This window comes from Pyrgilauda ruficollis, unplaced genomic scaffold, assembly GCF_017590135.1.
Source record: "Pyrgilauda ruficollis isolate IOZ18807 unplaced genomic scaffold, ASM1759013v1 scaffold24, whole genome shotgun sequence".
Classification (NCBI taxonomy): Eukaryota; Metazoa; Chordata; class Aves; order Passeriformes; family Passeridae; genus Pyrgilauda; species Pyrgilauda ruficollis.
In genome coordinates, this window is record NW_024523648.1 from 10,094,346 (window position 1) to 10,225,733 (window position 131,388).

At 40.4% G+C, this 131,388-nt stretch overlaps 1 protein-coding gene across 1 annotated transcript; it reads right to left on the minus strand.

Moving 5' to 3' along the window:
* Positions 1-45,548: 45,548 nt before the first annotated feature.
* CNKSR3 (CNKSR family member 3) lies at positions 45,549-103,116 on the minus strand. The gene is made up of 13 exons (XM_041469843.1): positions 102,954-103,116; positions 74,597-74,760; positions 67,271-67,473; positions 65,993-66,080; positions 63,486-63,527; positions 61,514-61,633; positions 59,654-59,713; positions 56,918-56,986; positions 56,062-56,208; positions 54,395-54,519; positions 51,775-51,983; positions 51,243-51,332; positions 45,549-49,784 (listed from the first exon to the last, which is right to left on the minus strand). The coding sequence occupies exons 1-13, from the start codon at positions 103,003-103,005 to the stop codon at positions 49,486-49,488; spliced, it is 1,668 nt and encodes a 555-aa protein (XP_041325777.1). The 5' UTR covers positions 103,006-103,116; the 3' UTR covers positions 45,549-49,485.
* Positions 103,117-131,388: the final 28,272 nt, after the last annotated feature.

Below are 131,388 nucleotides of genomic sequence, written 5' to 3' on the forward strand. Positions count from 1 at the left end.
ATGGGGAGATTAAATTACTGATAGTCATTTAGCTAATTCTAAGAAATCCTGAAAAATAAAAAAAAAAAATTATCTTCACTTTTGCCTTTTTTATTTAATGCAGAACATGTATTTTTTCCCTATTAAATAGTTTCATAATATTTCTTATAAAAAAAAAAAATCATACAAAATATATGGGCATTTTAGTCACTGCAAAAATAACACAATTGAATTTATTTATGCATTTGCAGTCTATATATTTAATCCTGCACAAACACATAGAAAACAAAACTAAAAGAGAGGACCACAGAACAAAAAAGGAGGTAATTGAAAATGGCAGGTACGGCTTTTGGAGTAAATTCTCCCCAGACACACTGGTTGGTTGTGTGATTGTGGACAAAGTACTTGACTTCTCTTTGCCTCAACCTTTCCTTCTCTAGCGTGGGAACTAAAGCATTCACTTTTTTCTATTTTTAGGAAGGGTTTGAAGCCCCCAGATGACAAATGCAGCATAAAGTGGCGTATGATTTAATATGCTGGCCACAATGTTGCTATGCAAAGCCGCCAGCTACCTGATCCGCTGCAGAGCTACGCTATGAACATCCCTAATGTAGCCCCTCTGCCTCGCCAGACAGCTTCTCAGGAAAACAAAACCCCATTTCATATCCCTCTTGAAAAATGTGATGACTCTTCTCACAGGCAAATTAAAGGTAAGTAAAGCTAGACCATCTGCAAGTTGATAGAAGAGCCCACTGTCACCAGTATTTACAAGAGCGACAACTCTCTGAAGCAGGGATCTCTGCAGAGCGTGGCACAGAGCCGCGTCTCGCAGTCCTGTGCCTATCCAGTGCCTGTCTGACATGACCTGAACAACACTCCTGTGAGAGGCTTTACCAGGCATGAATAATCCCAGACTCCTGCCTAATCACTGAGTATTCTTTTTTCCCTTATTGTTTTTTGTTTTTTTTTTTTTAAATTCTACCACTGCCTCTCTCTCTCAGACTATTCTCCATGACAACACACAAAGAAAAGCAATAAGAAAACACATCAGCTCTATTAGAGATTCTGCTATTTCCCCATCCTTTTCATGTCTTCATTCCAAAGAAACTTACACCCTATTTAGGACACATGGAAATAATCTATGGCCTCAGGAAATCAATGGGTCACACAAACTAATTGCTTTCCTTCAGAGCTATCCAAAATGATATTAAGGAAAACAAATATGAATCAGGTCTCCTGGTCCAAAAAGTATGTAGTAAAGAAACATCACAACTTTGCCATGGCACTAAATTGGGGTCATTTCATCTCCAACCAATATAAAGTCATAAAAAAGAAGAGCAATACTGAGACAGGATGTGGCTCTCTCTGCACAACTGAGGAGGAAGCAATCTTTCCACTAACCTTGTTGATGATGTAAAAAAAAAAAAAAAAATAGCGTGGTCTGTTGCTCATTTGTCAGGAAAGAGTTAATACCCATGTTATGTAAGACATCCGTTTGGGGCCCACTTTATATCAGACTGAGGCAAAAACTGATCACCTAGTAAGAGCTTGAGATAGCTAAAATAATTTACAAATTTATGTGTATTATTCTACAGCAATGATGGTATCCTGCTGCAAGCTGATAGGGGTGATGAACCAATGCTCTTTTCTTCATATATTGTGGGAGGAGCTGGGAAATTATTGGTGGAAGGAAGAGCAGTTTCTCTACAGCCAGACCTGTATTTAGTCTGCCTGGATAAAATCAGCGGTAAATCTCTAACAAAATAACTGACTAATGATTTATTTCTTTTTTTAAATTAAGATATATTTCTCATTATCTTACCAAGTGTTCCTGAAAATTGAGGTAAATTTTCAACAAACTAGCACTAAGCCTGGAATTCTGCAACTTATGGTTGTGTTTTAGTGCTGTTCAGAAAGCCAGCTTCATCCTATAAAAAAAAATGTGTTCTGCTCCACACAAGAGAAAGCTCTTATCCCCAAATGCAACAATAAAATGCAGCATGATTCACAAAATTGCCTTCTCAAATTTTGTTGATCTATAAACAAATAAAAACAACCTCTTTCTCCAAAGCACAGTGTTTGGAGTCAGATACTTTATGAAATAAACAGTTTTCAGTAAAACTGTTTTCATCTCAAACCAATAGAAAACTTATATTTAAATGAATCTACCACAAAATTCATAAAATGCCTCACCAGCACAGATTGGATTCAATTTTCCATGAGAATACAACACATCAGCAAGTCTCCAGTGGCAAACCTTTTTTCAAGAAGTGAATTAAAGCTTCTGTCACTGAAAACTCTTTTATAAAAAAGTCAGTAATCTTTTATATCCATGGAACTGGGTGAACATTGATTAAAAGATACTTTTAAGTTTCACTCTTCTAGAGCTTCTTACCAGCACAGAGCAAAGAGAAAACTGTGGAAGGCAGAGTTGTTACCAATAAAACAAGGGGTATAACAGGAGTTCCAGATGTGAATATACTGTAACTGCAGCCATAGCCATTGAACAATCTGAAACTAAACCAAATGTCATGATTTTGCTTTTAGCAATGCTGGATTTTTTCTATAATTTTCAATTTCCTAATGGGAAGCGATATTTCATTATCACAGGTCCAACTGAAAAACAAGCCAAGAACAACAGATGCATTTCTATTTCTTACCAAGGCAAATCTGAGAGCAGTAGTTCTCAGAAAGCTCTGGGATAACTGCGAAACATACACTTTTGTGCAAGACTGGTAATAGAGAGTAGGTTTTAATTGTTTTGGTGGTCATTGGTTTGCTAAGGACTGAACAGCATGGGCTAGTGATCCTGCTGAACAACACAGACTTCAAACTTGCCATGTGTTACTCCTGCACCTGGCAAACACATGAGTTGCAAAGGAACCTGTACAACTGTGCATTGTTCATTGCCACTTCCACGCCAGGCAGGCTCCAACAATGAGCAAAAATGTATGAGAGAAGTGACAACTCCAGCAGAGGTTTCTGTCAGTCCAGGTGTCCTTTTTTTCCACAGAATCCCAGTATGATTAAGAATGAAGGAACTTCAGGAGGTCATCCAAGTCTACTCTCCACCTACAACTGGGGATAGAAATCAGAGGGCTGGGCAGGCTTTGGCAGTCTCTGCACAACATCCTGGATCCTGGCCCCTCCAAGGAAGAAAACATCTCTGGATGGTTGGTCAGGCCTACAGATGGATCCTTTGTCCTTGCAGCAGGGAGTAACACACTGCAGGGTCTCACCTTTTCTTCCTGGTAGACCTGCATGGTTTACAGTCAAGTGAACCACATCATTTTCTAGGGGACGCATCTGGCTCTTCCTCAATTCTGAGGGCAGCCAACCTGTTCTTAGATGAGGTGGGAGCTTCCTCTTCATACAAGAAGTCATCAATTTCCACTCTTCCAATTCTCCAGAGGTTTTTCTTACTTTGATAGAGGGCACAGACACTGCCTGCTTCTCCATTGCAGGTGGGCCCTGATGGTCTTCATGCTGTTTTGTCTTAGAGGAGACCCTATCTCTCTCCCTTCCACTTTCTCTGATGCTGCAGTTTGCACACTTCCTCTCGAACCTCCTCCACCTCCCAGAACAGTTCCTCCAAGATGGCCTGCAGCCACATTTCCCTCAGCCTCCGGGAGAGGTTCTTGACACCCCCTGAAGTCTGGGATTTGGAAAGCTGCAGCCACTCTCTGTGGAAACCTCTGCCCAAGCAGGAACAGCTGTTCCTACACCTTCTGGGGAAACTGCCCTGTTATCACCATGTCTAAGACTGCTACACCCCCACAGTTTCAACGGAGGCTCCCTTATTTCCTTATTTCACTCCTTCTTCACACCCAGCTACACAAACTCTTGGCTGCTCTCAGGGCAGGTCCCTCCCAAACACCAGTTAAAGGACTCTTGACCCTTCCTAGTCAGAGGAAGCTGCACCAAAGGCTCCAGGTGTCCTGGGTCAGGGGCGGCCTGCAAAGTCCCCAGGAATAAAAATGGGGTGAAATAGGTACATGAGGATGTTTCAGGGGAAAGAAAAAAAAAAAGTCTACATGGAAAAGCAGGGGCATTGGACTAATACTAAAAAACAGGCTTCATGTCTCATGAAGTTTGACTCCCAACACGTAAGTCTGAGAAGGCACCAAAGGCAGCTATGATCAACAGTTATATTCCACAGACCTGCATTTTCTTTAAGCTTCCCAAGGGTTAGACTGTGTGGCTAAGAAAATCCTTTGCTAAGCTCATGTATCTTAGGTTGCAGTTACCATAGAGGGGTAGGATTTGGAAATGAGGGCACTCCTAGCATCAGGCATGTGCAGTAGATTTCATTTTATCCTTATAGCAGAACTGGGGCAACCTCTCCATTTGGGCTGCCCCATAAGAAAGATCCTGTTTGGATACTGATCCTGTTGTGCACCTTTTATGCTGTTCATGGCCTTTGTGATTACAAGGATATAATCCCAACCTATGACTTCTTCAGATGATCAATAACTCAATCGTAGCTTCAAGTATACTTACAAGAATATTGCCATCAGTTTCCATGAATGGTTTCAAAGCTCAGTGGAAAAGCTGTTAAAAGAGAAAATTTTGTGTACTTAAGCTCTGTACTATATTTTCATATAACATAATGCTTGGCAGTAGAGTAAAAAAATGCTTTCAAACATTTTGTCTTTCTAGCCCTACCCTCTGACTTCTCCCAACCCCTAAAAAGAATTTTTCCAAAGAAAATCCTATGTTATGTGAACTGGTTTTACTGATTTAGAAGTCAACAAGCAGTAAGTAGCATTAACTCAGAAGTATCCAAGCTTATTTTTATGAAATAAACACAACAAAGCTCATAGATTTGGCCAGAGGGTTGCTTTTTGCTTGGTTGTGATAGGTTTTGGAGTTGGGTGGGAATGGAGGTTTTTGAGGTTTTAGGAAGAAATACAGGAGAGAGAATAAATAAATAAAATTGGGAGTGAATTTTTTGGTTCATTTTGGTCTTTAGTCTGAAAGAAATATATAGGACTTGGATTCCTGCTTTGGTTAAGTAATTCCCAGCATTTTCTGGGAATAAAAATTAAGTAACCTTCAGGTTCTCCTGAATGGGATGAGACCTCATACTGGACTACTCATTTTATAATGGGTTGAAACTTTCCTTTCTGCAGACCAAAACCTGTGCAGTCCAACAGCAGACACTGGATTCTATTTTCCAAAAATACCAGGTTAGTAGGTATCCGTTTAGGTGGCAGATGAGGTGATTTCATTTGGTTAACACAAGCACTTGTCAGCTCCCTGCGTGATTTTCCTTTAGATGGTAGAATGGGCAGATGATAAATCGGTGCAGTACCAGATGAATGAAAACATACCAATGTTTTGGTGCCAGCAAAGTTCCTATAAAACTCTGCATGTGAAAGAATCATGGAGGAAAATGGGAGAGGATACAAAACTCCACTCAAGAAAGCAAGAAAAGATTTCCAGAAATAGAGCCACATTTCAGAAGAATTTCTAACGAGAACATTTTCCTGTTACTAGAACCAGTTATTTAAGATATGTGCCACTCCTCATACATAATATTTGTCTTAGTTTGAAAATAAAATCTTAAAAAAGAAAATAAAAACCCACCTACTGGCTTCCAGCAATTTCAAACCAAAAATAGAAAGGCAAACAAATACATATTTTTCTGGCTGCCAGCCATTTCTGTTCAAAAGTAGAAAGAAGCACTTTCTATAAGTAGCTCAAGTTGAAGTAATATCATGATGAGGAGAGATGTTATGGCCAGTAATTTCAAGGATGTTTAGAAATCATAGCTAGTACAAACAAGCAGAGGAAACACCTTGAGTTATACAAGTAAATTAACATTGAGCCTCAAATACAGAGCAAGAAAGAAAGGGCATAACAGACCATATCACAGTAATTATTGTGACGTGGCCTTTTTCCTGCCATTTCTTAATTTCATGTGTGCCTTGGGTTTGGGGAGGAACTGCACAGCTTTGAATCACACAGTACCAGGAGCAAAGGGAGAAGCATTAGTTAACTGGCAAGACAATGTTTCCTCCTGTGTGCTTTGTGCCAAAGGAGTTGAAATGGATTTTAGCTAACCGTTCTCTGTAACTTTAACTCAAGCATTTGTTTCATTTCCAGAAACTGGACAAGCAGTTTTGAGCCAGCACCCGCACCCAGTGTTCAAAAGCAGCATTGACTTCTGTCCCATTCTTGTTAAAGAATACAATTTGTTCCCTGTGTAATGAAAGACACTTAAAAAATCACACAGAAATAACTCTTAGACACTTAACCTGAGTTTATTTCTCCTAAGAAAGCCCAGCCTGAGTGAGAGTAGTTACTCTGTGAAAAGGGATTAGGATTTTTTATATCCACTCAAGTGTACTCAACTGTTTCAAAACTAACATTTCAGAAGGGCATAACCTGCTTATGTCTACAGTAGAGCAAAAGAAGTGATTCTTTTCAATTTTGTGCAGGTTTACTGTGGGAAAGCTATCCTTTCTAAACAGTCAGGTGAACTAGGAGGAGGAGCTGGATAAATGTGGCCACTCAAGTAGAGCCAATCAATGTCCCACCATGACTCTGCATGTCTCTGGGAAGCACAGCCCCCTGCCCCTCGAAAAGCCCCTCACACAGGCTGCAGCTGGGATCTCATGATGGGCAGTGCCCTCAATTTCCCTCTGTGTGCTGGCAGTGGTCACACCACGGCAGCCCAGGGCTGGCAGCTCGGCCAACAGAAAGGCTTCCCAGGCCAGGAAAGCTACACCTGAGCTCAGGAGCTTTGCAAGCCAGCAAGAGGTTAGTAAGAGACAAACCTTCAGTTCACATTGTCAGGAAGGTGTCCTGACTCCTAGCTGGAGTAGCTGCAGCAGGAGAAGACTCGGCCCATTACACAGCACTTGCAGTGCTGTGTTAACAGCCTCAGGACCTGTGTGCATCCTTGTCCTGACTTAGGTGGACATGGACTTTGAAGAGGGATGTCACCCTGAAAGGTGAGTGTGGGATTCTAGCCCTCTTCCTAAAACTCTCCACTTGCAACAAGTTAAATTCTAGGAACAGAAGGAGAGGAAAACCCTCCAGCCTACAGACTAAGGTACCCACATGGAAGCCTTGCAACAGGATTACAGTCTGCTATAATGCTATAATTTGCTAAAATTAAAACGTGGAATAAATTAAAGAGAGAAAATTAAACACGGTAAACCCTTTCCCACTTCAGGTGGCTTCAGCAACAGTAAAACAAACTTGAATCTCTCATTTACTAGAGGCTAAACTGCAATGGAAGTACTCAATAAAAGCAAAGGGGATGGATTTATATTACCAGTTTGTAAACCATATCTATATTTCTTTGGCTTTTCTAGGAGCTATCTGAACCACCTGATTTTATTTCAGTCTGAATTGAATACAGTGTCAGATGTGGTTTCAGTTAAAAGATTTCCAAATCAAGTTCTTGAGGCCTTTTAAATTTTGATTTAACAACTGAACATTAAGTATCAGTGTGCATAGTTTTATTAGTCTCACTTCATCCTTGCTTTTTCAAGAAGAGTAATAAACAAGTAGGTATGTGAGCAATAAGCTGATGCAACAAACATGGAAACATGACAGGTGTCTTAACAGAAATATCTTGCAATAATAGATAGAGGTAGTCTGTTTGACTCATCATCTCTCTTAAAATATATAGAAATACCTCTATAAAGATCAAATTTAATTTCAAAGGGTGGAAAAATTAAAAAAAAAAAAATAGAAGAGAACACTGAGGTTCCAAAGATTCTAATTGCAAAAATCAATCTTAATTCATTAGTAATATTCCTCTAGGGAAAATCAAAATCCACAAGGCCTTATGCTGTCTCTTGCCAATTAGAAGCTACAGTGAGTATGTCAATCTGCAATGATCAGGGCATAAGCCTGCCAGACATGCCTTCCAGGCATCTGTCAGATGACATTCAGAGTGGACATATGCCTTCCTGCTTCTGAGCAAAATATTTGATATATGCAACATGACTCAGACTATTTGTGTCACAGAAGCACCCAAAATGTGCATAGCTAAGCTCCTGTTCAGGTGGCATCGACACAGACTACTCCAAAAGAAAATTTCTGTTTTACCAAGCACCAAGCCAGGGCTGTGGACAACCTGGAAAATGAGCTCTGAGCCTTCTGTTTACATTTCTCACACTGGTCACCAGCTTTATCCCCGTGCTTGTTTTCTGTTTGTCTGGCTGCCTGCAACAATCTGTGCTTCAATGGGCAATGAATTGACAGGGAATATGAAACTAGTCAGAGGGCTACAAAAGCTTCCCCCACCAAAAATCAATGATTACTAAATCACATATTTCACCAGACGTTAGGAATAACATTGCCCCAATTTACAGCAGCGCTTGAAGCACTGTCCTGTGGCAAGGAGACAGCCTTACATAATAGTCCTAAATTATCACCTTACCTCTAACTGGGGTTCTTGCAACAATGCAGGGGAAAAATTATCATAGTGATTGCAAGCTCTTAATTGTCCTTAGGCTTACTAGAGATCAATTTAGTTAGACAGAACCTTACCATTAACCACTAATTAGTCAGCTCTAGTCAGGTACTTAACTGGTTAATCAGCTATCTAAATTGAATGTCTAACTTGTACTAGGAGTTTCTTGGCCTGCAGATTTTCTCTCACATACAGGCTCACCAGGGAAGATGGATATTAAGGTGGTACTTTGCCTTGGGGCAAAGACAAATATACACTAAGGTAATTTTCACAAAAGTTCATGGACCAATTCCCATCCTGGATAAGGTTGCCCCACCTACTTTGGTCCCCATGACCTCATGTTACTAATTGCAGATGAAACTACAGATTCACCACTGGCATCAGAAAGAGCAAGTCTATGAAGATACAGTCATAAGACATAATTGTCAGAGTATACATTCAGCTTTGGCCACAATGGATGACTTTAACCTTTTGAATTAGCATTACACTTTGAAAAGACCAAAGGGTTCTTTTCACAGGCTTAGCAGCAAGAAATTGCATTTTTCATATCTAATATGTTTATGTTTTATAATACCACTGGTTATAACATTGTTTTCAAGTGCATTTGGAATTACTCCAGCCCCTCATGTGAAAGCAATTCAACAAGATGACTTCTGACTCTGTTTGGGAGAAGGCCAGGAAAAACTGGAACAAAGTTCACTGCTCCTGTGTTGGAGACAGAAAGGGTCTGGAGACATCGCCCTGCTTGGACCATGGCCAGGTCCTGTCAGCCCAGCTGGGAAGCCCAAGGGCAGCAGGTTATATGTGCTGACAGCTCCGAGCAAGCAGTTGCAGGAGTCAGCGCTCTCTGCCTTCAGGAGACGAGGGGCTGGAAAGAAAGAGGAAGTTCAGCAAAACAAAGACATGCTCCAGCTGCCTCTATGGCCTCACAGACTGAAATGAGAAAACAAAATGGCATGCTTAATGAAATGTGTCTGCCCCACATTCCTTGTAGTGTTGAACTGACTCCTAGTGCTGCTATGCTTGAAGGCCAAGGACGAGTTTGCAGAAATGTTGAGTGCAGTTCTCCAATTCCTAATGCTTTCTAGCTGGCTTTTTGTTTTTGCTGTGGCAGGCAATGAAAGCGGGAAAACTTAAGCTCTCTGCAAAACTGGATGAAGAGTTAGTGCACTGAAAGGGTAAGGAAACACTCCTAAAAAGAAGCACTTCCCTGATATTCTGCTCTCCTCCAAAGCTGCACAGGTTTTTGCTAGAAGATGAAACACAGAAGGGAGGAAGGGGAAGAAAATAAAAAGTCTATAGACCCTCCTGAGACAACAGTCTAAGGGGTTTCTCTTAAAGCAAGTCCCTTGTGAAAAGATAGAGATGAGGAGAGAGGAACCATCACTCCCTCCTCTATATTTTCTGATCAGTTTTTCAGCAAAGACATTTTGAGGGAACACTGCAAGGTCCAGTACATAAAGAGAGAACAAGGGCATGAATCACCCTAGGACAGGGGCACAGAACAGTTGCACTACTTGCAAATTTGGATTATTGCAGTGACAAGTACCTGAGACGTTCCCACTGGAAGGCAGTTCTGAATAACCTTTTCTGTCATGACATTGCAGGAGGTTTATACATCCAGTGGAAGGTAAAAATTGCAGGAGCATGCTTTCAACTCCTGCATTTGAGAACAAGAGGCCAGCAAAAATTTTTACTCTTTGCACTCTGTGAAACTTAGAGGTAAGTCTTGTTTCTTCCACCAAGAAAGCATTCATTGTATCAACAGCACTACACAAAAGGCCAGCATTCACACTTCCAGGGAAATCTCAAGAGAACAGATTTTAAAATCAAAGCAAAATCATTATGTTGATGATTATGAGGATGAAATAGGTAAGAAATATCTGGGGGACTTGTTGCTTCTTCCATCAAAGAACTCCACTCCACATTCATAAAGTTCTCAGGAAACTGAAGTCTCAAGAGTCCTGTCTGATTCTTCATTAAAAGAGCAGGAGCAATGAAGAGTTTATCTTCCTCCCACACATCAGAGCACAGCAAATACATGTGCTGCACTCAAACATCACCTCTGCAATAAGGCAATCCCAGTGGGAGAGGCAGAGCAAGGATAAACTGCCCTGGCAGGTTTCACCAAAGGAGGGTGGAACTGCTTCTGCTCACAGTGTCATCTGCTGAGCCATACAGATTTGCAAGTGGCCTCCTTTTTCCTGTGTCTGAAAGGCATTTCCCTAGCAATAAGAGGATGGATAAACTGGACTGCTGACATCACAGCTTCTCCAGAGAAATTTAGCCAGAACCCATTCCTTCATTCCACATCCATGTGCTAATGTATAGCATAGGATTTCTCCAAGGTCTAGGACAGGCAGGCCAACGAGCTGGGCAGGCAACTGGGAGTCAAAGGCTGTTCTCAGCATGTCTGAGTTAGACCAGATATGGACTACTGAGAGCCAGAAAAAATCATCTCTAGGATGAAAGCTCAAAGATATGATGAGAAGGTACTCTTAGAAATATTTTTCCCTGAAATCCAGTTTATTTATCAAGTAGCTTGCCAGCTTCTAGACTGTTTCAGCAGTAGATCTGTGTTTCTTTTAAACAGATTAATTCTCATCTTCAGTAGTGACCAGCCATATTTACTATGACTTACATTTGCAATAAGGAAGAGATAAAAGCCTCCTCACTACACAAAAAGAGCACAGTAAGTAACATCTGCTAGAATACAGACCCTCACCAGTGTGAAAAGTGAGTCTTGTCTAAGGTGGGTAGCATAACAAGCTGGTTGGCCCTGAGAGCAGCAATAAAACTTTTAAAAGCCCCTATGACTGGTTGCAAACGATGGCTGCATGCAAATGATGGCTGCAGTACTTTTCTTCAGCCTCCAGCACCTGTAGGCATTCAGGATTTACTGATTCTTGTTTTTTAAACACCACAGGCTTTGCCAGAACATCTGCACAAAGAAATAAATCATTAGAGATAACTATTTGCTGCTCATGCAAATGCAGATCTGGCTACATCAAACACTTGCTTCTTGAATCTTACAGAAATGAACAATTTTCTGTACTCCTTTCCTGTTGTGTTGCCCTTTCCTGTAGTAAAATCTGAAATGAAAACAGTGAGCCTTTTCCCAAAGGAGAAACCCATGTGTTAAAATTACTTACATAGAACTAAGAACTAAACTTCTTTCACAAAAACAATTTCAAAGTTTTCCTAGAAGGTTTTGGATTTTCTTTTATGTCATAATCTGTATTTCACCAAACTTTTGTACTTATGTTCCACCATCCTATGGTTGTGCTCACAAAAGTCTACATAAAGTTAATCTGTGTGTCTTATTTTTCTTTTAAGGAGATACTTCCTGTCTTCTCTGTTTTTTTTCTAAAATGTTCTCAGCTCTTTATGTCCTTTTATATTTAAAAGAGTGTATTTCAATATAGAGAATCTCCATTTTTTCGTCATTCTTATTATATTTGAATCTATTTAAAGGAAAAGCAAATAGTCAAAATAAATTCTTGACTTCTCAGTCATAAAAAATTATAATCAAGACAATATAAGATTAATATTATCACCTACTTGTACATCTCACAGTAACTGCAGCCTCAATAGTTACTCTTATTTCTATGATCCTCTTTAAATAATTATTTTAAGTTTTTACTTCACTTTTTCCTCTCATTGGCAACAGTACTCCCATGGTAGTAAAATAAATGAGAGGTAAATGCTTGAAGAAAAGTAACCCCACATTTGGTATTTCCCATTGCAGCAGAGCTCTAATTTATACCAATAACAATATGACTTCTGAAGTTAAGCATGTTCTGATTGAAACTACTTATTTTTCAAATTATATTACTGTCTTTAAATTTCAATTTTATAACTTATGTACAATTAAGTAATAATATAAAATTCATCCAAATTCATAAGAAGGTTGGCACAAGAAACCTACTTCTCATAAATTGGACAAACTTTTAACCAGCAGTCTGTGATTTATTGAGATCAGTGAGAATGAAAAAAATGCAAGCTATTCCAAATCACTTCGGAGGACTCACTTTCTATATGCTTGTGTTGTTTTTTTTTATTAAATGTCTGCCACTCCAGAATTTAAGCCTCAGTTCATAGCAGGAAAAGAAGACCTGGCCACAGGGATAGGATGAAAGAATGCTGAAAATTTTGACTTCAAGGTAGCCAAGGCTAAAACTCCACAGAGTCAGGTCAGAAGGTTGAACAGCTGTTCAAACTGGATGTCAGTCAAGTTTTCAGCACATTTCATAATGTGTTGTATTGCAACAAATATGTTCCTACTTTGTCACACCCTTAAAAGCAAAAGAGGAAGCAGCAGCAGAGGAAAGCTGTGGACTCCAACTGAGCACCCACTGTCCTTGCACATCCACAGGCAGCAGTACAGAACCCGAATATAATATCATCTGACACAGTATAGTTATATTATCACCCAAAATTAGGAGCAACCTATCTCCACATGCTGAGCAGCTGTCTCTGAAGCTGTACCAAGGTTTCCATCAGGAGAAAAACAGGCCAGAAGACAACCACCACCTGGAAGTCTATCTGATCAGAAATCACTGGAGGAACTGGAAAAAGCCCTGTGGACTCAGCAATTAATCAGTACAAGACCAAATCTTTTCTGTGGGTTAGAAACCCAAGACCACAGTTAAATTGCTCTGAATCACTGTGTTTCTAGGCTTTTATCTTCACAATGCATCTTTGCTTTTCATTTGTTCTTCATTTGTAAGTGAAGTGCATGCCAGGTACAGACAGCCCATCCAGAACACAGAGAACTGCAGGAGGGTCTTGCTTAACCCTGCAACAGTGTGTACTACATGGCAATTTAGAATACAGATTCAATCTTCATCTCAGCATTGCTTGAAATGTGCTGGTAGCACTTGGGCAAAACCTGCAAGACCCCAAGCAGAGACACAATACAAAAACCACAACTGGGGGAAAAAAATCCAATTAACTAAATTCCTAGTAAAAAATAAATAAATAAATAGTGATAATTTCTGGTTCTACATTTCAGCTCTCTTCCCTTCCCTCCTAAAATTCCCTATTTTGCCCGTATCTGTAGAGATGTTAAACAACCAATTTGGGAAATGCTGCATCTTACTAAATACAAACATCTTCACACTTTTGCTTTCTGAGAAAATTTGACAATTTGACGTCATCTCCTTTCTCTTTGCACTTTGTAAGATCCACACAAATCATTTAAAGACTCTATTAGAGGGAGCTGCAGAAAGCTCAGACAATAAACAAATTACCGTGTATTAGCTGAGACACATTAACTACGAAGGAGCTTTAAGGCAAACTGAATTGCCAGCAGTTGTCTTTGCTTTAGATTAAGAGAAAATAAGCACAATTAATATGACTCAGCTGGTATGGTATTTTGATGGTGCTTGTACCCAGAAGCTGCTCCCAGAAGAACCTGGTAGACCTGGATGCACCACAGAATAAAGCAAGAGCTCTCTTGAGACCTTGCAAGAAGGAAAAAGGATAACAAAACAGCTACACAATGCAAAAAAGCAGAGAATTATGACAAGCGATTCACAGCATCACCACACAAAATATTTTTGAAGAAACTTCTCTGAAGAGTTAGCAACAGGGATTGCAGTATGCTTGCTTCCATTACAATGGACTGTGTGTACTGTAGGAACAGGGAAGAAAAGGCAACTGCTCTTGGCAGGTTCAAGACAAGATACAGCAGGAGGATGTAGGCAGGAGTCAGACAGACTCCAAGATAACAGCAGGACAACAACGACCAGGATCATATTTTGGGTCTCAGTAAGCCTGAGGACAGGCAATATCGAAAGTTTGTGTTAGCACCAGGGCAAGGGCTTTGAAAAATAATGAGATGGTATACATTCAAATGCTTGTGAAACTAAGAGAGGGATCCCAGGGAGTTCAAAATGAGAGTTCAGGCTCAGTATGTTTAATGCTGCTCAGAAATATAAATAAATAAGAGATTCATCATTTTCCTACAGAGTAGGAAAACTATTCTTGCAGTGAGTTTCTGAACTGATATGAGGTGATGAAATTACTTTTGGCAAGGCCAGATAATAGGAGATTTCACTAAAAGTGACATTAGATAGTGACACTTGGATAAGAGTATATTCTGTGTGTGGAGAGTGAAGGCATTTGAAAGTTTATGTGAAATTTAAACAATAGCTTGGAAACAAGAACAAAGAACTAAAGGAAGTCCTTAGACTATGATAGCATTATCAGTGTGATATCATTGCCAGCAATGAGCAAGTATGACTTAGGAAAGGTAGAAGCTGATCATGCTGGCTGGATTCAACTGAGCCATGACATACCAGAGAGACAGGCCAAGCACTACATTTGGTCAAAAAAAAAAAAAAAAAAGAAAGAAAAAAAAAACCAAACAAACAGAAAAACAACTCTGTGTTTAGGATTAGATCTGATCTTCATAGGAGGATGTTTGTGAATAAAATCACTTGGGCAAAATGTGCAGAGAATGGATCAGAATACAGTAGAGATTAGATCATAAACAGCATGTTGAGGGATATCAGGACCTTCTGAAAGACATTTTGCACATATTTTCAGAACACATTGGCAGATAGAATCACAGGTGGAAGGTATCAAGAAGATATTTTCAGATAAAATTGAAGGCAAATGCCAGGATAAAATGAAGCCAGAGTGGACAGGATTTTGTTCATTGATTGTAGTCAATAGAAGAAATAAGAACATGCTAGCTGAGAAAGAGAGAAAGACTAGAGGAGGTTTTGGAGAAAAGCAAGGTAGAGGAGTCAAAGGAAGATGAGCTCTGCCCTGATGAGGAAGCTGTATCTGCAGAAGAAGCAGTTAAAGAAGTAGAAGGTGAGTCAAGGCCATGTCATTATGTTGATTTTTTTTTTTCTTCCCCCCTAGAAGCAACCCACAAGAGCTGTTGGGAGAGAAAGGACAGAAGAATATGGGGACAACTGAAAGCACAAGCATGGGGAAAACATGACTCAGCTAAGCCAGAGGCAGGGGATAGAGCTGGAGGAGGACAGACATAGCCTATTCACAAGATTTATGCCAGAGATGCCCCACAGCAAAAGCAAAAGAAACAGACACTGGAGGACAGCCAGACTGTAACTTGATGATAGGAAAGAGAAGTGAGCAATTAAAGAGTAGAGGAGGCTGCAAAAGGGAAATATTTTTAGAAAGGCATGTCGCTAAGGCATAAACGCAGTGCACACACTTTGATGAGCTGTCTGTAACTGCATATACTGCTTTCCAGAGAAATTCTTAAGAGAGAAAAAATGTGGCTCTCCTTCAGGCAAGAAGGAACTGAGATGCAGAAGAGGGTAATAGGTATAGTTTCACATGCAACATTACCTCTGTGCCCATCTCCCTGTCTACTGATGGTGCAACACTCCATATGATTTTATCAGCATTAAGTGACGCATCAGGAAGGACACCTTCTCCAGACATGAAACCAGTACTAGCTACACTGGTCTGTAAACAGCCCCCATGAGTTTTTCAACTCCTTGAAGAGAGTTCTGTGCACAAAACAGTGAAACTATTCAGATTGTCATGCAGTGACAGCCCTTTCCTTGGTTACTGCTCCTACCACAGGATCCAACAGTGACTGAGAATCTCCTAGCATCCCCCCACAACAAGCTGGTGAGCAGCAGGCTGCAAATCCATGCCATTTAATCAAGTAAGTGCACAATACTCTTGTCTCTACAGTGCCCTGCAGCTGTGTCTTTAGCCAGAGCAAACCTTGTCCCACTAACCCACAACCACGTCAGCATTATTTTAGGGAGATTATGGGGGGGTGTGTAAGGGATGGATTTGTGGGGCAAGGGGAAACATATGAAATCAACAAGGACAAAAGAGAGAAAAAATGAGGAAGCCCTTCAGCCTGTATTGGCTTGATGCTTTCCCCCATCACCTTGCATAGGGCTGCTGGAGAGCCTGCCATGCTGAGCAGGCAGCACCCAGCTGCTGCACCTACAAGGAAATACACTCACAGAGGTGAGAAGGAAGTGTTGTGTTCTGGCAACTAGAGAGCGCTGCAAGAAATCAGATCTCCCAGTGTGCGTGGGACAAGAAGCAAACAGCTAGAACCCAAAGTTCACATGAACATTAGCATGCTGGCATTAATAGCTCTTGCCATTTATAACGTGAAACAGAGCTTTCCACCACCCTGTGATGGAAAAGGAACAGCAGGGAGGCAGCATGCTGGGCAAAGTGAAGGTGATACGGTATTTGAAAGCAGACAGCTTCAGCATGCCTGGCCTGAGGCACACAGCCTCCACATGCCGCAGGACTCAGACCTGGTCACATTGCGTGCAGCTCTGCCACCAGAGTCAACACCAAGAGAGGGGCACTGTGGGAATCTCTTCTCCTCTTGCATCACAAAACAATTTCTCTCTCCTTTTTGAATTGTCACAAACCATTGAATATTGGCATAAGTGGCAGATGGAAATATCCTGTCAAACTGAACTACAGCTCCTGCATGGGGATAATAAACCATCCAAGAAACCCAATTAATACTACTGAGCCCTACACTTCAAAAGAACTTGTTGAAAGAAAGTAGGTAAGTGAATAATTAAACTGGATGCTAATCTCCACTTTCTCCAGAGGCACATTTTTTTGAGGAAAACTCAAATCCAGAGATAAAGACAGGGGTTTGGGTTTTCTGGTTCAGCACAAAGGACAGGAGATTCTAATTCCAGCTGTCCTTTTATATGGGTAAGCCCATTCACACAGTATTTAAGCCATGTCTTTACTCATTCAATTTAATGTGTATGAGAGAAACATGAAAACTAATGGACTCTAAAATTTTTTTCACATTGAAAGCAGAAATAATTCTGCTCAGTGCTGTCATCACAGCACAATAAAATCTACTCATATATTGCACCCTAAATTCTCCTCACACAACACTGTATTTGCACATTTTTCTCTAGGAACCCAAAATCAATAAGGGAATTGCTTCAATTTCCATATTACACATTTGTCTTCCCAAATATCAGATACACATGAACACCCATGAATAGATTGTCACAGTGTCCCTTGATGGATCTTAAAACTTAACTGAATTAAAGTTGTCCAGAAGAGAGTAATTCATATACATGTTGTCCCTTGTTCTCACTCAACAAATATTTTTTCTAATTATCTCATTATTTTTTAGTGATCCATTTGCATTTTTAACCAAAGTAGAGAGGAGGATAGGAGAACATGAGGTCTTTTACACAGGCCTTTAAAAACAGGCAGCTACTTGCTCCTGTGAACTTCCTTTATTGTACCAAGTGAGCATTGTTTCTTACCAGCTAAAACTATATTGCCTTTAAAAAATAAAAAGAAAATAGAGGTGACTAGACAGAAATAACTAACATTTGTCACTTAAGCAAAAAAAAAAAAAAATTAACCACAACCTTACCAGCAAGGAATTCTGACGAATAGCCAAGCTTGTCCTGTCAGCTCCATACACCTTGCAAAGCAGAGAGGAAACTCTTACAGAATTCAGTTGCAATGCTGAAATTGCCCAAGAGGAAACTCATGTCTCTTTTACAAGCCATGACTACACAAACCACAAGTCAGACATCAAAGCAAGTGCTAAAAGCCTTGCCTGCCAGAAGTGTTAATGCTAGAACCCAGACGTTGAAATGGGATAGGAGATGCAAATAAAATATTAGAAATATTTCCAGATAGCTATTTTTGTTTGTTTGTTTGTTTCCCAAATAGAAATTGGTTTAAAAAATGTACTCTCATACATTCCTGAGCAGAGTCTTGTGGGAGACAGAAGAAATTACGCAACAGTCCCAATGACAAATGGCACTCTCAAAGCCTCAGCAGAGTCTCTCTTGCTAACACATTCCTCAGAGCACCTCTCCAGTCCCAGTCTCCTGGGGGCCCCAGCCTTCACTCCTGAACCCCAAGGCGTGGTAGAGCCTGAACCCAGCCACACCAAGGCCAGGGAGCCCTTGGGACAAAAGGGAAGATGGGACATGAAGTGCTGTTGGTTTGGTTTTTCTGGGTCATCTGCAAGGTGTGTCCCAGGAAACTCCATCCAAGCAGGGATGACAGCAAGATCTGCAGACAAGCACATGGATCTAATAGTTTCAGATCAACCTTCTTTAGCCACCACATTTTCTTTTCAACTAACTGACAGAGTGGTAAGACAAAATTAATACCCCTGTTAAAAATATGAGACAGATGACTCTGTGAGTTACATATTGACTAGGCTTGTGGAAAAAAGGAAATGAAAATTCAGGACCTTGTATTTTTGGGTACTTTTCTGGCTGATGTATTCAACAGTTTTAGTTAAAGTTATGTGGACTTCAAGAATGAATAAACACCAAGCTTAAATATCCAAGTAACTTTTTATCGCTGTATCTACACAGCCCTTATTTCACATATCACATTAGTCTATAAAGCCAGACTATGCACTCTGCTAAATTACACCCTTCTTCAAAGAGATAGATATTGCTAAAATAAGGCAGGCCATCACATACTTTGAAATTATTTTTTTCCTTTTTAACTCACTCGAATATTACAGACCAGTTTCCTCAAAGCAGGATGGAGGGATACTGCTGCTTAGGGATTCTCCTTTATTTTCTCAGATCTCTTTCCCTGTCACAGCAAAATTCCAGGGTCCAGAGTCAGGTAAAGGAGATACACAGAGATCTCCATGCTTTACTATTCATGTCACTGAAATTACAGTGCCACCTGTAGGACATCGAAAAAAAAATTAATTTGGGTCTTGCTGGTGCCACGAACGCCAGTTATAATTATAGGGCTTTCTAGTAGTTTTGGCAGAAGTGTAGGAACATAAAAAACAGATGACTCACATCAGTCTACAGGGAGTTACTTGAAAGCTTTTTCACATTGAGCAACATGCATCAGCACATCCAGAAGAAGATATTTTGCTACAAGGATGAATCTTTTGTGGGAGGACATCACCCTTGAATCTAAGAAAGTTTCCATTGTGGCTGCACACTTTTTGTTTGTTTGTTTTTAACTTTTCCATTCTCTATTTAGTTTTAAACTGGTGACCATGTTATCCCAGTGCATCACATTTCATTGACTGGTATTTGCATTGCATTCATATGTTACTCTGCACCAGCATTGAAAAGCACTCATATATCCTCCAAAATATACTAATAAACTTATTTTATGTTGCTTTCCCTTTTCTTTTATCCCTCTTTACCAAGAGAGCAATTTTCCACTTTTCTAACCCATAGCTAAGGCAATGTCTGTAAAGTCTTCTCTCCAATGCATCCTTTCAAGGCATAAGGTAAGACAAGAGTAAGCAGATGCATCTTTGTAGCTAAATTTCCATTAATAACATTTGAAGTGGAAAGTACTCAACTGATTTACTTAATAGCTCTGTTGCTGCAAATGAACTTAAAAAGAGGAGGTGTACAACATGTTCAAGGGCAGCTTATGCTTAATGTTCAGCTGTGGTCAGAAGCAGAACAAAATAGTTTGACACATGAGGAAGGGAACGGTGAATAATAGAATGGATTTAAGAATGCTTTTTGGATCAATGGCAGTTTTTTGTGGAATATTACATAACATAGCCATCACCAACACACAATAGAAAGAATCCGTAAGACTAAAGAGAAAAGAGTGAAAAGAATGGTCAAGAATTGCCAGGGGAAAAAAAGCTCTTGTAGGAAGATGGATTTTAATACAAACATGTATTTTGATACAAACAATGTGTTGTAGTGTGGCTTGACTGATAAGGAATTCAACATAAATAGTTTAGATTGTGATTTATATAGCGAAAACATCTCTTTCTCAGTCATGTAGAACAAAAAGGGAAGGAATAAACAATGAAAGGTGATAAAATGAAGAGAAGGAAGAGGATTCAAGCACAGTGTTTGGATCTTTGGTACAGAATTGAAAACATTACTCTGTGAAACAGGGCAAATAGTGATTCAATATGTGTAGAGAGCAGTAAGCTAAGTAGTTCCTAGGAATATTAGGTCACAATATTCATGGCAAATTTCACAGCATAAAAACATTATTCTTTTTGTTTTACTAGCTTCTTATGGCCATAGCAGTGGTAAAGAGTCAGAGACTGTCACTAACTTTTGAGGTAGAGGCACAACACAGGAATAAGGATTGGAGTAGGGTAAGTGATGCACAGTTAAAAGACATCATCTATATAGTCGTGCAAATACAGGCTGTAGAAATCACTAAGTTTCCACACAGGTAGTTACGGAAAGCTGGAGCAGAAAAACAAATTCTGAAGGGACTTCCTGCCAACATGGCTACAAAGACACAGGAAAACTTGCAGAGGGGAACAAAAAATATGTAGGAATTTCCAATTCCTTTTTCTCTGGCAAGTTGTCTGTGAGGAAATAAAGGACTGTTGTAAGCAGAAAAACCAGAATCACATGTACCAGGGCACATATGAACGTGAGGGCAGCTCACAGAGATGAGTGACACTTGGTGAAAGTAGGCAGGTCAAACTACTTTTCCATTGTGCTCCTAACAGATTTCATTGGAGTTGGGAATTGCACAGTAGAAACATATTTGTGTGGTTAAAAATTCAAGACATCTGTATTTTTTCCTTGAGCTGAACAACCATTGTCACAGAAAAAGTGGGGAAAAGTCCCCATATTTGCAGTTTATTTGCAATAAAATCCCATTAGACACTGCATTTTTTATTCAAAATGCTCCGTGAGTGTTTCCCACCAGACAGGAAAGCAAGGTATCATCTGAACTTTCCTTTGCCTACTCAGACAACCAAGTAACCGAAGAATGTACCAGAAGGTATGGGAAATCCGCTGAAACTTATCACTTACCAACAAACCTACTGCTTGCATGAGTCCTGTCATGGGCTTCAGAGACCACAAGTGGGATGAGATGAGACTCTGTCAACCAATATGATTCATATTTGCCAAAAGCACCTGTTACGGGCAAACCAGGTGTTATCTGCACTTTACACTTACGATTGCAAGCTACTGACTTGCACAGCCATAAAGTGTTCCTTCTAAGCAGTAAAGATGTACCAGTTTCCTCTGTGAGCTTTCTTTTCTATTTTAACTTGTTTCAGTTAATGAAGTGAATTTGAAACAGAGACCATTAGCCAGTCTTTGAATGCTGCAGTGCTGAGAGAATGGTGGGGGTTCATACACATCACCTCCGCTTTACCCCACATCAAGTCACCCCTGTGGGAGCATTATTGGCAAAATCAAAGGAGGGGAAATCAACTGTATATTTGCCTTTACCACTTGGCTAAATCCCAGCGTGAGATTTTGAAAATAAAGTGCTGAAGGACAACATGAATCTGAAAGCCTTTGAGCAGGGAATCAGTACTCAGAGGCTCCAGGCCTGATTCTGGCACTGACTTACCACTTCACTTTGAACCCACTTCTTCCGCAGCTTTACCTTGACACTTTTAAAGGAGGTACACAGCAATTACCTGCACTGGAGGAATTTTAGGAAAATTTAGTAATTAATTCCTCTAAAGTGTTTGGAGATCCCCAGATAAACTGCTTCATAGGTTGGAAGCATTTTAGCTGCCTTTGTAAGGACAGCATTATCAGGAAAGAGAAACACATTTAAGTGGCCTTAACTGCTTAAACATCTTAAAAACAAACAATTGCCAAAGTTAAGCATTAGACACTGGTTTTATTGCAGCACTATATTAAACAAGGACTTTAGCATCTGTACAGAAACCTAAATCCTACTCTTTGCTTCAAAGTCGTTTCTTGCACCACCTTATGCTTTCATCTTTGATAAAAAGCCTTCAGCAGTTCTAGTCACGTTGGCACTACTGCTGCTTGTTATGGCTGTGCATGTTTAAAATGCCTGCCTGAGAGCCTGCAACAGCTTCCCATTGTAAATGTTGACAGGGACACTTTTGTCACTAACCCAGTGACAGAAACTGGGTATTCCAGATGTGGTGGACTTGCAAGATGGCCAGCAGGCAGTAAAGATGGAAGCACAGCTGGGAGATGGTTATATCCCTCTGCTTGGTTTGAACCACATCTAAATGCTGTATCCAGTTTGGGGCACACAGCCCACTATAGGAGAGATGGTGACAAACAAACAAGCTCAGCAGGGGATACCGAGATGGCTGGAGCTGGATTATTAGTTCTCTGTGAAATTGAGGGACTGTGACACTTCCAGCTTGGAGCAGGGACAGCTTCAGGGACCCTCTGACAGCAGCCCTCCAACACTTTTGGGGCGATCAGCAAGACTATGGAGATGGGCTCTTACTGGTGCTACACAGCAAAAGGCTGAACTTTCAAGCAGTTTCAAGCAGAAGTTGAAACAGGAGATGTACAGACAGCATTTTAAAAAACCCTCCTTCACTATGAAGACAGTGGGACCGGTCACCCAGAGAAGTTGTGCAGGCTCTGTCCTTGGAAGTTTTCAAGCCCTGGTGGGATCAAGCTGGTTTGAGCTCCTAGCTGAGCCTGCTGGGAGCTGGAGGTTGGACTGAGGCCACCTGCCTGGGTGGTGCAATGAGCCTGTCATTCTTTGTTAGTTCCAAACCTCCTTCTGACCAGCAAATCACCCAAAAACCTGTGGAGAAAATATTAAAATGTCTCCCCAGAGGAAGATAGACATATAATTTCAAAAAGCAGGATATGTATGAACACAAACACATGTTTAGGACAATCTGCGACTTGTACACATGTGTAAAATTCTCTGTTAAAATCCAGCCACAAAATATTACTGTTAGGGTTATGATAATGAACTAAGACTATGCAATTTCAAAAAATATGCTCCGTTACAAGTTCTCTTTTCTCACCATGTCAAACATCCTTCTCCTTCATTCATGTATTTCAGCTGTTCTGCCAAGTCATCCAAAAATTTAAAATACATTTTTTCAAGCACAAAAAAAGAGATAAGGCTTTATCAAACTATTTGGTATTTTAAAAATTATTCAGGAAAAGAGCAGAGTTGTTGGATGTAACACTTCACCTGAGAAAAAAAAATTTAAAAGGAAAACTAATGAACAACATGCATGTTTTTCTATTCTCGGTCAACTGTTTCTATTCCAATTGCAAGGTCATTTAGCAAAAGCAAAAATTAAAAAGAAAAAAATATTTCATTTCTTGAAAATTAAAATATTTTAAAGTGCTTGAAAGTCTTCTAAAACCACCCCATATTATTTTCACATATCTTATATCTATTTTTTCAAATATTTCTAGGGTTGTGCTTTAAGATTTCTAAGGCTAGCCCATCTACTTTTTTGTAAAGAACCCAAAAAAAGGATGTCCCATTCCAGGTGCAAGATAAATAAATAAAAAGCCAATGCAGCCATTGACCCATGCTATTAAAGTCAACAATCTAGCAGCAATTAATCAATAAACTTTTTTACTTTATACATAAGTCATCGAGAGTGCATTGAATACAATGATACTATAGGGTCACAGGACTTGCACCTAAATTCAAATACTGCCATGATATATCCATCTGAAATCCAGAGTCTTCAAAAATTCATAACATGCAGAAGATCAATTTTTGAGACATTGTTAAGAAAAGCCTATCATACTGTGTTTTGGTTGTTCAGGTTTTTTTGCTGTTTGCATGTCTTTTTATCAAATAATGCCTTTTCAAATTATACTACCATTAAGTATATGCACATCATCTAAATTCATTTGGGTTAACTGAATTTTCCCAAACAAATTCTCTCCCTCATTTTCCCTGCAGGCATTCCTTCTGGGCTGAGCTGCCTGCTGAGCTCACACCTCTGAGGGACAAAGGAGGTCACACAGCAACGCCAACACATTCTGCAGGAAGCGCAACAACCTCAGCTGCATGTTGGCCATTTCTCACCAGTATTTTCTGCTGAGGTTGCAAAGCATTCACAATTGCTGCTTCCTCTTTCTCTCTCTTCCTCCCCCACAGCATTCAACCCAGGCCCAGCAAAAAACGTCGCAGGGGAGGACAGTGAAGGCTGCTCTCCAGTCATCCTTTCTGCCCAGCTATCATTTTTGCCCTTACTCCACTCCCCCAGCTTATTTGCATTTTTCATGCTCAGTAGTCATAATAATAAGGCAAGAGAAGGGAATAAAAGCATTTTGCAATACATCTTAGTAAACGTTTGAGTCACTGTGGTCTAGTGGTTAAAAATCTCCATCTATTTTGAATAGGCTCCTATTTTAACACCTAAGCGCAAGGCTTAAAGAAATACATTTGGAACTCATTGTTCCTTTTTTCACAAGCCTTTTTTTTTTTTTTTTTTTTTTTCTTCCCTTCTGTTCACAAGCTCCCTAACAGGGAATTTCACCTTGGTAAAATCTCAGGCTTGGAAAGCTCCAAAAAGCTCCAAATAGCATAAGGAAAACAGCTCAGTGTTAAGTCCACAGTATACATGAGGAATGTGACAATGTTAGGACTAGATTGCACCCTGGCTAAACAAAACCATAAAAGCCTGAGAACTTGTGACACGTCTACCAACACTTCTATATTGCTAATGACAGCCATTCTGTGCAAAGGTGCTGAAGCCTCCCATGCAGGCACAGCTGAGGATATCCCACCTGGTTCTCCTTGGTAGCAAGAGTGATTGCTTAAACAGCTCTCAGAAAGCAGTCCTTAATTAAGAAGACAAGATTAAGAAGATAATATTATCTATGGTATCTGTCGCATTGTCGACTCTAATTTTCAAACTCATCACCACAAGCAATCCTTTATTTTCCTTTTATACCAGAACTGACCAGCATTAGGCACCCTTGAAAGCACCTTGGCTAAATAGGGAGTTCTTGGAGGAACTCAGTGAAAAAAAGAGAGTTATTGACCTTTGGAAGAAGGGGTAGGCAACTCAGGAGGAATAAAAGGATGTTGTTAGGTCATGTAGAGAGAAAGGAGGAAGCTCAGCTAGAATTCAGCCTGGCCACTGCTGTGAAAGATAATAAAAAGGCATTTTAGAAAAAATATGAACAATGAAAGGAGGGTCAAGGAAAATATCCCTCCTTTATTTTACGCAGGGGGAACATTGTCACTGAGGATAACGAAAAGCCTGAGGTACTTAATGCCTCTTTGCCTCTGCTTTTCTTTAGCAGAAAGACCAGTTATCCTCCAGGCAACCAGGCCCCCGAGCTGGTAGACAGACACAGAGAGCAGAGGAAAAAGCCTGCAATCCAGGAGGAAGTAGATAATGATCAGTTGAGCCACTTAGACACAAGTCTGCAGGCTGGAGAGGATTCACCCAAGGATACTGGCTGGTGGAAGGACTTGCCCAGCCACTCTCCAACATTCATCCTTAGTCTTGGTTAACCAGGGAGGTCCCAGATGACAGGATATCAGCAAACGTGATGCTCATCTACAAGGGTTTGAAGGAGGATCCGGGGAACTACAGGCTTGTCAGCCTGACCTTGGTGCAAAGGCAGGTCATGGGGCAGGTAAACCTGAGTGAAAAAACACAGCAAGTACAAGACAACCAGGGGTTCAGGCACAGCCAGAAGGGGTTTAGGAAAGGCATGTCCTGCTTGAACAACCTGATCTCCTTTTATGCCCAAGTGTCCCAACTGATGGAGGAGGGAAAGGCTCTGCATATAGCCCACCTGGACTAAAGCCTTTGATACGGCCTCCCACAGGATTCTCCTGGAGGAACTGCCAGCCCATGGCTGGGACAAGTGCACTCTTCACTGGGTTAAAAACTGGCTGGATGGCTGGGCCCAGAGAGTGGTGGTGAATTAGAGTTACATCCAGCTGTAGCCAGTCACGGGTGGTGCTACTCTGGGCTCAGTCCTGTTTAATATCTTTATTGATGTTCTGGATGAGGGGATCAAGTGCACCCTCAGTCAGTTCATGGGTGACATTCAGATAGGAGTGTTGATCTGCTGAAGAGTAGGAAGGCTGTCCAGAGGGATCTGGACAGGCTGGATCACTGGGCTGAGACCAGTGTTATGAGGTTCAACAAGGCCGAGTTCTGAGTTCTGCCCTTGGGTCATGACAACCCCAGGCAGTGCTATAGGCATGGGAAAGAGTAGGTGGAAAGTGACCCAGGAGAAAAAAAATGTGGACGTGCTGGTAAACATTGGCCAAACATGACCCAGCTGTGCCCAGGTGGCCAAGAAGGCCAATGGTATCCTGTTCTGTGTCTGTCAGGAAAAGTGTAGCCAGCAGGAGCAAGGCAATGATTGTCCCCTGTACTCAGCACTGGTGAGACCACACCTCGAGTGCTGTGCCCAGTTCTGGGCCCCTCATTTCAAGAAGGACATTGAGGGGCTGGAGCATGTCCAGGAAAGGGCAATGAAGCTGGTAAAGGGTCTGGAGCACAAATCTTGTGAAGAGCAGCTGAGAGAGCTGGAGGTATATAGCCTGGAGAAAGGCAGGCTCTACAACTCCCTGAAGGGAGGTTGTAGCCAGATGAGGATTGGTCTCTTAGGGAACCAGCAACAGAACAAGAGGAAAACCCTCAAGCTGCACTGGAGATGTTCAGGTTGGACATTAGAAAGAATTCCTTCACTGAATGGTTGGTTAAGCATTGGAATGGGCTGCCCAGGGAGGTGGTGGAGTTACTACCCCAGGAAATAGCCAAAAAATGACCAGATGTGGCACTTAGTGCTGTGGTCTACTTGAGAAGCTGTTGTTTGGTCAAAGGTTACATTCAACAATCTTAGAGGTCTTTTCCAACCTTAGTGGTTTTATTTGGTGAAAGCACCAAGGTTCAAGCCCTTGTCAATGAAGCAGATAAAGAGCCTTTCCACTGTCCTCCACCCCTGTGGCCAACATGACTCAGTGACATTACCGCACGTGTCCTTTGACACTTCAAGAAGGGCTCAGAACTCCCCAACCCCACTGCTACTCCTACCCATTTGTTCCACCACTATAAACAACATCTGAAACCCAAAAAACTTGTTATGTGAGGCTCAACAGCATTGCAACAACCTCTTCACACTCATGTACTGCAAGTTCCCTGTCTGCTCAAAAAAAAAAAAAAAAAAAAACAATGGAGGGGAACAAAGGTGAATGGTTACAGATAGAGTAAAAAATAACAAGTGAGAAGGCAAGAGAGATGTGATTAAACAAGCCAGTGGTATGGATTCCCACTTTGCTACACATTTCTTCCAAGAGCCTGCACCAGTTCTGGGCTGCAAAGGTCAAAGGACCTTTGAAACTTAGGAGAGCACCATATCTCTTGAGGAGCTCTCCATAGATTCCCAGGCAGTGTCTGCTTACCAGCACACCCATCCCCCTGGTCTTACAATTTCAGCTCTCTAAGAAGCTGTACACATTTTCTCCAGTGTCACCACTTAAAAGAAGTTTCCTTGCTGTACTACAGTCTGCTACAACATCTGTAACCACATCCGTAACTTCCCTGGTTCTTCTCAGAGTCAGAAACTACTGATGTCCTTTGGGTGTTCTTACTTGTGTTCTCCTTGGCACAGCACCCCTCTGCCCACCCCGTGCCACCTCCCTGCTACCACTGAGCTTTGTCCCAAATACCCACATCAACATTGTTCCCAAGACGGACATAGAAACAGTACATGCAAGCCACTTCCCAAAGCTGGAAACTACAGCAGGACTCTGCAAGTGAGGTCACAGGTGGTGCACAAGGCCCCACGCAAGCCTTCACAGCACTAGCAGCATCTCCATAATTAAACCAAGCTCCTTTTGGCATTGCAAGACGACGCAATATTGTTAGAGAATAAGGTACATGTGCCAATTTCATCCTCAGCTCTTTCTAGAGAGCTTGACCTAAGCCTGCTGCATAAAAAGAAGTATGGATAATCTAGGTGTCCCAAGGGGATGCAGAGAGAACATATTTGTATCTTCAAGAACAAGCTGAAGAAATCTGATCTCATGGACTATTACTTTTTCTTATTTACATAATTATATGCCAGACTTTGAGAGGAAATAAAAGTGGCATTTTTATGTCAGAATAAAGGTAAAGCAGAAATCAACAGAGCACAGGAAAAGAGTCAAGAACAGAGACAATGTCAAGTGAGGTCTTCACGAGGAATTCTGCCATTCCAGAGTCTAGGGACATCCTGAAGGAAGATCTGCAGAAATTCTTTGTATTAAGAGTTTCATTTCTCAAGAGCCTGTCCTTCTATAAACTTTTCTCTTTGCTTTTTGAACCCAATTATACATTCAGCAAAATGAAATCTACAGTAACTCCCACAATTTAATTTTGCAGTGTGTGAAAAAAGAATTCTTTTTTTCTTTAAATTTACTGCCTGTTTTGTTGTTTTGTTTTTTTTTTTTTTTTTTTTTTTTTGAGGTATTAGTTGTGGCTTTTTCTTTGTGTTGTTTTAATAAATGGTGCATAGTAGTTTTCCTGTAGGAAAAATGGGTATTCACTGCCACTTTGTAACCACCTCTGTGGTGACCGTAACTGACAGACCTGTCACATTACCTCTCAATCCTTTTTTTTCAAGCTGAGGAGTCCTAATGCACTGAAACCCTAGTTCCCCTTTTTCATACCTTGTTTCCAGCCTTTGCTTCCCATCGTTTAATCTTAGCCCACGAAAGTGCTGTAGCTGCCTTAGCCATCATGAGCCTTTGGCTACAGCCCTGCCAAAAGGTGTCTGGAAATCCAAGTCTGCTGCAGTGATGCACACACAGGCAAGCAGTGCACTGGGCTACCACCAATGAATCTATAGAGCAAAGTGTGCAGTGCCAAGGATCTGTCGTGCGCACAAATAAATGAATACCAGTAATCCAGTCTCGTGGACTGATTAGCAGTGCACTCCTGGAGCACATCTGGTTAATTTTATTCTAAGAATGCTCACTTTGTACAATGCAAGACCTGTCTGCCATGTGAACTACAGCAGGATAAGTGGGGATAATCTGGAGGCTGGCTTCAGAAGTGCATTCCTTATCTGAATTAACACACCTGTGTCAAAACATCCCCTACCAACTGGATGCACCTTCAATTCAGGTTGGCTCATAAAGCCAAAGAATGCTGGATTTATGAAGAGCATCATCTTTACCCCAAAAAAAACCCAAAATCAGTATGTCTCCCTTGATACATATGAATCCACCTGTTGTAATTTGCCTCTTCTTTTTCCTCTAGTACTCAGCTAATAAATTACATCCCACAGGGTCTATTTTAGTATTTCCTTTTCCCAGTTGCTCTAGAATTCTCCATGAACACTGATGGGTGTTCATGATCTACAAACTTCTTTTACTAATTTGTTTTAAAATTCATTATTATAGCAGTTCACCTTGGGACAGCTTTTTAGATTTCCGCCATCAAAAAAATAAAAAAGCTTTTCTCTAGAAACATCTAGTACCAGCGCACATGATACTATTTCTTCATCTTATCATATTTTCCTACTTCTTTTACAATTCAAACAGTATCAGAATCTTTCTCTGACTTCTTTTCTAATTATCTGAAAGGATTTTGCTGTGAATTCCTCCCCAGTCCATTTTTTTATAACTTTAGCGAGCAAACCAAAAAGACAAAATATTTACCAGAACTTATGGTCTTTTCCATTCTTGTTCTGTTGGATATGACTCCCAATTTTTGAAAAAAAAATACACCTTCTTATTTCTAGAAGACTGCTGTAATTTTTTGTTTCCCATACCATCTTTGTCATATTATTGGTATTTTTTTAAGTCTTCCTTGACATGGATACATATTTATTCTTAGTTTCTACTAATAGCACAATTAAAGATGCCATTTCAAATAGCTTGCCCTTTTAGCTTGTTCTCTTATTTTTCTCTCAACACACACTGTCACATCATTTAGGTCCACTTTTTAAAGTAGCTTGATTTCTTAACTACCAAATTGTTGCTGAATTTGAAGTCAGTGTGATTCCTACATTTGTTTAACTTAATAAAGATGAGATATATAATGTTTTCTTTGTCATTCCCCTTAACCTCTGTCATATGGAATATAAATTTTATCCAGGATGTTTTCTTGGTTTTTTTGATAAGCACTTCCTGCTATCAATCTTGAACAGAAAAGTTTTTGTTCATCATCAAAAAAAAAAAGACCCCTACATATTAAGTACTGATAAGTCTCAGAAATCCTGAGGCGGAAGATTAACAGTAATAATCAAAGCAACAATAACAGTTTCACCCCAAAGCCAAGGCAGGGGTCAGGGAGGCTGCAGGAGGCAGTAGGGCATTGCTGCCCCACATTGTCCCTGCTGGTGACACCTGGCAGGAGAGCACAGGGGTCAGGCTCTGCTGGGAAGCAGCAGCCTGCCCCAGCCATATGCAGAACATCTGCTCATCTCTCCTGCTAGGAAAACCTACTCTTTAATAAATACTAGGTTGCATGCATACATTAAACATACATTTGTACAGCAGTGAATTTACAAAAGTGTTCCTTTCCCACCCCTTAGGCCGTCTGCCAGAAACACTCAGCTATAGGTTTCTCTACAGACTAACCCCACATTAAAAATCTGAACCAGAATGACCCAGCCTTCTGGGGCCATGGAGTGTTTAACCATTAACTACTTGTTGGACCACAGCAGATTTCTATCAGCAGCACTTTTCCTGCTCCAGCCACTGCACTACAGTTGGATGAAGCACTGGTTAAAGAGCAGATGGCGACAGCTGGTGCAGTGCCCTGCTCCAGCACAGCTAAGCAGGGATCTAGGCTTGCCTGCAGGACTCAGGATTCAGTGGGATGCTCCTTGGGGCTTCTTATCCTCTGAGACAAGATAAGGAGTCTAAAAAGATATCTAGTTCCTGTGCATGACTGCAGGAACTCCACCTAACCAAAGCATGGTAGAAGCTGGTAATGTAGAACTGCATTTTACACAAATGAATTTTACACAAATTCATTTGTGTAAAATGTTAGAGACTACAGATATACAAGGTATTAAATAAATCACTAGTTATGACCAATTTTTAATCCCAAAAATGGTAGTCAAATTGAATATTTAAGTGTCCTTTTCCAATCCTGCCTTATCACATATTTCTCTTTTATTAGAGAAATTCAAAGGGAACATCACACATAGCTAAAAAGGTTTTAGGAACTAGGTATGAAGATAATTTAGAAAAAATGCCACATATAAATCTGACTGCACCAAAATCTGTAAGAGATGACAGGTTCATTTCAATGATTATACCCATCAGAGGCTCCCCCACCCGCAGTTGTCTGCTCAGCCTTCTGCTGCAGAATGTGACAGCAGTATGGGCACCTTGTCCCCAAAGACATGGTGCTCCATGGTACTTACACAATGGAGCAGGCAGTGGAAACACCACAAAGCACAAACCCTAAGCCTCTCTTTACACAAATTTTCCATACCACAGCTCAAACCATTTCCTTCCCCCTCCTCCAGTAAGGAAAACTGTGCATTCTAATCCACAAGAGAGAAATACCCAACTGTATTTTTTTTCTCAGGGCTTATTCGCAGACTTAATTTTTTCAAGTTCTTCACTAAATACAGTTCAGCTGAATCCTCTGCAGGCACAGAAACCCCATGAGGCACAGGTAATTTCAAAGACTGAGTAATGGCTGGTGACCACTGCCATGCACCACTGAATTATCACAGGAAAGGAAGAGTTAGGAGATGGACAACCTTTCCATTTCCCTCCTCATTTGCTTTGCAGCGCTGAGCAAGCTTGGCTTACCTCTGTCTCAGTTCCTCAGATCATCCAAGGAAAGCAATGGCTGTTCTCTCCTGCAGATGGAAGTGTTGTGAAGGGCAGATATAAATCCACAAAACACTAGGGAACTTGGCTCCCCAGATGCGGGGATTGCAGTCCCCAGTCAGCACCCAGAACAAGTACTTGTTATTCAATGCCAGCTGAGATCTATCCACCTCATTAACAGCAGCAATGAGCCTTTCAACACAGGAAATAAAAAAATTCCTGACCAAACCCTCATGATTTTAAGTTAAGGTAGCTGATGGCAATGCCACAGTTACAATGACACAGAAGTCAGCTTTCAGAACAAGAACAGAAGGTTCTCTCCCGCAGAAACAGCTCTGGTCCAGGGGTTTCCAGTGCTCCAGTCCTCACCTAACAGCATTAGTGTTGATGCATTCTTGACCGCCATTTTCCTTAGGGTTATGTGCAACCTCTGCTTACAATGTCTGACAGCAGAGCCTAAATAAAAACTAAACTCTTTTAACCCATCCTTCTCATATAGAAAGCCCCCAGCTTCCAGGCACTTACAGAGGAACCTCCTCTTTTTTTTTTTTTTTTTTTTTTTTTTTTGCAGAGAAGCCAGATGATGGAGTGGAGCCTGTGTGTTCAATTCTAGTTTCATAATATTCAATCTCAAGAAAACTATTCCTTTTACCCCACCACTTAAAACATTCAGACATTGCTAGACAGTGAGGAAGTTTCCTCAACTTACATAATGCTTTCCCTTCTCTTCCTCTTCCCTTACATCCTCCAAGTTGGTGAAGCAGAGGACCTGGGCAGAGCTCCAAGAAGAGTGCAGCAGGAAGAGCAGTGATTCTTGCTACCTTCTCACCAGTTGTGCTACAGACCTCCCAGACACGAGCAGGAGATGAAGTGAGCACCAGACTTTCTCTACCATGTGGGCATGCTCCACATCAGAGTCAATTACACTTCTGCTCAGTGAGTCTCTTCAGAGATACAGAAAGAAAAGACAACTCCAAACAAACAGAAATGCTGACTTTGCTTGCTTTCTTCAGATCTACTGACATCCCCTTTTCTTACTCTTCAGTTCCAAGAATTGTGTTTTACCTGCCGAGCTTACTTCAGTTCCAGGAACATCTGGGGCTGAGAAGAGACTGATCATTCAGAGCAGCTACTTTTCCCATGCTATTTTTCCATCAGCTCAGCTGCAGCAGAATCGAAGTTGCAACTGTGACAGATGAGCGGGGAGAGAAGCTCTGGGAGTTTGCTCTGGCACAGGCTGGGAGGACTGGAAGAGCACTGACGTAAGGAGACCTATATAAGGCTTTGTGACAACTAGCAGTTGTCTCAGTGGTTTTACAAGTATCAGTTGTATTTACTCTAGCTGAGGTGTTGCTGTCTGCAATAGAAATTCAGCTTTCCTATGGCTGCTTCTTAATTCAGCATTCATGAAACAGCCAACACCCTCAGTCAGGATCAAGGGCTCATCATGGTAGATACTAGGCAGATAAAGAAGATGACATCATGCCATCCCAAAGACTTGGCAGAGATAAAGAGGGAGTAAGATGATGACAAAGTACCTGGAAAGTGAAAAAACAAATCCAACCATGCCCCCTCTTGGCCTCTATCAAAGTAATGATTATGTGTAAAGCCCTGCCTGTATGCATATACATAAATAAAAATCAAGACTCATACTCAGCACCAGGAAGTTGTTTAGCTAAAGTCTGCAAGCTCCTGCTTGTAATAATCTTCCAGCCTTCTGATTGCAGCCAAGAAAAGGGTTTAACATTTTTCCTTTTCTCTAACCTAATACTATTTGTAAATGTGTTTTTCCTCTCTTCTATCTTTCCAGTTGGATTTATTTATGTAGACATGCCAGTGTAGTAAATTTCAGACCTATAATTTGTGGCTTCCTGACTTGGGGATGGTTCTGAAGTAGTTCTTATGTGGCTGTTCCTCCAGCTGAATGTTTACACACATATACACTGTGCATAGCTTCTACTTACGTGCATGAGCAAGGATTCTGCATGCTTCACATAACTTTTCAGAGTCTACATGTGTTTCTGATCATGACAACACATTGAAAATATGTGCCTACAAAACACATTTGAAATGTATTTATACAACACAGTATGTGCTTGCCCTTGAGGCGTTTTCTACATATAGAAAAGCTGAAGATTAGGCTTCCTGTTCTCATTCTTTCCCTTTAAGTTCTTCTCTTGTTATTCATTGTATCCAGGTTTCCATTACCACTCAGCTATACACTACTTTTCAGCAGCACGAAATCAATCAAATTTGGATTCTGATAACACACATGCACATGACAGATCATGAGACTATCCCCTTAAGGAGATACTGGACATTCACATTTCAGTCAATTCAACAACAGTGATGGTGTGGGAATGAGCATCAGCTCAATGTCTGCTGAGAGACCACGCCTCATAAGTCTTCAAGGTATCAAAAAGTACAGTTACAAATATCAGTGATCATTGTCACCATATATTGAACATATACATTCTTTAAATCTCTTTTCAAAAAAAAAAAAAAAAAAAACCCAAAACAAAAAAAAAAGTAAAGATAACAAATTCTGTCTTGTTTTTAATGGTTTTAAACAGTGATTTAGCTGCAAAGGCCTTTTTTAAATTTGGTTGTTTTAGCTTGCAGAGGAGGTCTAACAAGCCATTCTAAGTTTCCTTCCAGATGTCAAACTTGAAGGCATTAATAAGAATTTTCACACCTGTATCTTGCAATAAGCTACATGCAGCATAAAAATCAGTCACCCTATTGGCCCCAAATAGGAAACACAAAGAGCCATGGCTAGTTCTTCATTGGCTAACACTTCTGAAAATATTCACTCTTCTAGGACTTTACAGTATTTATTTTCTCCACCATGACCTTCCTTTTCCTAAGGCCGAGACGCAGGAAGGGAAGGCAGGCAGGCTGCACCAGCTCTGGGACCTGCACTCACAACTTGCCAGCTCCCAGTTGACAGCTACAGCCACCTCTGGGGTGGCCTTCCCCCAGTGAGGAAATACAAAACAGGTATGATCACAGCCTGAAGATGGTAACACATTAAACTGGAGGAGTTTAACAAAATGACTATGTGTGTTCCACAGCCTTTGGACTTATCTTATAAACTCGAGCAGTCCTAAAAGTCAACAGTGCTACATAAATGTATTCACATGCTGATAACTGCCTGCAGGACCAAGACCTAAGTTAAGTAGATTCTACAAACCTCATTATTGTCTGTATTTACAGAATATGATCTATCTGACATATGTATGGACCCTTTCTGTCATCATTATCTTCAATGGATTTTTATTTATGAGCATGACTAGACAGGCTGTGTTTTTATGAATGCCAGCATTCATCCACAGAGAACAACAAAATGTCTTTCTCTCACTGCAAAAGTTTGTCTGGCAGCAGAGACCCACACAGCTCAGCCAAGCAGTAAAATGCCACAAAAAATCCACGCAGGAAATCATGTAAGCAAACAATTTCCAAAGGACTTGTACAGCAGGCTGTGATACATAATCTGCTTGCTGCACTGTTACAGACAAGTCCATTTTTACCATTCAGAATATTTTCACAATATATTTGAGATAAGAAGAAACAGAAGGCTGAGAGGACTAGAAAATCCAGCCAGGGTTAGTCCCCACTGACACCACCAGCTGAGTAATTCTTGCGGTGCTCTCCTACAGCAGAGTCACACAGATAAAAGCCCAATGGCACCACCAGTCAGACAGCAAGTGCCAACTGCTCACACAATATTTGAAAAAAAGGTTAAATAATACAGCAGCAAAACATTGTCCAGAAATCCAGATGAGGGCTAGCCTTCTGCATGGATCCATGGCACAAGAGGAGGCATCATTCCTCCTCCTCCTCTCCCCTGTTAGCAGGACCTGGAGCTGCTGCCACCCTTTCCTGCAGTGGGAGGAGTCCAGTGGGGAAGACAGACAATGGCAAGATAAATACCTCACTCTGGATCTCTCTTATAGCCAGTTGGTCCCCATACACACTCTGGACTACATTACCTCCCACCCATCAACTTTCTCTTCCTAAAGAGAATGCTGGATAAGCTGACAGGATCATTGGGAAGAGTAAAGTACTGACAAGGAGCAGTTTTGGAAAGCGAGGAAGCCGAAGGGCATATGACGGCCAGAGAGAGAAAGGCTCAAGCATGTCCTGAAAGCACAGGTGTTCCCCACAAGTGCCCCTGTGCTGGTTTTGTGCATTCTAGAGCCAGTCAGGTATCCAAGAGGCAGAGACTGATAGTAAAAATAAATAATTAACCCACAACCTGAAGCCAAAAAGCCATTGGGAATAATGGTTTTGTTCCCCAAAACATTTACCGTGCTTGAGCCTTGTTTAAAGCCTGCAATGGAATTTCAGACCACTGTTTTACCCAAATTTTATCTAAATCCGTAATTTTCAGGGAAAAAAATACATCAGGAATTTTAAGTCAAATTATCTTGTAATCAAATTGACCTAGTTTCTTCCATTCTGTTAAACCCAGTCTCTTATATTACAAATTAAATTCAGAATAATCCACTTTTTCATTCATTCTGATGATGGTTTTTCAGGAGAATAAATATATATTTATCAGAAAAGGAATAAAAATAAAACATTTTTTTAGAAGGTTAAGTGGCGCCTAATAGTCTACAATCCGACAAGTTAAGCAAACAAGGAGAAGGGGAAACCCTACCTTGTAAATAAGGCAATTACAAATCTAGTTTCTACACCCTGGAATGAAGCCAAGATCTAAGTGTGAAGGACTCAGAGGAAAATCTGTTGTAAATTCCTTCAAGTGAAAGTCCCTATTTAAAACGCAGAGAACACACTTTAGAAAGGTCATGAAGTCACAGCAGTTGTTTGGGTTTTTTTCAAAGCACAACTCTAAATGAAATTTGACTTCTTTTTATAAAGGCAGAGATACACACAGCTGCACTTGTAAGTGCAACCCTGACATTAGGAGAACAGCAATGATTAAAAATAGGTTTTGCACTGAACCTTAGTAAGTACTTCAAATACCTACTGAGTAGGAATTGCAACCTCAGTGATTGTGAAAATTTATTCTTATATAGCCTCAGTTTAAAGAAAAGGGAAAAAAAAGAGAAATATACCTTATATAGACATAAAGTGAGAAGTTACACAAAAGCTGTTTCAGTAAACTTTTACTTGAGCCTGGTTTTAACATCTCTCTAGGTAAGGGGGCTGCATGAACAGGGAAATATGGCAACAGCAGACCCATTTTCATTGACTATATTTTGTAAGTCTAAGCTGTTTGCAAGATTTTTAGCAAAGGTAAGTGACTAAATCCAAAAGACAGAGCTGACAAGTCATGCCATTCCATCTCAAATATTATGGTTGAGTCGTTTAAACAGAATTCAGTGCATGGGTATATACATTCACCCACAGGCATACACACATGTAAATACTTTTATACTTATATAAAGCTCAGGCAAATTCCACTGAAACTAGGAAGCCAGACCGGAAAATCCACTTACATTACACCTTTGCATTTTAGTCATAAATTAAAAAGACTGTGGGTGTTGTGACTAACTGACAGAGAAGAAATTGAGTCACTACGTGGTGTTTACCATGGGGTAAACTGTTGCCTCTCCTGATTTTTAATTGGAGGTTAACTTTGGCACGCTCCACTATAAACAAGTCCTGGCACTAAAAACAAAGGGGCAAGGAATCATTTCATGGATGTATTCCTGTAGTTCATCAAATATTCATCACTTACATTGCCCAGATATATTGTCAAAGGTGATAAACACACACATACCAATAACAATAGCCTGATATTCTGCTCCATTCCTCATCACAGAGGTACCCAATCCTGATTTCAAGGAAAGCAACAGCGCAGTGTGCAACCATATCCAAGAAAATGAAAGGTCTGGCTCTAATTCTCAGAAGTCTTCCTGAGCAAGTATAGCAAAACAGTACCTTGATCCTGGTCCCCATTTCTATTCACCTTACATATAATTGCACACACATAGAAAAGTGACTCTGAAGTAGATGTAGAATGACCCAGCAACACTTCACCACACCTTCTACATAACACCAGGAGAACTTGTGGGAAACACCCCGGTCACTTGCTGCCTCTCTCCCAGTCAGGATGCTGATAGATCACACACACATAGACAAAAGCTACTGCAAAAAAGGGCCCTGGCAGGAAAATTATGGCAAATCCCAGAACAAAGCTACTATAACGTACCACAGGATATATGTGGTCTCAGACTGACCAGCTGGCAAGATTGCCACATTTCAGGCAGTACATACTTGAGCATGCCCAGCTTACTTGGAGTTGTACTGTGGCTCAAGCAGACATGAAGAGACACAAATATCTCATTTATAATTTTATAAACACTTGGAAAACCAGAGGCTATCTGTTATTGGTTTCTACCTTATCAGGCTGCTACTCTCTTGCATTGTTACTTTACAAAGTATATTATTCCCCCCCAAAAATTAAAACACAACACCCTTAATCACAGGTTGCTCCCACTAATAAATTACCTATTTAATATGTTTACATGGGCTCTTTCCACAGTACAAGTCATGTTGAAATTACCCTAATTAAAATCTCTCTATTCATTTGCATGACTAATCAGTACTTATCTGTAACATGGCACTTTATACCTTCAAAGCACTTCAACTGCATATAAATGGATTATCTGAAAACTTGCCCAAAAATGCATCTTGAAATCTGATGCAGAGACTCAGCTATTGCTTCCTAAAATACCTACTGGCTTTACATGCACTCTGAATCATAGTGAGGGCAATACTGGCAGGCCTGCAGAAGCACGTGTGTTAGTTATGGAAAGAGTAAATATTCCACAGAAGAGATGAAGGCAGCAGACCAGAGAGTGTTCCTTGATGACACGGAAAAGCAGATGGCTCAGTCCTTTGAGTGGTAGTAAAGACAAAGTCTATCCCACTTCCCACCATGCTTTTTTGCTTAAAAGAGCTGTCATACTTATGTGCAAATGAAGTCCCACATCCCTAAAATTGCTTGCAAGAGACGTGCCACCATTCTTTCACTTCCTCCTCTTTGGAGCTTTCTGCAGACTTGAATGTCAAAATATTCAGGACATCTGGTACTGCTTTCTGGAGACTCTGGCCACTGATGATTTGCACTGCATGAGAAATTAATTTCTTAGTACCATGCCACCCGTGTGTCTCCCCATAAAGTTCATACCCCTAGGCCACCCATCGGTTGAAAGAAAATGAAGGTGGGTGCTTTTTTTGCTTCACAGCTTGTTCTAACAAGGAACTTATGTACAGAAAAAAAGCTACTTCCATAAGCACAGAGCTGCCCTACCTGTCTGCAAGTTATTTTCCTTTTTAAAAATTAAAAATCACATTAGAAATAGCAGGGATGTGAGGATGTGTCTTTCAACTCTATCAGGAAGCAGTATAAAACAGCAGGTTTTGTAGGTCTGTTGTCTTGATTTTAAAAGGCCAAACTAAATTTTAGAGCTGCCAATATGCTTTCCCTTGTCAGAAGTGTAGCACCATTACTAATACCTTCCTCCTATTAAGAGGAAAACCCCCGCAGTTCTTCAAAACAAAAAGTGGTGTTTTTGTAATGTTCTGCAAGTGCCTCAACTGAAGAAACAACAATAGTAATTTTTGATGACACTTTTACTCTAGATAAGTATAAAAGTGCAAAATTACTGAATCTAAATGCTACTGCTCCCTGTCCCTCTTTCCTGTGTGGTGGCCCTGAACTGCATCTTCTCATGCATTCATTTGATTGCTTCAGGGTCCTTTAAACCTCCAAATTTCACCAGGGTTATGGTGAAGCGTGGATGGTGGCTTTTACCCAGAAGGGCCTGAAAGCACTTGATGAACTCCAGCAGGATGCAATCACACACAGCCTACTCACATCTCTGCAAATTCATAAGGTTGTGGAGACATGAAGAGATCATTAAGTCTGTCCCTCCCCAGCAGGACCAAGTATACTCGGGCTATTTCTGACAGAGGCCGCCTAACCCGTTCTTTAAGACTTCAAATAATGGAGGTTCCACAGCAACCTTCAGCATCTTAAACCAGTGTTTAACTCTCCTTGACATCAGGTTTTTCAACCAAATTCAAGCTCTCTGCTGTAATTTAACCTTATTGTCTCTTGTCCTATAAATTTCTTACATAAATCTTGGATGTTTGTTCTTATGACACCAATGCAATCATCTTAAGACTATGCAACGTAGTTTGATTTGATATTTTCTCAAAGGCCAATGTTTTCTAAGAGGGGCTGTTACCCCCTCGCTGAAACTATCCACTGTGATAAGTACTTCAGGTTATTGCAGGCACTGCCAGCCCTAAAATGACCATCACCAAAAGGAATGGAAGTGCCCCCCTTGCACAGTTAATGAGAGGCTCTCTTGAAGAATCTGCTGAGAACCAGCAGTCCTTTTTTCCTGTTCTGTGTTGGTTAGAAATACAAGTAATTTGCCATCAATTCCCAGGCAGTTCATTACTCACACTGACAGAGTCACACAGTTTGGTTTAGACTCAAAAGAAGATTTGAATGCCTGCTGGTTGTGTCCCTCTTCAGCTTTGGGAAAAAAGAAAGACCCAAAGAAAAGTCAGACAAACAAGATCTGAGCAAAGCCTTTCTGCACTGCTTTTTTCTGTTCTGCTGCTCTTTAGACCCTTTCAACTGTACTAATAAGTACAATACAGAACAATTAAATGCCCAACCCATTACACTCAGGAAGTTAAAACTAGAAGACAAAGCTTGATAAAAAAAAAATCTTACCATCTAACTAGGTAAGACAGACTGTAATAAAGGGACGGATCATTAAAAAAGAAGAAAAAAGCTTCTTCACCAATGTCAATATAAACAAAATATCCACAGAAAAATAGATAGATCCTAAATTAGAAAACTAAGGATGCAGCTGCAGGGAGTACATGTGGGGTTTTGTGTAAAACTACTGTTCCCCCAACCCAGTCACATGCCTGTCCCACTCCTGACCTGGGAGATTTTTTAGCACTGAACAACCCTACACTATCACTGAGCTTCAGCAGGCAAACACGTAAATTGGGTGTTAAGTTTACAACATGAGCAAAGAGAAATTGAGTTACCATTTTTTGGCTGGTGACTGAGGTAACAAATCTCACAGTTCACCTCTTTATTTCAAGAGGGGGGCAGGAGACACAGAAGCTACCAAGTCTGAAGGACCCCCAGCCCTAGCACATATGCCATGTCTTCCCCCATGAAGAACTGCTTGAAATATAAGTTATAATAAACAAAACATGTGTAAAATGTTCATAAAGCATTATTACTTTAAAATAAAAATACTTTATAACCTAATTGCAATATATATTGCCTCTTCAATCCTCTTAATATAGTTTTAACTTACCACAAATTTAGAGATCTCAGGAAAACCATAAAGTTTGCACACATGAAGCAATAGCTTCTCCCCCCACCCTGGAGACTCCTTTCTGTCTTCCTTTTTTCCTCCCCCACCCAAGCCCTGAATACAGGAAGAGAGATCACCAGCTGCCTGGTGAAGAAAACAACTACCAAATAGTGTGCATCATTCAGATGGCTTGGATGATTCAGCTTTTCCATGTGAACTTTAAGTGGCACAAATGGTGCTTTGTGCATTTCTGAATCAAGAGTGTATTTAATAGTCCAAGAACATAACACAATTTCTACTTGAAGAAAAACTTTTCATCTTAAATACAGCAGCATATCTGTTACCTTACAATGGCTCCAGTTCTCCAAACAATCATCTACCTGTGCTTATGGTATTGCAGCATCTTCAGCCTTTAAAAATACATTTCCTATTGGTCTCAAAAGTTGAACTGAGTAGGACAGTGAAAAGAGGATCTAGTGACGAGCTTATAATTTTGAAAGCCACCTGATGCGATGTGTATTGGTTTTAGAGTGGGAGGGCTGGGAAGGAACAGAAAACCCAGGTGTAGCAGGCAGTCTGCTCTCCCAAAATACAACAGCACAGTAATACAGCAGCAGCTTGATCATAAGCATCCCACAGTTACCCTTCATTGTCAAGAAACTTGTAGAATAATATTAAAATTTTCCAGACAGTAGGCTGATATGAAACCCCACACAAATGCAAAACACATACACATTTACTTCGTGTATTTCATGTTTAGCACTGCTCAGAATAAAAATTAGTGCCTGGTTTTACTTCTGTAGTTTCTTTGGACATTATTAATTTGTTCAAATATTCATTTGAACCTTCTTCATCAACAAGATCTTATTTTCATTTCACCCTTTTGATCATAATAAAAAATAGCTCTAATCAACCAATCAGATTTGACACAAAAGCTAGAAGGAACAATCAGACCTAGTGCTGAGGACAGAACCTCTTGCCTGACAAACCCTGTTTACTTAGTAGGAGAATTTCTTATTTATGCTCAAGTACAAAAGCAGCACAAGCATGTTGAACACAACATTGCCTTCTGCAGGTGTCACAATGCCAAAACTGCCTGAGGTGCTCAGCAAGGGCACCTTGAGCAAAAGGAGAAGGTAGCAACAGACTGAATAGACTAGTCATCACTGGAAATCACTGAAGACCTAGAGAAAAACAACAGAAATGTTGCTTGGCCTGTGCTTTGAACAATGGAAATGAGCCTTTGGGGTCACGTAGTGTGCCACCTTCCACTAGGACAGCACCTGGAATTTTGTCTTAGGGGTGCAAACTAGGCAAGAGTACTGGAAAGCAACCAGAGAACAATGCATTGGCAGCATCTCTACTCCCACTAATGGCTTTTGTGTGTTTTTGTGATTCTATAACTGACTTTCACTTCATTCTAAAATGTAGGCATGTTACACACATCCAACCCAAAAAGGTTGTATCAAACTAGTCAGGATGATGCAATTCTCACCTTACAGCTCCTGCCCTGAGACAACACTGCCAGAGCCAGCCTCACTAGCCAAGATGTCCCTCTTCACAGCCAGCTACATGAACATCAAATACTGTGTGAGACCAGAGGGTGTCCAAAATCTTCTGTATTTTGAAAACACACCAAATGCTTCATTGCAAACTAGACACTTGCAAGAGTGACCTGTGGGAGAAGTCATGTGTTTTGGTAACTGTGTGTGATTCAGGTTTTTCGAACTTCAGACTTCTGGTGATGTTTGTTTCCACTCTATGACATTTCTTGATAGGGAGAAAGATAGCAGGAGTACTGCTCATCAGGGCTTCCCATCACACCTCCCCTGCTTTGGTCAACCACTGGGAAAATGAGTCATGATGCCGAAACCTGAGCCTCTTCCACATCCTTCTAAAAGCCTTATTTCCCACACAGACCACATCCATTCCAAGCACAGCAGCCAGCCACGGGCAGTACAGGTCAAATGCATTTCTTGTGACCAGATTCACCCATGTGTGAACACCCTGGGGTATATCTGCCTCGCTGCCTCTCCCAGACAGCCCCAGTTCACTTGTGCCCTTTGTTTTAGCACTGGGTGAAACATGCCTGTGCCATACAGGAGCTCATATGCTGCCAAACCTTTTTGGTTTTTAGGCAATGGCTCCCTCATTTACCTCTGCACTAACACTGTGCGACACATCATGTCACTCCACAATGTTCCCACACTTCTGCAGGAAAACAAACTTTGCAAACCAAGTACTTTGTCCCATTAGACTTTTATCCAGAGGCCTGTCACTCCTATCCCGAGCATGAGGGAGGGAAGAGAGGGGCTGCTGCTTTAGCTGATGGGTTTCCTCTCGTCTTCTTGTCCCTCCGCCCCACACAGCCACTGCGAAGACAGGGAAGGGCAGGAGCTCCACACCCATCTCTCCAATGCAACCTATGAATCCAGTGTTACAAAACTCAGAAACCAGACAGAAAAACAGACCTTTCTTCCTACCCAGTGATAAGAAGCTGATGTGTCTGGACCTAAAGGACCAAGGACTGCTTGGGGTGGTCTAAGTAACTTCAAAGCAGAGTCTTTGAAGCTCTCTCTCCAAGCCAACAGCTTACTAAGCAGAGAGGAATTCTTACACGAATCAAGAACTTGGAAATGTTGTCTTGTGGGCAGCACTATTTTTGCTGGAAGGCTCTGATCAAAACTATCTCGGACATGAAAACAAACTGATTATGCTACAAATATTAAAGACTTTATAGCTGTTTCTTTGTGAAATAAATTCTTGGAAAGTCCCTTAGCCTTAATGTAGGGAGGAAAAGGTCAGAGAGGAAAAACATAAGAAAAGGGAAATAATTAATTTAGGACAATGTATTTTGCTCTCATCCTATTCACCTATAGGAACTTATACCAACTTCCTCCCAGAAACCAGTGGTCAAGAAATATGCCAGACAATATTAAGACTTCTGCATGTTCAATGGGACATTCAGTGAAGTGGGAGAGTTTCAGCTAAAACTGTTTCACCTAAGAAAGCCTTTGGTCACGTTCTGTGGAGACACATTTAAACACCACAGCTGCACTACAGGAATCTACAATACCTGAACTACAGCCCTCATTTTCTACTATCAGATAATAAAATCAAACAAATCACCCAAGATGCAGCCACTAAAGTTTGGCTGATCTTTTACCTGGATGAAAATCCTTAGTTTCATTATTATTCATGAAGTCATTACTCACAAGGCAGAAAAACTGTTTTTTCTTGTGTTTTTCTAATGGATTTTTGTTTGGTTGGGGCTCTTACAGTTTACAGATTAAAATTTTATGGCTCATTTGTAGTCACTTGGCATTATGAACACTTTCACTGGAAATATGGGAGGATTTCAATAGAAACATTGGTACTGGAAACAGCTAATGGGGGATGAAAGAGGAAAACACATTAATAAGTAGCACTGAGAAGCATGCAGTTACTTGGGGAAAAAACCCAAAACATTAAATACACGGTCAAAACATTGAATATCAGTTTAGACTGTGGCATATTGTATGCCTCAGTAAATACTGCCCAAACAAAAAAGCCTCTAAGCAAAGGTCACAAGAGTCTGAGGCTCCTTGCCTGCAAAGGCATTCCCAGAGCACATCTAAACATGTGGTGGCTGAGCACCATCAGTCAGGACAGCTCAGGGATCCACCAGAATCTTGCCAGGTTTGCTCCACAGGGATATTTCAACAATTCCTACTCTGGCTCACTCGCACTGAAAAAGGGCTACACTTACCAAGGAGGGCAAGGTGTCAGAAACAACCAACCAAAAAAGCCCAAGCAACTACCCCTCTCAACTGAAGACGGCACAGTAAGCTGGACTTCTTGTCCTCTGACTCCTTGGCTGCTGTCTGGCATAGAGAACATTCACCCTCACCCCAGAGAACAAACAGAAACCACAATCCTAAATTGACCCCGAGGATTTTCCCTATAACTCAGCACTCTCTGGCACTTATTTTATGCCAAATTACTCTGTCTCCGTACTCTGTTAATCAATCATGTAATTGTCTAAGATATCTTTACCCTCTCCCAAAAAAATATATTGGATAACTCCATAACCACTTAAGGGAGAAAGTCAGTGGCTTACATCATCCTGAATAACTGAGGTGACCACACAGAGAGGTTTAAAAAGAAATGTTTACATCTATTCTTTGTCATGCTAAAACAAACACATTTCTCCCACTGGCAGGAACTGGAGGACACCCAAAGGTCTGGGGATTTTTCCTCTATTGAGTATGTAATCCTAATTTTTATTTCCACTGGCAAAGTATGTCCAACAGACAACTCCTGCCTGTTTCATATCTAGTATGTATTAAAAAAAAAAAAAAAAAAAACAAAAAAAAAAACCAACTCTAAGTGATGCTGAAGCAGTAACATTGTTTTTAAATTTGACTTTCTACTTTTGGACTAAGTCCAGGATAACCCAAACTAACTAAGCTTTTGGACCACTGCATGAGGCCCTGTGGGAATGACACAATCTTACCAGCAGTTGCTATCACAAAGGAAGGCAAAACTGATAGTTAGGGGCTCACATTGTACAGGCAACTGGATAAAGAGAGGTTTCTATTTTAAACTGATGCAGCAGAAACACAGGCAGCAGAATCTGGTGAAATTACACACTGACAGCAGCTCTTGACTGCTTTTGTCAATATATCTTACAGCTCAAGTGTGGTGTGTGGAACTATATATAACTGCTTTGAAATACTGCCCTTGTTTCATATTCTAGCATCATAGAAATGTAGCAGTAGAAACAAATGTGCATGCTGCAGTTGTGTGGGGTGCTTTCTTTGCAGAATTACTGCCACTCAGCAGAAGCTGCATTTGACACAACACAGACCCATACATTTAGCTTAGCCTGACCCCTTCTTTTTTATTCTCTAAACTGCGTTTTTTTGGAGTGCTCTTTCTACATTTTAAGTGAATCACAGAATACACTGAGTTAAGTCAGTGGCTTCCTCAAGAGCTCTTGTCCATTATAAAAACCTTACAGCCTGCAAGGAGACAAAAGCATTCCTATGTGACGGCCACAGAGAGCACGTGCTCCATAACCACAGCATGCGCAAAGCTCAGGCTACAGCGAAGAAAGAAGCCACAGCTGCACAGCAGGACAAAGGACACAACACTTCTTTCCAATTGCCCATGAGCATTTCTATCTCATGCTTTGAGATGGTGCACTAGGATGTATGGTGGAAATTGGGGAATGAATATTTTAGTGCAGAAAACTCAAGCAGAAGCCAACATTCACACTCACTCCTCAATCCTGCTGGCAAAGGCATTTCTGGGAATGCACGAGCACGAAAGCCTTTCTGCTCGGATCATGTGTAACTTATTCCAAAAATTGAATGATGAATGCAGGAAAGCTCCTAGGGAAGTAAAACCTGCAAAAAAAGGGTTTGAGCTGAATTCATCAAGATCTAAGTTAAAGCCTGATGAGGGGTTTAACTTGGTCTGTTCAGGATGTGATTGCAGATACAGAGCAGTTTGTAAAGACTGCCTGGTGGCAGTGTAATAAAACAGGATACAAGATTTGGACTAAAGAAACATTTACGCAAAAAGAAAATTCTTTATCCTTCCAACTCTGAAACTAGTCTTTACCATCTGTTTCCTGGTTTGGTTAAGTTTTGAATTTTTACTCACTCTCCTTTCTGTTCAACAAGCACCAAGACTATGGTGCATGTTGCTTGTAAAACAAGCCCTGCTTATGAGGAAGGAAAAGTTATTGGCTCATTGATTAGCACAAAATTAGTATAATACTCTCAGTACTGTGTTCACCTCTGTTGGTCATCCAGAATTCAAACACTGATTAATATAATTGTCCATTATACTACAGGAAACACATGGCTTGGAGAATTGCCCTGCACTCTGTCTCTACAAGCTGTTAGTGTTCATTTTTGTCTCTTATTTCCTCTCACACATTACCATCCAAAATAGGACTTTTTTTTTTGCAATGGTTATGTAAGAGAAACCAAAGATATTGGCTTTCACGTATTCTACAGACTTCAACAGAAGCCCGCTCAATATTTCAAAAGTGCATGATCCCTACTATACACATATGCAACAGTACTAAATATTATTTTCCATTTTTGTGGGGTTTATGATCTTTTCCAATTAACTGCATTGTTTTCCCACCATGACAGTGTATTCAGAGTGTTGTGGAGTACTGTACCATGGCAGGATATCTGGAAACGTACATGGTACTCATTAGGGAAGTCAGCCTAGATACAGTTTTTGAACAGATAGATACACGTACCTTCAACATCAAGAGATGAGCCAAGTTTTTGCATAATAGTGGAATTTTTTGCAGGTTAAGCCAGAAGGATACCAGCTGTGATTTATGCCTAGATCTGTGGGACTCTTTTTTACCCCTAAACTGCAGAGCACCCTCTATATTCACTATACATAATAAGAGGTTAAGCATGATGGTGCCCTTTCATTTTTGAAGTAAAGAAAACACAACACTGAAAAAAAGCAGAATTTCCATTTTAAAAGTCTTGTTTGGACAACAGCTTTAGAACAGTTCAGCCTTCTTGAGGCTGGACTATACTACAGCACAGAGCCTACAACATGGCAGTCTCAGCCCTTTTCTTGGAGGCAGGACCAAACTGTGGCAGGGTTCAGCTGCACAGGAGCAGCTCACATCTAGTACAGACTGCCATCTCGGGGAGTGGAGGAGAGTGGTAGAAGACAGACATATCTGCTTTGATCAGAAAGGTCCAAAACCAGCCTCCCCAGTCATCAATGAGTCACAATCAAACATAATTAACTGAGAAGTGAATGAAACACCCTGTCTCTCTGCGGGACTGTAGCACAACTTCATCAGCTCGTTGCAGCAGCATGGTGACATCTTCACAGACAGAATTACAGTGTGTTTTTAACATCCTGTTATCACATGTGATTCCTGCCCCAGTCCTAAGTGCAAACTAGCATTTAACTTCCCTCTTTCACCACCACTCATTAAATACAAATCCTTCTTTTCAGCAAGACCAAAGGAGAAGGGGCTGTTGGCAATGTCTCATCTACAAAAATAGTTAGTCTTATAATTAGAAGGTAATACAAAATCTTATTTTCTTTTCATTTGACTAAGCTGTGCCCAATACTTCAATACAGGAAGGTACAAACTCTATCTGTTTAAATGTAAAAATATATACAACTATATTTAACATTTAAATAACTTTAAACACAACTGTTTGCATACTAACAATCTTATGTACATTCCTTCTTAAACAATACCTCTTTAATATCCTCCTCTTTTGTTAAACAAGTTTTATTTTCCTCCCAAAATACCCAACGCTACTTTAAACTTCTGGAGGGGTAAAAATTAGAGCTATATAGAAAATAGCAAGATGTCTTACAATTGTAGTGTGTGATAGCACATATTTTTCATAAAAATAACACATCATTCAAAAACTGAACCACTGTAAAAGTTCTCATAAGTCCAACAGGACTGTCTTTAAAGGTTACTTTGGTTAACAGCAAGTCATTCTTGAACAATTAAGGAAAAAATATATATTCTTTCACCACCTCTACAGATGCATTTCCTTGCCTTGTTGTAGCAATCCATATACCCTTACAGATGAGCACTGCAGTTGTTCAGTGCTCCTTATTTGTACTGTGATTTCAAATAAAATAGATTATATATATAAGCTTGGATTGATTTATAATTAAATTAGTCCAACTTCCTAAAATCTCTGAATAAGAGAACTCTCTTCCTAAGACTTCATAGGAACTCTGGATATCAGAGAAAGAATGGTAACACCACTACTTCTTCCTCCCAAGGTTGATCTCATGCAGTACTCGAAACAGCATCACCAAGTTGCATGAAACTGCTGTTTCCCTGCTTATTTTCCCAGTCAGGAGAGTGACAACTTCTGTGAGCTCTTCATACTCTTGACACCCTGCCAGTTGCACCAGCCTCTGAGTATTCAGACAACTAAAGTGCCACTGGACTTCACAGTAATGCAATGTTTTCCTCTGAGTCACTAGGCATTTTCCAGGTCACGTGTGGCCTCTACCTCACTGAAATTTTACTCATTTCCATGGGAATAATCGCCTTCAGTTTTTGGCCAGGAAGAGGAACTTGATCTTTCTTCCCTCCTTGCACTATGAAACACTCTGATCCATCAAAAATGACAAACAAAAAGGCTAAAGTTTGAGATTCTCCAGGAAAAGAATACTGCATTAGTCTCTGTGTGTCAGTTAAGCTGCAAAGTAGAGAAGTCTGACCGAAGAGCAAAGGCACTTGGTAACAGCGCTGGGGACAAGTCAGTGAGTCAACAATTTCAGTCTCGTGAACCAATTGACCAGCAGCGAGGGCTCTGCTGAGGAGGATTTTGTGGATGATGTAACCGACGTTTTTTTAGCACCTTCCTCTTGAAAAGGAATTGTTGCACTGTTGTGGAGGTCTGTATTCATAAAACACCTGCTTCCTCGAATATAATCCGTTCCCCTCACTAACTGCTTGTCAGACACTGGCCTGCAGAGCGGGTGCTGCGTGGAGGGGCTTTCCTCAATGATTGGGGGTATCCTTTCATTGCTGAAGTACCTGCAGAGGACATCTTCACCTGTACAAACAGGAGGGGGAAAACCAATTATTTCTGACTTCAAAACCCTCCACTGACATTTTCTATTTTTATAAAAGTATTCTGGTTACACATCAAATATCTAAATCTGAGGTTTTGTTCATAAAACACCTGGATATCAGCAACTATCAATAAATTCACAGCTTTTTGCATCTTTAATGTTTTTAAGTAACACAATAATGAAATAAACCCATACTCAGAGGAGATAACATTTGACTGTTATATTCCAGATTCAGACACACCAAAAATGATGATACAGACTACCTTCATGCAAATCATTATCATAGGTGATATGTAACAAATTTCTTCTAATGTGTTATTCAAAATGCTGAAGAGACCAGAGTTGAATCCATAAACTTCTCAGTATAACTCATGTGTAATTTAAAAGCTACTAATATTAATTTGGACAAGATAAATTAATTTTGCAGGTGAAGATGTAAGCACTTCCCTCCCTTGTTTTGACCAGTGATTCATGATGCTTTCTCTGTTTTAACTCTTTCCCAGACACCTGACCAAGGCAGCTGTTGCTAAAGAAATCTGACGGACTAGGCAGGTCTTTGGTTCTGATCCAATACAGCTTAAATAAAAGCCTAAAGTACTTAGGTACATTTCAAGCATTAAAAAAAAAGCAACACAAAACCAAAGGTAAAATCATACACAAAAAAACCAGCCCTGCCACCTGGTGATCGCTCTGTTAGTATTCCTCCAGGTTGATGCTTCTCCTTATCAGCTTCTGCTTTTACATGAAAATAACAGAATCTAGCTTTGATTTTACCTAGAATTAGACATTAGTTTTCATAACTGATTCCAAGAATAAACTAGTCATCCCTATTTCCCACTCTAACAGGACTAAAAGTCTTTCAGATGCAAAAGAGGGTGGGAAGAGGACTGTGTAGGAAGTAAAAAAGCCATCCAACTGAACACAAAATGTTATGAGCTTCTGTCTCTCCCATTCAGTGATGCCTGCAGAATATATTCCTTTCTAACAGCAGTAAAAGCTGTTAAAAGGCCCTACATTTCACATTTTGTGAACAAGCTTGCTTCTTCAACAGCCTCCACAGTGAGCTAAACAAAAAGACTTAGCACAAAAGTAGTTTCATGACCAATATTAAATGCAATGGAAAGGGAAAGGGATGTGTGCAAGAGCAAAATGGTAACCTGTGCTAAAAAATCATAAGTACAGATCCGCCCTAGTCATTGTCGCTAACTTTTAATGCTCACTACACGTCTAAGGCAGAAGATTTGAGTCCCATCACTGAATAGCTTCAGAAATTTCAGTTACCATCTGGCATTTCTGCTAAACCCAACAATGGTCACCTTGCATCAGTTCAGCAATATGCAAACTATGATCCTCCATTCCTAGTTTAAACACTTTTACGTAGTTCACCCCAAGAAAATTTTGGAGAGGAAGAGAGTGAGGGATAAAACCTAAAACCTTGCCTTTTCTCCCTGATCCTCGTGGCCTAGAGAAGGGTTCTGCAGCTCCTATCCAGCTTCCATCAGCAGGCATTGACAAAGGACGAGGTTTTCCTAGAGACAACATAGGAGTTACATAAAGTTGAGGAAACCAATTTTTAAATTTTTGCTTTTCCCAGTTAAACAAAGGGAGAGATAAGCAATAAGGAGTTCAAATTGCAGAAAAAATAATATCTGAAGGTAATTCCACTGGTGACATATAAGAAATCAGTGTGCTGAGATTAAACAGTCGCCCTCTTGCTCATTTAGAGCAGGAGTGGACATAATGGTATAACCAAAATACATGTGGAAAACCATTTCTATAGCAGCAGACCCCAGCTGAATGACATTCATTACGGAAACAACAACATTTAAGAGAAATTATTTCAGACGTAGAATTTCAGATTCACAATTTGTACAAACGGCCTTAACATCAATCAAGTCTAACAAGCAGTTTTCAAAGACAAATCATTTCAGACTGATCACAACAGTGATAACAAGAGGGGAATGAACTCACCGTAGGACTGTGTTTTTTCTCTCATCTTGGGTGGTAGGACGTTTACTTCCATGGGATACCCAGGCAGCTGATCTGAATCAGCAATAGTGAACCTCCGCCTTCGGCTCTCCTGATCCAAAAAAGAGTTGGGAGACTCGGCGCCCTTGGACCCCAGTAGTGGCTGACTGCGTTTGCTGCCTCCTCCATACACAAAGCTCCCCTTTTCATCTCTGAAAGGACATGTCACTGCAGTTAGTGGCTTGAAAGAGTTTAAAGTTACAGACATGAATAGGTTTGAAAGATGCTTCTAGCAGCAAGTCATGCTCGTGACAATTGGCATTGTGCTGCAAACAAGCTGGAAGAAACCCCCAAGAAAGTCAGGTGATAGAAGACTTCATTATATTTAACAAGGAGAAAAGAAAGCTACCCTCCTCATGCTAATTCACTCTTAACAAGCCCGTAATTTAACACACTGAGAAATTTAGAGGCTCCACTCCTGCAAAAGATTTTGATAAATGAGCTCTTTCTGTCCTGAGGGCATCAAAGCCCCTGATGCACCGCCTGCTCAAGTACATATTTGTGACTCAGGTGTGCTACATGCATTTATCCATCGCTGTATGGGTAATGGTAACACCTACTACCTCCATCTGAGGGTCTCTGCCTTTCAGTCATTATGGGAGCCCAGTACCTGTCACTAAATATTTACCACCTTCTCTCTCCCTCCTTGAGAGTTCTAGTAACAGATTCATAGTGTATATATACACGCATACACGATTTTGATTAAATTCTGCAAGTACTTTTGGAAGAGAAGCTGTCCTTCAAGTTAAGATTTGCCTGGAGGTTTTTTCCCTTCCTACATATTACAATCTTACTGCTTGAAGCAACCATTAGCCAAGTCAGGCACAAAAACGCATAGCTGACCACCTAAGCACACATATACCCCCGTGTTCATAGCAGTCCCTGAACAGCACATCCCACTCGTCCAGCTCTCCAGCAAGAACAATGCTAAAGCTCACTGAATAGGAAGGAGCTATTTATGGAGATGGAGAGACCAAAAATTGCACTCAAGTGTTACACCAGAAATGTATGTACATGGAAAGCTCTCCTACACCACCACCATGTGGAGACTGTGCCATGGGAAGGGAAACCAAACACTGCCCTCTGACTCACAGTGTGGAGCAGAGGAGATTCATGCCAGGAAGGGAAGAGAAAAGGATGATGAGGGAGGGAGAAAAAAAGCCATCATCACACAAATGCACCACAATCTCAAGAGAAAAGCAAAACATGTAGAGGTCAAAATAAATTACCAAACTGAAGGCAAAAGAATTATCCTTTCTCCTCTTCCTGCCTGCCATAGCTTCTCACTTTGCTTTCTTTAAAAGTCAAAGTCAAGATGCCTTTCTCTTTCCACCCATCATCCAGGACAAGTTTTACATCTCGTATTGGGATTTCCATCCTTTTCACCAGGGATTCAGGTCTAAAGGCATTTGAAGCTCGATATAATTTTGCATCTCTTTAGGAGAGATAAACAAATTGAGCACATGGATATAATTCACCAATGTGCTTGAGATACTTAATGATTTGAAGAAACAACTAAGGCATTCATCTGCTAAATCTATATGCTTGTCATTGTGCCAAAAGATTTAAAGATTTGAGAGTTTTTTAATAAGAACTGAGCATGAGTAACCATAAAAGCAAGGCAAGAGCAGGTCAAGGTGGGTCCAACTTTAGTGAAGAGACCCTATCTAAGCAAAGCCTCCGCCCACAAAGCCCCCCACCCTGGTCCTGCCCCAAAAACGGCAGTAATAGCACCTCTGTCTCTGTATCAGCCCTTACACGGCAGGAGGCAAGCGCCCTGCCACAAGGTCTGCAGCAAAAGATCACAGTTTCTGTGCTGGCTGCCTACACGTAACCTAAAATGTCAGGGAAGGCCAGGAAGCATGCCTGCCTTTCACTTCTTGCCTGGAAACACTTTTTTCCATCACATTCCCAGATCAGCTGGCAGGGTTCTGGCATGAGTCAACATGGACTTGAGAAGAAACAACAGCCAGCCTTACCACATACACGACTCCCCTCCCACTGTGTATACAGGTATGCACTTTTACACCACAGGATAAAAAAAGAAGAGTTGATGTATTGTCTCTCCCTTCCCTTCAGTGGGAACATATTTGTTTTAAACAACTTGCAAGTTTAAAAATTTAACGTGATAGGCATCATTTAACGTGACATTCTTTTCTATCCCAACTCCCACAACAGTTACTCAACTTGCTAAAAAAGAAAAAAATCCAACAGTGAAAAAATGTTAGGGATAAAAATTACTTCTTGCTGTGTGCAGTTGGATTTAAACAGTGTCAGAAACATAACTCCACAACAAAACCAGAGATGACATTAGTGTGATGTTCTGGGAACAACTCTGCTCTCTGGGGCACACAATCTTCCAGTAATAAAATCTGCTACAATCCTGGTAGCACACACATTTAAGCATAAGTTCAAGCAATCCAACTCATTTAGGCAGCTAGAAGGAAGTTTGAGATTTGCAGCTTCCTCAAGCTAATCTGCACAGAGCTCTAACAGCAAGCCAGCTCAGGAACAAGTGCAGTGAAGGAGGATTCTGTTGAGTGGTGCAGGTTTGTTTGCATACCGAGGAGAATATGGAACAGCTGGTGGAGGGGGGATGTACAGGTCCAAAATGGCTGGCTTCTCCTTCTTCAGTGAGGTATCCACGGTGCTTTCTGGTGACTGAGTTGAAGCTGGTGAGGGATTGGTCTGAAATGTTAAACAGCTGTCAAACATCTGAACATTCATTTATCATTTACAGAAAGATAATTTAATAATCAAGAGCACCATTTTCATCCCCTAGTGAACTACTATCTCTGTGATATATGGACACTTCAAAAACTCTTAGAGTCCACATTCTCCTCCACCCCCAGTCTTGGCTGGCTTTACAGGGCCTCCCACAGAAGTCCTATCATGGGTAATGCATTGCTCAAGAATATTTTGCTCTTTCCAGTTCTATTTTTCATGTAAATTCCACAGACAAAAAAAGCAACTGAGACAAAACCCCCTCTTTTATATTTAGGTGCATCAAAATAATGCAATATGTTTCATACAGATATGATTAACAAGCTTTGGGAAGCTGGCATATGCTACCTTTATTCCACACACTCCAATGCCTTGGGGCAAGACAGGAATATAGTAAAGTTCACCATAGATTGGATCAATGGATATAAGGGCCAGGAAAACAAAAATAGATTTGGCATTGCTCATCTCTGTGCCTCACTTCTATATATTCTCAGCATCTTGCCATGTTCCTGTCTGCCTACAGGAGAGAAAAGGTTTCAAAGACCTTTCTTCTCCAATCACTCCCTCCCGCTAAGGAAACACTGCTGGGCACAGCCTGTAAGCCAGCCCACCTCAGCTCTTCACACTGGTAGCACATGTCAGGCACGATGCCACAAGAACAGGACACATGCATTGTTGAAAGGAAGGATGAACAAGTAGTTAAGTATACATCTTCTACCCATTTTGAGAGAAATCTGCCTTCATGGAGACTTGTGACAGCTACCAGCATTTCACAGGTTTAAATCATCCCCACAGCTGTAGGGAGACCTGTATCACAACAGGAGGAGAAGGAGGCGAACTCTCCCTGTTTTATTAATTTCAGATAAGTAGTTTAAATTCAGTTAGGTTGCTCTCTCCTGCAAGCATTAAGCCCTAAGTTTCCTAATGCAACATGCCATTCCTCAACATGGTTATTTAAGAATTACTAACATTACTTTCTCTGTCTGCTCAGTACCCAGCCTGTGAATTGCCCAACAGCCAAATCTTATTTAAACAAGTAGTTTAAGTAATTTTTTGAAAAAAACACTCTCTCCCCCTTCACTAGACTAAAAAGAGGACAAATATATGGAATAGTCTTAAGCTATTTCAGCAAAAACATATTAATGTGATAAACAGAGAATGCATTTATTTATTGCTCCATGCTGATGAATTCCATACATATCAGCAGTTTTGCCTCAGATAAATTCTCCCAGTGGCACACAGACTGATTAAAATATTCAGCACACCTAGTCCCTTTGTGTACCAAGAGGGCATTATCTGGTAGCAAGGAAAAAAGAAAACAAAAGAAAAAGAAAATAACATTTTCCCTTTTATCTAGGAACCATAGGAGGACAGCCATTTCACCTAACCTGCCTTGTCATACACTCAAACATGAGTACTTTGGGGCATTTCTGGGATTTTTCTTTTTTCCAGCTGCAACCAAGGCATTCCCATCCTGAGATGAGAGTGGAAATGGCAGGCTCTCACCTGCACCAAGGGTGGTTTCCAGCGCAGGTTCTTCAGTGGAGCAGGAGTGAAATGGAAAGAGCCAGTAGGACGCTTCTTAAGCAGCAGCCTAACTCCAGCAGGATTCTCTCGCAACTTTGCCACCAGATTTTTTAGTTGCCATCCAACCTGGAAGAGAAGAAAGGCATCCTTTATTCAGCACTTCTTTTCTGAAAGCAAACAAACAAGGAAAGCCCAAATCTTCAATGTTAGACAGCTTGTTTTGACATAAAGGATGATATAGAAGAGATAAAGGATCCAAAAAAGCCATCTTAAGAATTAAAAAATAAAGGAAAGCTCTTTTTTTGCAAGGTTCTTCATTTTCTTTCCAAGTTCTCTACTTAAGCTCTAAACTAGATACTAAGATACCAAGCAGTGCTCTTTATACCTCAGTTCCAGTCCTAGAAGGACACATGGATGTGCTCAAATTGACTAACACAGGGATTCACAGTGAACTACTTTTGTCATGTTTCTTTCTCACATTGAAAGGCATTGCTAACATGCTAAACAAAAATGCAATCATTACCTCCAGGTTCCCAGATAAAAATGACTGGACAATCATTTGCAAATTACTGGGGGGCATTTTAAAGCTCATTATCTCCATTTCAATGGATTGTAACGAGATATTTTAAACAGGTCTTAAATGCAACATGAACTATTTTAATATGATGCATAAAGCATTTAAACAAGAAATACTGTATATTTATCAAAATATTGCAAAGAATAAAATTTGTCTTGAAAATAAAATGCTAAAAAGCCTCAAACATCAGAACTGCCTCCTGACCCCATCCATTCTGCACCCCTGTGGTGCAGAGCAAGCATAAGGGAAGTTACTCACCACAGTTTGCCGATTAACCTGGATCACTTCATCACCAGCGTGAATCTTCTGGGAGCGATCAGCAGGGGACTACAAAGAAGAAAACAAAAGTCATGTATTGCATCAGTTCTCCCTCTGTCCCATAACAAACCCCACCAATCTAAGTCAAAGGTTGCATCAGCAATGCTCTTCACTATACATAATTTTCACCTCTGCCGATGACTTGAGAAATGTAAATGAATTAATTCAATTATTTATTTTTATACTGGGGGAACTAAATGGGAAGAGACAAGGCATAGCTTCCATCTGTTAAAGACCAAATTGTATTTAAGTCATGGGACAGTCTCCACTCTCCCTTTCTCTCCAGTTTGTACTATAGTTTTAGACAGTAATGGAAGAGGCAAGGAAATCCTGAGGAGGATTTCTGCCCTAACACAACAACTATCTTAAGCAGCTTTTAAACAAATGTGTATTTATGTTAAAAAATACTTTAAGACTTTGAATGTACAGAACAGAGGATCAAAACCCCTCCAATCCACAAGACAGATCCTTTGCACTTACCCTTTTTGTTTTCCAATGTAAATAAAAGCTCCTGACTTTAATGTGAAACTGCCTGCCTGAATCGCCAAAGTCAGCAGATAAAAATACTTGCACAGACAGGTATTTTTCAAATACCTATCTAATAATAATACACTTTAAAATACAATTTTCTTGGAACAAAACCTAAGCTCTGGGGAGCCGTTAGCAAGAAACAGATAAGTATGTCAATATTTAGATTTATCAACAGCTGGTGCAATGCACCAGCCTTTGCTGCAGTTATTAAAAACACTCTCACTGCTGTAACACACCAACTCCTACCAGCCTTGACAACACCCAAAGCACACAGACATGCTACCTTGGTACATGCTGCACCCTGGTCACAGGACAGCAACTCCTCCCATTCCCTCCACCCCATGAGTAACCACCAGGCAGCTGGCCAGCTCTTCCTAGCGACTCCAGAACTAAGCACTTGGATTAAGGACTCCCTTCTCCACCTCATCACACCTTTAGACCTCATGTAACTTTGTTATGAGAAAGAACTGTGAGAATAAACAGCACAACAAAGGAAGAAAACATGGGGAATTTGTGGGAGGCTTCAGCTATCATGAGTAACCCCATTTCTTCATTGTCTTCTTGCTTCCTCTGAGAGGAAATGCCTCTGTGGAAAGCTGCATCTATATAGGAGTCAACTAAGATCATGAAAAAATGCTGGGCCAGAGTCAAGTTTGTGAAAAACAAAGCTCATTTCAAACTGTCCCTTGGGTGACCAACAGCTCATCTGAGAGAGGGTGGGGAACCCTTGCACAGAGAACTCCTGCAGCAAGTGACAGGTCACAGCACTGGGATCCTATCGTGAGAGCAGAGGGCAGAGTGTAGCTGGAGGCGGACACGACGTGCAAAGTTTCACAGAGGATGGCATAACTCAGGGATCCTCTTGGCTGACTCATACCAAATGGACTTCCCCAGTTCTTCCATTGTTCAGTACTGTCAATTCAGGGATGCAATTCCATTGCCAGCTCCTGGGGATAACTACTAAAATATCATTCCAAATCTAGCAAGAAAATTGAGCTAAGATCCAGCCTGGGTCTAAATGATATCACACAACCATAAAGCCATCAGTTGCATTTATCAGTTGTTAAAATTGCTGCAGATATGGACATGGTCTCTGTGGCAGATCCTATACAGAGTTATGCCAGGACAACAGTATCAAAGCTATAGAAGCTTACACTCTGCAAACACAGATTTCCATCATGGTCTCTGTGGCAGATCCTATACAGAGTTATGCCAGGACAACAGCTATAGAAACTTACACTCTGCAAACACAGATTTCCACACTCTCCTGCTTGGTCCCTGGACCTGGCAGGGGAACAATTAGAACCACTGGTTCTTTCCTAGTCACAAAAAAAAAAAAAAAAAAAAGCTTTGCTGCAAAAGCCAAGTTTCTCTGGGGGACTCATAATTCATGGAAGGGTTCAAAAAATGACTGGAAAAAAAAAAAAAAAAGCATTGCTGCAAAAGCCAAGTTTCTCCACTCTTTTTTTCTTTCAGTTACTGCTCCTGGACAGTAGTGGCCTGTTTGAAAACACCACCGCATCACCTGCCAGCCTTGGCTGCTGGCTAGAGGTCTACTCCTTCAAGGGCTGCCCAGAAGTCTTCAATAAACTCTCAGCTGCAAAGGACTCAGTGTACAAATAAAACAAGCAACCACCTGCAGTAAAAAACTAGTTGCCTCTCTTGCCAACTAATTCCTTCCAGCTGACCACTCTTAAAGTCTTACTTGTTCATAATTGTTTTACTCTGCAAGGCAATTGTGTCATGGGACAGCTCATTGATTTCATTACTCATTACTGAATTTAACACACTACCACCTAAATGCTCCCATTAAGGGAGGTTGCCTTTGCCAGTGGAGAACAAATACATCCAAGACTTTAAGCAAGATACCATAAGAGCTCAGAACAGCAGATACAGTAACTTATTAAAGCAATTAATGCCAAGCATTTGAACTAATTTGTGTACTTGCAGAAACTGGTTTAATCAGGCTAACAGTGAAACATGCAGGCAAAAAATATTTACAAACTGTGGATAAACAAATGATGGATCATGCAGTACTTAAAGCAGTAATGCCATGCAAGTCATGTCTAAAACAACAAAAAGTAGTAAGTCAAACTAACTCAATCAAAGCTGCTGTGTGAGATAATCTACATTTGCTTCACTTACATTTTCTGTAGTTCCAGTAATTACATGCAATCCATCATAAGTTGATTTGATGTACATTCCCTAAATATAAGGAAAAAATGAAAAACAAGTTTAAAGGCAAAACAAACAACATAACTTATTTGATTAAAACACTGTTGGCAACAGACTCAAAACATTTTTAATACAATTTGTATATTTTCCCTAAAAAAGTGTGTAGTCTAATATTACAACACTAAACTTCTTCACAGATCACTTTTAGTGTAATTTATTACAATATTTATAATGACTTAAAACACCTAGTGTATGGAATAAGACTTAGAAACACTCTCTGGCTGGTAATACCAAACACTGCTGATTTTTCTGCCATGTCAGACTTTGTCCTTGAACAGAACTTTATTTCTTTACTATCCAGCGTTCTTTAGAGAATTACAGTTCTTACAGTGGCCACCAGCTCTCTCCAAACAGAGCAGACTCACACAGGTGGGCTACAAGAATCGCTGACATGTTCTTCTACAGCTTCTCTTGGTAAGTCAATACACAGCCAGCCTCATAACCACAATGCTCACATAAACACTAAAAGTTCCAGCAGAGTATTTGTGGCTCTGTATGCTAATGCTGAGTGTGAACACAAGGACAAACCTGATGATGTGGGTGTTGACTATAAGAGCAACAAATTAAAAACCATGAACAGGCTATTAACTAATAATTACATAGATTTCCCACAAGAGGTGACCAGCACATTGATTTCATAATTTATGAACAAATACATGACTACTTTTCCTTTCTACATCTGGTGTTAGAAACAGAAGAAGTGCACTTCTTCTGAGAAGTGCAGAACTGGATGTTACTCAGGAGCTGAAAGCAGCTTAACTGCCTGAAGTTACCACACTTACTTTAAAAATAGGTGGAAAATTAGATGATCTTTTTGACCCTTCCTCTCCAGCCAATTCCCTGCCTGTTTTCCTGTCAGTATCCAGTTGGTTGCACCTACCTCCTTACTTCTTACTTACTTGGCCTCTTAGGCCAAGGTAGACTTACTCTGCTTCAATGTAGCTTGTGTATTAACAAAGAGGTTCCCATAATTTCAAAAATGCATGACTCACTCAGTCAAAACCACTGATCTAGGTAAAACTAGTAAGACTGTGCAGCTTTCTCTAAAAATGTTCATTACTCCTGCCTTCAGGCTAGGAGTGAATACAAATGCTCATAGCAATTTAAATTCTCTCCAACTCATTCTAACACATCTGTTCCCTAGACAGAAAACCCACCAAGATTTCAAATTAAGTTTCTCATAACCAGCACTCAGCTAAGAAGAATCCATTGAATGAATAGGAGTCAGTAATAAGACATGGCCACCAAATAGTTAAAAAATTCTCATTTTCCTGCCAACACCAAACCTCCAAAATTCTCCCATTCATCTCTATCTTGCTGTAAACACACATAAAAAATCATCTTTCAAAACACAAACATCATTTCTCATTGCCTTCTCCCTCTCCCAGCCCTGCTAGAAAAAAAATGTTTATGGTAACCTGAAAAAATAAAACTACTAGTTTCACAAGCACTTGTCAGTTCTCCAATATTCTGGTTAACACACCTTTAACAATTAGAATAATAATAACCTAATATTAGAATAATAACCTTCAACAATTTAGAATCAGAAATTATATTTGTGATCAAGCCTATTAATGTGCACATCTGCCCCTGGCAGCCACTCCAGCACACCACCTGAGAACTGACCTTTAGGGTTCTTGTGCTTCTTTCTTTTCCCCACAGGTTACTGCAGGTTTTGAAAGACCTTATTATAAATACACACTTTCATTGGCTCACAAGGCTACCTATTAAATACTGGGAACATCAGGACACTCCAGCATTGCTTCTTACCAGGCCTTCCCCAGGTTTAATGTTGGTTAAATGGACCTCCTCCAGACAGGCACACTGGCTCATCAGTGGGTCTGTAGTTGATCGGATGGCTTTATCACAAATGCCATTTAAAGTCTTGGCCTGCAATGAGAACATACAAAAAATGGTTAGGAAAATGCTCTGCTGGCTTCTTCCTCTTTCAGTTTTCAAAATATACAAAGGAAATTAATTCTAAAATCACTGAAATTGAAGATTCATTTGTACAGATCTATTCTACAGCATGTTTACATCCTTATTGTAACAAGGAACAACCTGTTTCCATTAGTGCCACCTTACCATCACTAACAGGTTCTAACACAGCCTCTGTCTGAAAAAAAACCCACACAAAATATAAAAAAAAATTGGGTTGGGGTTTGTTTGCTCTAACCAAAATATAGGTCATTAAAATATTGAAACATTTTGATGATTCCTTGTGGGAACAACTGGCAGTTTTTCATGTTGTTCTGTACTTCTGCTATAAGAATACAACTGGCCATGTGTCACAAAAAGTGATGTGCTGTCCATTGACACACCTGCACAAAACCTTACAGTATAAGGTAGGACCATCCAGCACTTAAGTGCTTCTGCAGTACTTCTCTCCATTGTGCCTCTGAACTGACCTCTTCTGGAATGCTTACACAGGTATGGTTCATATTTCCTTTTGACCAAAACATAACTATCCTAAGCCAAGATTATAAATAAAGGCTAATTCTGACCTTGGCGTGTGTGTCAGTAAAGTTGGAGGCAGAATGGCTTTGCCTTGCAGAACATGTAACTATCAGAATGTCTAATTAAACATGAAAAAAACAAGGAAAAAAAAGTCAAAAAATCTGTGCCCTCTCTACACACAAATTTCAATATGTCTCACTGTATTTTCTGCTTTTGCATCAACTGAAGCAAGGCTGACACTCAAAGTAGGTTACAAAATCTTAAAGGAGAGGGGAAAGAAGATTAGCACACATTACAGTAGTTAGCTATAAACAGTTTGGGAACCTGCAAGGAAAGTCACCTTTCACAAGGGGCTTGAATCCTTCAGTCAAAGTAGACACATATATAGAATAGGGGGGAGCTATGTCATAGGAAGACATTGGTCTGGATTACAGCGGTCCCTGGAAACAATAGCTCCAACGTTTTCTGTTTCATTTTACGTCAGACTTCTAGAGCAGCAATAAAATAAATCAAAACAATGTTTAAGTGTGAATGCGAGGAACTGCTCAAACAAGGGAATTCCAAACAACAATACCTACTTCCAGTGTGGGTGTGCACAAATGGAAAAAGAAAGATGCAGAGAACTCCCTTTTACATGGTCTCGTTATTTATGAACAAAATTATTTTTAGTTATTGTGCTACTAAATTCCTAAGGATCTATGAGCTACCGGAAGCCTTATCAAAGAGCACAGCCTGGTTCATGTCAAAAGCAGGAAGCGATGATTAACTGTTACAAAATATAAAAAGCATTCCATTACACTCTGCATTTGGTCACAAGGCTGCTTCAAACAGCCCTAGAAACTCAAGCTCAAGCACAGAGCCAGAGCTTCATTTCTGTGGCAGGGCAGATTTTCTACATGAAGAAGCATAATAAGGCAGAGCTTCTGCTTATTAAGGTGCTAAATGCACTTCACAGGCATAATTGGTTTATTTAGCCTGTGATCATTTTCCAGGACTAGTTCTCCCTTGAAAATTTGAGGTTAAATTCTCTTGGAAATATAGCTGTGTAATGAAACTTTAAGGAATACTTGACTACATGCTACCACCGCACACTATCCATCTGCTGAAATTTCAATGATTTTCTCTACAGGAAAGAACATTCACAAAATAAGTCATAGTAATATTTAGTTGCACAATATGCTTGTGCATTTGGGACTGAAAAACTGTTGTCAATACAGTCAGCACAGAAGCAACCAAAATGAACGTGAACACAGACAGCTGAGTTTCAACAGAAACATAAACTTACCACAGTCTGGACTTTATCTTCCATGTCAGCCACAGTGCAATCCTAAAAATAAAACAAGAACAAAACCCCTACATTAACCAATAAACATGGAAACAAATCATCTCTGAAAACTCTGCAAAACTTCCTTTTTAACCTCAAATAGAAATAGAGTTATTCATGCTGCAGGGATTAGTCAGATTAGTTTCACCCAGTAGGGCTCAAAAGGACTATTAAGCAACTATTTTCTGGCCCTGGCAGAAAGCAACAATAAACCTTGAAAACTAAGAGAATGTGGGATTCAATTACAACAGCTGACTTTTCTAGAAAAGCAGAACCTTGCACAATTAAATCAGACTCTTAGAAGGCCAGGCAGATATGTTTGCTTACAGTGATAAACCCCAACTCAGGTACTCCTCTGCCCCAGGCATCAAAATGTATCTAAAGCATACTGTTAAAAATGGAAGGGAAAGTGATTTTCTGAAAAATATCAATGACATTCCTGAAGGGCAGAGGACTGTACACAAGGCATTATTTACTTAGTCCAGGTATAAAAGTCTTTGAACTGAAATATGTTCATGTAAAAATCTACGGAAGTCATCACTGCTTTCTGCCAGAAGTGCTGAACTGGAGTAGGATATTATTCTCAGATTAAAAACAGCACACAAATAATAGACCAAGGTTTACAATATCCACAAGGAGAAAACCCCCAAATATTTTAATAGGCTTAAGGAGGAGTCGTGTTGGAGAAGCTTGTGGAGGACTTTCCCCTGCTTTTCTCTGCTAAATACATCTGCACAAATCAACAGCAAATGCCACCTATCATCACGCAGCCAAAATGCTCAATATTGCAAAGTCTTTCTGCTCCTACTCATTTCTGTTTATACTGTTTATTATTTCAGCCCTGAACTTAAAGTAGAGTAAAATCCTGTCCTTGAATCAATGTAGCTATCAAGGGTAACTAGAATCTTCTTGCATTCCTGTCTTGCTTTATTATTATATGCTTTTATCCACCATTTATAATCAAGCAGAGCAGCATTGGTTCCAGGAGAGCCACTCTGGCCTCTTCACCATTAGAACTGACCACCTCTTTCTGCAGTCTGTCTTAATAAGAAATACTTTTGAAGTCTAAAAACCTTCCAAAATATTTTTCCACTGTATCTCTTTTCCACATCAGGAGACTCCTTCAGACTATTCTAGCATATGTGCCCTGTCCCAGAACAAAACCATGTTCTTTGGTTCTTCCCCCATTAATGCTTTTCTCATATGCACCAACCCCGTCTTTTATTATAGCTCATAGCAAATTGGCAGAGAGGTAGTCTGACATTTTTTAAAAGGCTAGGGTTGCTGTTCACAACTTCCATTCCCCTGCCACCAAAGGCTGACCTAACAGAAAGATTAGACACCCTTTTTAGCAGCTTTATTCACACGTTCAGCAATCTCCTATCTCAGTTCCAGTAGCACTCTTGGGTGAACACCATCTGCTGCTAGAAACACGAACTGTTTCACTGCACAATCTGCACATCTGTAGCTGTAAATCACTGAGTTTGTATGATTGCACACGGAGTGTCCCCGCAAGAAGGGCACTGAGCAGCAGGCATGCACACCTTGGGGCACCCAGACACCATCCTTTCACAATGACAACTGACATCATTGGGTGGCATCACAGCTTGACAACTCAGGATGTTTCTGTCCTTTGACATCATCCCTTCAGCACAGGGAAGGAATCACCCATGTCACAGGGCACGGTCAAACATTATATGGGCACAGAATATTGGTTATGAACAAGTTTGGCAGTCACTGAAGTGTGCGCACAGTGCTTCACAGCCACAACAGTGCCATGCTCTCAGAACAGGCTCAAAAACAAGCAGCATTATTCAGAGAGCAAAATTATATCAATTGCCAAGATTGCCACGGCTGCTATTTTAGCTATTATTTATACAAGCACTCATCATACAACTGGTAAATTAAAGTTTTGGAAAATATTCTGGTCTTGCAGTAGTGGCAGAAGCAGTTTGGCTGGTGAGATTTGTATCATAAAGGTGGCAGCTCCTTCCATTACATGCAGCATTTCCCATCTGATGGCTAAAATATCCTCCATGGGACAAGATCTATGGAGTCTGCAAACATAGGTACAAAACCAATGGAGCCATATTTTTGTTTAGAGTTAGCACTGATAACTGTTTTTCAACATGCTGCTTGGAATGTGAAAATCTTCAAACGCAGATCAACTATTTCAAAGACGAACCTTCTTTCTAGTAAAGATCAAGAAAATAAGAGTAGCCTTTAAGCTGCAGTCCCTTAAGATACAGCCAGCAATACCAAAAATGGTAACTAAATTGAAGGGCAGGGGGAACAACAAAAAAACCCACAAGTCAGAAACTGACCTTCATGGATGTTCAAAGTTAAAAGTAAGCTCTCATTCCCAGAACTGCCTTTCATTAGCACTCAGCACAAAGCAAGCACATTACTTCCCCAACGCCTCCTTTCCTTCCCTTTTGGAAAGCAGAGAGGAAAAGAAATCAGCTGACCTTTTGAACAGTAGTAGTGAGGTCCAAGCAGAGCTGAATGATTCTGTTCTTCATTGATGAAAAGTCAGCAATACCTGTAAATGGGGTCCTACAACAAGAGAAAATTCCTCTTAGATTGGAGGGACCAGCGTTCTCCCATCCTACCTTACCAATGAAGAACAGCATATGAGAGTAAGTGCTGCAATTCTGACACTGAAACAGGTGTGAGGATAGTTTCACAATGTAAATATTCCTGACTGTACAGTCCTGGCTTCACTCTTGCACCACAACTGGGAATTTTCTAGCTCTGTCCTTGGGGTTCACCAGTAAGAGAACCTCCAACTTTCTGACCGGACAAGGAAAAAACAGTTCTCTAAAAGAAGAAAAATAGATTTTCACAGAGGTGTACACAGAGGTGCAGTGAGACTTAGAGAAGAATCATTACAGGTAGGGCAGCTTTAGGACCTGAAGAGTTCTACTTCTGACCTTTCAGACAGTTGCAAAACCTAGAAGAGGGGTTGAGAAATAACCACAGCGGGTCTGTAAATGGACAAATCAACAATTTTGATGACTAAGTTACAGAAAAAAATTTAGGGTGAGCTGCCAGCAACAGAGTGAGAGGACCAGGTGAGAGACAAAAAGTGCTAACATTGCTGCCTGGACACAGATCAAGTCCTTACTTGAGAGCAGGATAAAGGATAAAAGTGCACCTTGCTGCCAGTCTCTGTGCAGTTATTCTCCTAATTCTTCTTCTCAGGCAAGCTAGCAAGGGCTTTGAGAATTTATGTTCATCTCTTATCATGGACTGCATCCCTGCCAGCACTTAACCTGCTGCAGCTGTAACAAAATAACTGTGGCTCTTTCCAGACAAAAAAGACAGAAAAAGAGAAAATGAAACAGCAGAAGGATAATCTCTCCCACTGCTCAGTTTTCAAATCACATAGCTAAGGCCATGATTTCAGCAGAACATGAAAAAAATCTTTCAGGAAGGGATCTGCCAATGACAAGTAATTTAGAAACTGGGAAAACCACGTGTATGAGAAACTGACTTAAAAGGGAACACTCATACTTTTATAAATACCAGTTTGAGTGCAATGTTAACAGTTTTATTGCTTTTAACAAGAGTGAAACTGCAAGAATAGATACCCTAGGTTAAACTTATCCACTAGAGGTCTTCTAGCAACATCAAAAAACGGGGTTAGTGACCTTAAGATCTTTACACCCAAGCATCTAGGGAAGGCCCTTTTCAAAGAGAAGCAATTAGAGCACCAAATAAAAATATAATAATTTCATTCTTACCGGTCCAACCACGCAAGCAAGGCTTTAGCAGCACCAATAAGCTCCACGACAGAAGTAAGGAATTCATTGGGGGGTTTGCGAGAGGTATTTCCATCATAATTTGAACTTTTTCTACGGCTGCTGATGTAGTTTTGCAGATTGTTGGATGACCCTCGCAGCTTGAGAACCAGGTTCTTCATATTGTCTGTTTCAAGGCCATAGTTCTGCAAGGAACATTATTTATTAAGCTTGATAAATATCCTTTGTTGAGTTCTCCCATTTATTATAAAACAAGTTAAAAGCTCACATGGGATGAAAAGTCTTGATGATTTGCACAACTTTCTCATGTTTTTTTGGCAAAAATGCATTCAAAGATTTGTTCTACAAACAGCCAGTAAAGAATACTTTTGTGAGTGCCAAACCTCAGTTTCTGTCATTAATGAGATTTAAGGACACTTTTTAATCAGAATCAAGTCCCAATGTCCTAAAAGATATCATTTACTTGTTAAATGTGTTGTTTTTCTTTGTGTTAAAGAAGAGCAAGCACAGTTTTTCTTAAAACATTTCTTATCCTGCAATAAATAAACACTGAAGTAACATTTCATTCACAACAAAAGATAAGTTAAATCTGGTAAGCGATTAAAGCATCAACAGGAAGCAAATGCAATTTTGCAATCAAAAGCTTAAATAAATATTTGGATCACCAGCTTTCAGTAACTGTGCTCCTTGAGTACAATAGTGCAATTATTTGCAAGTTTGAGGACAGTGTTAACATCATACATGGTAATTAAACCTATTTTTAGACACCAAATTTTTCATTCATTTACAAAACCTAAAAAAAAAATCTGAGTCTTGCCTATAGCTTCAACTTTATAAATGCAAAATCCTACTTTTCTTGAGGGAAAAAAAAACCCAAAAAAACCCCAAAACAACAATAAAAAACCCACTCCCACCAGAACAAAACAAACACACAAAAATATAAGAGAGTCCTGCCCTTCGCTATTCTTTTGCTGCTGCAGATTCTTGCAATTAACCTCCAAGTTCCATAGTTCAGTCAGATATCCTCTCTACTCTTTCTACTTTCCTACTCAAAACCCTAAACAACTACAGCAAATTTTAATTCCATCTAGTTCCTAGTTTCCAGGAGTTCTAATGCCTCCACTCAGGATCACCATCTAGGCTGAAAGGAAGCTTCAGAGGTCTCAGACCAACCTCCCGCTCAGAATAGGCTCAGCTGTAAGCTCAGACCAGCTTATTCAGGATTTTATCTTGTCAGGTCTTGAAAACCTCCAAGGACAGTGGCACAACCTCTCTGGGCAGCCTGATCCACCTGGTGTGACTGTCCTCAGGGTAAGAAAGCGTTTCCTTATATCCAGCCTGAACCTCTTGTTTCAGCTTCTGCCATGCACAGCCCAACTCTGTCATCCCGACAACTGCTCCCCACCACGGTGGGCACTGGGGATCCAGCTCCAGATCCAGCTGAGGCTGTTGGGCCTCCCTGGAGCCGTCTCCTTCCCAGGATGAAGGAGTCCCAGTCCCTCAGCCTCTCCTCAAGGGCAAGTACTCCAGCCCTGACCAAGCTGAGAGCCCTTCACTGAGCTTGCTCTGGTTTCCCTGTACCTTTGCTGCACTTAGGGGCAGGGGGCAAATTTAGACTGAGGAGTGACAACTAAAGGGTGATAAACACTTCCCTCTCTCTCCCATTAATGCAGACCAGGATGTTGCTAGGGCACAGTGCTGGTTGTAGCTCCATCCCCTCCAGACTGAAGCATCTGTAAAGCAGGCTGGAATATTTCGGATTAAGCCATTTACAAAATGTAAGAATCTTTGACCCATAGAAACACACGTCTCCAGCGTATGGAGAGGTGTCAGCTACACAGCTACCTTTAAATTACCACTACGTCCTATGGATAAGATCCCAGTGGGTTTAAGTTACACAAGTGCCTTCCTCCTCCACCTCGGGGCTCTTGGCAAGGAAATACCCTTAATGTGCAGCCAGGAGTAAGGGTTGAAAGGATATGTCCAATTTTAAAAAATGCCACTGTTGCAACAGCAAAGGATATCCTTAAATTTTCCAGGATTACAGAAAGGTAAATATCTGGATTACTAAACTACTTTAAAGTACTTGCACACTGTGATGTGTGAACTTATAACCTTTTAATTTTAACAAAAGCAACAAAAAAAACAAAACAAAAAAACAAAAAGCACCAAAAAAAAAAAAAAAACAGCAACCCAAGAGCATTATTTGGATGCATTTTTTGCAGTTAGTTTTAGCCTCCTCTTAGAAGAGTGAATATTAGTTTATTGTTGAGGGAATACTTTTTCACAAACAGGTCTGGATGTGAGGCAAGTTCCTATGACTACAAGAAAGCCACATATCAGAAACCCTCCCCTTAAAGAGGGGAACTAGAGGATGCTGATCCCCTGCTTTCATTAAAGGGACAGAAAACAGAAAATACTTCTTCTGTACAGAGGTACAACCTAATCACTCTGATCAGAACTTGAGAGTTTTCATGTAATTAAGTATCTCCAGATCTTTCTTTCTGTCATTCAGATGCAGAAACTCAGCCAACCACCCGTGGGTACTTGAGATTAGAGGTGGCAGCAGCATTTAAAAGGACATGTGTTATACCAGGTATGATTTTGGGCTTGGCCTTAAAACATTCACATATCCCTTATCACACCTGTTTCACCTTATTTATACCACAGGCGAGTCTGGTGTGACTCTTCCAGTTCAGGTAGTTTTTAAATAATTCTGTCAAGTAGTTCTCAGTTTTGAGGGTGACTTCAGCAACACAGGTGCAGCCTCTAGGGATGCAGGGGCTCCAGCTCATAACTGCAACTGGTGTCCCCAAAAGACTCTCAAGAGCATATCACAGCCAAGCTCCAAGTCACTGCTCTAAGCTCCCTCTTACAGCTTCCTCCAAAGGCTCTAGAGAGTGCACCTCCACTGCTAAACCAGCAGTTTGTACAGGAAGAGTCCTGACCAAGCACCACACCCACCCAGCACAACACAGGGTACGTAGCTCTTGAGTACCAGGACACCAAATTGTACAACTGTGGATCAGCCCTAGTGGATGAACTACTCCAGAAATAGGAGCCATCCCAACCCAAGCCACTACTGCTTCACCAGTCCCCTCACTGTCTGCTCTAATACACAGAAAGCATTTTGCCCCTTCACTGGATATAACAATGCTTTTATCCCAGCTGAAACTCTCTTGACTAGCTCTCACATCACCAAATAGTCTTTCTCCTTCACTTGCTATGTCCAGTCTGTTGGCAAGGTTGGCTCAGGGATCTAAACAATACAAAGAAATCTAATCCTCTGGTTTAGCTCCCTGAAGTAGCTCACTTCAGGGTCAGGTGAGTGCAAGCACAAAGAATCACTAATCAGAGGACAGGAGGAGGTGGAGACAGCAGCTGACTTGGATTAATTTAACTTGTCATAGAACTGTAGCCCCAATCCACGACAGATAGGAATGTTGATATTGTGGCAGCACACCAAACAACCTTCACAGTGACACACAGCTGAAGTGCAAAGCTTAGCAGGCTTTTCTTGAAATATTTCCACAGGACTAAGGCTGCAAGAGTTAACAAATTATTATTTAAGCAACCAAAAGGTTTTAGATGTTGCTCATGAACCAAAAAAAAAAAGGTTGCACTTTACTATTGCTCTCAATTTTAAACATCAAAGCTGTTTTAACCTAAACACAGGCTGAAGCCAGCGGTCAAGAGCACCTGATGTCAAACATTCCGAGGCTATTACTCATTAACCTGGGAGCCACATGCAGGGCTGGAGGAGCGGCAGCACGCACACGTGCAGGAGAGAGCACATGAGCTCACTCCTTCTAAACTCCATCACATTTAATGAGAAAAAATAATCTGACCAAATAACAGCTCAAGGTTAGGCAGCCAGCAAACAAAAAAATTTAAAAAATTTTAAAAAATTAAAAAAAAAAGAAACCCAAAAGTGGCCAACTGGAGTCAAAAGAGCAGAGCAGTTATCTCAGAGCTGAATTGGGCTGATGAAGAGCTCTGCTACTGCCCAGGGAGAGCATCCTCTTCCCTTTCACAGCCATGTTCACATGCTGCAATGTGATGAGTTGGACATGCTGATTGAACTGAAAACCTGCTCTGGGAAATAAAATGAATAAAACCAGCTTAAATGCTTGCTCAGATGCTGACCCAACTCACAGCAGGCTATATAAACCTTTGAATGAACACAAGGTACTGTCACAGTCACCCATTCTTGCTCTTTTCCTTTTAACAAAAATGCATTCTAAAGAATCCTCTGGAGTAGCAAATTTTTTAATAAACAACACAAAATTTGAAGCCACTCAAAGAACAAAAATCTTATGTGGTAGTGCATAGATATACTTTGACAATGATTAGGACCCAAAGGGTAAGTCTTCATGAATGCATTTTTTTCATGTTATGATGTTGTATTTTGTTACACTGCAAACATGCTGGCAGAATGCTACCATCAGTAAAATTATCAAACGCACAACTATGTCCCTTTTTGTTTTATGGGTTTTTTTAGGGTTTGGGGTGGTTTTTTTAATTGCATATAACTAGTATCTCTTTACTCTAACCTCAAGAAAAATCCACTGTGTTTTTGTTTCCAAACTCTCCCATCATACAGTGTAGGCAAAGATTCAGAAATCAAATCCAAACAACACATTAGAAGTGAAAATATTTGCATAGTTTCTTGCTTACATTGTTTTATATTTATTAAGCCCTCAAAAGCTTGTTTTCTGTCCCTGCTTCTGTGGTTTGAAAAGCAAAGTTATATATGTTGGTTTCCCCCTCCCCCAAATACTTCAATCAACAAAGAAACATGATCTTTCTTCCATCCCCTTCTCCCCCCACACACTTTTTTCAACAAAAAGTTGAAATACTCAAGTTGATGATTTTTTTCCCCTTTTCAGGGGGAATTCAGGTCCTTTGATATATCCTCTAAATTTCTCAAATAAGTCTTCAACACCTGTTCAGAAAATTCTATTAGACCAGCTCAACAGCAACAGAAATGTTGTATTCCAGTCTACACTCTCCTGCTGACCCTTCCAAGACAGGCATATGCAGCCACTGCTACAAGGACATGAGAGAACACTGCTTCATCACCAAAGCAGTAGAAAAAGATGCAATTATTTCCTTTTCACACCAGAAACTTACAGAAATATTTTTAGCTCAGTGCTGCCAAATAGTACTCAGCCCCTAGAAAAACTTAATTAAAAAATTTGGTGCATTTGGTGTATTTTCTCAAGGCAAGGACTGTGCTCACACTCTATTTAGTGACTGACCTACTGAGGCTGGAACAAAGGTCTCTACAGTGAATGCTTGAAAAGAGATAGTGCAGGAGAAAGATGTCCCAAAGAGAGTTTCCCCACTGTCTTTAGAGCCACATGTGTTCTTGTGGTGTGAGGGAGCCAAAGCATTGATCTGAAGGAAACTCAGCTGGGAGACTGCCAAGACAAAACTAGACAAAAGGGGAAATTCTTCTTGGGAACTCCAGAACTGGGAAACCACCAAAATCCCCTCTCAGCCTTTCCCCACCAAGAACGACAACCTTGCAAGGAGTGACATCAGGCTGGCCCAGCCAATGCTACATTTCCAGAGTGTGAGCTGACAGCTTAGTGGGGGTGGCAGTGGGATCAAAAAAGGGGGAACAGAAAAGCAAAAAAGATTAAAAAAGAAAAAATTTTCAAAATTGTTCCTTTGCTTATAAGGCTGCAAAAGTTGGGGAAGTGTCAGCATATGTAGAAAACATCCACTAAACCATAAACATTCCCACTTTCAAAGAACTAACACAGGTGGACTCAGGAAACCTCTCTCCTGCACAAAAAGAAACAACACAACAACAACAAAAAATTGTCATTAGCATTTAGTATCCCCTTGGAAACAAAATCAGTGGTGACTCCATGCAGTTCCAAAAACTCAAAGGAACAGGCATCAAGAAGGTGGCAACGGGCATAATGAAAACACGAGAATTCTTCCTGCACCTCTTAAAAAGGTAACAAATACATTTCAGCTGTAATATGCAGTATCTGTCTAATGCATTAACTTGAGCTGCATTTCACAAAGGATTTCCAGAAATGGGTCTGAGGTCAAAACTTTTGTCTACGAAGGAAATTAGAAGGAAATTGTAAGAGATAAAACACAGCTTCAGGTTCTGGCAGTTGTCCAGCTTTGTTCACTTTATTCTAATATTTTTAAGAGAATAAAAAAGTGCCTTTGGGGACTACCACGTAGATGACTTCAGTCAGGACCATATACAGCCCACACTACATTTACTAACTCACCAGACCCCTGCACTTGCCTGACAAGTTCCTTCCCGCACCATGAACTGCTTTTCAGTCCAACTACATTCTTCTATTAGGTTTTCAAGTTAATGTTAAAATCTTTTGGTAGATCAAATACCTAAAGGAAATAAAATGTCTTTCAAGTATAAGAGTAACTTTTTGAGAAACATTTTAGATAGTTTGAAGAGATTTCATTAAATATGCTTCTTTCAGTACAATCTGCTCCGGGTTGTGGAGTAGGAGCACTCCCTGTAGCACCTCTCTGCAGCGAATAAAGCACATATCACACAGGCAATAAACACTCTCCATTTTAAGAAGAATATGCTTGCTGCTCCAAACCTTGCCTAATGTAGGGAAGACAGGCCAATGCTGGCCAAGGAATCATCAGGCAGGCTTTCCCACCCTCCTCCCTGATGTAATTATTATATACCTCTGGTGCTCATTACACTGCACTACATCAAACAGGCCTTCAAGGCTGCGACCAAACTATGGCTTTTAAATAAAGCCTGCACTAGTAAAACAATCCAAAACATCTTTATGCTTTTCAGAGTATGTTTATTTTCAGTTATATATCAGGAGTAGAACAAAAGAACAGCTTAAGTTCTGAATCCAATTAAGAGTTCAGCTAAACTGTAACTGAGGTGGCTAAACATCCCTCATCTCAAGAATTAATTTTTCTTCACTTCCTAGGTTTGCTACAGAATTACCATAAACCCATTTCAACTGATGTGAGGAACTTCCAGCACCTGTCATTTCAACAGTGTGCCTTCTGTCTTCGAAGACAAACTGTTCACTAACAGGAGCCACAAGATCACAGACAACTTCTCCCTTTGGAAGTGCAAGCAAATGAACCGAAGCTGCCTCTTATCAGGAAAAAGTTAGAGAACTATTATTACAAAACTTGCAAGAATTAAACAAATTCTTACTTTTTTCTTTTATCATGATGTGTAACAGAAAGCAAGATACAAAGGTATTCTGGTTTTTTGGTTATTCACCCAAAAAAGCCCTTTAAGAAGTTCTTTGCTCATCTCTTCACAACGTGACTAACCAGTGCACACAGGAGATCCACAGCCTCTAGAACCAGTTCCTGGTGTCCAATCCGTGAGATACCCAAGTCTTCAAGGTCCTGGTGAGAAATCTGTAACAGCTGTTCACCATTTATCTTCTCTCGTTCAAATTTATGGACATACTGCTGCAGGCAATCATCCAGGCCTACCAAAACACAAAAGAGAGACAAGGGGACATTAGAAACAAACAAATAAACCCCCAAAATAATAGACCTTGCAAAAGGCAGAAATTTTAAGTTCATATAATATACAAAGCAAAATTATGAAGGAAACTCGCAGTGTGACTGAGGTTGTGCCACGAGAGCATAGAAATAGAGCCCATAAATTATGGGGATCTTTGGGTCACCTAAGTCACCTGCCTGCTCTTTGTGGATCAAGCTCAGCCAGAAAAAATGTGCCCTTGTTGTCTGCATAGGCAAGGTGACCAAGGGACATACACATCAGGGTAACCCAAACCCTGAGGGGCATCCATAGCAACAACAAAAAAAAAAAAAAAAAACTGTCAAAAAAAAAAAAAAAAAATCCAGGGCAAGGCAAGAACAAAGATCTTGCCCCAAGCCTGTTAAACAAGCAAAGAAACAAACACATAAAATGATGAGAAGGAAAATGACAAAAAAAATAAAACATACAGGCAAAGCAATCAAAAGGCTCAAGTCTCATTATTACCTTGATTGATAAGAGCCTGCAGCTTCCTGAAAGCAGCCATTGCTTCCCCTTTCTGAGGATCAACAACACACACCAGTAAGAAATCCAATTCATTTTTCTATCTAGAAGTACTTTTAAAACAGTTTAGACTACTTTGTCCCAGCAATATCCCCCAAATCCTCTCTTTAAACAGTGATTCTATGATCCTGTTCTCTACAGTAGGTTTTCCCAAGTGATTACAGAAAGTGTTTCTGGTTTTCATCTTATTTTACTCTAAGCTTCATGTGTTAATCCTGTTTCCTTGTGTATTTTCCTTATTTCCTCCGTTTTTTAAGAGCCTGTGAACAGCAACAATCTGGGGGAGAATTTGCATGGATGTGCTATTTTTTAAATGTTTCAGTGCTCTTGTAACTCTGTTCCCCTACAGTATTTTGGCTAGAGCAAAAGGCACCGACCCAGTTAGGTCTGTTTTGCAGGAATACACCACACTCATTGAAAACAGTTGACATGAGCAAAAATTCAGATAACACATTTGACATCTTCTTTGTATCGTCCACTACAGCTACATTGTTTTACCATTCCTTTTTAAAAAAAGGTTGAACCTTTACTTGAGTAAAGGATGTTTATGCACAGCTCCGGTTCAAAAGGAAACCATTGAGATGGACAGGATATCAAACGCAGCAGATGAGAAACAAGAACAGCATCCTGAGCTACAAAGAAATGAGAGCCAAAAGACCAGCACTCTGTTCCACTCGTGGAGCTGCAGCAGCAGCCTGGAAAACAAGCACTCCCAGCACACTCTACCACCAAGAAAACACTTGACTCAAATCACAGAGGGGGTTTGAGGAGTCACATGAAACATATTCACGTCCAAGCAGCGGCAGGAGCAGGCGCTGCTTCCCCACCGTGCCTGCGCACAGCAGATGTGCAGAGGATGGGCTCCCAAAGGCACGGCCTGACCAAACACACACCACTCGCCTTCCCACGTTCACCAGGACAGACATCCCCTCACATGACTAGAGCAGCTTAATTATTACAGTAAATCAACATCTGGCTGAACAAGCTCGACTCCTCCCTGTGCAGAGCTACCAGAGCACACAGTTTGATTTTTAAGCATAATTATGAATGGAAAAACCTGCATGCAGGTCTAGGAGAGTCTTCCAGGGCTACAGTTGTTGAGGGTGCACTCTTGTTTCTTCCCATATGTCTTGGCAAAGCTGCAGAAATTTTGAAAATTGAGCCCGCTGTTCTCTTTCCCACAGGCACCAAATCCCTCCTTAGGCTATACAAACTCTTTTCCCAGGAAAAATAATAATAATGAAAAAAAATAACTGGCCTTCATTGTTTAACAATTTATTTTTTCAAACAAATTCACAACCATGGCTGACACACAGTGCACATATTTGGCATTCCCAATTTTTATTGCTGCCTCACAGACCACTGTTTCCCATCACTTGCTCTTGTAAGCCCATAGTTTCCATTACAAACTACACAAACACCTAAAATAAAACATTCAGCATGCAGTCAAGGTTTTATTTTTTACGGTTTTCTAATGCAGTTTGCTTTTTGCCTACTATCCTTTCTAGAACTTCATTCTATTCTAAAACATGGAAATTATAACATACATATCCTCACCAAGAAATACAACTGTGGCTCTTTGTTTGCCTGTGCTTTTTTTTAACTCATACTTGCCCATTCTTGAAGGTCTACTAAAAACTTGAAGGGCTACTTTAAACATTTTTTTTAATCAAGAGCCCTTAAAAACAGTACTTTTACAACCACACTGTAGGACTATATTTTATATAATAAGATATTACAAAATTGCACAAACCTTTACTCAAAATAGCCAACACAGTGGCACAACTGCTCAGCTAGACACGTATTTAAGATTAAATGACCAAAACTATGCAAAGCAGGAAGTGAAGACAGACCCATGAACTCATGTACTGGCAGATAGTTTAAGATGAGCTTACCAGCATTAGGAGCATTATTGTTATTTTTACTAAGAAACCTAGGGGGAAATATTAAACATTTTAATTGAGATTGTAACCACATTTTATAGCCTACAGTTTAATTTTCCATGATATGAATTAAATGTCTAATCACATGTGAATCAAACATATCATGTGCAAACCTTCTCCATTCCCTCCCAAGAGGGAATGGAGAAGGGAGGAAGAAGGACTCATTACCCAATTCAATGAATTTTAATAATATTTAAGCAAAGTTTTAAAATCAGCATTCAAATGTCACCAGTAGTCTAAATCAACTGCTCATTTTTCCTTTCTTCCACACATCTATATTCTTTCCATGCATTTTCTCCATGAACTTCAGAGCCCTATGGAGACTTGGTACTGTCAATTGCAATGTCTGGATATTGCTGAAGAACTTAGATGAATTAAAAACAATAAAAAGCAAGTCGACATTACTTAGATACTTTCTTACATGCCAGGTATTTTCAACAGTGCAATATTTGCATGTTTAAGCAAGAAAGTAGTTTTCTGTATTTCTGAAAAAATACAATTAAAACTGACACTGAAAATACGTATCTATATTTATCTCTTTTATCCACTGAAGAGCCTTTCTCAAAACTAATCTATTAAATTTCAACTCAAAATGTGTTTAAAAAGTAATTTTTCTCCATCACGTGTGTGAAATTTCTACATTATTGAACATACAACAAAACCATGCACAAAAGAATGTCCTTACTATTCATGAAATTGTTAGAGAATGAGGAAAGGTATAAATAAAAATAGCAATTGCAGAATATTACTCAAGTTTTAAAACACTAGTAGCAGAGATTTTTTGGGGGAGGAAGAGAGAAACAGACTAATTCAGTTAGTGCTATGCGTGTTGTGAAAACCTGTCTGATGAACAGCAGTGTAATTTGAACAAAACTCCCTCCCAAATTTTGGCAGGTGTAGAGATGTGCAATAGATCCTAAGAACTGTCTAGACTTTTCTGTCTAAAATAACCACCACGCAAAGCACCCCTGAAGACATTCAATACCTTGCATTCATGCAAAAACATTAGGACAGGGCTTACACTCAAGGATTTGCACTGATACCAATCTCAGTCTGTTTCCACAATTAACTAAGTTATTTTGTATAAGAATTGAGGGGAAGAAAGAAACAACTTGGAGGGAGTTAAGGGTGAGGATTGGGTCCAAGCCATAACTATCGGTTTTCTTTTCAGAGAGAATTAACATTTCTATAGTGAGCCATCGAGCAGTGGCATACCTCACTCCCCAAAAACTAGAGAGGTGTGTTTTGTGAGCAGTCATTAAGCAGTTCCACGCTTTTTGCTCAACTTCTGCGCTGGACACTACCCAACAATTTACCTACCATAAAGCAACAATTAGCTAATCCATCACAGGCACAGATGATTTACCACCTCTTTTTTCTTCCCTCACTCTTTTCTTGTGATACCAGAGTCAACAGAGTCTATACATTCGACACAGCAGGGCAGAGTGGGCAGAGAGCAAGGAAGAGAGGACAGATAGGGCCAGGGACTGAGGAAGGCATGGAGAATGGAAGCTGGAATGTGACAGGCATTATCTTCCGTACATTGAACAGATTCTCAGGACAGCTCATAAAATGCCAAAAGTTGACACCAGGAAGCGGGAGGAGCACAAGCCACTTGAACAGAGGAAGAACTCACAAGTACAAAACCTTTTCCTTCACCTAGCAGGAATATGGGGATCATTGCTCACTGCCTCAAGGAAGGACAAACAAAGCGTTGTTATGATCATGTTCTCTCCTCTGTTGGGCGACTCTAACAAGCAGGCAGCACCCGGCATCTCAGCGCAGCACCAAGGTTCCACTACAACCCTCATCCCATTAAGGGGCTCCCTGGATAGCCTATTAGGACAGGACTGCCAAAGTCATCTTTGCCTCATCACCTTAAAACTGACCTTCCCACCTAAAAAAGTCACTCATATTCTGGTCTCCTCTTCAGGGTCTATATAGTTGACACGTTTAGTATCTAAAGATTCCCTGCACACATCAATTTCATCCCTCCCTAGCCTTGAAAGATAATCAGTTGCATGAGAATTTTTGGCATATCTCATGGTATGTGCCATTACACTGTCATTTACATTCCACATCATTTTATAACAGTTACTGTGATGGCTTCCTCTATCACAGATCATTTCCTCTATTTCCAGGACTGGAAGAAATTAATCAAAGATAAAGCAGGAGGGAATCAAGGCAGCAAATGAACACTAGAAAGAGAAAATTAAGCAGATGAACCAGCACCTGAGAAGGCATATGAAAATAAGGAAAAAGAGTCTGCAAGGCAGCTGAAAGCTGAAGCAGCTCAGTGGGACAGATAGAGGGTGAAAAGAAATAAGAAAAGTTCAAGGAGAAGAAAACAAAGACATGGTTTTCTTTAATATAGAACACGGTGGAAGGTTTTACACAGTAACACCACAGATGCCATTCTCCTCCTGCAGTATCACAAACAGAACCAGGGATAACTTTAACAGAGGAATTCAAGGTTCTTTTAAGGAGGATAAAAAATTAAATCTAGAGCAGTCAGTAGAAACTTATTTCACTAATAATTTGATCCTAGGTAAGAACTGACTTCCTAGGATCCACATGCCTGATTGTTAGCTACCATCAATGTTGTCATGTTAATCTTTCCAAAAGTTTCCAAAGCAAAAGTTTAGTTATCAACTAGTGTGAGCCACTTTGAGGGGCCAGAAAAGACCTCAAAGGTCTTAGCTTTCCAAGAAAATGCCTTCAAGAGATCTTTGTATTATTGTCTAATACAAATGTGAAAAAACTTCGTCATTCCACTTTTTACTCTCATGTAATTTTAAAATTAATCATAACACTGCCACCATCTGAAGTATCAGTCACTTAAAAACCAAAACAACACAAAATCAAAGAGCAAGAGCTTCTTATTAGCATCATGGAAAAAAGTCTCCTGCCTAACCAGATTGTTTATTAAGTAAGCTCTCCTCATGCAGTCAATTGTAAGCTATTCTTCTATGGTTTTGTCTGAGCACCTGCATCCTGATGAAGCAGGCACAAGGCGCTGCCTCACCAGGCACTGGGTACAGCTTTGCTGAGCACAGGCATTGCCAAGAGCAGCCAGAACGGTACAGAAGTTTCTTGTCAATCTCCCCCATCACACAGGGATGGTACCAGACAAATTGCTGGGCTCTGCCTGCCAGCCAGGATGCAAAGGACAGCTCTCTCATTAAGGTCACAGCAGGACAGAGGGAAATGGTGAAGCTTCAGCCTCAATAATGAGTGCTTTACTGTCCCCTCCATAATCCCCCCTGACTGACAGTTGCACAGAAAGGCTTTTGCAACTTGTTTCTATTTTCAGTATTTTCAACTAATATATTTAGCCTGGAAAAAACAGGCTCCACACTCATGCATTCACGTTACCTCGAAATAAATCCATTCATTCCATTCAAATCCATCCATAAATCCCTTTTTTTTTCTTTTTTTTTTTTTTTTAGCACAAAACTGAAAGCATTGCCTTGTAATAAAAGAACTCGTGGGTAAATTTGGGTTGTAAGCTATCCTGACCAGAAGGGAAACAGAGACTATGTTTAACCTTTAATTGCTCAGTATAAATACAATCTCAGACTGACAGCCCTTGTGTTACGCTACACTTTTTATCAGTACTCCCTACAAAGCCACTGACTGCAACCATTCTGGCAGTGCCTATTAGTCCATACAGTAAATCTGAGGACAACTCTAAGTTTTAGCACTTCACAGTCAAAGTATGCTCAGGAAGAGTCAAAACAGCTTGCTGAACCCTTCCAATACTCCAGGAGTTTTATAAGGCAAGACTTCTCTCTACAAAAGCCAGAAAAATTAACTCAAATTTTCCTCAAAAAATATTTTCAGGAAACTAAGCAGACATGAAATAAGTTTTACAGAAGAAAATACTTTGGGGAGAAGGACATGATAAAGGCCTGTAAAGCCAGAAGTGGCCAGAAAGCACACAGATTGCTCATCACCTCTCCCAACACAGGAATCAGAGAGTGAAGCAAGCATGTAACAGGACCAACCAAGTCATAAAGGAGTGACTCTTCACACAGCAGTATGCAATGAATGTTCAACACCCATACACAGACTCCGGGAAAGGTGAAGAGGTTCATGAAAGAAAGTGCCGCAGAAGCCGAGTCTGACCCTGACAGAGATAGTTTAAGGCTTGAGGAACAGGAAATAAAAGAAAATACAGTGTGTCATCTTTCCTCTTACATTGCTTAATTTACTCCTTTTTGGCAAACATTCTGGACAGGACACTTAGCTAGGCAGCACAGAACACAGGACTATCACAGGTGTGCCATACACAGCACCAAAACACAGATGGCAGCTTCTCTTTTAATTACTTGTAGAAACATAGAATTGTTTAGGTTGGAAGGGATCTTAAAGATCATCTATTTCCACACCACTCCCTCCACCCCCTACCCCAGTATGGGCAGGGACATCTTCCACTAGACCAGATGGCTCAAAGTCCCATCCAACCTGGCACTGAACCTTTCCAGGGATGGGACGCCCACAACTTCTCTGGGCATCTTGTTCCAGTGCCTCACCCTTCTCACGGCAAGGGTGAGCTCCTATTCAAAGACTTCAGAAACCTGTCTCTTCACTTGTAAAAGCTACTCTTGGCTTTAACATTTTCTGTAAGATTGACACGAGATTTTCCCAAAAAAGCAAAACTCTATATAGAGTAATTGGAGTTGGGGAGGTAGAGGGGAAGAAGAAAAAGCTATACACTAATACTGAATTGTGGTATCAATTTAAGCCAAAGATAGAACCAAAGGTTTTTCAGACTGGCTTAAAAAAATACAGCCAAAAATTGACCTTAGCAATACTAGGAAATGCATCACAGTAAATCACACAGCTGCTCTCATGGGTTTAGTAATCCAGATTGAGATATTAACAACACATGGAAAATTGCTAGAGTGAATTAATTTATAAATTGTAGCTTTGATTGACAATGAGCGAACATGCACCAAGCACTCCAAAAAGAGATTTGACATGAAGAAATGGTAGTGTACTATAAGCAGTGATAAAGGCAACTCTGTAATAGTTGAGAAGTTAATGGTATTTAATTCCAAAATTTCAACTAAAATTCAAAGTAGAGTTGACTTTTCTTTTTAATAGCTCCTTTTCAGATAATTAATGAAAAAAAATTGGGGTGGAGAAAGAGAAACTTATTTCTAACATTTTCCATTGGGGGTTCTTATTATGACATAGCTTTGAGACTTCAAATTAAAGGCAAAATTGAAATACAATGTTACGGAAAAGTGAGTTGTGATAGCATGCCATGTATCTAAAAAAAAAAAGGAAGAGGGAAAACATAACTGGAATACAGCATAACATCATATAGGTTTAACCAAAAAAGGCAGGTATCAGAATACGCATGCAGTCATGCTTTTCACTAGCAGAACTGGACTGGATATCTGTGCAAAACTGTGGGGCCCTAGGCCACAACCCCACGGGGCTTTGGTGCCATCACACTCACTGGTATCACCCACTTCCCTAAGAGACTGACTCATCTGTGAATATTCAGCCATTAAATATCATTTGGCTTCCAGGGGTGAAATTTTCACTCACCTGGGAGAGAGAGGGAAGAAATGAGACACCCCCTTGTTGAGGAGTTACCACTCAGCCCCAGGCAGTCAGACTCCATAGTGCTACTCTAAATACTCATCCTAGGAAAAAAAATGGGTTTCCAAGAGAGAACAGGGACCACAAACAAGGGCTCATACTCAAACAACCAGCAGCATGGTATCTTGCTCCCAGCATTTCAGCTGTAACTCTTTGCTAATCCCAGACACCGCCAGAAAAAGGACTCCTGACCAGAGAAGGATGAAAAAAGAAGAGAACAGATGCAAACTATTTTTTCCTGCTGACCTTGGTGCATGCTCTGTATACATCAGGGATTAAGGTCCATATGATGCAGTAGCTTCACACAGAGCAACACTCACTCTTTGGTTTTCTCTTTTTTAAGAAAACAAGTTGCACTTTGTATTCTTACAACTGCATCACTCACTGACCAGCTGTGTTTTGCACAATCAATCTTTCCATGTTTTAACAGATTTTTTTGGCACAGTACATGAATGAGATGGAAACAGAGCATATCCATATGTTCTGTGCAGACAGACCTGGCACACTTAGTTTCAACAGAACATGCAATAAAAGCCAACACTCAGCAAATGCATGCAAACACATCATTAAAATAGAGAACACACCTGCTTTAGGCAGACAAGCCCAAATAGCTTCCTAGTTAATGCCACAGAATGTCTTCAGGGACACTTCTGACAACATCCTCCCCCACCTCACAGTAAAAACAATATCCTGCTTGTGGCAAGGTGCAACTTGTATTCATCTGCTGGGTGCAGCACAAGCAAGGCAGTATGAACCAAATACAATGGCAGCATGCTGTAGCTGTAATGAGGCCATTTTATCTGTTGCTCCAGTATCACTTAAGAACTACTATAAACTCCAAACTGAAACAAGAAAACATCTTTTTTCCCTAATATACTAATAGATGTCTGCTGGTTGCATTTAAAACAGTGGTAGTTACATGGGTTTAGAATGGCTCCCAATTGACACACACAAGCACCTCAGACAGCATGACCCAGATCTTGTTATTCTTTCTCACCCTAATTCTTTACCATTACATCTAGCAGTCAACTTACACCCCACCAAAAAACTCATTTTAAACCCACAGAGATTGGCACAGCATATTCTAGTATATTACTGCAATGACAGGGGGAAAAATGCACATTTTAATAAAAAATAAGGGGGTTTTAAACAAAAAAAGATTGTTCTTGAACTAATTCATGCAAACTTTTGATAGCCATCATGCCAGTGAAACAAACCTTGTGTTTGTCACAATCTAATAAAATAATTTTGCTGGTGAAGCTATGACTGACAGTGTCAGCAAATACAGAGCTTTAATCACAGTAGAAGGACAATCACTCAGTGTGACTTTACAGTTGCATACATTATGTGAAGCAAGAAAGACAACCAAATACCTGTACTGAGAGAGATGCAACAGGACTTAAAATACTGCCAGCTTCTTTCTACACCCTGAAGAATTCTCTTCTTAAATGGTTTGCAACTGATATGGTGACTAAACAAAAGATGTTGCTTAAACAGGGCATCACTAGAAGAGAGTTAACTTATTGCACCAGCATACAGCAGCTTCATCGATTTCACTCATGCTTTAAGCGTAGAACTTCCACATACATCAGAATATATTAATATGTCCTATGGACTGTTAGTGACACAACACATCATCCTCATGTACTGTGCCAAAACTCTGACAGTGAAAGTTTCACCGAAGTTTCAATGTGGGGAATCTGTTCCACCCTGGGTTTGAAAACCACACTCCACTTGGATACCAACAAGCTGTTTCCCAACATTTCAAAAAAAACTATGGTGACTAAACAAAAGATGTTGCTTAAACAGGGCATCACTAGAAGAGAGTTAACTTATTGCACCAGCATACAGCAGCTTCATCGATTTCACTCATGCTTTAAGCGTAGAACTTCCACATACATCAGAATATATTAATATGTCCTATGGACTGTTAGTGACACAACACATCATCCTCATGTACTGTGCCAAAACTCTGACAGTGAAAGTTTCACCGAAGTTTCAATGTGGGGAATCTGTTCCACCCTGGGTTTGAAAACCACACTCCACTTGGATACCCACAAGCTGTTTCCCAACAATTCAAAAAAAACTAAGTCTTTCTCCAGCAGAAAAAAAAAAAGCAAGTGGTAAAATCAAAAGCAAAAAGTGGAGAAAACCAGATGATTCTGGTATTCATTTTGCTCATCCCACTAAGGCTTTTTTTCCACACTAAGTACATTTTAAGACATGCTGGTCAAGGCATTTTAAATTGTACTCAAACAGGAGTTTGCAACTTCTATAGTTCCAGTAGATCTGTTCACCGAAAAATTGTTTTGCTTCATTGATGCAAATAAAGCTTTGCCTAAGCACAGTAGAGTTTTGGCAAGAATGAAAGCACAGTGGTATCCGGCCATTGAAAGCTGCAGTTGGGAGAAACCCGCAAGCAAGGCCTTTGTCCTTCCCTCCACACAGTGCTTGACTTTATAGGGAATCGCTCCCCTCCACCATGTGTTCCCTCCTGTACAGGGCACACAGGATGACTGCTGCAGACACAAAGCACCCACGGGCACACCACAGCCCCATTTGTCCCCTTCTGCAGCTAGGCGACAACAGGAACAGCGATGGGAGAACAATGGCCAGGTCAGCTTCAGGCTGGTCCAGCACCCTGACTCACTCTCTGAGTGAGGAGGCCTCATGCAGAAGGACAACACGACCTCAAAAGATTCACTGGATCCCAGACAGCACAGGAAGATGTACAGGTGGTCACTGCCAACTCACTTTTACAAAAAAAACTGAGGTGACGCTACCCCACACCACCAGAGAGACTTGTCCCAGCCACGTAACATCAACATCTTGCAAGCAAAAGGCGAGCCAGGAGGATGCCTGTGCCTCAACTATGCAACAGGACTCTAAAAGCTCAGCAGCAGCAGCAGCTCCAGCCAGTATAATGGGCTGCAAATTGGAAAAACACACAGGGGGACACAACCCAGTCTGCCATCTCTGCTGTGGAGTTACTGCAAAACACAAGGGCAGAAAGATGCAGGGGGTGGGGGACAGACAGCAGAAAATGGCACAACTACGACCAGGAGAGCTCCTCTATCCGAGACCTGACTCGTGCTTTGCGAGACCCCCCGCACACTCCTCACCAGACTGGTTGCAGACCCCACTCAGAGACGTGTATTTCCTCCAAAGAGAAGCCCAAAAGAAATCTCACTGCTGCTACTAACAGATACAGCTGTTTTCACTAAATCAATGCAACCGCAGAGGAAATACATTTCCCAGAATTTTCCAGCTCACACAACTATGCTGAATTTGTTGTGTGGTTTCTTTTTAATACCACTATTCTAACACACACATCTTACAGGAGAATTTTTGCTCAAAACAAGTCTTTAAAACACTACCATTTTGCTCACAGAAGTATAATAGCACTGAACATAAAATAGTTCCAATGCTAGCTATGTAGTCATTCACAAGATTACAAGAGCCAGATTCTTTTTTTGTTTAAGGGAAACAATTTAATTTTGTTTTATTGTTCAAGTGAAATACATATTTGCAGCTTAATCCATAGCAGGAATAGGAAATTGTTTCAATCTCCAGAGGCAAAAACTCTAGAAGCTGTGGAAATTATGGAATTTGGACTCAGTCTGTAACTCATGATGTATGGCTGAAGACCACCTCTTTAGTCTTATTCTTCCAATTGTCCAGTCTCACTCCTCTCTCCAACACCCCTGGTCCCCTTCTTTCTCACCTCTGAATGACAGAACAGGTAAAGCTGGAAGGCACCACGGTGGGGTCTCCTGATCCAACATCCCTGCACTGTCAGCTGCCCCTTGCCAGAAAACCTGCCAGGTCCATAGCAAAAGGGAGGTGATGAGGGGGTCTCACCATGTGCTCTATGTCTGAGCACGTTCTGGGAGGCATGCCAGGGCACCAGAAAAACACTGCAAATAGCAGACTGGACCAACATTCCCCACCCCTGGCACACTAGTGTACCACCTGGAGCAAATGACACCATACAAGGCACAGGTTTAGGCATAGCTCTGGGGAATTATTGGTGCCATACAGGGGGGAACCAGTGCAGGACTGCACTTGGCACCATAGATTTAAGGAATATAAGGCTCTTTTAATAACTGACAGGGCATTGGACAAAAGACAGTGAATGCTAAAAAGGAGAGAACAGTGAGAAACACAGTGTGGTATAGGATATAGGGTTGCACTGCTTGCAAAAAAAATTTGCAAAAAACACTTAAATCCTTAAAAAAGGGTATGTCCTTTGGCAGGTTTCACTCCAACTCTCACATATCCTTAATCCAGTTTTCAAAGCAGCAGACATTGAAGTTAAACTTACAAAAAGGTAGCTTCCTACCATTCTACTTTTCCAGTTTACCTAACTTTATTATTACTATAAAGTAATTCACAAACAAATTCAAACAATTTTCACAAGAGCAGACATAGGAACACTCGTGGACAACTTAATGAGCCTTTTCCCTTATAGAGTCTTGGAATTCCAATTGTGATGTTAATGCATTCACAGTAACACACCTCTTACACCAGCACCATCACAAGATGAAACTTCAAGGTGTCAAAAATGCAAAGGTGTCTGAAAGAGGAAGTGTTTCTGCTTCACAGAGAGGTAAGGTCAGCAGAACAGTCACCTGTATTTCCACCTATATTATCTTTCACCTACTGACACTTCAAAGCAGTGCTTCTTCAGTTTATTATTTTCATGCATTCAACTATTCTTTGTCTACATGGCATCACTGAATTCTTATGAATAATCAAGTTTTTCCTCACACTGAGATTTTTCTGTGCCACTATACAGTTGGGCAGTAGTGTTTGATCTGTATGATTTTGTGTGAGTTTTTTGTTTGGTTTTTCTTATTTTAAGAACAATGCTACACTTGGAGGTTTTTTAAGCAAAATATCATTTTCTCTGTAGGTTAACATTTTTATTAGGGATGGCTTTCATACCAAACTAATCAAGTTTAAAAAAAAAAAAAAACAATAATTCCCATGCTTGTGTCAGTCAACACAAAGTCAATAGCTGAAAGAACATGAACTGGTAAATAACAGAAACCCTTACAAGAAGCACAAACTGGCAGATACCTCCTAAAACCCTCAAGCCATTCATGGAGAAAATGTGCTACCCTAGTGGCTGATCCACCTTGTAAGCATCATATTTCTCCTGCATCATAAAAACAACTATTCTCTATTTCAGTTATGCCAAACTTCACACCAGCCACTTTACTGCTGTATAGTGACCAAGGGGAAGGATTTTCTAAATTGGATTTTAAACAAAGCTGAATGGATCGGATAACATTTGTGAAAGTCGTATATAACCATTTAACAGCCTCTCTTCCAAGAGATTATTAAATGGACAATCTCCCCTTAAAGCTTTGAGTTCTGTACTTGCAAAACAGATGCAAGAAGAGATGAAATCCCATAAATGGTTTGCATTTGCAATGCCTGACACAATTCAGCAGTTTGGGAGCACCCTACGTGTGTGCATGCATGTATGTGGAAGATTGCATGCAATCTTCCACAATAAGGCCCTGATGCTGAACCTGTAATATTACTTGAAACACCAAAAATAACCTATTGTCCCCCTGCAATAAACAGGCTAGAAACATACAGATGCAAATACAGATGCTGTCCTAAAAACAATGGTTGTGATAATTTTTACACCTGTTTTTTAACACAATATACTCCCCTCCCCAATTTCTATTTCTAGAGTCACCTACATATTTTCTTATTTTTCTTCTACTTAACTGCTCCACTTACATTTCAAATAGCATTAAGTTTAAAGAAGCACATCAAGCATCCTCTTAGTGCTCAGATTTTTTTGCAAATCAGTACCAAGAACATAAGTAATGAGAAGCAGTAAACACAAGGTTTCATGTGAAACTGAGTGTTTTGTATAGCTCTGTGACTAACATTACACTTGAAGAATGGGGTAGAAAGAATTAGGTTATATTTCATGAGCATCATAAAATATTCAATGCTTTTTCTGGTCCCTGAAATACTGATTTGGAAGAAGCCAGGACATTTATTCCTAACATTTGTGTTGTTTTTTAAAATGTCATGTAATGGGTATAAGGACTGTTTGAAACTGGAAAGTGCAAAAACTTAGAAGCAGATGTTTGCCCAGTAATAAAAAAATGTTACATCCAATCTGGAAATATCAGAAGTCTTATCTATATGCACTTGTTTGTTTGTTTTGACCAACTTCAGATTGTCTTAGCAGCCTGTCTCCTGGATGCATACTGTATCTCATGTATCACAGAGCCTTATTTCCAAGGTACCTTAGGAGATCATAGGAGATCAAATAACCTCTTCAAGTCCTCAGATCAGACTTCTGCAAGTCAAGCTGCCACATGGTCAGTGCTGTGTAGCAATCTCCAGTCAGTGATTGATTTTTCAAACTTCCAAATCATAAGAAATTGTTCACTGAGCCCAAAGTACTTGCAAATATAAATTCAGAAGTAATACTTTGGTGCAGTACTTTGCAAGGGAAGACTGAACCTACAACCAGGTTGAACCTCTTTAACCCCTGAGAGTGCCCTATTTGTCAACTTTATGGAAATGGACGTTTAAGGCAGTGATTTATGGAAGCTTGTTTGATCACTCCTTATTCTTCTCTTACAGGCTCTGCAGTGACCTTATGTACACCCAAGTTAATCATTACGTCCTTACATGAGGTGGGGAATGGTGGAGGAAGGGAAGAGGAGGAGGGCCAGAGAAGGAAAGAGGAGGGTTTATTTTCTGAATTAAAGGCTTTAGTGATATTTAGAAGTTATTACACTTCTTACAAAGAAAGTGTCTCACGCTAATCTCTGTTTATGCAGACTTGGCTTCACATCTCCAAACTGAGACCACTATGAAGAGTGACATCTTGCCCACATCCCTCTACTAAAACTTCCAGGAAACCCATCAGCTCCAGCAGTGCCCTCTGCACCAGTAATAGAGACCCATAAGCAGAAAACTGTGAACAACTTGTTTGCAAGCTGTCATCACAGAGGCCACCTGTCTTATGCTTACCATTAGCTGGAAAAGAATAAGGGTTCTCCATACAAGGGCTAAAACAATTAATTTTTTTATATATGCTTGCTTTTGTCACATCTATAAGCATCTTCTATAGAATGAGGGGGAAAAAAAGGTCCAAATACTTCTGAAAATGATTGTAAAACAGCCAGGAGACGAGCAAGTTATGTCAAGTAAGTGGCAAGTTACCCAAGACCAACATGACAGAATAACATCTAGGAAAGATCACAGTAATAGGAAAATACAAGGAATAAAGGGAAGTACAGCCAAAGGAGTAAAGTTGATCAGAAATAACTACTGAAAGTTTTCACTGTAGACATTCACCCCAAAGCGGCCATTTAACAGACCTCTGGACAGACACGCTGCTTCAACTGCAGCAAGCACAAAAAATGTCTTTGCATTATTTTTCCTCTTAATGTTTATTTCAAATCAACAGAAGTAGCAGTATCTCAAAAGCAAGCAGTATCTCAAAAGCAAGCTTGTAATGTTCTCCTGTGGAGAACATTACAAGCATATGATAAACAGGGCAACATAGAAGTCCTCTTATCCCAAAGTTATTCTCTCTAGGTATCCCATCCCACTCATGTGAAATATGAAAGACATGTATTTTAGCCCACTGCTTTTAATCCTAGGAGATATAAAACTGTCATCAACCTCTTGGTCTGCAGACACTAAACTTCAGCTGCTGTTACCCGTCTCATGCACACACACTAATCCTGCTGAAAAGATGCTGGAATGAGAGCCACAGAAACCAAAAGCATGTATTTACTTGCAAGCCAAAGGTAACAGCAGCTCCTCAATCCCTGTTCCTGGACAGTAAACTGCTCAGGCCTAGAGAGCATATGGATAGAGGGGATAGGCCAGACCCCCACCCACCTCCATGCCAAAACCCCCAGCAAGGGAAGCGTTTTAGAGATAACTGCACAGCAAAACTTCCTGGTAAAGCAAAAGTCAACTTGAAAAACAAACAACCCATCCCACCTGGAGGCAAAAATCAACCTTCAGTCCATTCTATCCAGATCTGGGCTTCCGTCACCCCATACATACATCTCATCACCAAGCCTCTGCCCATCTAGTTTGTTGTTGTAAAGAACTCCATAACAGCATAGAGAATTACACTTCCAAAGGAATAAAATGAAAGTAAGTACGAGCACAGAATTCAATCACATGCAATATTAACCATATTTACACAATAATTGCAGGTAACACAAAAGCACTGTCCCCTTCAAAGCCTGCCTCCTAAGGTGACTGCTTCCATGCCTTGTCAGCTGTATTAGGTTATGACCCTTCCATGAGGAAAATAAGTCAACATCTTTGCAGCAAGAATAATTTTTATACTCATTACTTTGCTGGCCCTAAGCATAAATACTATCCTTCAAGCACAAAGTTATTTCATTTTCCAAAAGCAGCAACAGTACACTCTACATTACTTGTGTGTCTAGCACATGAACCTTGTGTTCCTGAAAACTTTTTGTGCTTAATACGAAGCAACAACCCCTCCCGCCCTCCAGCCACCACACAATTAAAAACTTGCCTCTTCCAAGTTACAAGGTTTTTGCGGCTGAAGGAGCAGTTCATTAGTCACAAGAGCTCCTTTTCTTGAACTCATGCAATTAACACTCTGTTGCCTGTTCCCACAGTGGAAACAAAAAGAAACATTGCAAAACTGCCTGTCTCTTATCTCCCAAGAAGAAATGGGGTGATCCCTTTAATCTGGTTTGGCTGCCTTCTCACGGCACCATGTGGAACTGTTTTGGCTGATTGCAGCAAGGTCCATTACTCACATCTGCCTCTCCTCCGTGTGTGCACCCTTGCAAACACTGTGATTACTGTTCCACCCATGAGCAAGTCAGGGAGCAGCCTGCTGCAAGGCAACAGCTGATGCACTTGCCAGATAGCCAAGCTTTCGGATGACAACCTCCTACTCGGTTAGGAAACACGGATGCCGAGCACCTCAGGGTCTGACAGTCACCAGGGAGGAGTAAGTACAGGCACATGAGAATCACCAGCCATCAGCACCTGCTGATCAATGACAAGCTGAATGACATTAACAAGCCGAATGACATGACATTAACAGAAAGAAGCTGATGGTGCATACACCTTTCCATCATGGGCAGATCCCCAGGAGTCACTACTGGATTCTCCTAGGAGATGCTGTCATTACTTGGATGCATAAATTACTTTTTTTCAAAAGCTTGACAACATTTTCATCAGGAATTCTATCTTCTTAAAAGTTACTCCTGGCATTATTTTACCCAGCCCTCAGAGTGCCTTCCATGAACCAGGACTTACTGTCTTGAGGCACCAAATACAACAGGCATTTTAAAGCATGTCACACCTGGGTCAAAAAACAAGGTGTATCAACTGAGCAGTCAAACACCAAATCTTTGAGCTTCTCCATAATTTTATAATCACTTTAAACAACTAAAGCAATTGCTTGAAACAATTAGCTGCCTGGCTCATTTTCACTATTTCATATCTTTCAGCCCTAGCTATAATGCTACTTCCTAAAACAGCAGAGAGCTCAGAGTTCAAGTGCGAAACTACAACCATAACAAAGCTAAAGGTATCTTAAGATCATCAGTGGCACGCTGAGGGCTCTGCCTGAATCACAGACAAGTCTAAAATATCACTAAACTGATCAGGAGACCTACCACCTTCCTAGACAAAAAGCAGAACAGGAGAGGGCAGGGAAGAGTCCTCCAAGTAACTCTGCCAGTCCACTTGACATCCTCATTTTTCGTGATGATAAAGAGGCAAGAGTGTGAGCAGATATTCTACCCTCCTAGTGGGGTGGTGTCAAGATATTTCTGACCTTCTGCTGAAGCTCCAGACAAGTCTCCCTGACACTTTTAAGCCACAGGTATTTGGATTGGTATTAAGCACCATCAGGTATTTGTTGGGAAGTCAGGCACTCTTTCTCACAGCTAAATTTGGGTTTGGGCTCTTTTTTTTTAATAATCTGCAAGAGTGTGAGCAGATATTCTACCCTCCTAGTGGGGTGGTGTCAAGATATTTCTGACCTTCTGCTGAAGCTCCAGACAAGTCTCCCTGACACTTTTAAGCCACAGGTATTTGGATTGATATTAAGCACCATCAGGTATTTGATTGATGGCTATTTGCCTCTTTCTCACAGCTAAATTTGGGTTTGGGCTCTTTTTTTTTTTTATAATCTGTTAGAGAGTACAATTTTTTGGTGCAACTTCCATACAGTGCATAATTCCTAGGTGCAAGAAGCATCTCAAGGGAAGGCCCATCCATATGTGACTAACAAAGCTGCTAGGGGGATAAGGAGCAGAAAGAAAATAGTTTAAATCTTTAACGAAAATTACTTTTCAGTAGTTAACACATTTTTGAGAACATCCAAAGACAGGCAAGAATAATGAGCAAAATATAATTCAGTAAAGCCACAAAAGATAATTAGGTTTCCAACTATCATTTCAACGCTCTCTTAACCCTTGGAAAATTGAGGATTATATTGGACAATAAAATTTACATGCATTATGCTCAATTATACATGTGTTAGAAACCACACAGTCCATTCAGTATTCTGTAGCAACCGAGCCATGTTAATTTGAACAAATCTGCAAGCATGCACACAACCTGACTATCCTGGAAATTATCATTTCCATGAAAGGCAGCTCAGCAAAAGCCTCCAAACATGCCTAGCACATGACTAACTCTACTGAGAGCTAGAATTCCTCTCCAAATACATCACCTTGAGAAGCCAGCAATAATCTTACTACAAAAAAAATGGCACATATTGTTGCTACTGGTACCACGGCAACATCCGATGGGATTATCCAATTGTCTTGTTTGAAGAGATGAATTTATACACCAAAGATGCTAACTAGCTTGGAACTTACACACCATGCTGTGGTCTAAAAAGATGTGTTATGAGGAGATAAAACCAAAACCAGCAAGATATAAAAAAATGTTATTGGCAGGTTTGATTTCCAAGTCCTTGTTTCAACCACATATAGATTTATTTGTCCAATGTTATTGTATAAAATAGAATAAAATAAACGTGTAACACCAGGGACACCATGATAACGATGTGTTAATTTTAAATTAAGATAAGAATTGCATAAGGCAACAAAAGAACACTTCATCAGCTCCCAGAGGCTTTGTTTCTCAAGGCTCTACTTCAGTCATCTTCTCTTGATATTTTAAAATCTGAATAAAAGTACAATTGGCCAGAAACCTAGCAGTCAGCATCACTCTGGTACACCTAGTCCCAAAGTAGTAAGGAACCAAATATTAAATTAGCATGAAACTATCATAACAGCAACCATAAAAATAGACCCCCTCACCACTCAGAGCACCCACTGTGAGTACCTGCTATGGAAGGACAGCACCCACCTCAGTCTATTTGAATGCTCCAGCCTTGGCACTGCTGCATCAAACCCACACTTACAAATAAGCAATGAAACTCGTCCTCAGCCAAACACCAACATTACATATTCCTTCAAGAATATCTTTAAATTGTAATCATAACTGAGGGCAAAATAACACTTACAAATAAGCAATGAAACTCGTCCTCAGCCAAACACCAACACTGCATGTTCCTCCAAGACTATATTTAAATTGTAACCATAACTGAAGGCAAAATATGTTCTTACCTTTTTTTTTTTTTTTTTATGCAGTTATGCCTAATATGTTATTTTTTTTTTTTTTTCCTTTTTTTTTTTTTTTTTTTAATGCAGTGATGCCTAATACGTTCTGAGGAGACAAAACCACAACCAGCAAGATACAGAAATGTTATTGGCAGGTTTGATTTCCATGTCCTGGTTTCAATCACATATAGATTTATTTATCCAATGTTACTGTCTGAATAGTGTGAAGTAGGTATAGCTAAGAGAAAAGGTGAACTATTTTGAAATACAAGGAAACAACTACAATGCTTTTATGTTGACACAGGGATTATATTTCACAAGAGGTATAACATTACACCCTCTGGTAAAAACAAAGTCCGAATACCGCAAGACATACTACAAATTTTGATGAAAAAGACTACAAACATACAGAATTTATAGCAAATCTATCTTTTGTCTCCTCTTTCTTCCAAAGTTTCCATTACAGCTCGCCTGAGGAATGTCAACAATTATTAAGTGTAACTTTTGCCATAATACTTTTATAATTCTGTTTGGTGAAGTTGACACAATACAAACAGAATCCAACACCTTGCATGGGATGCAGTAACTAGAACAAGACAGGGAGGGAGGAAAAATAAGGTTTCACATGAGAGTAGATATCTGTATTTCACTAGGTTCCCACTTTTCCTCTGCAATACTCTCTGGGCACATCTTCATCCACTAGGCTTTTTTAAAGGCCACATTCTTTAGGCATGTCTGAACTTGTCCTTAGAGCCCTCTACATAGGGCAAGTCCTGTTGGGGGGAGGGAGGGTGAGGAGGGATAAGAGAAGGGAAAATAAGTCTTCATCCCTTTTTGATCCCTTCTCCCTCCCCACCTGCATGGCCAAGCACACATCTCAGCAGTGCAGTGCTAAGATACCTGCTCAGGTACAGCGTTCTGCCTCCTGCAAAACTCTGAGTCCTTCTCTTCTGGCTTGAAAAACACCTGTACCAGAGAAGGTCTCCTTTATTTAATGATAAAATGGGCTTACTGCAGGGCTTTTAATAAAGCATTCACCCAGCCAACTTAAATTTCACTAAAACAAGAGTGTGAGATAAATAAACACAATGATAAAAGGATGGCAACCTAAGCAACATTCATTTTGAACACCCAAGAGAGAGACATCAGGATGATTACCCCAGAAGCATGTACCAACACTTGCTTAGCAGAAGCCTTAGCCCTTGATGAGCACCAATTAAGTTCTTTCCTTTGATCAAGGAGCAAGATAAGATCACATTTATGCCACAAAGCTTTGATTGCAACAACACAAGCAAAGTGTATGCACTTTGCTTACCTACACCTAACTACTAGTCTAAGAAAGTCCAAAAAAATATTTTGTCATTACGGTGACAAAGAACATTCTTCATTCAAAAAGATGTATAGAGAAGCACATATTAGAAAGTACTTTGACACAGAACTGATACAGTATTATAACAGAATTCAGCCAGGTGCTGAACACAAGACTGTAGACCAGTTACAGAGGTCAGTGATCTGATCTCACCAAATCAAACACAGATGCTTGGTTTTGTCCAGCATGTGTGATGTTTGATGAAAATTAGCTACATTTCATAATACCATAAATATCTATTTTAATAGGAAATGAATGTTTAAAGCCAGCAAAACAGATCAGGCTGATTCAGTGCACCTCCTGCGGATCCTACAAGCTGTGAAATGTCATTGCTTGTACACTGAAAAGATGGAGGCAGGCATATGGAAACCCACAGGCAATTTCCTCATGCAAAGGAAGCATGGCCCAGGGACCTGAACGATAGACTCCCAAGTTATTCCACTCTGGTAATGAGAGCCCAAATGACACAAGGACTCCATACCAGCTCTAACATCAGCCATAGACACAGAGCCAAACAGCATTTTTATTTGAATCTCCTTCATTTTACTACAGTCCTGCGTACAAACACACTAGAATCTTGAGCAACCCCATCACCACAAGCAGCTGGGGCCTGAAGAACTCCATAAATGTGTGAGAGGTTGCTATAGAGACCCCAGTTCAATTAACTCCACCATTCCATTCCTCCCCTCAAATGTGCCTTGCCCTCGTCAGTACCTCACTTCCTCCTCCTTTTGACAGGACTTATTTGGGGTGTGTGGAGGACAGAGCAAGGAGAAACACTGCAGATACACCATTCTCCTAGGAAGGCAAGGCTTGACTGTGTAACACCATTAGGCAAAGACAAGGTGCAAATTCAGAACAATATCATCACTTCTATGGAAAATATACAATGGAAATCAACGTCTTTCACTTATTTCACAGAGGCACTGTTTAGACTTATTCATTAACATGCCTTCTGTGTGAAGCATCAGTGAAAACCCTGTCCTAAAATGATGGAGCAAAGCAAAAACTGAACAGTCTTGCCCTAATCTGCAATTCCCTAATCCTGACCAGTCATCATCTGTTAGACATGCCTGGAAGGAGCTCCATATCTTAAACCAGGCAATCCAGAAATCTGGATTTAAGAGACAAAAAGGAACAAACAAACACCACCCAAAAACCCCCACATACTTTTGAGTACTTGATAATAGGCTGTATTCACACATCACTCATAACTGCAATTCATCGTGTAGCACATGTTGAGTAACATCTTTGTGTTGGGGTCTTTTACTAAAGAAAACAAATCATCATAGCAAATTTCAACATACATTTTATCCAGTGCCCTGTACTTTGTCTTTTGTAGCTCTTGCAATGTGCTAATGAGTGTAGAAACAATGAGAGGCATGATACTCGTTCAAGAAGTTTTGTATGCTGAAAATACAGGGTTCAGGCAAGAAGTGAAAGGAAGGAACACATAACAAGAGTTCTGAAAACCCGGAGCCCGAGCAATATTTCATCAAAAATGAGGCTTTTCCTACAGAAGTGTCCAACAACAGTTACAAATTACTTCCTGACCTTCAAGTTTTAAAGAAAGAAGGGGAAAAGCAGCCTGCACAGTGGCCAATCTCTACACCTTTAACTAAGCAGTTTCACTACATTCTATGAAGTGACAATCAACTTTCTACTAGTGCCTATTGTGATATTTAGCTCTTAAAATATTGCTTTTCCAGACATTATGCTGACAGCATTCAACTTTTAGACTTTCTGATGTTTGGTTATGGTAGTTTGAACAGCAATTTAATGGCAAATAAACAGAGCTGACTGTGAATACAAAAAGATCAAGGGGGAAAAAATTCACAACCCACAAGTAGCTCAAGAAAATGCAACACAGAAAAACCCATGAAAACGTGATCTAAACACAAGGACACAGAGGCCAACTTTGATTTATGTTTTCATACATACTCAGCAACAATGCATGAAGTACATTAGGACTGCAGTAGTACAAACTTGTTGTGCTAGTTTTTACTTTGCTTCAGCCCACAAATGAATATAAATAGACATATTTAGTATATTCCACCTTTTGCTAGTAAAACATTATGGGCAAGCTTGGATGTGCAAAGAGTGGTTATTCGATACCATTCTCTGATCCAATTAACAAATACTCATACAGAGTATTTTTTAGGTAATCAAAAAAAGGTTAGAAAAGAAGAAAGATTGTTCTGTATCCCAGGCATGGGCAGCTCTCCCTGCTATTCCCCACTGAAAGCCAAATACTCCTGTCTCACAAAATAATCAGCGGTTTCTTAGTGTTAGATTTTCCCAAATAACTTGAACACAACAGCATTCACTTGAGAGTGCCTAAAAAGAAAAGCTAAAAAATAACTCCAGCATCACCCATAACTTGTACTAAAATCCAGCTCTGGTTTGCAGCTCCCAGCACACAGAGTTAACATGACTGACCTTGTTGAAATCTCCCTGGGTAAGCAAGATAGCTCTAAAAAAAGAACACCAGGCCCTCACGATTAATTGCTAACTATTAATAAATTAGCATATTTCTCCCTCTTCTCCCAGACATACCTATAAATGTAGCTACCCAACAGCTTTACCAGGAATGGAAATCTGAGTATTTCATGACATATGCAGGAATAAGTAATGTCCATGAACTACTGAGAAAGGGAATAACTGAACCTGGAGTGCCATAATGAACCCAAAGCAGATGTGTGATCCCCAGCCAGCTGAGCCTACAGCTCCAGTGACTGAGGCCAGACTGTGATGGAGCCCCACAACAACAGAGGCTTCTAACCACAAGCACATTAAACTGTCTTTACTGTGTAAAATTTTGCTTGAAGTCACAACTCGCACAAGCATGTGAAGCCTGGGGAAAGGGGGAAGAGACAGATCAGGCTACAGCAAACAAGGAGGAGGCACAGCAACTCTCTAAGACAGCAGTGACATTTCTCACACAGGAGCTCTATGACAAACGCTGCTTTCCTCCTCCTCACATCTTTTGAGGAATGACCTTAGCTGAGGGGTTTCCAGTAGCCAGGGGCTTCTGAGACCACAAAAAGTTTCACCATACCATCAATTGTCATTATGCCAGTAAAATTAAGTCATTTTTATACAGTGTACTGCAAATGTGCTGCAACTTCTATGGCCACTCACCTGCACTGCAAGAAGCTGAATAACTCCAGGAATACCTCTTGAGGAACTCTCAAGAAATTCAGACACACGAGAGAGTGCTGTGATATACAGGTGAGGACTTTGAGCCCCCAAGCATCTTACACTGCACAAAAGCAAGATCACAGGTCAACTACAACACTATCCAGATGTTAGTCTGTACCACAACAAGGATCAACTCAAAACAACTCAGAGAAACAAACCCCAAACACATCTCCTCAGCAGAGTTAGGAAACAGTGCAGACAATATTGTTCAAAGAGCACAACTCCATGCCAGCCCAGGCACAAGTAAATCAACACAACATCCTAGGAAAGTATATACCTTTCCATGGCCAATTATGGCCCCTAAATACTATCTGAATTCATTGTGCTGTAAGAGAAACCTTTAACTACACCACCACTTCTTCCAGACAGAAATTGAGGTGGTGCTTATAGAAAAAAATCAGATTGTTTTCAAACATTGATGCTGTAGCTAAAAAGTTGTGCTTGAAAAATGCTTCACGTACACAGAAAATTGTTGGCAATAAAAGCACAAGTCTTCCTCTGCAGTTTCACCAGCTCTTATTAGTTGCATAGCCTGCTATTGCCAGTACAGCACCCTGCGCCAGAAAAAACACCCTTGTTCACAAAAAATAGCAGCATTCTAGTCTGAATTAGCAAGAGAAGACAAGCAACTGTGTTTTGTATCAGCTGTTGTTGGTAACAATGAACAGAGCCGTTTTTATTTAAAACCTGACTACAAATATGTAAAAATATTTATGTTTAGCTTACTACTTCTTGATAGGTTCCATTTTAAATACCAGATAAATGCTTCTTACAGTATTTTCCAAGGACTGAACATCTCAAAATCTCAGAGCAAAACTCTTCAGAACAAGAGTTACCTTGTTAAAAAAAGTTACTTGAAAGAAACTAAAAAAAAAAAAAAAAAAAAAAAAAAAAAAAAAAAAAAAAAAAAAGAGTAAATTGACCAAGAGCAAATAAGCTATCCAGCAGTGATCATACAGCCTACTTTGACATTTTGCTTTCAGGGGTTTGTTTCATGGAAAAGGGTAAGTTTTCATGATTCCTTTTGGTTTGGAAGAGTTATAAAAAAATATTTAATTTATCAAAGTTTGACCGGGGTGGTGGGGGCAGAAGGGGAAATGATCCTGGACAAATATTCTCAGTTTCACATTGAGCATTAATATGGACTGAGTCAGACGACTTATTTCCACCATTCTCTACACTTTGCCAACTTATTTATCATTGTATGATAAGTAAGAATCACTATCTGCAAAACCAATCTCCCCACTGAGAGCTGGCATCTCCCAGAGGTTTTTTACATCATGCTCCTAAAATACATCTCCACAGCACCACAGCACTAACTACTGGCAGCAGATATCACCAGCCAAATAATTTTCCCAGAGTTCAACCAGTTCAGTTAAGATCATGGCATCACTTCACAGAAGGCACGTGCAAGAATACAAAGAGCTTAATCTCCCCTCCAAACACTTGTTCAGAAAACTAACCTTGAGAATTAAATGTAATATTCATAAGGTAAAATTAAATTGGTCTTGGTCAAACATGAAACCCAGTGGCTGTGAACTACACAGTAAATAACTATTTCAGGTTGAAAATAAACTATGAGACATTGTGCTAACAAGGCTGTTAGCTAGCTATTAAAGCCTCTATTTTCATGTTCAGAGATGAAAGTATAACCATAAAGAAAAATTTTCCACATGTCATTTCTTTATTACAGTCTTGTCATGCAGGGAGTGACATAAAATGACTCTGTGTACTAAACAAGTCGAACGCTTACCTAGAAACTGAAAAACAACAGCACAAACAAAAGTCACCAGCAGTCTTTAATTTATTCCTTTACATTTCAAAGTACACGTGTTTGCATTAGTCAGAAGATCCACCTCCCAACTACAGCCAAATTATTCTGCATAACACTAATTGAGGGTCCAGCTGAAGAGTTACCTGTTCAAGGAACCTGCAAGTAAAATAAATTATGCAAGAAAGGAAGCGAAGCATGCTTAAGAATAATAAAGGCTTTTAAAATGATTAGCAGGTTTACTCTTTAATCTGGCAAGGTAACAAACTTTCAGCACCCAAGAGAAAAAACACAATGAGGGAAAAGCTTTATATAAATATCCCACATGCCAAAGCAAAAGGCTTATTTCATTGGAACAATGCACTCCTGTTTAAACCAATACCAAGGATAAAAAAGAGAGATCTTTCTGGGGAAGTTATTTATATGTTAACGCATAACTTCACAGCACGTTTGTGCGGAATCCTCTCCTCACAAAGGCTGCTTGGACAGTCCCTCACTGGCACCGGCCCCTTCAGGCACATGTTCACGCTCAGGAGGGCTGGGAGTATCCATCTCTGAAAACATGAGTCTGCTTTCCAAACCTGCCCGAGTCTGGAGCGCGGCGCTGCCAAGCGCTGACCGCAGGCACGGCGCTAATGGCTGCTGGGAGCGAGCGCCGCCGCCAGCGCGGGCAAACCCGCGCCCCTCCGAGCGCTCCGAACTCCTCAGCAAATTCAACTCCAGCTAAGCCTGCGAAAATACTTTATGTAACCAAAGAGGATCACGCTAAAACCTAATGTCGCAAGAAAAAAAAAAAAAAAAAAAAAAAAAAAAAAAAAAAAAAAAAAAAAAAAACCGGCCAAAAACAAAAAAAAAAAAAAAAAAAAAAAAAAAGGGNAGAGGAAACAAAAAAAACACAATTTCGCAAAAAAAAAAAAAAAAAAAAAAAAAAAAAAAAAAAAAAAAAAGAAAAAAAAAAACCGTACGCTCCAGAAGCCATAAATCCCTCACCTAACTCATAGCTCCACTTCCCTTTTGATTCATTCCCGGCAGAGCGGGAACTGCGACACCCCGGTCGGCATTCGGAAAGCAGTCGCAGAGTCCAAGCGGAGTACGACAACGGGAGGTTGAGGCTGCCCTCAGAGGAAGCCCCGGTAACACCCCGCGCTGCCGCAATGCCCGGGCAGGAGCGGGGCTCCCGCGGCCATCCCGCCCCCCGGAGCCCCCCGGGGCTGGGCGCAGGGGTAGGCGGGCTGCACACCGCCGCCCCGCCGAGGCTGCCGCTGCTATGCCAGCACGGCCAACAAACCTCGAAGCAGAGCAGGATGGTTTTGCTGGGGGAGAGGGAGAGACACAAGCACACATCCGAGAGATGAGGGGTGGGAGGGATGGAGGGACAGACTGGCGGACGAAGGGGCCGCTATTCACCTCTCCGGGCGGCAGCCCAGCGCTTCAGTCCCATCACCGCTGAACAGGATAAAGAGCTCCTGCTTAGTTGAGCTAGTTTAAAAAACTTCTTGCTCAACTTACAAACCTAAAGTTTTTTCGAACTGTCAACGGCTTTCGCTTGAGAAGGTGAAAGCTAACTTTCGCGGGACTTTTCCGACCTCAACTACTCTGATTCCACGATCCTACCTACCTGCCTGAAGGAGCACGGTAACCCCCCCTCTCCATGCAAGCAGGCTGGCCAGGACGAACATAGGGAGAAGGGGACAGAGTAGAGTATGGGTATAGACCCCACTCCAGATACATATACATATATAAATGGACCTGGAGTTAGCCAGTCTCTCTGCAAAACTTTCTAATTCCCAGTGCCAGAAAAAGAAAAAAACCAAAACAACACCGAAAATCCCGCAAGGCGAAGCAGGCGCCAGCAGGCGCGGACGAGCGCCGGCAGGAGGGCGCGGGAAGCCGCCAGCTCCCGAGCACCACGCCGGGGAGTCCCGGGGCTCGGCCGGGACCGGCGCTGGCAAAGGCCGCGCTCCCCCCGCCGCCCACGCAGCCGCCCCGCCGGGCAGAGGAGCCGCGGCGGCAGCGGAGCACCCCCAGCGCGCCGCCGAAAGTTCTCCCGGCGCCCGGACGGCAGGGCCGGCTCCCTCTTACCCTTAGTCCAGTCCACTACTTGCTTCGGGCTCCACTTGGTCACCGGCTCCATGGCGGGTCCGAGCCCGCCGGCACCAGCCCCCGCTCAGACCGCAGCTGCTCCGGCCGCGGACTCGCCCCTCTCACGCTCCCATCCCGGCAGCGCCGCTCCGGGCCGCCCCCTCCCCGGCCCGGCTCCTCCCGCCGGCCACGGCCGGGCCCGCCCCGCTGCCGCTCCGCCCCCAGGTGCCGTGTCCCGCCCGGGCCTCGTGCTTGGGAAAGCGCCGAGAAAAAACTTCCCGGGGTTCCCGCTCCGACAGGTCCGGAGAGACGGCGATTCGGGAGTCGCCCGGCATCCTTCCCCGGGAGCGGCGGGCGGGCCACGGGGTGGAGCGGCGGCCAGGCGCTGCGCCCTGCTTCGGTGGTGGCTCAGTGTGAGTCACAGCCTTGGGGCAATTTTAGCAGCAACTGCAGAGTGCCTTGAACCACGCTTGTCCCCGTATTGGCATTTAGGGTTTTTGTTTCTGAATCCCTCGCCTAAAAGAGTCCTTGGGTGTGGAGGCTGTTTCACCAGAAGAGTTTACTTTTATTTTGCTGACTTCTCTTGCGGGCTGCATTAAGCCATCAGCTACACCTCAGACATCATTCCTCGTGGGAAATGTGTCTCCTGGCCACCTCCTGAAGCCCATGGATGCCCTTACTGAATGTCAGTCTCTTCTCAGGGGTTCAAGGGCTGACCTCCAGAACTGGGTGCCCAGCATACCGGCTTTGTCCATTCCCCAGCACTGAGCACATAACTCGGCCTTGCAAACACCACAAGGAAACGTGAAGAAAACAGGAATTTTTTTATTTGTCACAATGCTATCTGGTTCAGCAGCAAATTGCAGCCTGAAGCCCTTTTGTGGCATGCACAAATGTCCCACTGCTCCTCTTCCTCAATGAGGAAGAAACAGTGTAAACTCTGCTGTGACAACAAGACTGTGAAATTTTAACTTGGCAATATTACAGAGTGGGCAAGCAGCTGGGATTTGAGACTGTCCAGTATCCCACTGTTTTCATCATCTCCCATGTCGACCCATCTGTTATCCCCAGTCATGCAGCTGAAATGTAAGCTCCTTGGGACAGGGGTTGTCAGTTCCATGCAGGGCTGTGCAGCACCCAGCTGCGCGGTGCCCAGCTTTCCCACCATGGCATAAACAGCTGCCTTCTGGCACACACTGCTGCAGACCCCTATTGGAATCAGGAGGAGCTTTAGTTCTAGTTCTAATTTGGGGAACCAGTAGTTAAAAAGAAAGGAGGTGTGCACGTACACCTAAAAATTCTAATTTGTTCAATTGTTTTTGTTACATGGTGATTGAAGGTATATTTTTAGTTATTTATTATAAGGTTAACTCATTCTAGCTGATTTCTCTATTTGCTTTCTAGTTTGTGAAATAGAACGGCTGTCAGTTAACCTCTCTGCCTATCTGAAAGATTAAAATGCAGTTCCTCACAGCTTTAATATTGGTGCAACAGCCAAAAGTTTCCTGATTCCCTATTGACTCATGTTGCCATTCATGCTTAAAAAAAGGTAAAACAACAGCTCTCCCCCCTGGCAGAGGCCTGAGTAAACAGATGGACCCTGCTAATGGTTTTACATGGGTTAATGTAACAGCACTTGTTTTAACTACACAGATGCTTCCCTAGGTTGCAGGCAGGATAGCAAATGTCTCTCACCCTTGGTGTTTGGAACACTCATCTGCTGTCATCCTTCTCTGTCACAGGTCTTGGGCCAGTCCCTCTGCCTGATTTGGGTCAGATGAGCACCATATTTTATGATGAAGGCATGCAGAGATGGTCGCTTGCTAGCAGATTGCCAATCCAACAAATCCATTATTAATACTTAGTATTTTTGGTCATTTTCAAAGTGACAAATTTTTTTTTTTTTTTTTTTTTTTTAATGCAGGACAACATTGCAGTGACTTTCTGTTCTTTTGCTACATGATGTCCCCCAACATCAACTGCTTTACAGCCTGCTCTGGACAAATGAAATGGGGCTGACAGGGGAAGGCAGCATGTCTCCTGTTTCTCAAAAGGATCCTAACCACCTTGCTTACCTGTGCTCTTTTCAAGCCCAGATTGCATCTGCCTTTGAGCTGATCTTTCTCGTGATTGCATCACCATAATCTGATCTTTATATGAGATGAGATTACCTGGTAGTCCACTGGCATGATGCAATTAGAAGTTCTGTCTATAGAATGAGGTGGTTTTTATAAAAAAAAAAAAAAAAAACTCATTGCCAAAAGAAATAATAATTTTTAAAAAACCAAGCAACTCTGTCCAATTTCTAGCAATGCCATATTAAAAAATGGCATTTCTCCTTTGAATAACTTCAGATGCTCTGTAGGTTAGTTTATGAGTTTTTAGCCAGTATCAACTATTAGGAAAGATCTCCATTCCTTTTCTCTGCTTGCAGCCTTGCATGGAATTCATTGCTCTGCCAGTTTGCCTGACAACACAGAGCTTAGTCTGGACCACACTCTTTAGTTTCACAGTCTTAGGCACAGCAATATGCACCCTTCCATCACCCCAGAGAAAAGACAAAAGAGTCTTTTGTCTAAACCCACAGCCACATCCTGTCAAAATGGCAGAAGGAGCTACACAGTGTTTGTCACCTTCAGCTTTCTCTCCTGGCAGCTGATCAGCAAGAGGAGGGCAGATGACTCTATAACAGAAAGTCTGTGGGAATAAGTTATTCTTTCAAGAAAAAAAAAGAGTGTTTGAACAATTGAAAAAGCTTAGCATCATTTCATTAGCTATATTGGCAGTACTCTAGCTTAACAGTGAATTTATCATTTTTTCTAAACACAGTCTGGTTGACTCTGCCCCTTAGGCCTTAGTTTTCCATACCAAATCTATGACCTGCCAGGTTACCTGCCTGGACCTGATATTTTTGACATATAGATGGTCACAAGCTTGACAAAGTAACCAAAGTGGAAAACGAGGATGACATTCAAGTTCTTAAACGAGGGTGAGAGGCAGTAGATGATCTAGCACAAATACCTGCTGACACAGACAGAACACACCAAAATTCCTTGAGCAGTTGAGAGTTAAGTGAGTTTGAACCAGGTTATCTCTTCACATCACATTGCTGCTTTTGTCCCCTGGCTGCTGCATCACAGTCTGTCTGTTGCCAGCCTTAGTATCACCCACCAGAGCTATGTGTAGGTTTGCAGGGACAGTAGCTCCTTTCTCTAAGAGAGGTAACTGCTGCTACTCATCTCTAAGGGGATGAATAAACAACTGCTTAGCCAAAAGTCACATATCAAGTTCAAAAAGTGTGGCTTTTGTTCACAGCCACAAAAAGTTGATTTTCTCACTGGATCAATTGTTTTAGGGGTGTCAGCATATTGCAGTTGGTATTTTTGAGTGGAAGGGATGTTTATGTTTCACAAAGCACTGTCCAAGCAAGTTTTACATTACATTACATTACCTTTAAATTACATTATTCATGAAAAGCTCAAGATTTATTTATTTCATATTCATAGCTGAAAGCTGTGAAAATTGACAAATTTAAAGTATGCAGAACAAAAGCCAGTATATGGGTAGAAAATCCACTGTTTGCCTCCATTGGCAATCCATAGGTGAGCAGTTAGGTGCTCACCCCTACCCTTTTGTTAATCATAACGCTTCACAGACCACCTCAAATACTGTCACAGGGAAAAAAATAAATAAATAAATAAAAAGGATTTTCCAACAAGAAAATTTTACCCTACATAACTGGAACTGAGAACTTCCCGGTAAGGTCAATGAGTATTAAAGTTTCTTTGGAAATTGCAACAGGTAACTTAACTCTGAGTCAGAGTGAGTCAAGTTCAGAACTGGGTTTGGTTCTATCAGCATGTAATTAAAAAAAGTCATACTAGTGGCAAACTGTTGTTGCACAAGAATCAACATCCTATTTCTCACTTTGATACCAGTACTGTGAATGATGTATCACTTCTATACATGAGAGTGTAGGAGATCTTGGTGTAGCCTGATGAGAGAAATAGGTCTGCCCAATGGTGTTTCAAATACAAGGTTATGCCTGCTTTATCAGTAACCAAAGTTAGGTGAGGAAAACCCATGTATATGGCTGTACTTATAATGGATCTATCCGATTTATTTTTTTTTCCCCCATAACAAAAGTTCCTGTGCTACTTATTTCCTAAGGATAGGAGTTCTGTATTTGGATTGTCCTTGTTATCTTCCATTCAGCTTTAAAACTACCTACGCAAAGTTCCTAGTTGGGTGAAAGTTGTCACTGCCTGCTGCTATAAGTGTATATATATATATATGTCTGCATATAAATATATGTGTGTGTATCTGTACACTGATGACTCTGCACAAAACCGACAGGCCATAAGGAGAAAGGTCTTCTCCTGAAGTTTTTCCTCAGAGCAAAATCCTATAAACTTTAACAAGTGTATTTTTTTTCCTTCAAGAATGCAGATATAGGACCTGATTTGTTGTATACTGGCCTTTGTAATTCCCTAGGTGGTTTTATTAAGTAGATCTCAAATCCCTGCATAGAAATCATTTCCTCCACTGCACCTTGTGCTAAGGTGACATGTTTAAGAAGAGAATCACAAACCTGTTGTGCAAAATATAAATGTATTAAAAATGTATTTCGTAATTATTAGAAATGAGGTTATAAATTTATTTTGGTCTACCTTAGGTCCCTTTACCTGGCTATGAAACTGACTCTCAGGTAAACAGAGCACAAAAGTGATTTGTGGAAAATTACAAAACTCACCAATATCAACATATAAAGTGAAACTTAAAGTCAAATGAGAGTATTTTTGTATAGAGAAAGAGAGAAATTACTTTTCTGGTCTTCATTTCCTGCCCAAAAGGCACACAAGAGGAAAGATTTGTCTTGAACATACTTCCTCAGTGAGTTTGATTGGCTGCGGAAGATTTACGTTCCCAAATGGAAAACAACTTCTGGGAGTTTAGCACTAGCGAGGAGACATTTATGCTGCTAGAGCCGGGAAACCACTTTGCAAAATTACCAGGAGCATCATCTGCCCCACCAGCTGTGGGTGTTTGTCCAGCAGTCATTTATCTCAGGCACACAGAAGCAGAGCGGGACCCCGTCCTGCCTGGTGTCCGGAGGGGTGGAGGGAGCGAGATGTGGCGCAGTGCAGGTGAAGCAGATGTGCACAGCTGAATTCCTCAGCTCAGGAGGAGGCTCAGGACCAGAGGAGGGGGCTGAGGTACCATTCAGTTCCCCTCGAGCACCATGCTGCTTTGGGCTGAGGAAGTGTGAGGAATGAGGGTGCAGCAGGCAGCTGGTGCAGGAGAAAAAGTGGTGCTGGAGCAGATGGGATGTCCCCACCACCCCCAAAGCCACAGACAGATGGTGGAAACCTCCTCCTGCTAAAGGGATACCTGTGGGCCAAGGCAGAGAAGACCACCTCTCATATATTTGTGGTACTGTCCACACAGCCTGGGCCTGGAAACTTGCTCAAAATAAGGTCTAAGAGAGACAAATTTATGGAAGGAAAACCAGAGTTATTCCTACATGGAGCATGTAGGAATATTGTATATTTGTATTTGTAGACCTTGATTCAAGAAACCTGTGTTCTGCCTAAATCACACTAACTTTTCCCCCCCCTTTTATTTGAGTCTTCAGACATCAGAAAACAGCTGCCAAAGGGATTTAAGGCCAGGCTGGCTGAATGGACACATGCAACAGTAGAACCATGAGCTAGAAACATTTATTTTAAAAAGCTATGTGACCATGACAAGAAAATTTTTTGCTCACTTTTGCAGTCTTCTTGCTCCTCCTTTTCAAAGGAAGTTAGATACACAAGTATTTTAATTTACCAATTTTTCTTAACAGCCTAAATTTATGTGCAGACTCTGAAATGTAAGAAAGGTGCATTAACTCTATCTGCTATAGCTTTTTTTGCAAATGAAAGTTATTTTCTTGGAAGGTAAAAAGAGTAATAGGAATTCAAACAATTAATTTGAATATCTGTTTAGCTTTAAAATAATACCTAAAATTGGAGAAAAAGGTTTGATTTTTAATTTTTTCACTAATTGTTATATATTTAAAGCTTTTTAGTAGAATTGGCAGCAGTATCACAACAGGTTATTATAGAAATCCACCTATCAGGAATGAAAATCCGCAGTAACTTAAGCAACAGTTTCTCTAGAAAGCTAGAAAGCCAGCTATTACTGTAGAATCTTCTATAGACTTCTCAAATATTCAGATCTTCAGACAAGCTGCAAACATTAATGAGCAGTCTCTCAAAATACCTGTGGTCTTGTGGTTAAGGCAGCCCAACACAGTTTCAAAAGAGTGACGTTCAAAGCCGTGCTCTGTCACAGCCCAGCTCATACAAGACTAAGACTGATCCTGAAATTCTTTGTGATTAGGGATGAGAATAATTATGTTAAATTCCATGAGAAGAATGTTCCTAAATGTTTTTATATTAAGGGGATTTAAGGACATCTTTGGGTTCAAAGTCCAAACAACCATCCTGCAGCTGCTAATAGCCTCACCTCTGACTGTCCATTGGAGCACCTGAGGAGATTCCAAAAATAATTCCATGCACTCCCTTGCAAAGGGAAGATCTCTGGCTGAGGGTCTGCTCTAAGAAATAGAGCAGGGGTAGGAGGAAAAGCAATAATACCATAAACCACAATTTTTGAGCTGTTGACCCAGCTGTCTTGTCACACAAGAGGCCCTTGGTCCAGACTCAGCTCTACACAGAAATTACTATTTTTGGACCAAGGACTCATCTGGGTTCGGGCGCTAACTTTGTTCACTCCTCTGTGGCACGTGGGGATCCTGAAATAATAGGCATATTCACAGTAGGTCTGATCAAACCAGTTGGGTCAAAACATTGGGGCTTCATCCATCCACCACCTGGGTAAGCCGCAGGCTGTGGGGCATCTCAGTTCAGCTCCCCTCTCTGCCCCACAGGATTTCAATTTGCTTCCTGGGGCTGTGTACAGGTGTAGGTTTCACTCCCTAGTCCAGCCCTAGCAATATTTCTTAACAGACAGGCTCAGCCAGTTCTTCCAAAGCTTTTTAGATTTTGTGGTTTATACCCTTTATGTGGCCAGCTTTCCTCACGTGTTGTCTGTGCAATCTGAGGAGAAAGCTCACACCTCTGTGGCCCTTGCCCTGACAGCAAGGGCTGTTGGTACTGGCAAAGTACCGCTATTATAAAACATAGCTTGAAAATGAAATGATAAATCACACTCAACGATTTGCTTGGAAAATTACAGCTTTTTTTATCCTCATTGCGGAGAACTATATACCTGTCATTCCTTTCTTTGATGAGCAGCACTGAAATATTTCCTGCACATTCATCACAAGCTTTTTCCTTTAATAAATTACTATATTATGCATAATACTTCCTTAGATTGTATGTTACTCTGGCTTCTGTAAAGAGTTGACTCATTGGTTGTGTTGAGCCTGGGATGCAAAGAGAAGCCCCAGGGAAGAGAAGCTCTGAGGAATGGAGAGGAAAAAGTGGTCATTTAATCCCCTGAAAATATGTCTTTGCAGAGACCAAAGACTAGGTCTGTCCTTTGAATCAACGACTGCTCTGAGAGCAATAAAAGTCACAAACAAATGTTGGTACCAGAAGTGTTGGAAGAGCTTATAATCATATGAGAAAGGTTAAAACAATTATCTGAAGTACAGTAGTCCTTTTTGAAACATACTGATCTTCAAAAACAGGTTTACAGCCTCCCTTCTGGACAATAATTTTCATAGCAGAAGTCTGACAAAAAGCTTTAGAAACTGCATTCAATAAATATTCTTTGTCTCCACTGCATGGATAGTAATGTTTCTTTTCCCCCCACTTTCAGGACTTTTTCCTTGTTGGATAATTTAATTAGAAAGCGTAGCAGCAGGCAAGAAGTTTATCAGACTGGAATAGCAAGTTTCTGCAAGAATCATGCTTTTAGTAAAAGAGCACTTTGGTCACCTCTACCTCAGTAACAGCATCCTAAACATGAAGAAGGAAAATTTAGGAAAGGTAAAAAAAAAAATATCCCAGGGCGTATAAAGCCTTGAACATAGGAAAAACAAACAAACCAAACCAAACCAGAACAAAACAAAACAAAATAAAGAAAAGAAAAAAAGTCATGTAAACAGCTCCAAAACAGCATATTCAGTGGACAGAAATTAGGCCAATACATCAAATATACACTGTTTGTTGTTGATGCCTGAGGCCACAAAATTATTTGGAGTCTTTGGCTTTCTGTGTGTACAAGATGACGGCAGAAGCCAGACAATGGGCTGATGTTTGTTCTTCAAACCCAACCACCAGATGAGTGGAGTTGCTGCTTTTAAATGTTTAGTGTTTTGTTGGAAGGCTGGCACCTCTCACATGCTCCTTGAAAGAGAAACAGCAATAGAAGGATCTGGTGGGAGCTCAAAATCCTCATTTGGCTCTCAATTAAACATCCCTACCACACAGGCAGAGATGTATTTGCAACATAGTTGTTTGGGGCCTACTTTTTTTTTAATTGTGATTTTGGTTTAGTTTATGAAACTATCTATTTTTCATGGCCATGGGAAGATGTAGAGACCAAAAACTCTAACTGAGCAAAGCACAGGAAGGTGTGGTGTGCTGAGCACATTAGCAGCAGTGACATTTGGCGCAGGCTCATGTCAAAGCTGTTTTCACTACACAGCCTGGCCAAAGCCCAGCAGTTCTGCTGTGTGCAGACAATTATTTGTAAGGACCTCCGCTTTTGTCTTCCCCAAATGATGTATCTTTACAAGAAAGCAGAAGGGAATTGGCCCAGGCACTGGGAGACACTTGTTTTAATACCAAATCCCATGTGTGCATCTGAGGATCAGTATTCAAAAGAAGTACAAGAGGAAGACAGAACTCACTTTTGATCAGCCTTTCTTCATGGCTTCCCTCCCTTTCTGAAATCAAGAGGAAAGATCACCAGAATGCAAATGTGTTCTGTTGGGATGGGAGTGGAATGAAATCCTCCTCCACTGGTTTATATGCGAAGTTCCTGTCTACCACTATCAAGATTTATTCACTTAAGACCTTCCAGTGTTCTTGAAATACTTGTCTTTTAATTAACTTGATCTGGGACATTTTCTGATGGTTTCAAAGGAGGGCTAAAGAGATTTTGATAAAAATTTGTGCAAGAAGAAAGAGAAACCAGTGTTCCTGTAAGCTCTTGTATTGTTTCTTTGCCCTCCATGGTTGAAAACAGAAAAAGCGGGCGGAAATCTCAAAGGTGAAGAACTTCCAGTTCCATGGGACCAAATCAGATGAAATTTTAACCACGACCAAAAAGATACTACAAGAATTGAACACCAGGAGTGGAAAGGGCACATTTCCATGTGGGGTTCCTGTCAGCTTTCTGGGGTAGATTCCACCAACAGGAGCAACTCTCCACTCACCCTTTTTGTGGTCAGGATTTGCCCTATAAAGGCCTAATTGACACTAACGTGAATGGATTCTGAATTCACTGCCTAGAGCAGGTTTATATGAAGCCTGCCTCCTTTAGATCACTGGCAATTCCCTCTGCACTGTTTGCATGAAAACATGAACCTCTTCTCAAAAAGGGAAACATGTATACTGCACATGAAAGCAATCAACAGAAACCTTTCTCCCTGAAAAAGTAGGGAAGAGCTAGGCAGCCCTGTGTGTCCTTTGTCTGTGTTCTGAAAGGAGCCTATTTCAATGGAAAAATAAAATACATATCCCAAAGGCTTCGTGACTCCCTTTTCATTAAGTGTTACTGCACTGAAAAATTCTTTTATATAGCAATATTTTACTATCTTTTGACACAATTCTAGCTTTATCGTGACCAATTGCTCTGGTTTTATTGCACCATTATATGTTTGGTATCCCAATCTGTAGCTGAGGCTGCTGAATGATTTTGAACAAAATAGGTTTAGAAATGGGTTACTTGCCTGGTGAGGCTTGAGTCTTTTTCTACCTTTGTGTGTAATCATCTGCTGATAGACACAGTTTCACAGTACTGTATATTTGACTGTTTATGACTATGCTTTCTGTTTACTGCCAGTTCAATCATGGATTTTTCTCTCTGGTTTTCTTGTTTTGAAGACCTATGCTATTAAAAAAAAAAACAAAAAAACAAAAAAACAAAAAAAAAAACCCACAAGAAAACTAGTTGTGATCCAGACACAAATCTGCCAATTTTACTGAAGCTGCTGATTCAACAAGCTCTTTCAGGATTTGCAAATTAGGGGGCATGACAGATGGAGCTATTTTTGAAACACTACCACTAGTCATATGTTTAAAACTGTGCTGGTGTTTTAAGTTCTTTGTGGAATCAAACCTTAATTCTGTGGGTTAAACTGAGATGACTCATTTAAGGGAAAATATCATATTATGTGAAAAAATATTGTCACTTCCTGGTAAGTCATCAAACAGTTGCTTTTGTTAAAATTCCAAAGATGACTTTCTCTTAGTTGATTTTGCTGTAGTAAGTCAAGAAGCTCAAACCTCAGTAATATCATTAATATGAGATGTAAGGAGATGCAACCCCACAAGCAGAAATTAAAATGGCAAGTGTAAATAAGAGGTGTCTTATTAACTTCTTATGTAAAATCTCTCTAATGTGAAACATGGTTAATTAATGAATTTGGCTAACTTCAAGTGAACAAACAATTCTGAAAATGTAGGTCCATGGCTTTAAATGAAAAGAAGGCCAAGCAGAAAGTACTGATGACTGACGATTTACCCTTAAGTCCATGATTTCTGGAAGCATGGCGTAGTGTTGGGTGCTAAGTGCTAAACATCCTGAAACCTTCAGCAGCAGTTTCTCCATCAGCAGGCACATTTTCCAGTCTGTCTTTAGGTGATGTATTATGCTGCTCCTAACTGCAAGTTCCTCCTCCATGTGTTGTCTTCACTGCTTCCGTGTGAGGGTAAAGCCTTTAACCATTAAGCAGCTGGCACAACTGGTGTGAACAATTCTTAACACTGCATTTGAGAATTTTTACAAAATTTATAAGTCTTAAGCAGACATTTTACTCTTAGTATTTCGTTTTCTATACAAAATATTTCAGAAACATAAACAGGTAAGGCATTGTCAGCTCTTTGTCAGTCAATATGCTTTTTCAATGAATGCCATTTACAACAGGTCTCTCTTCCAAACACTGTAGTTGCAGGAACAAAAAGTGCAGATGAACAACATCAACAAACAAACAAACAGACAAAAAACCCAAACCAAACAAAAAGCTCCCTGTTTAAGTAATATTGTTTTCCTCTGCTGAGTAAACAAAAGTCTCAACTGACTGCAGTTTGGGGCTATTTTTCACAAATTTCTCTTTAAAAAGCTCCAAAAGTACAGGAATGTGTTCATGGAGTTAATGGGATTTTACATTTTATTTATAATTTCTTTTTATGGCAGAAGAGCAATAACATTTTCTTTCTTTTTTTTTTTTTTTCCTACCATCTTTCTTTGCTCTCTTTTTTAACTTTTAAAATTGTGTTTCAGAAGATTTTGCTTACATGTGAAGATATGAAGTCTTGAAGATATTTGGAACCTTTGAATGTCTTCTTGACATCTTAAATTGTTCGATCCAACAGAAATAAGGTGAAACTCAGATGAATTTTGCCCTGGATATATACCACTAAATTTTCTCATAGTCCATTAAAACATCCAGTGTTCTTGTGCTTTTACAGGTAACTTTGAGATATCACATATGTGGTTTGTGGCAACTTCTGTGCAAACTCTCTGGGGTACACAGACCCTTGTTAAAATCCTAAGCAACCACTGTTTCTAAAGATCAGTGGTCTTATTTGAATATTTTTTAACAGACTAAGCCATGTTTGGTGCTAATCTCAGGCCTCCCATGTTGTTTTTGTTATTTGCCAAAATCTGATGAAACTCAGTTGAAATTGTAAGTAGTGATTGTGACATTTGCTGTCACAATTTGTGGCAATATATGCATCATTATTTCAAATGTTTAAGTAAGGATATTTCATAGTAGCCTCTGTTGACACAAAAGAATGTTTCATACAGAAAAATAGTGAGTGATCTCTCACTGATTTCAATATAAATAAAATTAGATTCGGCACTTCAATAGGTAGTTATGGCCAAATAACCAAGTTATAAATTTAACTAAATGGAGCCTCTGAATATTTTGAGAAACTTTAGCTACCATTGGTTCCCCATTTAACTCCTCAGTCTACTGAAAACTGGCCAATAGCTGATATTAAGAGCTTCCAAATCTATTGAGATTTTGGGTTCACTTTTCATATGATGTATTGCTTTTGTGGTTTTAACTGTGCTACAGAATTTGCTTAAAACAAGAGGTTGTAATAATTACCTTAGTCTTCTTGGTGGCTTCAGCAGTGATGTGGCAGATCTTTTCTAAGACTTTTACAAGTGACAGCATCTCTATCCAGACAGTTCTTGTGCAGTCCTGTATGTTCTACTTATTCACAGTACTATTAAGGATTGATCTGTTTTTATTTGTCTGGCTATTTACACACTTCTGAGGAGGAAAATAAAGAACTTGAGGCAGCAAAGTCTTTCAATGAATCAATCAGACCAGGCAATATATATTCAATCTGTACTCAGCTCTGAGATGATGAATGAATTTATATTAATTTTTAAAATATTTTCTCCATACGTGTTAATAATCTGTTAAACTTGACTTATTCCTTTTCCTTCAATATGACTCACAATTCCTTAAGCACTTTACTTTTGAAACTCACAGCTTGAAAAATTTTGACACCATAACAGTTCCTGATTTTTGTGGGCTGATTTTGTGTTTATTCCATGGAGCTGTGTGCCAGTAGTGCACTTGGGCTGTACAGGTGATAGCCTAGGATTCACCTCAAGGATTTTGTCTTCTAACCAGACCAAGAATAGCCCCAAGCTGCAAAACCTGCCTGGCAATGTGGTGGAGAAGTCAGCTTTCCCTGAGTGTGGAGGTGTGCAAAGAAAGCAGGATTGTTCAGTTTAGGTTAGTAGTACACTGGAGCTGGTACTGACCTTGCAACATTCACGTGTTTTGGAGAAGGAGGTGAAGGCTCAAGTGGTCAGTGATAATGGCAGGAGGGCGTTCTAGCTGCCAGGGACACCAGGGTAGAGGAATGGAGAAACTCTGGGGAAAAGAGCTTCCAGGCCCAACATATCAAATAGTAAAAAAGCAAAACACATCATCAAAACCAGAAATATTGCAGAAATACCTACCCAGCAGGGCAACTGGGTAGTCAGCCTGCAACCCCTACTTTTTGGCAACTTAAACTGTTGTGTCTCCCAATAACCACCCATTGTCATCCAGATCCCAAGGAAATGTAAAAGTTAGTCCTCAGAAAGACCCCACTCATATACATGAGTCATGCATATGAGGGGGGAGCAAGACAGCCATTTGGATTACATGCCATAATTCTGAGAATGTGTGAAAAAATATTTCTACAGAGAAAGAAAGGAGATTGGAGAAATCAAAAGGAGAATTTGCTTTTTGACCAAGCAGATTATAAAAATTGTGTTTTTCATGATCTTTGGCCATTTGTCTATATTTGATTTTTCTCAAAGGTAATTTTCTCATCCTGGGCTCAACAATCCTGTGAAATGTAATTATCTCTGCCAGTTGATGTAAGACAGAATGTAGTCCAAGTTTAAAAATAAATATAATGTCTTTTATCCTTTTTTTTCCCCCTCAAAATGTTTCAGCAGTGTTGACATAGATCAAAAATCTATGCTGCCAAATAAACACAAGGGATTCCTTGCGTTATTGGAAACTGCGGGAAAATTTTTATACAAGAAGTTGAGATGGACAAGTATCACATGCATATTAGCAGAGAAGAAATAAGATTCATATGTATTCAATGTCATAAGTATTTTAGTAAAGTGAAAAGAACTCTTATTCATTTGTTTTATCATGATATTACAAACATGAGGATCATCTGCTGAAACCAATCCTTTTGGCACAGCATCAACTTTATTTTTATTTCTAGAATATATTTCAAAAACATTACTGCAAAAGGCACTTTGAGGTCTCACTGGCCTTAGCAAAGGTCTGGTTCCTAAAGGATAGGAAAAATATAATGATGACATTATGAGACAAAGATAAGTAGAAGGAATATGTTCCTTTCACTGAATTACATCATGATGATACATTTTGATTTGTCCTTGCATAAACTTTCATCTGAAGAGTTCAAGGAAGTTCACAAATATCTGCATGGTAGAAGGAGTATGTTGTTTTCACTGAGTTACGTCATGATACTGCATTTTGACTTGTTTGTCTTTGCATAGACTTTCGTCCAAGGAGTTCAAGGAAGTTCCCAAATGACTAAGTGAGTCTCAGAGAATACAGAAAGTGATAAACATTGATTTATGCATAATAACTCAAAAATCAATAGCAGAGAAAGGCCCAGAGCTCACATTTTCTGACTGCAGCAACAGTCACTCTACTGATTCATGAACACGCTGAGATTATGCCTGGCTTGAGCATCAAGATTCATTTTGAGCATCTGAGCACTACTCGGGTGCTCAAAGTAGTGAAGATACCTAGGCTCTTTTCTGAATCATGATCTAACTTTGTTTGTTAGGAAACTTGGTGAACCTTGCACCACAATGGACTTCTGCACCCATTCAGTCAGCAAAAAAAAGCTCAGTCTCTGGCCTCATCCAAACACATTCATGACTACAAGAGACCAAAGAAGAAAAATCATCTTTATTTCATGAGATTGGCAACCATCTGCTGATGACTATAGGTGAAATGGTTTAAGTTAGGGCACTTCAGCCCTAGCTGAAGCCTTGTTTAGCTGTGCACACTGGGACAGCCCAGGCTCAAGCTCCCAGGCTGGACAGCAGATCAGCAGCACATTAGATGAGCTCCAGCAGAAAGGTGCAGTGAGCAGCTGGTGGGGGGACACAGAAGGGGAAACAGATTCATGGAGTGCAAGGCATTGGGCAGAGCCTCGAGTGAAGATTGGACACCTGGAAATTAGTTGTAGTTTGAGTCCCAGAAGTGCCTGACAAGATGTTCTATAGGTTTCATACTGTTAAAAAGAATCAATAAAAGATGGCCTAAATGGTGTTCTAGATATCTATCATCCTATACAACTGTCTTGTTTTAAACTTCAGCGTAAGCTGTTCAATTCTGTTCTGTTTTTACCAAAATAATAGTTGAACAGTGATGGATGCCACACAGTTCATGTAAATCAAAGAGACTAGTTGGTAGTGCGAGCTGTGAGGGTCAGTTCCTTCTGTCTCTGTACTGGCACGTGATTTATTTCCTCTGTAACCAAGTGCAGTGTCTGATCAGAATGTTTCTGAATTTCCATCATCTGTCTCCCATGTGGCATTTTTTAGTGGTTGGTATTACAGTTGAGCTCACTTATAGAAACTTCCCTCAACAGGAGCACAAATTTTCCTATGTTGTTCCAAATAACTTTACACCTTGATAAGAATTTTATAACACAGCGTTGCATTTTCAAAAGTACTCAGTTTTCTTAGTCTATATTTTATTTGCAACCATCTGCCAAAGAAATCAGTAGTTTTTTGGTTGTTTTTTCTTGGTTTTTTTTTCAGCAACATGTGAAGTAAATTGATGCAAGTCTCTAATGCTATGACCTTACAACACTACACTATAATGTAAATAAAATACACTTTAAAAAAATCTTCCTGTTCTCTTAAACACTGCCTGTTTACAAGAACAAGTTTCAATTCTGTGAAGACAAAGCAGGGTTTTGCAGTGAATTCTTCAGTTCTGTGAAGACAAAGCAGGGCTTTGCATGTCATCGAATACTTATTTTAAAATTTACTCAGTTACATGGATCATTTTGCACCCATTTCCATCAACAAATAATTGAAAAATATCACCAGATAATTTGCTCCAGATTTGTCAGCCCTGGGGAACTAGATTTCAAGGGAAAAAAGATAATGAGAGTAACATTACAGATTACACTGGGCCAAGTTTGTTTCACTCTGTTGCCAGATAGGCAAATTGAGGAGAAAGTAAAGGGTCCCCTTATTTAATAAATTTTTAAATCCTAATTAGTTTCAGAAACCTGGGGAAGCGAGTAAACTAAAATCCTAGATAGAGATGAATTTATGTAGACATTTTTCTATGGTTACTAGCATACAGGGATAAGTATTGCAGGTAAAAATTTACTTGTGTGATGTAGGTAGAAGACCTACTCCCAAAGCACTTTCAAAGCATTCAAAAAAGTACCCTCTCATATCTGCAACTATCTCAGCTACAGAAATGTATTGCTGCTACTATTCCTGTGTTTACAGACACTGCTGACAATACATTATATTATGCTTTGAGAGGACAGTTATTATGCTGTGAAAGTCCCACCTGCATCCTATAAAAAGAAAGTCAGAACCTACCCCAACAAACTACCTAGAATCAAGACAAAGGAGGAGAAGGCATCAAAGTCCCATTTTGAACTAACCTGAAGGCAGCAATAACAAAATATGTACTGATCTACTTTGGAGTCTGCTATGTTCATTCAAAGGGCACATTGACCAGGCTGGCATAAGAAACTAGATGAGTAGTTCTGTCTTCACAACAGCTGGAAAGGAAAGTCAAGCTGACATGGTGGCTTAATAAATTGAAATTTTAGCCCATTAGACCCTGGTGGTACAGCTAGGTCAACACTATTTTTACTGTCAAGCCAAATCATGCCCACATAACTTCTCTTTCTGGGAAGGAAGAAATATTTGCATTCATTTATCTTTTCACTGAGAGGCAAAAGTTCCCAGGAAAACCATGAATGACTTGCTGACTGAGTTTAGCAGCAAGAATGCCTAACAGTGAAGGCAAATATGTTGCACAAATTTGTTTATTCCTCCAGGTCCATCCTGGTTCCATTTTGCACTATTCCCTGAGGTGGACAAAGCTTTAAAGTTTGAAAGTAAAATTAGGGTCAGAGCAGTATGCCATCATTTCCATATGGATCCAAGTTTCACAGTGTGGAAATCCCAGCTGGTTGGAAAACAAGCTAGAAATACCATGAGAACAGATTATTTTTCTGACTGTTGGGTGTGTTTGTTTTATCTCCCTGGGGAGAATGTGGGTTCCCTAAGCCACACTCTGCATTTAGATTCTTTACCAGGAAACCCTAGAGAGGAAATTCTAAATTATAGCTTTCTACTAACTGTATTTGGCAGCCGAGTCTTGGAAACCTTCAGTGTCTGGTGTTGACCCAGCTGAAGCCAACAGGATTTCTACAAAGGACTGAAGGGGTTTCCCACCAGAGGTCCATGAGGATGCTACTAGTATGAGTTATGATGGACAATTCCCATCCCAAGCATTCTCCTGTGCTTCTCTTTTACAAGCAGGAAAAACCCCACCTAGCTCATTCCAGGAAGAACAAGCACAATGGCATCGATACAGGCTCATGTATACCTGACCAGGCCAGGTGTAGATATGAAAGAATATATTTTACCTCACTGATTTCTTCATCTTCCTCACTAAATACAATAAAATTTGGCAATATTTTACCTTAACACCTTCCCTTCAGAAGTTTTAGAGAAATGAACGTTATTTTATTTCTGTTTTTAAAGGGGTTTTAGGTAAATCAAACACAAAACTCCAATTAATTCAGAAATGTTTTGACATATCTCACTTTCAGCTTGCTGAAAGAGAAGACTTGATTTCACTGGCTACCTCAACAAACTACTGCAGTCTATTTTGTTATTTGATTTGATATCTGATAATCCACATTTTAGGTGGTGTATTTACCCTCTTGTCTTCATAAAATTTGGAAGGCAAAAGGCCCTGCCTGTTCTTTAGGATTGTGTCATTTTTAGGATTACTTATAAGAAAACAGGAACATGATCTACTGCATATTCTGGTGAATACTGAGAGGTAATTACATGCATGAATATAATAATCAAGTAACATCACCTATTTTAAAGATAAGCCAAGCTTAGTCACAGCTGGAGAGGAGAGATGAAAGGTAGAAGCTGGAGATAAGAAAGATTTCAGGACACAAGTTGTCTTCACCTGAGCTCATTTCTCTCCCTTGTGGAAGCTGAAGGCTGCCACTGGGAGTAGACCTGTCACTCTGTACATCTTAGATGTTCTTCTAAAGCATCTGGACCCCTGCAGCATGACCTGCTGCAGCTGAACACCCTGCAGAGCCACAGGAGCTCTGCTGCAGTTCACCACACAGTTCATGCATCCCCAGTGAGATGTGGACTGGGGTTTTACCCAAAAACTGATGCCATGTAATCATCTGCATTTCTTCTTGTGGGAAAGAAAGGTCTGCGGGTCCTATTTGTGGCAGAACTTTCATTTATTCGAGCACAGATAAAAAGCTTCATGAAGCTAAATGGTGTTTAGGAACATTATTATAATATGGAAATCAATCACTGAAAACGTACAGGAGTCAACTTTTACTTAAACTGGTTTGAAGTTAGTGAATAGATCAAAGTAGTTAAAACGAGAATAATGACATGCAAAGTCTAATGATAGAGAATAAGAACCTGTACAAAAACAAATAAAACACCTGCCTGAACTTGAGGGTGGCAAGGGAATTACCCACAATGAAATGTATTTCCTGAAATATGTTTACATGAAATGTGCTTGGGGGTTGGGAGCATAAAGTAATTAGCTGAAAAATAACTAGATGGGTGAGGTCAGATGATCTGTTTGTCTAGTCAGCGGTTTGGGGCCATTGCAATGGAAGTAGAGAAAGGGCACTGCAGGTAAAAAAAAAAAGGGGGAGCAAAGGATATTTCCTTATTTGCCAGAGTCAATAATAACACCCCATAAAGCTACAGTGCTTAAATTATTGGAGCTGATCAAGGATCTCTCACTGCAATGCCTTTCCAACAGAAAATGCAGCCCTCATAAAGATATTTGTTTCCAGAGGAGCATTATATTTAAATGTAATTTTCTGAGGAAAATAGTATTTTGTTTTGTTGACTTGAAATGTTTTATTTTAAGTCAGCTAAATTGGTTTTCTTTCCTACAGCAGATAGCCTCCTATGAGCTCTAGACTGAGCACCTCACAGTCTTAGTGCTGCACTGGACATCGTGGCTTTACAACATCTCCAGTGATGCAAAGCAGCCATCACCTGACTGTGATATCGGGCATCATAGAATTCACTCAAATAGAGTCTGTACTGAGAGGTATAACTTAACCAGACCAGGCTTGTCTCTTCAAAAAAGAAGGAATGAATCCAACTACCATGAGGCAAACACAAGGTTCAGCTGCACCAGACAGCGTCGGCTACATACCATACTGAGTATGTATGAGCTGGAGTATTACAGGAATTATGGTCACAGCTCCTGCAACACTCAGAAAAAAAAGCCATGTAAATAAATAAATAAATAAATAAATTTTTCTTGTATTCTTTGCTATATAGCATCTATGTTCTTACATTGAAGTACAAAACATCCCGAGATTACATCAAATCTTCTTTATCCTTTGGTTACCCCACTTTCAGCATTCTTCACAGCAACTGTCCTGGAAACAGGACCCTTTCCCCATATTTTTGTCCATTTCCAAATGTCTTCTTGGAAACCCAGTGACTCTGGGTGCAAGTCTCAGGGAAAACTGGTTGCCTATTCTTTCTGAAGACTAGACAGCAATGCTGTGGTTTAGCTAGCAGGAATGAACTTAGCAGTCTTGCTTCAGGAAATCAGCATATGCTTAAACCCCACTCACAAACTTAAAGCCTTGAAGGGAAACCTTTCCTGAGCAGGGGTTTGATATTTTACCCAGCTTGCAGTGATCACTGGGGTAATATGCTGCATGGAGTCTGTGACTTTAACACCCTTTCACCATAATGGAGCTCTTCTTAGAAGCTGATCCCCTTCATCACCATTCATGGCTATTTGCCCCTATTATCTTAATGCCAAGTGTAGGCAAAGTGCACAGGTAAAGAAAAGAGCTAAAAGCTCTGACCTGTGCCACCATCTGCCCACCCCACCTACTGATACAATAAATTCCTGGAATTTTTCCAGGAATGCTGACATAAGAAATGCTAAATTAAGTAAGTATTTCTGGCTGTGTACACTGGAAGTCAGAAAATTTGGATCACAAAGGTAAAAAAGAGGAAAGGAGTTAGCATCCCAGGGACTTTCCACTAAGAGCATTTTGTTGCAGTGCCTGGAATTGAAATCTGGGGATTAAGCCTAAAACCATCCTGGGAAATATCATGAGCTAGCCCAGGTCATATGAAAAAAGAAGAGCCCTGAGGCCTTAAGATTCACTCCAAAAATACTGGAATAGTTTTCTGGAGGAAATCAGTTAGATGCAGAGACGTTTAGTAGTTAATGTCAGCAAGAGTGCAGGGGAATAAAGGCTGTGGGAATTTGTGATGGACAAGGTCATCCACTTCTCCTTTACACCTGTGGTGTAGAGTCTGTCCACAGACAGAGCAGACACCAAGTCCATCTCAACTTCAAGGACAAGAGCTGTGTCAAAGGGGAGGCAGGACCTGTAACTCCAGTGTGACAATGGGAGCAGCTCCCTACAGCAAGTAGCATTACACCCACTATTGTGATGTCCTGCAGAGCCAGCCCTGGCTCCTGCAGGAGGAGAAAGATGTAAATGACATTATGCATTGCTCTTCATTCCAAGACTTTCCACAGTCAGGGACAGGGATCACTCAGAGCCCACAAAAGCACAAGCAATTCCTATTTCTGCATTTCTTGCTTCTTTTGACAGCCAAGCACCAAACATCAATAATTTTTCTTTCCATCTTTCACTCTGCTGGTTTACTCCACTGTAAGTAAAAGGACAATCTGACTTCCCATTTCTATTCCACATATAACAATCAGCATCTAATGTATTTGATACACAATACAGAAAATGTGTATGATACATAAAGTGTTCAGCTATCAGCTTTAATTCTGTAGTAAGAGCTGCTTTTAATTGCTACCAGGAATGTATGTCAAAGGGGAAGGAACCAAAAATAGAACTGGATGCAAAAAAAAAAAAAAAAAAAGGAAAAGCAGCTCCATAGCTGCTATTCTAGCAACACATGTATCTGTGTTAATCTTGAGGAATTGCCAACAGTAAGGGCACATGTTTTAACTTGCTATAAAATGAATGTGCCTATGGGCCAGATTTTTATCTTAACTATGTAAAGCAGAAATAAACTTCTTTGAAGCTGTTAGACTTATTTTGGATTTATAGTACTCTGAGATCAAAATCGGAACTGCATTTTAAATTGAGATGAGCAGAACAATGAAAGAGGCTTAAGATTCAGATGGCAGTGAATGCAACAAGATCTCTAGCATACAGCTCAATTTTTCTGTGCACAGTGTAATGAATCAGTGGAGCATTGCTGGCTAGATGGTCCATGTTACTACGTAATGTAGTTAGTATATAAATTATTGTATGCAGATGCACACTCTCACACGCTATTTCTTTGGCATGGATTTTCGTGAGTCTCTTTGTTCTGGAAAGCAAGTAATAAAACAGAATATAAAAGTGAATAATATGCAGCCAAGTGCACAGATATCAAATATACTTGGAAGGATAATGATTATTTTTTAATCTATTTTCCTTATGATGTGCCTCCTAGAATACAGAAGACAAACAAATACATCTTTCACTTCTTGTGGAAAAAAAAAAAAATCCAAAGCCTCTCTATTCTAAGTGAAACCAAAGAAATATGTAAAATTCTGATATGCATAAGGGAATGCCTTCAGCCAGCATCTTAGAACATCATAGTACCAACATGATGTATGTCTTCTCCTGTTTACCATAAGAAATGATAATTAATTAATAATAGGAAAATGCTGGTTATCAGTGTAGCATCCCATGTAGTACACTGACTTTTTTAATCTTGTGAGATAAATACAGGGACTAAGACGAGCATGTGGCCAAGGAACATAATTAATGGTGGGTGAAATGAATTTTAAATTTTTTTTAGGTAATAATAATACATTTGTGTTCCCACTGACACACAAACAAAAACTGCCTCTTAAAAAATATACCTCTTTGACAGAAATTGCCACTTCTGGTTGTTTTGCTTTTATACACAGAATAAGCTGAGATGATGGATATTTCTAGTTCATTTAATCTGAATATACGCAGTCTTCCAAAGTCAGGCTTACCCTGCTAAGGAAGCATAAACTCAGAAAAGCACCTTTACTTCTGATGAATGCACCTGACTCAAAGATGGGTAACTTTTCACTCAACTTTCCATACAAGAAGCCCGGCATACAGAAATAATGACAACAGAAATACAGTGGTATCCCATATCTAGAGCATATGAAGGGTCCTTTTCTTGAGGACATACAAAACCACCTCGGCAACAGGGTGGCTTGTTTTCTTGCTCAAACAGCTGCTGTACCCTCATGTTCTGCCAGGAAACTGCTTTTGGTAGGGACACGAACTGGTTTGGAGAAACCTGACCACAAAATATGTATTGTTTTGAAAAGTTTGTATTTCTGCTGTTCACATGCAAGTAGCCGTGGCACTCACTGTTCACTAGGAAACATCTGGCTGTGGGTTTTCACAGTTGCAAGCATTTTAAAGCATAATAATGATTCTAAGAGTAGATAACATTGACACAGTTGTGTGCAGGCAGGTTTTAGTGACTAAACAGAAGTCACACGGAAAATTCCTGTCACCGATGAAATGTCAACATGCTGATGTACAGGAAGACAGGGAAGAACATCCAGCCCCATAACTGCTTTGTGTTTGAAGGCCAGAAAGGTACTTCTGTGCAGCATAGATTCCATCTGTGCTTGGAAGACGTATCTGTTGTGATTCACAGAACAAGACTAGGTTGCACCATCCCTATTTTGCCTTTGTAAGCCTTAGGGATTTTCAGTGACTTCAGTCTCCTTAAGAAATATAAAATCATAGATAATTTAGAAAAGATGATTTGATGATGCAGGATTATTTCTGCAAAGAAGACTGGTTGATCTGTGTACAGTAGGAGTGGTAGAGCTGCACAAGAGCAACTGCACAGGACAGGCACAAACACAGGTGGAGGAAGGACTGTATCCCTCCGGAGCCATGTGATAGAGAAATGTCTGACTGTGTAGAGTGAGAATGTAAAATGTCCTGAAATGGCCTATTTCAGAGTACTTACAACTCAACTCTCTGTGTAATAACTACCATAGTATGAGTGGCAAAACAGTGATGAACAACTGGGACGTTCAAAAACCCAAGACATTAAGGTGCCATGAATGCATCTCTCTCACAGTCTAAGCATAATCTTGATCATTTGGAAAAGCTCTTAATCTCAGAAGCAAACTGTCAAAGTGCAATAAACTTGTTAAAGCATATCAGTGTTGATACTCAAAGGGTGTGAGCAACAATTCCTCAACACCTGGAACAACTCCTCTGGCAAATCAATCATTGCCAAGTTATTTATCTCCTGCCACCTCCTTCCCAAGTAAAGCATGGCAGGACAACTGCAAGAGCCCCAGGAAGGTGACAGGGCAGGTTGTGAGATACATATGGTTTGCAAATGTAATGTATTCCCTGCCAGCAGGTGATACTTACAGTAGCTGCTAAATACTGAATATCTACTTCTGTGCTTTGCCGGTGCCGTCACATCCCACCAGGCAGGGACACACAGAAGCTGTAGAGTAACATTAAAATCTTAAGAAATTGAATAAGCTGGTGCAGCAACATACCTGAAATCTCATCAGCTGGGGATACTGAAATTCCTTCACTATCACATCAGAGTGCTTGCAGGCAAATGAAACACCATGGGTAAATGTTGTGTATCTAGAACGCTGAAATCTCTAAGCCTTACAACATTGCCATAGAAGAGGACTTCTGCTACTGGCACACTGACTCTCTATGCATAGCCAGCAGTTTCCACAATTAGATTTCGTTGACCTTTCTCTCCTGCTTGCTAAGGAGTTTCTTAATATACCAGATTTTCTTGAACTATAAATACTTGATAATAATAATAAAATACATATCAGGTAGCTACATATTAGAAAGCTACAATATTTAGAAAGTTCCACCTATAATATACTTCTTAATAAACTCAAAACAAAATATAAAGTATTTTTGAAATAAAAATAAAGATATAACTTAGCTTTTACTCTTTACTGTAAATATATAGCAATGCAATAATCTGTTGAACACAATAAAGTACAAATAAATTATATAAGAAATAAACTGAATTACGCTTTTATGCATTTTCCTAGCCTTGTTCACTGTAATTTTACTTGGTGTCTCGACTATCAGCTGTGATATTATTCCAAGCCAAAAACAAACTCCTCCTGTCCTTTTGTTGGGATTTAGTGTTTAGAAATAAATGTTCTTAATCTTAATAAATGTTCTTAATCTTTAAGGATTTGTAGAACAAGCTGTCATTTTAATCCATCTTAAGGCAACTTGCCTAGTATCTGAAGAAACTTCACCCATTTCCTTTTAGGCGAAGTAAAACATGATGACTGTTACATAGCAAAACTGCTCACTTCTGCTGCAAGAAAATTCAAGTGTGGATGAACCAACTGTGTCTTGCTATCTTTTCCTATACACAGGAAAAAGGACAGCGCCAGCCCAAGCAAGTTTGTCAGTAGCCTGGAAACAGACTTGTTTTTAATATTTCCAGCAATTTTAAGGATCAAGCAATAGCTAGGCTAGTCTACCCTTGCACAGCTAGGCACTGGCTTTCACCAGATCAACACAGGACACAGAAATAGAAGCCCAGTGTCTCAGTGTCCCCTCTCTCACGAGGGCACTGCACAAGACACATCACCCATTGTATCAGCTGTGGCTTCTCTGTAGCATCTTTCATACAGTTCCTGCTGAAAATAGTGTTATCCATGTCACCACACAGATTAAAACTGACTTTTATACTCCTCATCTTTGCATTAATATGCTTTGTTCATGAAATTAAATGGACTGGGGACCTGCCATGTTTTATGTACTTGTGGCACTGGGAGCTGGATGCTGTTCTCATCTCTGTCACTTTGAGCAACTCACATAGTTTTTATCCCAGTTCATGCAAGACATCAAATGGTGATAATAGCAATTACCTGTCTGACAAGAAAGTTGCAAAACACTTTTCATTAATGTTTGTAACAAGGTTTTAGAATTTCATACAGAAGTCTTTCAGACAGGCCTTTTCCAGTTCTGTGTTTTTTATAGCACCAAAGTTCTCCTTTGCAGAACCTGTCTCATTAGAGAGGAAGAAAATGACACCCAGATGTTTGCAGTCACATTAGAGGGGTAAGAGAGGATGATCCAAATAGTAAGGTTTATGCCCTTACCCTTTCAAATGATGAGGTTGTAAGATTGTTTCCTGCCTCATTCACTGAGGAGAGAGCCTGCCTTTACGAGCAGATAAGAAGAAGCAATTATTCTTCCCTTTGTTTTATGTGTGGGGAACAGTTGAGTGTCCCCTCTTTATGTGGTGATAACTGTTTAACCCAAGGACTCAGGAAGAGCCCTGGAAAATTTAGGTTAACAAAGTAACAACTGCCTGTGAGAAACACTGGCTGAACTATATATTCCTTCATAGAAGAATGAGGGAGGCACTAGTTATTCCCAGTACAAATTTCTGTGTTGCTACTTGAGTTCTTTTCACTACAAAGGTTTCTGTGTTGAGAAGGTCACACGTTCTTCACGCGCTTGATCTGCAGCCAAGCCAAGTCTTTGGGTTCAGTGGCTGCAGAGGACTATAACCCTTTCAGGGCAATGAGACAAGTCCAGATAAAAACGGCGGGCAGCGAAACTTGGGAGTGCCATGCTTGGGTCCAAGGTCTGCACACTCTGCAGCTTGCTATCCTGCTCCCTGTGTTCTCCTGCAGGAAACAGGCAAGAAAACAAAGATGCATTCACAGCCTAGTAGTTGAGGTCTATTTCCTGAGCCCTACCCAAAATCATCACCTGAATGCAAATACTACGATGTGTCTGTTTCTGTAGTAATTATTTTTTCTTGTTTTTTAACCCTACAAGTGTAACAGGACAATTAGAAGGACAAGCCTGGAAAATGCTATTATGAGCTTAGTTTGAAATGCATTTTCAAAGGGGATTTGCAAACCATAGTGTCTGTCAATGATATTGAGCCAGTGAAAAAGCCAGGAGCTGAGATGTGGATGATCACGGTTTCCCTCATCAGGACTGCCACCCGTGGGATGTACTTGACTCAGCAGTGCCCTTCAGGTCCTTGAGCTTCTGTCTGATTTGGTATGGTTGTTAGAGATATTGGAAATACTAACCCTGTTGAAAACAATAGGGTCTTCATCAGCATCTTCAGCAAGTGCTGTATTGTGAATAGTAACTCTTTTGAAAGCCATTCCAAAATACCACCTAAAGAAACAGACAGAAGACTCTCTATTGGACATGTGTCAGTTCATTTAGGATGATCTGAGTGAATAGGACATGAGGATGTGTCACTTCAGTTAGGATGATCTGAGTGAATATGCTTTCCCTTTGTGGATGTCCAGCAAGGGAAAAAAAGAGAGTTATTAGATAGCTGGAGTTTGAGAATAGATTAAAATCTATTTGTTCCTTATAGATATATACTATCAAGCATGGCACCCCTGAATCCTTTCTTCCATGCGCTGCCACTCAAAGTTTTATCTAAAGCCCCACAGGGCACTGCCATCAGATGGGAAGTAAATTTCAGTTTCCCACAACTGACCAGCTATTATAAAAATATGAAGAGGCCAAATAAGCTCATTCATGTTCTGACCCTCTAAGCTGCATTAATTAAGAAAATCACAATGAATAAAATTGACTAGGTTCTCAAAAGTGAAAAAACCAATAAACTGGCAATTTCACTGTACTCAGTTCCTTTCTCATCTGTCAGTGAAAGGATGGATTTTACTAGTGCCTATAACCAACATGACTAGTTGTGCAAGTGCAGGCTTTAGAGACTGCAAATAGAAACAAAGAACCTGCAACAGCTGAGATAAAAACAAGTCACTGGATGAATCAGATCAGTGGCTGTGGGAATGAATTTCAGGACTTTTATGAAGCTATGTGACCTGGCAGGAGCCCAGGGAAGAGCGAGATAAAGAAGATTTGATTGAGGAAGTCACCAATGACAGGTCTGGTATTATATAAGAAAGTGGGAGAGGTTGGAAATAGATTTTTAGAGTCATCATCACAAAGGTGGCAGTTAAATCTATGGGAATAACTCAAGTTACTTATTCATTTACCTACCCACACACGTACACACCCTTGCTGGCTTCTTAATTGACATTGTGGCCAGAGAAGGAACACTGAATTCAAATAGAGGCTATTTGTATTTTATTTCTAATCCAGCTGTACCCAAGAGGTGCCAGGAATCTTGTGAGAAAGGCTCCTTTCAGAAAGAAATTGAGCTGTATTTCAGGCCGTGTGAATTATGGTCCTCTGAATCCTCCAGTCATTCGAAAAATACTTTTTTTACTCACTAAGACATCATGGTAACTTAGCATGATAATGTGCTACGCTATCAGATAGAAAATTTTTTATTAATCCCGTGCTGTGCTAATTTTAAATACAAACAAGAAGAGAAAATTGCCAAATCATTTTTTTCCTTTTAAATTGGAATTTTTCCAGGACAATTTTTTACGGCTCACCCTTTCCATTAAAATTTAATTTCCCCACACCTCAGAAAGCCCTCAGCTTCCACACTGTGTTTTGTCACTAGTAACTGTGGAGGGACAAGAGGTACTGTGTCTGGCTGTGCACTGTCTCTGTGCTGGCCAGCCAGCTGCTGTCCCCATCACCACTGGCCCATGGACATCCTTATACTCCAGGCTTTTCCCCAACAGGGAAACCCCTCTCAGTTTTATTCCACTCTCCAAACACTGAGTTAACGTAAGTGTGTGGAAGTTTCATGTCTCTGAGATCTTTATGCCTTTTTCAAAGTGGCTGAAATGGTTTGACAGTTTTAAAAGGCCACTGAGGAATACAGGAAAAAAGAAAAAGGTAATAATTGTATTGAATTTGGAAGCCTTGAGTTTAAATGTTCCACCCAGTTCACGCCTTTGGCTTAAAAATTATATTGCCATCTATTTCTTAAGAAAAACAAAATTCTGTTACATCAGATTTTTACTGAGATGTAGTTCATGCTCCTCAGTTATCCCAGGGAGCTACCATTAAACAGTGCCTATGCCATGCCTTCTGGACACATAACCAAGCAAGAGCTGCTGGTTGATTTTGGTATTAGTTTAGCTGATATAGTCAATTTTTTTCCCCATGAGGTAGGCATGCATATTAGATTAAAAAATTTGGCCCTGCTGTAGTGGGTGCAGTCACTGGTTCTTCTTGCCTAATAGTTACATTTGTCAATCTCTTGTGGGATCTGTGTGATCTGCTTTAGATTAAGTCCTCTTGTGCCCTGCTAATGCCACTGTGTAGTGATGTGTGTAAGCAAGGGAGTACTCATTCCCTGTTTATCACTGATAACTGATTTGGGATACAGAAGCGTGAGCACAAGCATTTCGTTACCTCAAGAAGTGATACAAGTAACTGAATAAAATTCCACTTTCATACCTTGTCAAGCACTCTATTTAAAATATTTCACTTCTTAGGACTAGAGGATAATTAGGAGCATCATTATTGCC

Bases quoted from the DNA above. Each gene is read 5' to 3' on its own strand.
- CNKSR3 (XM_041469843.1), bottom strand. From the start codon at position 103,005: ATGGAGCCGGTGACCAAGTGGAGCCCGAAGCAAGTAGTGGACTGGACT. The intron at 56,209-56,917 runs GTGAGTAACTTC...CTTCTCTTCCAG, and splicing joins AGGTTAATCGGCAAACTGTG to GTTGGATGGCAACTAAAAAA. The intron at 51,333-51,774 runs GTGAGTTCATTC...TGTTGTCTCTAG, and splicing joins AGAAAAAACACAGTCCTACG to GAAAACCTCGTCCTTTGTCA.